At 41.1% G+C, this 140,299-nt stretch overlaps 13 protein-coding genes across 24 annotated transcripts; 3 read left to right on the forward strand and 10 right to left on the reverse strand.

Moving 5' to 3' along the window:
• Positions 1 to 17,923: 17,923 nt before the first annotated feature.
• Positions 17,924 to 21,285, reverse strand: LOC125978481 (E3 ubiquitin-protein ligase TRIM35). Its single transcript, XM_049735870.2, has 2 exons — positions 21,135 to 21,285; positions 17,924 to 20,787 (listed from the first exon to the last, which is right to left on the reverse strand). Exon 2 carries the CDS (start codon positions 20,769 to 20,771, stop codon positions 19,554 to 19,556), a length of 1,218 nt encoding a protein of 405 aa, XP_049591827.1. The 5' UTR covers positions 20,772 to 20,787; positions 21,135 to 21,285; the 3' UTR covers positions 17,924 to 19,553.
• A 217-nt stretch (positions 21,286 to 21,502) lies between these two features.
• On the reverse strand, positions 21,503 to 26,429 carry ghdc (GH3 domain containing). Of its 5 annotated transcripts, none has more exons than XM_049735843.2 (11): positions 26,191 to 26,429; positions 25,792 to 26,088; positions 25,312 to 25,508; positions 24,959 to 25,153; positions 24,745 to 24,864; positions 23,416 to 23,713; positions 22,874 to 23,066; positions 22,703 to 22,774; positions 22,414 to 22,547; positions 22,122 to 22,210; positions 21,503 to 22,037 (listed from the first exon to the last, which is right to left on the reverse strand). In XM_049735843.2, the coding sequence occupies exons 1-11, from the start codon at positions 26,261 to 26,263 to the stop codon at positions 21,837 to 21,839; spliced, it is 1,869 nt and encodes a 622-aa protein (XP_049591800.1). In that variant the 5' UTR covers positions 26,264 to 26,429; the 3' UTR covers positions 21,503 to 21,836. The 5 variants fall into 5 exon arrangements, 4 of the variants coding, with proteins under 4 accessions (XP_049591800.1, XP_049591792.1, XP_049591809.1 ...); XM_049735835.2 differs by having other exon boundaries at positions 21,503 to 22,058; XM_049735852.2 differs by having other exon boundaries at positions 21,503 to 22,058; positions 25,792 to 26,108; positions 26,191 to 26,428.
• A 5,701-nt stretch (positions 26,430 to 32,130) lies between these two features.
• On the forward strand, positions 32,131 to 35,249 carry LOC125984993 (homeobox protein Nkx-2.5). Its single transcript, XM_049747373.1, has 2 exons — positions 32,131 to 32,838; positions 33,631 to 35,249. Exons 1-2 carry the CDS (start codon positions 32,511 to 32,513, stop codon positions 34,257 to 34,259), a joined length of 957 nt encoding a protein of 318 aa, XP_049603330.1. The 5' UTR covers positions 32,131 to 32,510; the 3' UTR covers positions 34,260 to 35,249.
• Positions 35,250 to 35,254: 5 nt separating this feature from the next.
• LOC125984996 (vesicle transport protein SEC20) lies at positions 35,255 to 40,235 on the reverse strand. Its single transcript, XM_049747388.1, has 6 exons — positions 40,100 to 40,235; positions 38,197 to 38,289; positions 38,031 to 38,122; positions 37,851 to 37,955; positions 36,363 to 36,481; positions 35,255 to 36,260 (listed from the first exon to the last, which is right to left on the reverse strand). The coding sequence occupies exons 1-6, from the start codon at positions 40,178 to 40,180 to the stop codon at positions 36,064 to 36,066; spliced, it is 687 nt and encodes a 228-aa protein (XP_049603345.1). The 5' UTR covers positions 40,181 to 40,235; the 3' UTR covers positions 35,255 to 36,063.
• A 283-nt stretch (positions 40,236 to 40,518) lies between these two features.
• Positions 40,519 to 42,082, reverse strand: atp6v0e1 (ATPase H+ transporting V0 subunit e1). The gene is made up of 4 exons (XM_049756024.1): positions 41,861 to 42,082; positions 41,430 to 41,477; positions 40,871 to 40,972; positions 40,519 to 40,802 (listed from the first exon to the last, which is right to left on the reverse strand). Exons 1-3 carry the CDS (start codon positions 41,962 to 41,964, stop codon positions 40,879 to 40,881), a joined length of 246 nt encoding a protein of 81 aa, XP_049611981.1. The 5' UTR covers positions 41,965 to 42,082; the 3' UTR covers positions 40,519 to 40,802; positions 40,871 to 40,878.
• An 859-nt stretch (positions 42,083 to 42,941) lies between these two features.
• Positions 42,942 to 45,728, reverse strand: rpl26 (ribosomal protein L26). Its single transcript, XM_049756013.1, has 4 exons — positions 45,614 to 45,728; positions 44,700 to 44,871; positions 44,483 to 44,623; positions 42,942 to 43,106 (listed from the first exon to the last, which is right to left on the reverse strand). Exons 2-4 carry the CDS (start codon positions 44,865 to 44,867, stop codon positions 42,978 to 42,980), a joined length of 438 nt encoding a protein of 145 aa, XP_049611970.1. The 5' UTR covers positions 44,868 to 44,871; positions 45,614 to 45,728; the 3' UTR covers positions 42,942 to 42,977.
• Positions 45,729 to 47,243: 1,515 nt separating this feature from the next.
• atoh8 (atonal bHLH transcription factor 8) lies at positions 47,244 to 56,870 on the reverse strand. Of its 2 annotated transcripts, XM_049756003.2 has the most exons (5): positions 55,249 to 56,870; positions 54,984 to 55,136; positions 53,959 to 54,150; positions 48,474 to 48,534; positions 47,244 to 47,904 (listed from the first exon to the last, which is right to left on the reverse strand). In XM_049756003.2, the coding sequence occupies exons 1-4, from the start codon at positions 55,888 to 55,890 to the stop codon at positions 48,508 to 48,510; spliced, it is 1,014 nt and encodes a 337-aa protein (XP_049611960.1). In that variant the 5' UTR covers positions 55,891 to 56,870; the 3' UTR covers positions 47,244 to 47,904; positions 48,474 to 48,507. The 2 variants fall into 2 exon arrangements, with proteins under 2 accessions (XP_049611960.1, XP_049611959.1); XM_049756002.2 differs by having other exon boundaries at positions 47,244 to 48,534; positions 55,249 to 56,869.
• A 2,020-nt stretch (positions 56,871 to 58,890) lies between these two features.
• Positions 58,891 to 64,576, reverse strand: rnf103 (ring finger protein 103). Of its 2 annotated transcripts, none has more exons than XM_049755993.1 (7): positions 63,907 to 64,576; positions 63,590 to 63,738; positions 63,277 to 63,410; positions 62,164 to 62,586; positions 61,934 to 62,066; positions 60,960 to 61,046; positions 58,891 to 60,098 (listed from the first exon to the last, which is right to left on the reverse strand). In XM_049755993.1, exons 1-7 carry the CDS (start codon positions 64,130 to 64,132, stop codon positions 59,193 to 59,195), a joined length of 2,058 nt encoding a protein of 685 aa, XP_049611950.1. In that variant the 5' UTR covers positions 64,133 to 64,576; the 3' UTR covers positions 58,891 to 59,192. The 2 variants fall into 2 exon arrangements, with proteins under 2 accessions (XP_049611950.1, XP_049611951.1); XM_049755994.2 differs by having other exon boundaries at positions 63,277 to 63,392; positions 63,907 to 64,575.
• Positions 64,577 to 65,296: 720 nt separating this feature from the next.
• On the reverse strand, positions 65,297 to 73,088 carry abhd18 (abhydrolase domain containing 18). 4 transcript variants are annotated; one of them, XM_049755999.2, is made up of 14 exons: positions 72,960 to 73,088; positions 71,137 to 71,245; positions 70,117 to 70,201; positions 69,927 to 70,027; positions 69,355 to 69,430; positions 69,196 to 69,282; positions 68,884 to 68,909; positions 68,397 to 68,535; positions 67,811 to 67,900; positions 67,074 to 67,175; positions 66,425 to 66,663; positions 66,159 to 66,295; positions 65,841 to 66,003; positions 65,297 to 65,602 (listed from the first exon to the last, which is right to left on the reverse strand). In XM_049755999.2, exons 2-14 carry the CDS (start codon positions 71,226 to 71,228, stop codon positions 65,545 to 65,547), a joined length of 1,395 nt encoding a protein of 464 aa, XP_049611956.1. In that variant the 5' UTR covers positions 71,229 to 71,245; positions 72,960 to 73,088; the 3' UTR covers positions 65,297 to 65,544. The 4 variants fall into 4 exon arrangements, with proteins under 4 accessions (XP_049611956.1, XP_049611954.1, XP_049611952.1 ...); XM_049755997.2 differs by lacking the exon at positions 72,960 to 73,088 and adding an exon at positions 71,891 to 72,020; XM_049755995.2 differs by lacking the exon at positions 72,960 to 73,088 and adding an exon at positions 71,896 to 71,972.
• Positions 73,089 to 73,557: 469 nt separating this feature from the next.
• igbp1 (immunoglobulin (CD79A) binding protein 1) lies at positions 73,558 to 75,738 on the reverse strand. The gene is made up of 3 exons (XM_049756001.1): positions 75,235 to 75,738; positions 74,622 to 74,951; positions 73,558 to 74,284 (listed from the first exon to the last, which is right to left on the reverse strand). Exons 1-3 carry the CDS (start codon positions 75,709 to 75,711, stop codon positions 74,012 to 74,014), a joined length of 1,080 nt encoding a protein of 359 aa, XP_049611958.1. The 5' UTR covers positions 75,712 to 75,738; the 3' UTR covers positions 73,558 to 74,011.
• A 500-nt stretch (positions 75,739 to 76,238) lies between these two features.
• Positions 76,239 to 94,369, reverse strand: ccdc142 (coiled-coil domain containing 142). 2 transcript variants are annotated; one of them, XM_049755989.2, is made up of 19 exons: positions 94,152 to 94,369; positions 93,289 to 93,425; positions 92,932 to 93,006; positions 90,739 to 90,773; positions 90,479 to 90,521; positions 89,828 to 90,063; positions 89,060 to 89,287; positions 87,589 to 88,742; positions 85,694 to 85,983; positions 84,579 to 84,665; positions 84,030 to 84,215; positions 82,698 to 82,864; positions 81,470 to 81,622; positions 80,413 to 80,527; positions 79,530 to 79,707; positions 79,333 to 79,443; positions 78,765 to 78,865; positions 77,759 to 77,927; positions 76,239 to 76,529 (listed from the first exon to the last, which is right to left on the reverse strand). In XM_049755989.2, the coding sequence occupies exons 3-19, from the start codon at positions 92,987 to 92,989 to the stop codon at positions 76,421 to 76,423; spliced, it is 3,420 nt and encodes a 1,139-aa protein (XP_049611946.1). In that variant the 5' UTR covers positions 92,990 to 93,006; positions 93,289 to 93,425; positions 94,152 to 94,369; the 3' UTR covers positions 76,239 to 76,420. The 2 variants fall into 2 exon arrangements, 1 of the variants encoding a protein (XP_049611946.1); XR_007488708.2 differs by lacking the exons at positions 76,239 to 76,529; positions 77,759 to 77,927; positions 94,152 to 94,369 and having other exon boundaries at positions 79,530 to 79,603; positions 79,690 to 79,707; positions 93,289 to 93,696.
• Positions 94,370 to 94,488: 119 nt separating this feature from the next.
• On the forward strand, positions 94,489 to 100,685 carry slbp (stem-loop histone mRNA binding protein). 2 transcript variants are annotated; one of them, XM_049756005.2, is made up of 8 exons: positions 94,489 to 94,693; positions 95,662 to 95,784; positions 96,931 to 97,050; positions 97,902 to 97,967; positions 98,745 to 98,867; positions 98,997 to 99,146; positions 99,227 to 99,335; positions 100,178 to 100,685. In XM_049756005.2, the coding sequence occupies exons 1-8, from the start codon at positions 94,635 to 94,637 to the stop codon at positions 100,247 to 100,249; spliced, it is 822 nt and encodes a 273-aa protein (XP_049611962.1). In that variant the 5' UTR covers positions 94,489 to 94,634; the 3' UTR covers positions 100,250 to 100,685. The 2 variants fall into 2 exon arrangements, with proteins under 2 accessions (XP_049611962.1, XP_049611961.1); XM_049756004.2 differs by having other exon boundaries at positions 94,490 to 94,693; positions 97,896 to 97,967.
• Positions 100,686 to 101,329: 644 nt separating this feature from the next.
• immt (inner membrane protein, mitochondrial (mitofilin)) lies at positions 101,330 to 113,305 on the forward strand. Its single transcript, XM_049755992.1, has 14 exons — positions 101,330 to 101,496; positions 102,161 to 102,228; positions 102,298 to 102,487; positions 102,752 to 102,896; positions 105,500 to 105,589; positions 105,775 to 105,936; positions 106,063 to 106,196; positions 107,965 to 108,068; positions 109,938 to 110,073; positions 110,920 to 111,049; positions 111,317 to 111,540; positions 111,621 to 111,752; positions 111,962 to 112,091; positions 112,329 to 113,305. The coding sequence occupies exons 1-14, from the start codon at positions 101,455 to 101,457 to the stop codon at positions 112,934 to 112,936; spliced, it is 2,295 nt and encodes a 764-aa protein (XP_049611949.1). The 5' UTR covers positions 101,330 to 101,454; the 3' UTR covers positions 112,937 to 113,305.
• The last annotated feature ends 26,994 nt before the right edge of the window (positions 113,306 to 140,299 follow it).

Consider the following 140,299-nt stretch of genomic DNA (forward strand, 5'->3'; position numbering starts at 1 on the left):
TTCCCCGCTATCCCACGGTGACAAGACTTGGCACACAATAGACAATCAAGTAAACAACAGCTGAATAAATAATGACTAAATAACACAACAAATAAATAAATAAGAGGAGCAAAAAGGAGCAAGTGAGCATACAGCAGACATTCCAGAAAAGGAACGGTGATGTAACGAACTCTTAAACATGCCCTTTCCCAACTTCTATTGCACGTGTTGCAGCCATAAAATTCTAAGTTAGTTATTATTTGACAAATAAAATAAAGTTTATGAGTTTGAGCATTAAATATGTTGTCTTTGTAGTGTATTCAATTGAATATAGGTTGAAACATATTTTCAAATCATTGTATTTTGTTTTTATTTACATTTTACACAATTTCCCAACTTCATCCGCATCCGGTTTATACGTACATACGTACGTACTTACGTACTTGATTACGTACTTACTTACGTACTTACTTACTTACTTACATAACCTTCCTGCAGTGTTGATGTTGGAAATTTATGAGAATAACTCAGATTCATCAGAACAAGAAAATGCCGCACTAAGTTGAGGATGCAGCCGAGCCAAGACGTGTGCGCGTGTGTGTGCGTGTGTGTCCATTGCAAAGGATCTTTCCAAATACGTCCAGTTATTTTACTCATTTTGTTTGCTTGTGAATTTGATTTAAGCGTCACAAGACTGAAACAACATGAGATGTGTCGTGTCAGCCATAGACAAAAACAAAGGCGAATGAGTCACTTTGAAATATTTTTCAGCCTTGGCCGATAAATAAGACAGAAGTGACGGCTTTGACAGTCAGTTGCCATTCGGTTCTAGCTTGAGGCCTGGTGGTTGGGACCACTGATATAGGCCAATGTCAGCTGACCCACGTGGGCCCCCTTTAGCTCCGGGCCCTGGGCAATAGCATGCCTTCCCTAACGTGTTATGGTGCCTGTGCTCTTACACCAGTGTAAGTGCTACAGGGCAGCATCCAATAATCAGATGAAATATCATGGCTGATTTGTGGTGGGATCTTGTTGCACGGCCGTAGAATGCTGCAGGGTGTTTGTTTCCACCCTCTGGTCACAGGTCAGGTCCATGGGCCGCAAACACATTTCCATGCTTGGGATTTGGAGAGGGGAAAGTGATACTGCGGGTATTATTTCCTAACTTATATTGACGGCGTAAATAGATGTGGAGGTTTGCACTCTTGCAGGAATCTGCAGCTCCGAGCCAATTGTCCATGTGGCGACAGTTTCAAATTCACACAGAAATGAGAAGCATGCAGCCGACAGCAGGCAGCGCTGGCTGTGGCAGCAGGCCAACAATGCCAGGTGTTCTCTGGCTCCCTAATGCAGTGTGATCCCTTTGCTGAATGTCCTCTGCGCCGTCCTCGCTTGTGCAATGATAACACATTAAGAGAGCTTTTGATTCTCCTTTCCCAGTTACTTTTTATTAATTTTGCCCCAAGTTACACTGTTTATTTATCACTCCCTTTCATGATCATGTCAGTGTTTCTCCTAAAATGGGGGGATTATATGTAAATGTTTTTTACGATAGGCATCTGGTTAATGCAGCCATCCATTATTAAGTGTTTAGTTTCACTATCTTCTTTTGGGAGTTGAGGGTCTTATTGTATTCAAGCCAATTTGGAGATTAACTGTGAACTCCATTTGGACTGTTAGAAGACGCAAGACGCAAGTAGCTGTGCAAGGATAATGGAGAGCCGTTCTAAAAAAACAAAAATTCTTATGCGAATGAATTCGTGGCAGATCACTCTCAAACAAATATGCCTGTAGCAGTTCAACACGTGGTGAAAGACTGACTTTTTTAAATTGCATGCTAGCTTGAAAAGAACATAGTAAGTACACAGTGTCCCCTTTTCCAACATTTCCCTTTGTAATGACATGATGTTTCTCCAGGGACTCAACCGTCCTTCACTAACGTCAAAACATCATATTTTGTTTGTTGTTTTGTGGGTACTGAGTGTACTAGAGGAAGTCAAAATTAAAAGTGCATCAACAGTGATTTTTTTAAAAAAATGTTCAAGAAATTCAGCATGTCAGTATCTGGCATAGGCTACTTGTATTTCATGATGCTGATGGTCCACATCCACAGTATGTCTTGAACAGCATTTTACCGTATTGGCCCAAATATAAGACGACCCTGATTATAAGACGCCCCCCTCTTTTTCATGACTCAAGTTTGAAAAAAAGACTTTTTGAACACCAAATTTGATTTTTATACAGAAAATAACTACAGCATATCTGAAACAATTGATTATAACAATATATTTGAGAGAAAAAGCATGTTGTTTTGCCTCATTCAAATCATGCAAAAACTGTCTATCACATCTTAATATCTGAACATTTAAATATGTAAAGTGCAATCACATTTGTAAATGAGTAGCTTTTGAAATGTAAGTAAACCAATCTACTGTGATAAAACAACAAAATTGCAATAACTGCATTAACCACCAAAGTGAAGTCTAACTGTAACTGTCATCTTGAAACAAATCTAAATAAGGAAAAACATTGCAATAAAATAATGCAAACTGCTACTGCTATTGTCGGGGAGCCTGAGGACTGTATAGGGGGTTGGCTCGGATGGTTTTGCTCTTTTCGCCCCCGGGTGTCGGTCAGAACACAAGAGGGAAGACGTGGTTCAGTTTTGATTGCTTTACTGAATTATTGGCAAAATAGTAACAGGCACTGTGGCTCATAGGGGCATACAGGCAAACTGGCAAAAGGGTATAGGCACACGTTTGGTCGTAAGGATGTGAGAGCAGGTGTGTGTAGTGTACATGGGTGACTCTTTGGGTGTGTGAATGTGATTCTTGTGTGTGTGATTATTGTATGAAGCGTGTGAAGGGTGCGTGCGTGCGTGCGTGCGTGCGTGCGTGCGTGCGTGCGTGCGTGCGTGCGTGTGATGTGGTTCTGCAACAGACAGAAATACAGCACGTAAGTCAACGCTCAACTTCTGACGTCACATAACACTAGTAGACGGCACACAATACATAACTAACTGCCCGTAACGGTTCCGCTAAATAACCATAAATGAAATACTCTCTGCAACACACCAAACATAAGTCATCGAGACAACAAAATACATTTGCTGGCGACCGTTAGTCGCCGTGCCGCTGCATAACGGCTACTGGTACGATGCGAGGGAAACTATCAATCAAACGGCACACACACGAAACAAACCGCGATCAGACAAACGGCACAACAGTAGACAGTAGTAACAATGAAATGTATATACTCACTTTGTGTCAAAGACGCACATGATCACAGCAACATACTCAGTCGATACCAGCAACCTTTAACTAACCGCTGCGCACAAGCTCCAATAATCGCAATAAGCTGAGGTAACGCACGCGAGACTTAAGGTGCGGTGACGTAACTTTCCAACATTTTAACATCATCATAGGAACCTTTGTAACAGATATTTTTATTTTTATTCTTTGTGACAGGGCTTGCAAGCGTTGGATTGTTCACCCACTAATAGGGAACGTGAGCTGGGTTTAGACCGTCGTGAGACAGGTTAGTTTTACTCTACTGAGGCTTTGGCCTGGGGAGTTAAGTTCAGCATTAGCTTTAAAGATATCTGGGGCCATCTAGCGTTTTGAATGGGTATAATGTTTAGACCCCGAATGTAAGACAGTCCCCACTTTTTCAGTCTTATTTCAATGCAAAAAACACCATCTTATATTTGGGCCAATACGGTATTATTGTGTCGGTTATAACGTGACCTCGTTTTTTCTCATCTCCTAGATGTGCTGAAAGTGACCTGGATAAGATTAGTAGATTGTAACTGTTCTTTCTAATGACATCAGCTAAACACTGACTGCCTTCAATCCAGTTTTTAGTATATCAGTATATATTGAGATATATCTTATTTCTTATTTATTGAATACAAGTGACTGTTCTTCTGGTAATATCTTTAGTTTATAAGTCTGTACTTTCCTAAACATTGGTACCAGTATATGTAAAAACAATGTACAGCAATGCGATATCGGTTTATGTCAAGGTGCAAAAATTCTGTTTCCCTGCTTGGTAAATACTGTGTGTTTACACCTGCTAGTCTCCAAACTGTTTCTATCCATGCAGTCACAGATTTGCAAATTTAAGTAATTCATTTCATCCATCCATTTTCAACACCACTTATCCTGTTCAGGGTTGCAGGGGATTCTGGTTCCTATCCTATCTGATATTGGGCAGAAATCAGACTACACCCGAACGAGTCCCCAGCCAGTCGCAGGGCACAAATAGAGACAAACAACCAATCACACCCACGTGCACACTGAGGTACAGAGTTCAATTCCAGCTCTGCTCTTCTTGTGTGGAGTTGGCAGGTTCTCCCTGTGCCTGTGTGGGTTTCCTCCCCCATTCCAAAAACATGCATGGCAGCCTGATTGAGCACTCCAAAGTGCTCTGTGTGCCCTGCCATTGGCTGGCAACCAGTATAGCGTGTCCCGAGCCTACCTCCTCAAGACAGCTACGATAGGCTCCAGCGCGCCCGTAACCCTCGTGAAGATAAGCGGTTCAGAAAATGGATTGAGTTGCTGGAAGTCAAAATAAATTGTGGAAACCAGAACTACAAACAATCTATCAGGAACAGCCATCTTGTTTTTTACATTAGTCTCAAACGCTTTGAGGTTGGAACTGGTAAAAAAATCCGACTTCCCAACTTCATTGAATGTCGTAAAGATTCCGAAAGAAATTGAAAATAAGACAGAGCTTTCTCAATTCTCAAACAAAATTCACGGGGATGGCTTTTTCTTATCAAGGCCGAACATTTGTGCTATCAATACACAGCATACATCCATTTTTTTTTTCTTTTGTTCTTGTGGTGCACAACGCAGCAACAGTGCACAGCCGTGTCATGTGATCTTGCCGCTTTGTTCCCAGAGTGCATTGCATGCTGCAATACATTTAATTAATGAAGTTTGAAGGCTGTTAATCCTTGTCATACCTTGTCATGTGTGGTTCTGTTAAATCTGAGGCAAAGACATCATCAGGGTGGTTGCCTTGTTACTGAAGTCCCCAGTGTTATCTGCCTCATCCAGGTTTTATGAGTGTCTCCCCTGGGTTGTTGCCAACTTTCCATTGCCCTAGCACTGAGAGAAAGTCGGGTTATTCCTTGAAATGTGTGCCCATGGCATTGTGTCTTCAAGATACATTCAAGTAACATGCCCCAAATGGTTCAACTCGAGTAGCCAAAAAGCATCCCACTGGTACCTAAGGTATTTTCCTCAGCGACTTGGTAACAAAGGAAACCTGTCTGTCTTTAAGGTTACTGGGTAATGTCCATGACACAAGACTGTAAGCAGCAGGGCTCTAAATATTTGTCCTTGGGTGTAAATATCTGGAATGCCATACACACTGGTTCAGAACTCCATTACCCCCCATGCTCGGTCAGCCCAGACATCTGTTTACCTCATGAGCAAAGTCACCAGAAGAAAGAATTTCTCTGCCAAGATAAATGAACCGCTCCAAACTAGCACCCATTGCACCCACAGATCCAGGGCTGAGAGCAGTGTCCAAGAAGATGTCAGTTTGGTCATGAGTGCATCCATGGATGCTTAGGAGATTTTTTTAGATGGTTTTTGATCATGAATTAAACTCAAGCTCCCGCCATTAATTGCCTGGATTTTGATCAGGACATGCAATTTAAGCCACTACAACTGCCTTATTTTCTGAATTGCAATGACACCACAGACAACACGTCAACATCAGCAAAGGCAGGTTCAGTGAGTCTCTCTTCACTCAACGATGCACCAACTTCAGTGCCAATTATCGATACAACCACAAATGTAATGTTGAGTGTTTCCTAGAAAAGACAGATGATAAACAAATGTGTAAGCACTAACTATTCTTGGACCCTGGCAGTCAAAATGAAAACAATATGGAGACAGAAGAAGATTCCAGCACTGAGCCTTTTAACACAATATAAAAAAAAAAAAAAAGATCAAATATGTGCTGTAGTAATAAAAGTCTCCAAGAATTCAACATCTTGATTTTTTGAGTGGTTGACAAAGTTGGCACACCATTTTCCTGTTTTTATAGCTTACTTACACAAGTTATTCATGCAGCACTCCTGTCAAGTTTGAAACCCCATTTCGGATTGCTATTATATTAATTGTATTTATTTTGTCATCCGTCCAACATGAATGCACTCCCATGTAAAATTTGGGAAGCATCACAGAGTGTTATTTAGCAAATACCACATTGGCTGCTTATTTCTGCTACATTTCCAAAGAAGTGGGACTTATTATGTTTGATGCAATGAGCTAAGTGGGAGACCCAAGTCTGGTGTCATAACATGCTGATTCAGCCATACATCATTACAGTAATCCCTCGTTTATCACAGATAATTGGTTCCAAAAACCACCCGCGATAAGTGAAATCCACGAAGTACGGTCACCCTCTCATCTGTGAATCAATTGCGCACAATACTACAAGCTGCTTGGGCGATGTGGCAACCTGTGCAGTCTACCAACCTTTTGTTTTGACTAATCACGGCAACAGAAATCCTAATTAGGAAATTATTTAAACACAACCCTGTGGATGTGATGTGCGAGTCAAAATTTGTGTCTGCTGAAACGGACGGTCCTGGACAGGTGAATTTTCAGTCACAGCCAATTCATACAACACATCATTTGTTCCAGTCTGTAATAAAATTAGTAAAACTCCACAGTAAATCTCCATATTTAAAAACCCAAACTGGGTTAACAGATGTTAAACAGAAAACCATTGTATAAAAGCGGTGCATGGGTGTGAACTGCATCCACAGCCATCTGTTGTAAATCTTTCTATGTCAAAGCTACAAAAAGGTCTTTTGATAGGGAAATACCAATTTATTTGAACATAAATCTTACACTTTTTTGTGGAACATCATAAAAACAACTTCCTTGTTCCTCACCACACTCTAGTTTCACTGTGCTTGCCTTGGCTACAGGCAGACCTTGCATTTTCTTTGTGGTGTGTCCTTTTTAGTGGTGGCAGCTTGCCGGTTCTGAAGAGCCGCAGAGTCCAGCCCAGCATTCATATGCTATGAAGGAGATGCTTCTGAATGATCTCCACCACTTCTATATGCTCAACCTTTAAATTATCAATACAAAAAATAACTATAAAACTGATTGATCAAGTGTGAAGTATATTCCTTTTACTCGGCTTTTTCTACACCCCGAGAATCGGTATCTCTTGGGCTGCTGGATTCACAATCTGAAATTTACTGAAATATGTACCACACATTTCAGTGACTTTTCCATGACATTGGCAGACTAGGGTGGTGGTTCCCCTCTTTAAGAAGGGCCACCGGAAGGTGTGTTCCAATTACAGGGGAATCACACTCCTCAGCCTCCCTGGTAAGGTCTATTCAGGGGTACTGGAGAGGAGGGTCCGTCGGGAGGTTGAACCTCAGATTCAGGAGGAGCAGTGTGGATTTCGTCCTGGCCGTGGAACAGTGGACCAGCTCTACACCCTCGGCAGGATCCTCAAGGGGGCATGGGAGTTCGCCAAACAAGTCCACATGTGGTTTGTGGACTTGGGTCTTGTTCACGAGTGAGGGGAGGATGGAGCGCGAGATCGACAGGCGGATCTGTGCAGCGTCGGCAGTAATGCGGACTCTGTACCGGTTTGTCATGGTGAAGAGAGAGCTGAGCCAAAAGGCAAAGCTCTCAATTTACCGGTCGATCTCAGCTCCTACCCTCACCTATGGTCACGAGCTATGGGTCGTGACCGAAAGAACGAGATCCCAGATACAAGCGGCCGAAATGAGTTTCCTCCGCAGGGTGTCCGGGCTCTCCCTTAAAGATGGGGTGAGAAGTTCGGTCATCTGGGAGAGACTCAGAGTAGAGCCGCTGCTCCTCCACGATGAGAGGAGCCAGATGAGGTGGCTCAGGCATCTCATCAGGATGCACCCCGGACGCCTCCCTGGGGAGGTGTTACGGCCATGTCCCACCGGTAGGAGACCCCATGGACGACCCAGGATGCGCTGGAGAGACTATGTCTCTCGGCCGGCCTGGAAATGCCTTGGGATACCCCGGGATGAGCTGGATGAAGTGGCTGGGGAGAGGGAAGTCTGGGAGTCCCTCCTAAAGCTGCTGCCCCTGCGACCCGACCCCGGATAAGCGGAAGATGGATGGATGGATTTTCCATCTTTTCACCTCTCATGCACGCATGCAAAAATGCCGCCTGTAATTGTCCTCATCTACAACATGTATGATCTGTACAAACAGTGGGGGAAAGAAATATTTAGTCAGATACGAATTGTGCAGTTTCTCCCACTTAGGTCTGTAATTTTCATTATAGCTACACTTGAAGTGTAAGGAACCAGATGTGAAAAACTAATTCTGGAAATCACATTTTAGGATTTTTAAAATGTTATTTGTACATTATGTTGGAACATTTGTTCAATAACAAATACTCAAGGTGGTTTAGAGCTCCATGCAAGATAACATCCCCATGGTGTTATAGCTTCACAGTTCTTTATCTCTAATGCTCGCAATGCTAATAGTAATTACCTGGAGGCTGCCTTCTCTGCGGGATTCCGGAAGAAGATCTAACCCCCACTTCTAGATTCCCTACTCTTATAGTCTTGCCCACCTATCTGCAAGAGACCACTTTGTCTATCCTGTGTGATAATGTGTGACCTTAAGAGTGTCATGGAGAAGCAAAAGCCAGTAGAAGCAAAAGAAGGGACACAGCAAGATAACAGCATAGTTAATACATGTGCTAAAGAGGCCTATTCTAACAGTGTGATCAAAATGATCATGCTTCAGCCAGTTTATTACTGGCCCATCTGAAGTCTGCCAGAGAGCATGTATGATCCAGAAAATAATTGTGAGATTGTCATGTGATCAGACGAAACCAAAATAGTACTTTTTGGCACAAACTCAACTCATCATGTTTGGAGGAAGAAGAATGCTGATTTGCATCCTAAGACAGTGGTTCTTAACCTGGGTTCGGTGAGTTGGCTTCAGGGGTTCGGCAGAGCTGGTATGTCATTGCCCCGCCCCGCCGAACACACCGGTAGCATCCCGCTCCCTTCCCCGTCCGCGGACGGCCGAACACACGGTTAGAATTAGAGTAGGGGTTATGTTACGGTCTAGGTTAAAGCTATTGTTAGTTTTAGATTTTCATTAAGGACAGGGTTACATTACAGTAGATTTTCATTAAGGACAGGGTTACATTACAGTTTGGTTTAGGTGTTAGCTTATGGTTACAGTTACAATTCCAGTTTAAAGGTTGGGTTACGTTGTGAGGTCAGAGTCACTGAAGCACTGATGTACCAGGAAGACACAAATAAACTTTTTTGTGGTCCAAGTATGAAGTTTATATCATTCAGCCCATCCATAAATCCTATCAACATCCAAAGCTTACCCACTCCCCCAGCAATGCGGTCTATGCCACTCTCCCGTCTTTCTCTGCTGCATTTTCATGCAGTCTTCTTTCTTTCCTACTTTTGCTTTCATCATCACCACCATCATCATCATCATTCCACTTTGTTTCTAGCTCAATGTTCAGCCTGGCCTCATCTCCCTGGAAGAGGATAATTACCAAATGGGGACACAATGTTTTAATAGTGATTTTTGAGGTCACTAACTCACTCACGTTTTCCTGGTATTTTTGCCCTCTGCTGTGAAACTTTCCAGTGTTCCTGTTTGCCCCCCCAACCCCTCCCTTCCTTCCCTCGGTGCACACATGAGTCCATAGAGCGAATGTTGTAGGAGTAATCACTGTAATCCCACAGTCTCACAGGAGTTGGCAGGGCACCCTGCTTGTCTTGGAACATTGTGTCCATGCAGTGCGGTGTAAGTTGTGCGTCGCAAACGTGAGTGTGGAGAATGTGGCACGGTTTTGCAAAATGTCACCCTATTAAGTTCAACCATGCCAAAGCTACATTTGGGTTTCAAATGATCCACAGAGCAAACGTTTAAAACATAACAACGACATTTTGCATAGAAGGGACATTTAAACCCCTCCGTGAGTCGTCACCTTATCGTGGTGGAGGGGTTTGCATGTCCTAATGATCCTAGGAAGCCATGTTGTCTGGGGTTTCATGCCCCTGGCAGGGTCACCCATGGCAAAAGGGTCCGAGGTGAGGGGCCAGACAAAGCACGGCTCACACGAACCCCTTATGAAGAAAACAACAAATGGACTTCGTTTTCCCTTGCCCGGACGTGGGTCACCGGGGCCCTCCTCTGGAGCAAGGCCTGGAGGTGGAGCTCGAAGGCGAGCGTCTGGTGGCCGGGCCTTCACCCATGGGGCATGGCCGGGCACAGCCCAAAAAGGAAACGTGGGTCCTCTTTCCCATGGGCTCACCACCTGTGTGAGGGGCCAAAGGGTTCGGGTGCAAAGTGAGCTAGGCGGCGGTCCGAGCCTCACCTGCAGAAGCTGGCTCTTTGGACATGGAATGTCACCTCTCTGGCTGGAAAGGAGCCTGAGCTGGTGTGCGAGGCAGAAAAGTTCCGACTAGACATCGTCGGACTTGCCTCCACACACACTTTGGGTTCTGGTACAAGCCCTCTCGAGAGGAGCTGGACTCTCTTCCACTCTGGAGTTGCCCATTGTGAGAGGCATCGAGCAGGTGTGGGTATACTGATTGCCCCCCGGCTGGGCAATAAGTCGAAGCCATTCACGCCGTGATGGCTCAAGTCATTAAGGACAAACTCTTCAATTTTTTTTATTTTTTTTTTTTGTATTCAATGTTTTACCAGGTAAGCCAATTGAGAACACTTTCTCATTTACAATGGCGACCTGGAGGCAAGGTGTGTGAAGTGTCTTGCTCAAGGATACAACGACATGTGACTGTGACAGAGCTGGGATCGAACCGCCAATCCTCCGGTTACTAAACGATCCACTCTACTGCCTGAGTCACAGCCGCCACAAATCAAATCAATCAATCAAATCAACACATCTAATTAATTTTTTACTATAATTAAATTCCTCCATGGACTTCGGGTGAGGGGACGGGTCCTGACTGTTGTTTGTGTCTATGCACCAAACAGCAGCTCAGAGTACCCACCCTTTTTGTGCCTATGCACCGAACAGCAACTCAGAGTACCCACCCTTTTTAGGGTCCTTGGAAGAAGTCCTGGAGAGCGATCCTTCTGGGGACTCCATCGTTCTACTGAGTGACTTCAATGCTTACGTGGGCAATAACAGTGAGACCTGGAAGGGCGTGATTGGGAGTCAAGACCTGGTGGGCTTTCAAGTAGGTTGTTTTGTAATCTGTGAAAAAATATATCTTCATGTACCATTTTAATCCCACTAAAGGACAACAACGCAATAACAATAATAATGTATTCCCCAAAGCACAGAAATATTAAGTATGTTTTAAACACATATCTAAACCTTTAAAAGACCTGGCATTTAAACACAAAGAATCCTAACATCTTAAATATGCAGTATTTATAGTATTAATATAGTATTAAGTACTAGAATATACAGTACATTTTAGTACAAATTTTATTTCCATGCCTGCAACTCAAAAAAGAAAGATGGCAATAAATATTTGAAGTAAAGCGCTATAGACCTCTTAGCCCTAAATTTCAAGTAACAATGAACAGGGAAATTAGGCCTAACTTTCAAGTAAAACAGAATAGGAGGATTTTGCATGTTACATTGCGCAACATTTGAAATTCCTGCAGTTTGCCTACTATGCAGTAATAAAATGCTGCCAGCCAGATTCTGCACGTCTCGTTTCCGCACGGAGCATTCTTGCGTCAAGCATAAACCGAGCTTCACCGTCAATCGTAAATCCAACATGACCGCTGCTCAAATTGTTTTTGGATGAGCAAGTGTCCCGCCTACTCACGTAACTGCCTTTTATTGAGTTGAGTAGACAACTACTTTGCCGGGATTCCGTCCAACAGTGACCATTTCTTGTCTGAATTAGAAAAAAATACAATATCATACACATTGTAAACTATTTTGTCCCAAAATTATCATTTGGTTTGTTTTGTAATGTTACATAACGTGACAGCTTTTTTCCCTATACTTGAGAATAGCTTGAAAAATAAAACCTAATGACTGGTCAACGATCCAACAAAGATTGCAAACCACTTATTTTTTGATGAACCGTGATTTACTTTTTTAAGTTTGACCTATAAAACTGGATTTTACTTTGTGTTGTAACTTATACCTGTGACCTTCCAGAAAAAATGTTCACCTGTTGCTGAAACTAACTCTTGATTACAAACATTACTAAATATAGCGATATTTTTTTTATTATTATTATTTATCAGATCAAAAACATGATCTGGAAATGTTTAAAAAAATCAGTGTTATCCTATGGGTCATGTATTGGTTCTCCTGTGATTGTGCATGTGGTTGTAAGTGTTTTGAGTTCTCAGCTGGCAGGTGCCTGCGAACGCGTGTTTACGTCTTGCTCCCATTTGATTTGTTTGCATGAAACGATCTTAACGAAGCAGTATGAAGATGACAAAGTCGCCATTCACTCTTAGGCCAGACCGAATTCAACCTGACACGTCTGGCCCGTCGCGAGTCTATTCATTCCTCGATCGCACCTATCACTACTGCCCAAAGTGCCAATTTGAAGGAGCATTTGGGGAATATAACTCATGTTGTACGTGCCTTGAGGTTGTCACAGAAATGAAGCACAAAGGTGTAAAGAACTGCTTGAGCCTCGCCGTGGCTCCTGGCAGCATGCTGGCACAGCCCCGGCTGTAGGAATGCTGTTGCCCATCTGTCAACATGGAGCTGCCTTAGCTGGCAGATACCACAGAGAGGATTTTGTTACCTGGCTCTGGGTGCATTTCAGAAGCTGGCCTAGAAGTAGCGTTAGGCCTTGGAGCTCCAGGAAGATTGTGAGCTTGAATAAGAAGTGTGTGCAAGAGCTCATCTGTCTAGTAAATACAGTTGTTTACTTCAGGCGGACTTTATTGAGCTATAAAACAACAAATATAGAGCTGTGCTGCGAGCTCATCTCACTCACACATTCTCCTTCACCTCCTTGCTTAAAAACCTAGCATGAATGGTCTTCTCTATCACATGGCAGGGCAAGTGACCACAAGGTGGCGCAAATTCCCAGGCAAACTCTATACAAAGCAGCTGTCCCGCAAGCGGGATTCTGGAATGTTGAAGAATTTGCGGGGTTTTGCGCCACCATGTGGCCACTTGGCCAGTCAGGTACACCGTTAAAAAATGAGTTCCTGGAGATCTGAATAACATTATGACATTTACCGTTTCAGACTAAGGGACATTTTGCAACAGGTTTGGGATGCCTTCACTTTTGACTTGAGCAAGTCAAAAGCATGCTACCTCGGGTTAAGATCCCGCCACTGACCCGCTTTGAAGTAGTTTTCCGGTATGAAACTTATTTTGCTTTACTTCTAAAGTCAACTTGTGCAATGAGAGTAGTTGTATATGTTTGCAGTGAAATGGTTAATAATTGACCTAACAATGAAATATAAACAATCTTATCATTTGTTTCTGACACTTTTGGCTATAAACACAACCTGAGTCAAATTGGCCAAGGGACATTAATGTTCTCCTGGCAAATGAAAACAATGGTGGGTGGGGGTTAAAGAACATAACATTTCAGAGTCAATATACGGAGAAGTAAATGTACAGATTACAATCCAAATCATACCGCATCATGTGTCAAACATGGCCAAGGCGACGCTATAGGTTGGTAGCCTTGGCTAATGATCGCTGCTAATCCAACAAGATCATTTTTGTTAACTGATAACTGTTGACAGAGGGAAAATAATGTGGATTTTGAGGTGTATAGGCAAGTTGATACTTTTTCAAAGCAAAGAAAAATAGACATTAGCATATGCAACTCCAAAGCATAAACTCAAAATTTAGCTAAATCCAAGAGCTGATTTTTCATCCAACATTGAGTGACAGTTGTGTTTACTCACCCTCCCAAAATGACTGTTATATAATACTGTTTTATATGATTGATATATTAGTTCTAAATAAGAAGAAATGCTTTCATTTTTTAAATACTTGTCAATTGAACTGTAATAATGTGAGTCCGGTAACGCACATCTTGTTGACTGTCAATGCTATGAGCTTCCCTGCCTGTCAAAGCCTGGGAATAAGGAACTGGAACAGACTTGATTCTGTCAGACACAGTGTGCGTGCCAAGATGACGACACCATGTTCGATGTTTTAAATTGCTACCCAATTAAAGAGTGGTGGTGAAAATGGGTGTGGAGCAAGTCAACAGTGTGCGTTTGTGTGCAGACCTCAAACTTGATGGCAACTATAGAGGCCCATCCTTGACCAAACACGTGCACAGACACCAGTAGTCAGCTTTAAATAGACAAACAACCATTCACACTTACATACACATCTATGGACAATTAAGAGTCCTGAATGAACCTCATAGGCATGTTTTGGCACGTGTTACGAAGCCATAGGACCAGGAGAAATACGCCAACTTTCAACCGAGAGGCGGATGTGATAACCATTAAAAGTCATAATGCTCTTTTCCATTATTATTTGGAATAACCTTATCCGAATTCCTAAGTTTGAGTAGTTCAACAATGGGTATAACTTATGTGCCACATAACTATATACTGTAGATATATTTCGTTGCATTGGTTTCAACGTAGTACTATTCTAGTATAGTGCTGCCCTCTTGTGGTCAAAGTATGTACAGACTTTTTCAACCATCACTGAGCCAAACAAGACTGGCAGGCATTCGTAGCTCGAATGCAACAGTACAAACAGTACATACATGCTTCGAACCTACTTTGCGGCAAGATACGTTGTCGCTTCGCTATATTCCCATCAATTCAACAAAATACCATTGTTTCTTTATATTATCAATGTTTCAATGATGAACAAACCAACACTAACATTTCTTAACTCAAAAATATAAACTATGATCATAGGAAACTTCTGCTACTCCTTCACTGACTCAGATAAATGAGTTGTTTTAACACAAGGTTGTTGGCTAAACAGCATTCGAGGCCAACTCAGGATGATTCCTATTGAATACAAACAAGTGTTTGTCTTCCCTTGCTCGTCTCCAGTTCCCCTCATTCAATTCACTTCCGTTGTCAGACAACATTGGTACATTATTGTGTGCCATGACTGGATGTGTTTGTGTCTTCCCTCAGGAAATAAATAAAATAGGCCCACAAACATTTGAAGACAACATTGGTGAAGTCATATTAACCCTCCTATTGTCTTCAAACATAATTAAAAAATTTGGTCCTTAGAGTCAATTTGACTCCAGGCACATATACCTTCAGAAAATAATTGACAGAATTTTATTGGGTTTCCTCCCACATCCTAAAGACATGCTTGATAGGTCGATTGAGAGCTCCAAATTGTCCCTAGGTGTGAGTGCGAGTGCAAAAGGTTGTTTGTCTCTGTGTGCCCTGCGATTGGCGGGCAACCGGTTCAGTCAGGGTGTCCCCCGCCTACTGCCCGTTGACAGCTAGGATAGGCTTCAGCACACCCGCGACCCCCGTGGGGACTAAGCGGTTCAGAAAATGGATGGATGGATTATTGCCCACGCTTTTGTGAATGGCTCTTTGTTTATTGGTTGAATACATAAATACAGTAATCCCTCGTTTTTCGCTCGGGTTACACGTTCAGAAAAGAACCCGTGATAGGTGAAATCCGTGAAGTAGAAATCTTGTTTTTTTTACCATTATACAGATATAACATTGAAACCAAAGGATATAACCTGTTTTCAGGCCCAAGCATTAGTTTAACAGAGACTTAACACTTTCTACCAGATAACTACAGTAAAGTAATAATTTTAATCAACGTACCTGCCTCTGCGGCCTGACTCCGCTGTGGTGTCTTTTTCATCTGAAGCCATAACAATGCACTGTGAAAAAAAAACACAGTGAGGCCGTGAAAGGTGAACCATGATATAGCGAGGGATGACTGTAATCCCATGTAGATCATTGAGCTGACCTCTCTAGCGTCATCTCATCAGGTCAAATCTTTAAATAAGAATGAATTTATTTTGACATTCCATCCATCCATCTTTTTCCGCTTATCCGGGGTCGGGTCGCGGGGGCAGCAGCTTTAGGAGGGACTCCCAGACTTCCCTCTCCCCAGCCACTTCATCCAGCTCATCCCAGGGGTTCCCAAGATGTTCCCAGGCCAGCTGAGAGACATAGTCTCTCCAGCGCGTCCTGGGTCGTCCACAGGGTATCCTACCGGTGGGACATGCCCGTAACACCTCCCCAGGGAGGCGTCCGGGGTGCATCCTGATGAGATGCCTGAGCCACCTCATCTGGCTCCTCTCAACGTGGAGGATCAGCGGCTCTACTCTGAGTCTCTCCCAGATGACCGAACTTCTCACCCCATCTTTAAGGGAGAGCCCGAACACCCTGCGGAGGAAACTCATTTCGGCCGCTTGTATCCGGGATCTCGTTCTTTCGGTCACGACCCATAGCTCGTGATCATAGGTGAGGGTAGGAGCTGAGATCGGCTGGTAAATTGAGAGCTTTGCCTTTTGGCTCCGTTCTCTCTTCACCCCGACAGACAGGTACAGAGTCCGCATTACTGCTGACACTGCACTGATCCACCTGTCGATCTCGGCTGCGAACCGCTCCAGTGAGAGCTGGAGATCACGGCTTGAAGAAGCCAACAGCACCACGTCGTCTGCAAAAAGCAGAGACGCGATGCTGAGGTCCCCAAACCAGACAACCTCAACGTCTCGGCTGCGCCTAGGAATTCTGTCCATAAAAATTATGAACAGAATCGGTGACAAAGGGCAGCCTTGGCGGAATCCAACCCTCACTGGGAACGAATGCGACTTACTGCCGAAAATGCGGACCAAACTCTGACATCGGTGATACAGGGACCGAACCGCCCTTATCAGTTGGCTCGGCACCGTGTACTCCCGAAGCACCCTCCACGGAACTTCCCGAGGGACACGGTCGAACGCCTTCTCCAAGTCCACAAAACACATGTGGACTGGTTGAGCGAACTCCCATGCCCCCTCGAGGATCCTGCCGAGGGTGTTGAGCTGGTCCACGGCCAGGACGAAAGCCACACTGCTCCTCCTGAATCCAAGGTTCCACCTCCCCACGGACCCTCCTCTCCAGCACCCCTGAATAGACCTTACCAGGGAGGCTGAGGAGTGTGATTCCTCTGTAGTTGGATCACACCCTCCAGTCCCCCTTCTTAAAGAAGGGAACCACCACCCCAGTCTGCCAATGCAGAGGTACTGTCCCCGATATCCACGCGATGTTCCAGAGGCGTGTCAGCCAGGACAGCCCCACAACATCCAGAGCCTTTAAAAACGCCGGGCGGAGCTCATCCACTGGAGGTCCACTCGAACTCAATGTCCCCCGGGACGTGGGAAAAGCTCTGCCGGAGGTGGGAGTTGAAGCTCTTCCTGACAGGGGATTCTGTTAGACATTCCCAGCAGACTCTCACAGAGCGTTTGGGTCTGCCAGGTCGGACTGGCATCTTCCCCCACCATCGGACCAACCCACCGCCAGGTGGTGATCAGTTGACAGCGCCGCCACTCTCTTCACCCGAGGTGTCCAAAACATGCGGCCGCAAATCCGATGACACGACTACAAAGTCGATCATCGAACTGCGGCCTGTGATGTCGTAGTGCCAAGTGCACACATGGACACTCTTATGTTTGAACATGGTATTCATTATTGACAATCGGTGTCGAGCACAGAAGTCCAATAATAGAACACCGCTCGGGTTCAGGTCGGGGGGGGCGTTCCCCCCAATCACGCCCTTCGAGGTCTCACTGTCATTGCCCACGTGAGCATTGACATTTGACATTTTCATACAAATTTATTCCTCAACCTTAAACCAAGTGCAAGCAAGCACAGCCCCCGTTTGGTTGTTCCGACACATTCCGACGCAGGGGTGTCCAAACATTTTGCAAGGAGGACCAGATTTGATGAAGTGAAGGGGCCCAGGGACCAACAGTTTTTTCAGACATTTTTAACTACAAAAATTTCATGCAAATACACACTGTTATAAAACAAATTTTATTGTCACAATTGTCTTTATTTTTCAAATGACAAAATAACCAAATATAAGCCACTCAGGCAGACGTGAACAACTCTAAAAACACAAATTCTGCCTTTCATTCATATCTGAAGAGTCAGATAACATTGAACAAACTGTATGAAATACCTTAAATTTACATGAGTTTAAAATTATTTTTGCATGAACATTTTAAACAGTAGTTATAAGTAATGCAAAGTTGTCTGTTGATATTACAACTTAGAACAAGTGAATTTTGCTCTTGTCATTTACAACATGTTTCAGAAAGTAAGTTTGTGTCACATCTACAGGTTCATAACATCAACAGTATTAACATGGCCACTTCGTAATATTTAGTAATATTTACTTTCGATTTACTTTTGATTCAGCCCCGCGTGAAGAATCACTGTTGTGATGCCAGTTCAGCTTGGAGCTGCTTCACTTCATCTGCGCGGTCACTCCCTGTTAACTTGTCATATGTGTTAGCATGTTTAGTCTGATAGTGTCTCTTTAGGTTGAAATCCTTAAACAAGACAACCGTCTCTTTACAAATTAGACAAACACAATTGCCTTGATTTTGAGTATTGTAATTCCTTTTTCTCTTGAAAGCGAAGGCCCCCAATGTCAAATTTCCTTGTTTTCTTTGCAGTCGCCATGGCAGAAATGAGCGGCGCTGGAGAGGGATGGTGCTGCCACCTTTAGGTAATAGGAGGAATTGCAGTTCCAAGGTTCATTTTTAATCAGTTCGACAGTGCAGGCGGGCCATAAATAATACTTTATATAACCGAAGCTGCGGGCCGTATGAAATCTGACCGGGGGCCGGATTTGGCCTGCGGGCCGGACTTTGGACATGCCTGTTCTAACGGAAACACATGGCTCCACGGACTAATCTACCCAGCTGTACTCTACCTGACTTGTTTTTTTTTCTTTTAGGGACCTCCTCCTTTGTGGTTCTAAGTAGCCCGGTTCTAAAATGTGACGAAAATATCTTGGAGGCAATGATTAGTTCTTTACTTGCATTTTGCTTGCAAACACAAAAAAATTACCATAACTTTCGGACTATAAGCCACACCTTTTTTGTCAAATTTTGAACCCTGCGGCTTATAGTTCGGTGCGGCTTATATAGGATTTTTTCCGTGATTTTTGTGATGGCTTGATCACTTTTATACACTCGTAAAAAGGCTGTGGGCCGCTATTGTGCGGCACCGCTTTGCTGGGCGGCGGGATATATGACACGGTCACTGGGGAGAAAAGTGGTGTGTTGATCGCATGTCCATCCGCCAGGCAAATAGTGCCGTATAATTCACACAAAGAAGAGAGAACGAGATCAAGACGGACATTACTGAAAGGAAGCTTTTTCCACAAACCGTCATCATGGGGGGCCTATATATACGGATGTATCATGTCCCACATTTCAAAAAACAAACAAAAATAAGTCTGAGGTACTTCTTAAGCATGTTTGCTTTTGCTTCCACAGTCCTTTGATTCAATTATGCATTGATTGATTTTTTTGTCCTCTCGCTGAAATAATCAAGACACAAACCAAGCACCAGATACAAAAGGCATCGCACTCTCCTTTGTAGCGTGTGCGAGCAGTTCACATGTGAAACTAGCTACTGACTTTGCGTTTTAACACAACGCACAATTGGAATTATTTTCAGTGGCTTTCGATCCCTTGTCCTGAAGAAAGGAAACATGCTTATGTTCCCACCTAAAGATTGACAAGTTGTCTTGCACAATTCTTTTAGTGGAGAACATTCAGAGAATGAAATTGAAATTGATTTTTTTTTGGCCTCCACGTGAATTCGGATCCTCTGCACTGGCGGATTGTGACATTTTTCATCAAACATTTTGTATTCACCATTACAGAATGCAATGCTTTGGATGATCATGTCATTTGGCAAAGACGGGTCCCCCCACGCCACTCCCACTTCCCAGTCAGTGTTGTCTTTCACCTCAACGTCCCACATGTGCTTCCCCGGGACAAAAGGTATACCCAGTACATTGCACCGCTTGAATCTCTCAGGATTGTTTGGAAGCTCCTGCTTTTTTCCAAACCTCACACTGGTTAGATCTTCAGACAGATCGAGCTCATCACGGGCTGTGTTTGCGTCCAGAATGACAGGACTGTAGGAGACCATCTTATTCATTTGTTCCCACACGTTGAACTTGAGGTTACCCACATGTTTGGCTTCGTCCAGCATGGCTCCTTTGAGCTGCATGGGCTTGTCTGGCAGCTTCAATTTATTGTTTTTTTGACTCTTGCAGTTCTTCAGGAAACGTGCGGTACATTTCAATTGCTTCTCTTTGGACTTGATCTCAGCTGAGAGAGTGAAAATGTCTTTTTGGAGATCCTTCAACTTATTCCTTATCATCCGAATCTTCTTTTTCTCTTCCTCCTTCACAGCAGACAACCTGGCCTCCTCCTGAACCTTTAGGAAGTCACGAAACTCCTTGAAATCTTTCTTAATCTTGGTTTCTACCTGCTCCCTCTGGATCTTGATATACTTTTCTTGGTCGTTGCAGTCCTTTTTAATCTTTTCATAGTCTTCAAGTTTTGTCTTTGCATCCTGCAGGTCGGCACACAATTTGTCTTTGAAACGCTTTTTAGCTGTAATGATGGTATCGAATTCGTGGCCAGCGTGGATTTGTTCATCTTTACAACTGCGGCACACAAAGTCCATGTCGTTCAAACAATAGTGTGTGTATTTCTTCTTGTGCAAGCTGCATATGTCCTCCAACACATTTCTCAGATCTATCGGTGTCTCGCTCACATTGCTCGGATCTATCGGTGTCTCGCTCACATTGCTCAGAGGTATCGGTGTCTCCATCGATCTACACCTTTTCCTACAAAGTAAAACATCAAACATTCACCGACGCCGCTACGTAAACATGCCACGAAACGAAACGAAAATACAGTCCTGAAAGCTATCTTGCTAGATATGAAAACGAGTAGAAATGGGACTGAATGGAAACGCGATCTTACAGTTCCTACTCGATATGCGCATTATACACCCGAAAAGGTTAGCACAACTCAAAAAAGGTTGTTAGTTTATCGAGTTGAGTTCCCTCGCAGTTTTACGCTTTATTGCAAAAAAACTGCGTTCCATGTTACTTAAGGGGCTCCGTACGCGTGAGAAAACATATGGATTGCATGCAGAACATGTGAATAAATTGTCACATTCAAAACTTACAGTCCAGCGATGCCAACTGTTGTTGCGTCTGTTTGCTGTGGTCAGTCGTGAACTCTTGAGACCGCCAAAAAATCAGTTGCAAATGTTCTCCTTCAGTTTGCATTAAAAGTACCCCTGGCGTGCTCTAGCGCCGCCTCTCTACTTGGAAGGTGAGTCAGGTAAACCTGCAGTGAAACCATTTCCCAAGCTGTTCACTTCTCCAAGATGAGTTTGTTGATGAGCTTCAAGAATAACAACTGAAGGGGAGTGATGCAAAAGTTCCCTCCAGATGCTCTTATCCCAAGTGCAATTAATAACAAAAATACTGTACAGGGTCCCAATTCATCTGCTTACAGTGAAAACATTTTACAAAAAAATAAACACCACAATGTGAGAAAATTCATTATTACACATAAAATGAAAGAGAAGAATATCAGGCAGAAAGCACTTGAAAGTAACACCTGGAAATCAAATGACTTTCTGACACACATTCAACAGACACAAAACTAATCACCCCCCCTCTCCATTTTAATAACAAAATAAGTTGTGCTGAGAATCAGAAATGTCAACACCCTCAGGAAATATCCCACTTGAGATGCTGCATCCAAAAGAGATGCATAAATATAGAGCCATAATGATACCTAAAATGTTACCTCAAGTACAATGTAGAATGTTTCATAAATTTCCTTTGTTTCCAAAGTCTTATTTTATTAATTTCCTTCTTCAAGAAATGGTTCTGGCCAGCAGGAATTGGGCGTCCTCCTTGCACCGCAACACCCGTTGCATTTTGAAGGTATTGGCTGAGGTGAGAGAGGAACTAATCATGCGCCGGCGCAGTTCAGCAAAGGTGCCACGGCCCACCAGCTGCACCCGCGGCGGTCCGATGCTGCCTTTGATGCGGAACGAGCGGTACACCACTGACGCCTGTTGCAGGCATGCGTCCAGCTGCAGAGCAAAATCCACTGAGTCCAAAATCATACTGGAGTCATTCGACGGACAGGGAGTCACCTTGTGGCGCTGTTCTTCGCTGAGATTCCTCACGCCCGTCAGTTCCAAAAAGACCTGGTAGTGCGGGTCGCAGCCGCCCACCAAATCCCCTACGGATGGAAAAAAACAACAACAAATAAGCGCACAGAGAACCTTCCATATGCAAATTAGGTATCATGTAGTAAAACAATAGAAGTAATCAATGAAACTGTTTCACTTTTAAAAAACAAAATGCATAAAATTATCACATGAGAAAGACGATACTTTACAAAAAAGATATAATATACTGGATATCCCATTTTTGCTGCCGTACCCATAATCACGCTCTCAGCACAGCAGTAGTCGAGCAGGCGAGCAGCGGGCCACTGCGCCACGGCTTTCTTCAAAGAGTCCAGGAACAATGCCTCTGACATTTTCTCACCACGAACGTTCAGCATCTGACCGCGCCTGCAAGTGCACGCTCACCAGTCACAATATTAGGCACACCTGAATTGTTTGGGCTGACAAAACACATGACAAAAATCCTGTCACACACCACACTAAAAGGCACAAGCCGAGTTAGATCTCTGCGGGTGTGCCACATACCCAATAAAGTTATTTACCTGTATTGAAACTCTACAATGGGACATTGGTTATGGAATCCCACCACTTTCACCACATCGCCGATACGATACCTGGAGCCAAGAAATAAAAAAGGACAAAATTGGTGTGAGCCCACTCTTGATTTCAGTGGCACCGGTAAATGTTCCCTCAGAACAAACTTGAGAACCCACCTGAAGAGCCCGGCGGCGTTGGTGAGCACCAGCTCATAGTTTTGTCCCTCCTTCACGTCCTCCATGAGAAAAGTGGCTGGTGCCTCGTCATTCTCCATGTGGCTCTCTGGTAGGAACTCACAGAACATGGAGCGAGGGCACAGCAGGTAACGCCGGGCGGGCTCTTCGGGCCAAAGGTTCACCCCGATCAGACCTGTATGGGACCCCACATGCAGTCTTACCTTGATGACCATTATGAGTATCACAAATAAATTAGGAAGCTACTATAACAATAACGTCATTCTAGTTGGAAAATATTGTAATTGTAAAGTAGTAGAAAATAAGTTCTAAACAAGAATAAAGTTTTAATTTTACAATCTAAAAAAAAATAAGTTTAGCAAGAGCTAAAATGTAATTTTACAAAAACTCAGTTTCTGACACGCTGCAATTATACAGTTTGAAAACAGGAAAAATAAACTTTGTGCAAAGGGTATAGTAAGATTATTCCATGGAAAAAATATTACTGTCTACATGAGATGAAAGGCAAAGATTTGGAATGACACCTTCCGTAGCAGCGTAGAAAGGCGAGTAGAAAGGGATGCCGCTGCAGAAGTTGTCCCTCAGCATCTCGCCGTAGATCTGATTGGAGCCCGAGTCCACAGCCAGAACCAAGTTGAGGAAGGGCCAGAGGCGGCCGGCGATGCCCTGGAAGCCAGCCCCAAAGTGGGCCCGGAGGATGGCCGCTCTCTCCGGGTCGGGCCGGCTCAGGGCCTCCAGCTCGGCTCTCAGGTGTGGCTCCAGATGGAGAGCCTCGCTCACAGTGCCGCACTCCACGTCCTCCGTCAGTTCCTGCCAGCGCTCCTGGAAAATGCACCAAATGTTCAGTCCACATTTGAATCCACTCAGTGCAGGGGGTGCTAAATTTATTTTTGTGTCAGGCGACTTTGTAGATACGGCTTCTCTCAGAGGGCTGTTATCACAGTGAAATCAAATGAATATTTAATTGTTGCATCATAACATCACATATTACACAAAAGTATGCTAGATTACGAGCATTGAAATCCGATGTCAGTGATAGCAGTTTGTTCAATTATTGTTCAAGATATTGTAAAAATTGTTGAAAAATGCTATTACACATGACAAATATTTTGGTACAGATTTTAGCAAGGGTCATTGAAGTTGACAGACCTTATTTGCTTTCACAGGGCATAAAATGATCTGGCGGGCAAAATCAGGCACCCGGGCCTTGACTTTGACGCCATGACTTTTGATTGATAGAACTTTATTCATCCCACAGCGGGGAAATTCACTTGTCACAGCAGCGCATATGAGTGCAAGAATAACACGAGTAATAATACTTGGGGCAAATTCGTGTTACAACCTAAGGAACCTTAAAGGGCTCACTGCATATCATTCCTCAATTGAAAATCTACTGAGAAAACTTTAAAGTGATAGTGAAACAGGTGCTAATTTCACTAGAATAAAGTGGTTATTATTTGAGGAATTAAGATCTAATAAAACAAATTGTAACCGCATAAATTCTTTCTTTTAATCAAGTATACTGTTAAATTACAAAAAACAAGTCACATTTTACAAGAATAAAGATGTAAATTATTTGAGACAAAAATCTTGTTTTTGCTTGACAACAGTTCAAATACATTTGAAAATATTTTATAACCATTCAAAAAGTCATATCACATTATGTTTGTAATCTTCTGAGGAAAAAGTATTTGACAAGAAAACGTCACAATTTTGAAAGAAAACATTGCTGTGAATAGATAGAATTGATAATTTCTTTGAAGAGGAAAAAATACGTTTGAAAACAAATTTTTATAAAATCAAATATACATAACTAAAATATTGCAAGTGATAGTCATTTGAAAGGAACATACCTGCAAAGTGGTGAAGGCATAGAAGATGTTGGAGGCAAAGTTGGACTCAAGCGTTCCTACGCTGGGATCTCTGAGGGCAAAGAGAAGATGCAGGTATAGCGCGTCCTTCTCGCTCGCCACCTGAAGAAATACACGCGACACCACGTGAAAAACTAACACTAAGATCAAGGTACCATTGTAAAAAAACAAAAAAATGAAATCGTTTGTCAGTCACCTGGAAGGCAGGCGGCGGCGTGGTGTAGAGGTGGAGCATGTGACGAGATGAGGCCGGCGTGGACGAATTGGGCCCGATGGGAATGCCGGCTTCCGACTGGCGGAAGGTCGGCATGTAGAAGAACTTGGTGGTGCGCTGCAGGCTGTCCGTGGCTGGGAACGCTCGCCGCATGGCATCCAGACACACCGTTACGCCCTAGTGAACGAAACCGACACAAACTCTTCACACATTTTGAAAGACTGGGTGATACTGCATTCAAATAAATTCTCAGTGAAGAAAATAAAAAGAAAGAAAAAAAAAAAGGAAATCATTCTTGAATAAACCCAAACTACTGCTGTTATGCGACATGCCACCTGAAAGAAGAAGTCACTGTTGGTGTCCTTGGTGCTGAGCAGCATAGCGCTGGGCCCGGATGTCCCGGATGTCATGGCCAGGACGAGAGGCTTCTCGACGGTGAGCACCCGCTCCTCCCCTGAGGCCACGCGACCCACAAGTTCACGATAGTGCTCGTACGTGGTGATGGGATGGCGAGCGCGAAAAGAGTCACTGTCTGAAATAAAAAGGTTAGTTACGTTGTGTACAAATTGACCTCTAAAGACCAACACTGTGGATTAGAATAATATCAAAGACTGTGGTAGGTGAAACACATTCCTGCAGCTAAGTTGCAAAATCTTTGTTAACTATGTAATCATTGTATCCTTGGTGGGCAAGTCGTGCACACTAGAAAGTGCATAGAATGATCAGAACACAAACCTGTCATGTCATTGGAGTCAGTTTTGATAATATACGGCGCAGCGTTGTTGTTGTTGTTTGGTTTTTTTTTGTTCTTTCACCTTTGATTGAAGCAAAGTCAAAACGCTTCCCGTAGAGCGTATGTTCATTCTTCCGTAGGCGTTTCAGCAGCGTCTCCTCCTGGGCCTTCCTCACGTCCAGCGTGTCGGCCTCCAGCTTGGCCCGCTGCCGCCTGCCCAGCCAGCCCACCGCCTTGACGGCCGAGTAATGGCTGAGCAAACTGCTCAGCGTCCGGCCTTCGCCTCGCATCTTGGACCGGATGTCCCTCCATAGCAGCGATACCCCCACCAGCGAGCACACGCCGACGGCGGCTGCAGCCACAGCCGGAGGAGGCATTGCTGCGGCGTAACAGTTTACGCTTTACACAAGCCGGGGAAGCATTACAGTACGGGGGAATGGCCTGCTGGTGGTGCTGTTGCGCCGTTGACGACGTTACCTACCCTGATTTTGGACGGCGAATGCGGCCGATGTAGCAGACAAAAACAGCAGGACTACGACTCGAAAAGACGACATAGCCACGTCGGAATGTTTTGCCCGAATAGTTTCAATGGGCGTTTAGAAAAAAAGTTTGACAAAATAAAGAGCGCATCGCCAAGCTTTCCTCTCATTCGACTATCATTGTTTTGTCCCGTGACATTTCCGTGTTCGGCGGCCTGCTGCATTCACGTCCACAAGAAAGGGTGGTAATCACGAGTGTTAGGCCCCTTCGTGAAAGTCATACAGTGGAGCCTCGGTTTTCGAATGTCCCAGTTCTCGAACAAATCGGTATTCGAACAAAAAATTCGAGATTTTTTTGCTTCGGATGTCGGACGAAATTTCGGTTGTCGAACCTCGCAAGATGAGCCGAGAGGACATGTCTTTATTCCATGAGAACAAAGGGCACACATAAAGAAAGACGAGTCTTAGCCCAAGCTGTGTGACAAAAAAAATTTGATATATTCAAAATCACAATGGAGGAAGCGCAACATAAAAGTTGCAGTAGCCTTTTAACTTTAAACTTTTATGAGCAACTACTAAAATAATCGGTCAAATGGTGATCATTTTGAAAAGAGCTATAATTGGCTGATTTAATCAGCACTATTTTTCCTGTTCATCTAAAATAAGACACATATATTTCCAAACATGTCAGTGTTCTTATGAAAACTTTTTTTTGTCCTGAAGAAACATAATGTGGCAACTGCCATGTAGAGGGAGGGGGTTATATCCTAGAGTCCACTTTGACTAACTGTCAGTGCTGAAAACATTGCCTATAGTACTTGTAATACATATTTTATGATTTTACCCACCAACAGATTACTCATGACGACTTTTATGGGAGTTGTTGAGAATGTGAGCAGTATAAATTGTTCAAACAATTGTGGTAAAAGAAAAAGCAAATTATGTCTCCTGTAAAAAACCATTTTTCCTAAAATAATTTCTTGTATGACCTTTAGTTCTAAATCCCTGTTGCATATCCTGTCTGCATATGTCAACAGTCGTACAGTACGGTATCCTACTATTAACCTCAAACGTCAGCTGCAGGAGGATGTAGACAAAACTCAAACAGATGCAGGGTGAAAATCATCCTGTCTGCTCCCCAAGGGGGCTCATACAACACCTTTAACTCAGCAGAGTCCTGTGTGAAGTCTTGCCAGACTGTGACCATGACCTGGGCAAGTGTGTGAAAAGGGTCCATGAATAAGATGCTACTGGCTGCATCACACATAAAACAAATGATGCACAGACGGATGGCACTTGACATAGCTGTCACAGTCCATTTTATCTCACAACATGACTCCAGATCAGTGGATGGTTCAAGTTACAGCATTGCAGTGTGACAAATGATACAGTCGGCAGTTGGGCATCAATGACTTAGGGACGACCTTTGCTGCAACAGGATAGCTGTGAATACAAGTTTTGAACTTTAGGTTTAGTTTTGAACAATATTACCATAGGTGTAACTAGTGTGTGATCTTTGGGTAGGCACTTGGATTATTTGGGTAGACAACAGCAAAAATTTTGCTTTTTCTAAACAGGGTATGTAAAGAAGCCCTGGTTTCATTTTGAGAACAGGGGTGGGAGAGCATCCAATTTCTATAGGGGGATCCAGGATCGTTACCCCATATTTGTTTGGGGATTTTAGAGATTGTTAAACGCAGGAGCCACCAGCCGCTCGACCACGCCCCCCTTGTCCCTGTTTTTATTATTTTAGCTTAGCTTGCACTAATTTTACCATAAATCAACAAACATCCCATTTGGTAGAGCATGCTTTTAGACAGGAATGCAATCATACTTGTAGAACTATTTCAGAATATTATAATGATAAAACATTCAATATATCATAATGACAACAATGCATGAGCATAAGTTGTATTTATTCATAGAAAATAGGTTTGACCAAAATTTCTTGTGTTTTTTAGGTACCAAGTTACATAATCATGTTCAGTAACATCTCTGAGATGATAATATGCAAAAAACATCAACTTACCTTTGAAACTTTGGCAAAGCAGGGCCCAGGTGCCAGGAGTGTTTTTTGCTGTCTGACTCCTTCTATGAAAGCTGACTTGTAAAGCATGGTGTGGGAAGCCACAGTGCATTCTAGTGGACATTTTTTGCTTCACACACCTCAACCGAATGGTAGGAATGGGTTAATCAGGATGAGTTAAGTTTCAGCATTTTTTTCAATGAGAAATAGTGACTTAAAATGTGCTCGACCAATTGGTTGAGAAAACTGTTAAAACGTAAACTCTGATTTAACTGGCCATTTACTAGGACGATGGTGAAGGGCAAGAGACTCTGGACGAAAAGAACTGCTTGAGGATAGAGAGTTCTCATTTGTTTCCTCACCTCAAATTGTGTCAACATGTCCACCCAATGAGTAAGAACAAATGATTTATAATGCTTCAAGTTATAGAACATGAAACTTTCTAGGGTGGGCCAGGAGGACAGGAGCTCCTGGAAGGTTCTGACTTCTATCCTAGCTGGCTTTGGGCAGTAGGCAGGGGACACCCTGAACTGGTTGCCGGCCAATCGCACGGCACACAGAAACGAACAACCCTCCGCACTCGTACTTACACTTATGGGCAATTTGGAGTGCTCAATTGGCCTGCCAAATATGTGTTTGGGATGTGGCAGGAAACTGACGGACCTGGAGAAAACCCACGCAGGCACAGGGAGAACATGCAAACTCCACACAGGGAGGGCCGGAGGTGGAATCGTGCTCGCAACCTTTGAACTGTGAGGCGCATGTGCTAACAAGTGCGTCACCGTGCCACCCGATGTATATCTAGTCCAGGGATCGGCAACCAGTGGCCCACATGCACAGCCAGAAATTAACTTGAACAAATTATTAGTATCAACTAGGTGTATCAATAAACTTCCAATTCATTACTCATCATGCGCCAGTGACGGGGGGCCACCTGTCAGTCCATCATTCTGTCATTGTTACTTTGACCGTGCTTCCATCATCACTAAATTACAATTCATTGTCGCAATTTTAAGCCCGTCAACCAGTCCGTCAGTCCATTATCATCATTATAACCATGCATCACTTAAGCCATGGGTAGATAACCCTGGTCCTACGAGAACCAAATCCTTCCTGTTTCCCTTGTCTACCTGCTGCAACTAACCTCATTTAAATGATCAGGATCATTTCAAGTTTCTACAGAACTTGCTGATGAGCTGCTCATGTGTTGCAGCAGAAACATAAAAAATTGAATTGCTTCTCTCTCTCAGAAACATTGCCAGCAGCTATTAAACTGTCACGCGAAAGTAACGATAAGACAAGTCCTTCTTCCTGGCAACGTTTAGCAGATTTAAGTATTTCTTTGGCTTCCCACACACAGACCCTCAATGAAGTCTTCACTAATTTTGAACGACAATTTCAGACACTTTTTTTCTTGGCCTCTCTCTCTCTCTCTCTCTCTCTCTCTCTCTCTCTCTCTCTCTCTCTCTCTCTCTCTCTCTCTCTCTCTCTCTCTCTCTCTCTCTCTCTCTCTCTCTCTCGCTCTCTCTCTCTCTCATTTGTTGTGGAGAAAAGTGATATATCTGCAAAGATAAAATGTAGCATGTATATGACCAAATGCCCACGCGGGCCAGGATACACATGCATGCATGCATGTATGCATGCACGCACGCGCGCGCGCGCACCACGCACTCACGCATACACGCGTTTTAAAATACCCACGCATTGGCGCAGCGGAAGTTTTTAAGTTACCTTATCTGCTTCTTTATCTGGGCTAGGGATGTGCTGCAGAAAGACAAATGTCAAAGGGGACGGAGAAGTAGAGTTATGAAACACATGCCAGACATTCAATTTACAGTTTTTCCAACAGTTTACAAGGCAGCTAACAACTAAAGGTTTCGTTTTGTGCACATTTCAAACGGATGGATGCATGCTGCGACGTTTGGGATTTTTGACGAGCGAAAATGTGGACAACGTCTCGGGTTTACTTTATTGGACCAATTATTAGGACAGTGTTGACTCTCAGTCCGCCTCGGAAGGATTCCACGTCCATTCATCAGCTGCGGAGGCGCACAAATAGTCTTTAAAACTATAAACACCGTCCAGGTCGGAGCCAGGGGAACCCATTTAGCCCGTGGCTGCGCTAAACGCTACAGATAAAACAAACGATAATACTGTCTGTCTCCTGGCACAGTCTCCACTCGCATTAGGCGTCCACCCCCCCCCCCCCACACACACACACACACACGCGCGCACACACAGTGACAGCAACACTAGTTTTACACGTCAGTGCGCAGTTTACGCAAAGCTGACTTATCGAATCAATTCACTTTTTATTGTTTCTAATTGAATCATTTATCAACAAGATGTGTAAAGTAATGGATACGTAAACAAGATGCGATCTGATTGTAATGAAAAAAAGTTAGCACAATAAGCAGAACATTTTTGCAACAAGATATTAAGATTCAGAATAATGCAACAATAGACTATTGACTATTTGCAAAACACGAAAACACACAGACGGCAAAACGAGAAGGACTGCACTTGCACAGTTAAATATAATAATAATAATAATAATAATAATAATAATAATAATAATAATAATAATAATAATAATAATAATAATAATAATAATAATGTGGATAGCCTACCTTTCTGTCTTACTTTTTTAACTGCAAATTAAATAAACAAATGACAGGACGCTGTGGATTTTTGGACTATATTGTTGTGGACATGAATATGAATAAATAAATAAAACCAAGAATACTTTAAGTTTTGATATTCCCAACTGGTCTTCAAACAGATCTTCAAGGACAACGATGATATAATTGAAGGCTGATTGGATGGTTAAAGTTGTGGTTGTCACATGTGGTGCTTCTGCGGGATAATTGAGCCGGCAGCTTGCGGATGAGTGTGTTTGGGTGGTTGTGTGTTCGCGCGAGTTTGTTGCTGTTTGTTATCACGTGCAGATAAGGCCGACAGTGGCTCCAGCATCTTTCGAAGGCAGACGGCGGAGTGTGGAGCTCCTGGTTTCAAGTTCCATGTTCAAACCCTTTGTCTGTTCAATTTCTTGACCTCTTGGCTGGCCCATTTCCTCTCCTTCGATGAGCGACGACATGACACCCAAAGTGTGCAAATGCACCAAACCTCGTTTGTGTCATTAACGCGAGAACAAAACAAGAGAATTGTCGTCGCAAATATTTTATATTCTAAATCACTGATTAGCGTAAAAAAAAAAAAAAAACATCTTACTTCCAGTGCCATTTAGCCCGTGAAGCCTACACATTATCCTTACACGAGCTAAAATAAATAACGGTAAATTAATGCTAATTAATATGCTGTACTTAAATACAATGAAATTGGTAGGCCTATTTGAGAATGAAGTATAAATTGCATGGACATTTGCAAAATTAGGTAACTTTAATGTAACAAAATTAAAACTGCAAAACACGTTAATTAAAACAAATACCATCTTTTCCATTCAATATTTCCTTCCACTGTTCTCAAACAATTCCTACATGGCGCTTAATATTAACAATTAACACAGTCATTAAAATACTCTCCCAAATTTTACCGCAGCGTTGCAACCATATTAAAATATTTTTTAAAACATCTATAAACAGCTATAATTATGCACTCCAACCATAATACACGTAAAGCTCTAGATTTTATACAGGACTTGAAATTCAGGGAAATTGATTGATTTATTTCATTCATTACAGGTATGTCATGTTGGAAATTCTGGCTATTTTCTTTCTTTCTTTCTTTCTTTCTTTCTTTCTTTCTTTCTTTCTTTCTTTCTTTCTTTCTTTCTTTCTTTCTTTCTTTCTTTCGTTGGCATTGTCTTTGTAAAGGCAGACTGTTTCAACAATTTTTCATTAGCTCGTGCTAATATGGAGCGGTTTAGTGTAATGAGTTTTACTTCGTTTGTAGTGAATGACAACACGGGGCCCAGCAGGTGTCGTACCTCAATCGTGTCAGTTGGAATTACGTCTACGTATACCACTGAGACCATACTGAAAAGGTCCCGCCTGGCCCCCTCTTGCCCACTCCCACATTCTCTGAGCTTCTATATGCGCAAAAGCTAGAAAGAGAGAGAGAGAGAGAGAGAGAGAGAGAGAGAGAGAGAGAGAGAGAGAGAGAGAGAGAGAGAGAGAGAGAGAAGTGTCTGAAATTGTCGTTCCAAATTAGTGAAGACTTCACCAAGGGTCTGTGTGTGGCAAACCAGAGAAATACTTAAATCTGCTAAACGTTGCCAGGAAGAAGAAGGACTTGTCTTATCGTTGCTTTCCCGTGACAGTTTAATAGCTGCTGGTGATGTTTCCGAGCCCCAGCACGTCCACTCCCTTCTCTGTCAAAGATATATTAAATCTGGAGCACAGCCATGACCTCATGTCTTCTCTGGAGCTTTCTTCTCGCATGGATTGCTGCAACGCGCTCACCGCCACTTCTAGCCTAACTTCCTCCTGCTGCGTGCTGAGTCTCAAGCACGAGCCTTTGCGGGACATGTCAACGGGGATCCCATTGTTTGACGAGGACCTCCATCATCATGACCCCAAATTCGCTATTTACGGAAAACCACTTACGCAGATGGACGGAGTGAAGGAGGGCGCATCAAGCCTGTTAGAAGGTAAACATGCAAAAGGTGAGTTCGTGACACAAAACCAACAACAATGACATAGCTCACAATTAATAAAACAAGGCGCAGATATATTTGATGCATTTTCCCCGCAAGTTTCTTTTGTAAGAAAGATACGTTAAATTTTTGTCAAAGCTTTCTCAAGGAAAAGGCTAAAAGTACAGCGGTAACAGTACGGTACAGTGACAATGCATTTAACCCTTAATATAATGTTTAATGACACCAATAAAATAACCTGAACTCGCTAAACGCATTAGACAATTTCCTGGAAAAACAAAAAGACAAATAAATCTTGGGAGCAAATAAATAAAAGACCACTAAAAAATTAATAGTTCACCCCCTGCAGATAATAATAATAATAATCATAAATTACGCATTTTTGATAGGATCAGTTAAAAATCGCAACGACAACAGCTGTAGTAAATTGGTAGTTTACAAGGGGAAACGTAGAAACGTTAGAAAAACGATGATTACATTTGTAAAAAAAAATTGTCAAACAATGAATTTTATTTATATTTTTAATAGGCTTATACGTTCGTATTGCGTGTGTAATTTCTCATCAATCCAGACAATGCATGCATGTAACCAACAAAAGTACAGATAGCCAATTAATCATCCATCCATCCATCCATCCATCCATCCATCCATCCATCCATCCATCCATCCATCCATCCATCCATCCATCCATCCATCCATCCATCCATCCATCCATCCATCCAACAGTTTATTATTATTATTATTATTATTATTATTATTATTATTATTATTATTATTATTATTATTATATTTTCTAATTAGAGGAGTTGAGTCCTCGGGGCGAAGCCGAAGACGACTCGAAACGCGAGGATCCGAACCGACCGAAGGGCCGCAGACGCCGAAAGCCGCGGATCCTCTTCTCCCAGGCACAGGTGTACGAGCTGGAGCGCCGCTTTAAGCAGCAGAGGTACTTGTCCGCCCCCGAGAGAGACCACCTGGCCGGGGTCCTCAAGCTCACCCCGACGCAGGTGAAGATCTGGTTCCAGAACCGAAGGTACAAGTGCAAGCGGCAGAGGCAGGACCAAAGCCTGGAGATGGTGTCCCTGCCGCCGCCGCCGCCGCCGCCCAGGAGGGTGTCGGTGCCGGTGTTGGTGCGGGACGGCAAGGCTTGCGTGGCGGCCGAGGCGAGCCCCTGCAATCCGTCCTACTGCATGGCCCACGTCAACCACTTCGCCTACAACAACTATCCGCATCCGCAGTTTAGCAGCTACGCCAACAGCGCCTGCGGCACAAACTATGCGTGCAGTTACTCCGCAGCCGCCATGCAAACGGTATCGTCCAATAATGGCAATTACGTGAACTTCGGCATGCAAGGAGAGCTCAACAACGTCCAGGCCGCCTTTCCCACCTCCAACAGCGGGAGCTCGCTCCATGGCATTAGGACTTGGTAATTGGCCACTATTCTGACGGCATGCTGTATTCTTAGCAATTGGGTTAAAACACTTTGGTTTATTTGTTTGAATATATTTAGCGATGCCTGTTTCCGACACAGGATATTGTCATGGATTTTTGCGAGCAAATATTAATAATAAATTCTAAAGCAAAAAAGCACAGAAACGCGATACTCAATTTGACACGTTTGCCAAGCGTGCTATGGAATAAAGTGAAAAATATTCAAATGACCTGATTTAACTGACGGTTCTAATTTAGAGGTGTTGAACTGCATTTTTACTATACAAATAGCAATTGTTCTCTAATGAAGTAAAATAAGGTAACCATGATTTAAAGAAACGCCTCCCAATAAAATGCAGTAGTTGCAGATGAGCATTTCTATTGTAATATTGTATCTGCGGGTTGTATTACGAAAAAAAAAAGAAAAAGAAAAAAACCCGCCTCATCTCACTAGGACGTCAAAGAATCAAGAGCATCCATTCTGTGGGTGTTCATGCTCAGCTGTCATACATATGGCTTCTGTCTAGTTAAAATGTTCAAGTGGCTATTATGAGGCTTCATTCAACCTGCTTAAATAGGGTTAAAATGTTACTAGTAGTTTACATATTTTACAACCTGCTGTCAACCACATGTACACTCACTCAACTTGTTGAATGGCTGCAGCCGGCACAGACATGTATGACTGTGAATGAAACAACCTTGACCCAGTCTTTCATGAAGGACAAATACTTGTATAGGAAATATCAAAAATAAAACTCCTGCACAGATTTATCAAAAATGATTATTTTGCCTGTGGGAGCATAAGATTGGGCAATGGAGGTGAGGCACAAGATATAGGATAAAATGTCAAAATTAATATACAACATGCACTAAAGTGTTGCAGTCAAAAAACTAAACAAAACGCAAATTACAAATTTACTGAGATACATTTGAAGAGCACGATCAGAGATAATTTGGTCATGCAATTTAGCTTTGCTCAAGAAGAAAATGTCACTTTTCCCCTTAACAAGTTTTTATTGGTTCTGAATTTCACTTCCAGTACTAACTTTTAAGAAAAACAACCCAGACAACCGAACCCTCTGCTGAAGAGAACTTTTATAGGTACATGTTGGCACCGCTTCCACTTCACACCATTGACACTAAGGTGCCTCTCTGCGTGTCTTCCTACATTGAACTCCATGATACATTTCAGCCATTCACACTGAACAGTTATTTGTTAATTAAATAGGAGAATATTTACAATGGTGCAATGGTTGTGGTGAGGTCACGCAGCTAGCTCCTCTGGACACACTCTCCTACGAGGTGCTGAAAAGGCAACGTCAGATAACAAATCCACACACACCAAAAATATCCCCCACCATTACGTTCGAGCCATATTGGAGAGGGGGAAAAACAGGCAGGACAGAGTTTGCTTTTCCGGGTCTTATCTGAAGAAAGACAGGGATGTGTGCTGTTCTGTCTCGGCCATTCGCGTGTGGGCATGGCTACAAAGATACGTGCACTTTTTCTCAGCTCACAAGAGTAACAGGTGCAATGTGATCCACCAACATTGTGAACAATTCCAATCTCAGTACAACACAATTAAGTTTATATTAGGAATTTCAACATGAGCCATTCTCATGATAAAGAACATTGTGTCGCATATATTGTATTTCATTGAGCCCAACTTTGAGTGGTGACCAGCATTTCTCTTTTGTTGAGTCAGTGAGCAGAAGCCAGGCAAGTAGCACAAGATGCATTATGTCTGAAATCGTTTGTGCTCACTTTGGGAAAGTATTGGAATGCGTTCATGGCGTACAGGCATCAAAAGAAAGGAAAGAGTCTTTTCTTCAGGATGTAGAGCACTGTGGCGAGGAAGAGGGCCAGCGCGAGGAAGATGAGCAGTTTATCGGTAAGCTCCCTGCGGTTATACTTGGTGATGAGCTTCCTGCCCAGCTGAATGGTCCCAGTCATAGTTTTAAATTCATCGTTGGTCTCTTGGATGGTTCTGGATGAAGTTGCTAGAAAGGGCACAGAAAACCATTTGAGCACAATACAAACAGCCTGGCGCAAGCTCCAGGAATTCAAAATCTTTAAAAACAAAAAAAAAGTCTCAGTCCAACCTAGCGTTGTCATCGTCTCCTCGCTCTGATTAACCTGCTGGGCCATCATTCGACTGATGCTCATCAGGTTCTTTGTAATGTCACTGGATGTCTGGGCCAGGCCTTCTTTGGTGGTCTTCCTGAATGATACAATGAGAAAACTAATAAATAACAGAAATATATGATACTCATTCAAATGGACGGTATTGTGATGTAGGAAAGAGCATATACACAACTCTTCATTGTGGCTGCTCGGAAATGTCTTTAGGGGTAATAAGTTTCCAAAACAAAGTGAATCATTCTCATGGGTTTTTGGTGTAGAGAAAAATCTAAATTCCTTGGTCTAGTGTTGCAACATGCGCTGTTCGATAGGTCATGCAGCACAACTCGAAGCACAAAGGAGCAGCAAAGAAGGTCCCCTAATAAATTATGCACCACTAATACTTGTTGAAATAAAGCACAGAGAATATAGGCCTGGGAGTATTGTTTTATGCTCTTTGTATTTTTACATTATACATAACATTGATGCTAATTTCTATTAGCCTGTCTATGACATCTCATATTTAATGTGCCCATTTTCGCCAAGATGATTTAGTTTGCTTGAAAATGTTTGTATACAATATTTAGTTGTCTATTCTTTTTATTTGTGTTTCACAGTGAACTTTAAATGGGAGTGAGAAATAAACAGCTTGAAGCACTCTCGGCCTCTTATTTGCAGAACTGTTGAGAACAGACGCTATTGGAATACTTTGGTATACTTTAATAATAGTTCAAGTACCGTATTTATTCTAAGCGATAATTAGAGAAGGTTTATGTCCAACAGGGGGGTGGGCGATTAATAGAGAACACTTTTTGTCCGATCGCCAAGGGGTTACTGAAATGGGCAATAATATGTAATATGTAAGGTATATTTTCCTTATGTGGTATGCAATACCTGCATCTCACTGGTGTTCTTAACACTAGAACAGCGGCTGTTTTGATCTACCTCTAACAGCGGGCTGCGTCAATTGACGCCCCATCGATGCGACACGTTACCATCGCACATCACATGTTGCGCATGTCATGTTATCGCGATCGTCTTGTTCGAGCGCACGCCCCGATAACGTAATTGTGTGAGGATATTGTAGCGGAGTGACGAGTGTAATTGTATCATAGTTTATGGAGAAAAACTATTTAAAAGGGATATTCGCCGTGCTGTCAAATCAGTCATATTTAAACCTGCGCAATGATGTCGGCATGCGATCGCGGAGGAAAACGTAAGTTTTGGGGGGAATTTTTAGCTGCATGGGCGACAATTAGCGGTATCAATGTTTTTTATTTATGTCATCGCTAACACACACTGGGTGATTATTAGAATATGGGCGATAATTAGAATAAATACGGTACATTAATTGATGTGGCGAAAAGTTAAAGTGTGACCAATTGGAGGTTAATCGTAGTTGTCCCACTATACAAGTTTCAATCAGCTCCAGCTGACAGCCGACTAACCCTAACCTGCTGTCCCCTCACCTCTGTCTCGCGCCGCTATCCGCACCATTAAGCAGCGCCTGCTTCTCCATATTGTCGATTGACAATTTGCTGGCCAGGTTGGACTTCCTCCAGGCTGTCTGGTTGCTGCCACAAACACACAAACGTGCAGGTTTTTGGAACGTGACGGTAGTAGATATTTCAATCGGATGAAAAAGTTACCTCAGCATCTGTTTCCTGTGTCCTTCTACCTGACTGATCAAGGCCAGCTTATCAGACTCTTTGTCCTGCTCCATGGCCATCTGCTCTAAATCCTGCCATGAAAATAATCAAACGATGTATTAATGACATATAAATGCAAATAGTCAGGGCTTTATGAAAGTCTCACTTGAATGCGCAATCGTAGATTGTGAAAACTCTTTTTCACGTCTGCGTTCAGTTCGGTCAGCTTGCTTTGAGGACCTCCGCACTCGTTAATATCCTGGCAGAATATGACATGTGGCATTTTGGATAAGAGTGTTACAGCAAAAGCACACAACACAAGAAAAGGTACATCGATAATAGTAAGAGATCAATGCCAGGTGCTTAAAGGTAAAAAGGAGGCACATGGAACTTTTTGTTGTTATTATTATTATTATTACTATTGTGGAAACAATAGAAAGACAACAAAATACCAACTTGTGGCCATTCAACACAAATTATAATGGAGCAACAACTTTGTTTTGAATGGCCACAACTTAACATTCTGTCTACAAGTAATTGACTTTTTTTTTTTTTTTTTTTATACTGTATTTGCAAAATAGTCAGCACAAATTGTAAGCAGAAAAGAACAAGACTTCTCCCTGTCGGTGGGCTTTTCACAATAATGAAAGACTCACTTGACATCATCCCCTAAAATGACCAATTAATTGTTCCACATTATTAACTGTCGCAGTTTGACTCATCTTACATGGCTCATTTGTTGAAGATCGGCTCTCCCGTCTCGACCAGTCTCATTGTGAATGATGCATTTATGAGCAGCTTGGAAATTTGTGTGAAAATATGTAAAAAATGAAATGTAATTGTTTGTAGGCAAGAGAAAGTGTGTGCATGGGAGGTAAATTAGAAGGGGGATATATTCGGGCCTGCAAATGCCTGGTTTGCTTACCCTTTTATGGTATGGCACGTCGGACCCCTGACACAGCTCAACCTGCCCTCCCCTCTCTCATCCGGGCATTCCCTCAAACACTTAGAACAGCAGTGTCCAGACTTTTTTGTTTGAGGGCCACATACAGAAAAATTGAAGGAGATAAGGGCGAAATCTTTCGGTATTAATTTATAAAAAAAATTAAAAAAGCTAAGATAAAATAGAATAAAATACCTCAATATGCGTACTGAAATTATACCACAGCAAAAACTTAAAACATCAGTAGAAAAAAAAGGTGACAACTAAAATACGAAAACTTCATTTTAGTCATTTGAAATCCATTTGATAGCATAAAAATAAACCTACATTTTTTAAAGTAATTTAGAATAATTTAGCACACAATATTTCATATTTTTGACAGTATAATTTTATTTCTATTGATTACCGTACCAAAGTATTATGGCGCCACATTCAAAACCAAAACAAGAGTAAACTGCTGACCGTTTTTTAAAAGTTACATGAAGATCAATAATGTGATATGTTCATAAATCAGACCTTGACACAAATCATAGTGGAAGCAAGTATTTTGCTTCTAAAGTTGAAATATCTTTATTGACCATAGTTTTGACGCGATATTGAGATATAATTTTCGTCGGAAATAATTCTACAAATGTATTTGTAGTGTTGCTTCGTACTTTGTGCGCTTGTGTGTCACAACACGGACGCATTGTGTTCCCATAAGAAAGCACATTTGTCTTAGTAAATATGCAAACCCTAACAAAAACAAAACCTAATTGGGCATCGAGACTAGCAGTGTAGAGTCTTCGTTGAAGTTAAACTCACATGCAAACTTCACACAAGTGTTGATAATCGAACAGCTCGAGAACTGCGAGGCAGACGTGCTAATCAGCGGTTTCTTCTAATTGAAAACAGAATCAATTTCCTGTATAAAATAGCTCGTTATAGTATGAATGAACTGGTACATGACACACGCACGCACACACACACACATATATACACTCCATCTACTTTCGATCACGTAGGAGTCGTCATCGACCTAGGCAGTCAGATATTACTACATAAAAACATTCATCTGAAACGACAAGCCCAAAGAACACCGTATTCCAACACAGCACCAATTAATAATACTAATTAAAATCCTCACCTGGATGAGAGCCTTGACTTCCAGGTCATATTTTAATATTTCTTGTTCACAAATTCGGACGTGGACATCGGGAGACGCCATCTTGCCTACGCTTTAGAGAGTGACGCAGGACTACTACGGCAAGCTAGGGAGACAATCTTCCTTCGCCTTCCATCTAGTAGTTTTTAGGTAGCCACGAATAAATTGTACATAGTATGTACATGACAAGCACTTTCTTTTTCTTGAGAATTATTATGAAGTTTTTAAAAATTAATCATTAAGTTCGAGGGAAATACTAAGTTTGAATAAGTGCTCTAAATACACTAGTCTAAACACCAATAGAAATAAATGTTGATTTATTTTCTAAAGACATCCATACTGGATGTGACTATAATACTAATGGGATCTGTATAAAAAAACAGAGGATAAGGCACAACAAGTAACATTTATGACAAGTTTATTTGTTTAAAGACCAGAACTAAACATACACATCAACCAAACAGTAACTTTTTATATTAAGGTTTATTTTTACATCAAAACACACTCAGCAGGGATCAATTTTACGAAAAGTCATTTGGAGCTTGTAATTGTACAAGGCACAGATGCGGCGTCAGTCTGTAAGGCCACAGGGATGCGAGTTAAAGGCATTTCAAAACTGGACTGCAGCATGAAGTGATGAGAAAGTGGTCCCTCACGTTGCACGACCGTCTCCTGAGACCATACTCTGAGAATTAATCAGTCCAATTACTACATGCACAAAATGCTGGCCTTGACATTCCAAATGGGTTTTACCTGAGCATTTACGACCAGTGGTAGTTGAGGTACCAGATGGCATCAGTGGATAGAGACGGCCCAAACAGTGGGTTCAGCTGGGCCAGAATGGCTATCAACCAACTGATAGAAAGAATACATATGAACATCACTGCTCAACAAATGTTGGACATTGCGGGTCTCTAACTAGCATCGGGCATCACCTTGTGCCTGGATTTATGCTTTTCCCATACCTTTACGAAGTTTTGACCAATCCAGGTTGTACACAACCATCTGATAAGAAGTGATGGTATCGTAAATTGAAAGATGGAATTTTTAGATTTTATCCGAAACTGTTTCTTTACAACCCGGTCATTGTGATCTAACAGACCATTCCCACAACTAACACTACACGTCAATCTTTACATTGACATAAGATTGTTTTTAGTATTGGGTGAAGTGGTTTCTAGAGAAGTATATTTGTGGAATAGTTGGGTATGTAGGACACATGGTACAATATATACTTATAAAAAGTAAGTATAATTAGCTAAGGAAGATGTTTGATGTGTTTAAATTACAAACATTGCCAAGTAATACTTACAACAAGTAGCAGCAAATTGAAGTTAATACCAGCATCGTGATAATCACTCTGTGGGGAAAAGACAATGTTTGAGGAAATTTTAGCTCAAGGTTCATAGACATTCATACGGTAAGTGCATCGTTTTTTCCAGAGATGAGCTATTTTTATTTTTTTCACGTACGAGGAGTATACTTTTAAAAACTTAAATCGCGACACGTAGAGGAAAAAGCTCAACATTAATTTTACACGCAAGTGAAACTTGATCTAGTATGAGCCTGTACTCGCCAACACAAACTCGTAGGAAAAGCTGTAGAAGTTTCTGACCAACATTTAACACATACACCGTAAAATAAAAAAAACACTGCAAGCTTCCAATTATGATCATAGACATAATAATGAACGTTTTCGTTTTGCATTTAGCTGTGCTAGTGAAGTAACACTAACACACTCACCCTCTGTTTGGTCCTTTGGGGATAAACCAGGGCACCACTCCTCCCACAAAGCCCCAAAACAGGGTCATTGTGGACATAGCGATGACAAAACTTAATTCTGCCATGGAATCAGCAGACTTAGAAGGGAGAATGTCACACGGATAGAAACTTCTCACAACTTGAAACACGAAGCGTCAAAGCGTCACGTGACCACATCACGCGGAGAGAGGGAAGTGTTAGTGCGCATGCCCACCAGACCCATTTAGCAGAGAAGTGCTATTTATTATTTTTTTTTTTCCTTCTTTCAGAAACACACCCACGTTTGTCCATCCGTCCATTCTCAGTACCGGTTTTAAGTTTAATTCAGCGCATGGGATATCGTCCATTATGAAATTTCTGATGTCCAAATTGAACACCTACGCATTGACGTCCATTTGTCCAGCAACTCTTATTTGACCAGAGTCAGAAAGGAGTGAGTCTTCAGTCTCACCAATGAGTCCTGCAGCTGAAGTAAAGTTAAAATTCCATTTTTAATGAAATGCCCCATGCTGTCAAAAGTTACTCACATCCATTTATGACGTGCACCTGTCTTACAACTGACTAAACCCACATCATTGTTTTGTTGGTTTTGATATCGTCATTGTGTGGTTACAAGTTACTTTTTTAATTAAAGAATGTTCATTTTGAGATTTGACACTTTATTAATCTTGTCAATATTTCAAGACATTCTAATGCCAACAAAGGCCTTGTTTTCGATTGGTGGATTGAGGAGCTGTAAGGAGCAGCAGGGACCCTGAATTGGAATGAATGATTCACAGTCCAAGTTGAATTTGATCAGTGCATTTACCTTACCAAGTATAACTGTGACACGCTCTATAGTAGTAAATGTGACAATGCTGTTAAAGCCAACAAATCTGACCATAAAAAGTGCCATATGTTGAATTGCTTTAATGACTAAGACCTTATGTAACTGAAAAGTCATATCATACACAAAGCTTTTCAATTTCACAAGCATCTTAAGTCAGAAGCTTTCTGCTTGGCCACTGCAACATTCACCATTAAACGTCAATTTGGTGTGATACACAAAAACATGACACGGACAAACTGTTTTATACAATTTATTGATAGCAAAAGATGTTTATTCCTGCATCTTCTCAATGGTCTCCTCCTTGTATTTGCCCTTCTCCTTCCCATCAGCGCGAGATTTGGCCTTGCGCTCCAGAATCTTTTTGCGGTCCTTGTCCAACTTTAGCCTGGTGATGACCACCTATGAGGAAAGGAAATGTGATTAGATTCGTTTTAAACAATATTACACAGTTAGTTTAAGAAGGTCCTAATCACGATTGCCACTACAACTATTATTTGAATTGTATGGTGGACATTTTGTTGATTTCCGTTATCATTAGAGAGAGACATAGCATGGCAGTGACAAAAGATTGTGGATGCATTCTACCATTTCATGCGTAGAAAGATGGCATAGTTTGTGTCAGGTGCATGACTACCAGGTGATCAGGGCAAGAGTCTCAAACACTATCAGCTGAAAGCACTGCAGCTTTCCTGTGACCTTGAAGAGGGACAATCTGCGCAGCGTTGATAAATTGTTAGCATTGGCTAAGTGAGAAATCCTGATGGTTCAAATTTACACTAATCACGACTGACAGGATGCAACAGATTGTTCGACTCAGCTACACAAAATTGCCATTTTTAATGCAGTTTTTACATTAGTCCTTAATATGTCCATCTACCGCTTTTCCTCACAAGGGTCATGAGTGTGCTGGAGCCTATCCCAGCTGACCTCAGGCAATCCATAGTGGACACCCTGAACCAGTTACCAGCCAATCACAGGGCGAACAGAGCCAAGACACCACCCGTACTCACACCTACGAGGCGATTAGAAGTCAATCGGCCTACGACGCACGTTTCTGGAATGTGGGAGGAAACTGGAGTACCCACAAGCAGGGGGAAATCACGGAAACTTCACACAAGAAGGCCAGAACATTGCACCTCTGCACCATGAGTCGGACGTGCTAATCAATCGATTTAAACGTATTGAAATACGCCTGACCAAGAGATGGACAGTCTTGCCTGTTTTTAACCACCCCGATGTGTCCACATTGAGGAGTTATCTCCACCGACCCAGCTGCTGCTGATGGCTAACTTCTTCCACTGTGCAGAGCCCCTCCTCTAAGTCACTAACCCTCAACTTCATGGCTGCCAATATACAAAAACCTTTGACAAATATTGATATTGCAAAAGGAGGACGAGACGTAATTACCAAGAATAGATGGTGAGGCCATACCAACTGTGATACTATCATAAAACAGTCACGAAACACCAGAATATAGGTCCATTTTTCCTTAAAGTCTGTCCGAAACTATTTATCGCTGACATGAAGGGACTCAAACCGTGATATGAATTTTAGTTCCACCGGAGACTGAGCTCTTGCACTCCCATTGGGGGTACTAACTATGAGAGGCAAATACAAAAATAAAAACACTTCAAGGGATGTCTGCAGATAATTATTTAGAACAAAAAATGATCAAAATTTCACCTCTCTCAGTTGTTTGAAGCATACCCGAAAGCATTCAAGCATTGGCCTTCATTTCATATTCATCAACAAGTACAAGCAGAGAAAGTGGTCACCTTGCTGGGATGGATGCCAACATGGACTGTGGTTCCATTGGCCTTTTCTCTCTGCACACGCTCAATGTAGATGACGTACTTCTTCCTATATACCTGCACCACTTTGCCAATCTGTTGGCCTTTGTAGTGTCCACGGACAACCTGTGTGTGGCAAACAAATCATGAGTATGCATAATTAACCAGTTATCTTAGCTTAAGTCAAGCTTCATTTCAGTACCTGGACTTCATCATCTTTGCGAATGGGCATGGACCTCACGTTGTACTTCTGACGGAGTTCCTTGGACAAGGGGGAGGACATGATCTTCCTCCTGATGTGTGAGGGAGCATTGAAGTGCCTCTTGCGGTTCTTGCGGCGGGAAGATGTTACATATGGGTTCAGCTTCATAATGCTGTGGAAGAAAAGCTATGTTTTATAAGAAATTCACAGACCTCACCATCAAGCAAATATGCATGCTCCATATTGGAAAACACATGATAAGAAACCTACTTCAACTGTTAAAAAAAAAGCATAATTTCTACGTTCAAACATTCATCCTACATCCAAACCTTACTCTGTCTGCAGTAGATGTGACACAAGCAGTTATTACAAGTTCAGATTGTTGCAAACCATAGCAGACCCTGTCACGTTCCAAATTTTGTGAGCAAATGACATTATACAGGTTTCAAAACGGGTTTGTAGCTGATATGCTATTTGCAGATAATTGCAAGGGCATCAAAAGGAGCTATTATAGTTAGCTTAGCATGCTAACACATTGAGTGTGTTGTCAACTTCGTTAGCATGGTAGACAACTCACGGAGATAAATGGACTTCGAATATTGAACCAAACCCAAGCACTACTACTTTAATACGGAAATACAAGGCCGAATAATTTATCTTTATTCATGCTTTCGGGAGGTTTTCGTCAGGTCAGTGAGCGTTGACGACATGCGGGTGATTCACGGACACTGATGGGAGGCGTTAGCGGGAGACGTTGTAATGAAGCCAACATTCATGAATGTCGCGACAATATGGGTTTTGGTGTAACAATGATACGTTTCAGAGCGACCTCCTTTATTTTATTTAGTATAAAGAAGCGTTCTCACACGGATGGCTCAAGATTGCCAAGTCAAATTGCTAACGCCATAGCTTACCCTGCCGAGTACTCCTCTATGGCCGGCGGAAAAGAGGATGGCGATGTACTTCCGCTGGAATTAGTTCACACTCAGATCTCGCGAGATGTCAAGCGGATTTCATCGCAAACACGACCCAGCATTCTTGAGTAATCTATCTGAACTTTAATTTGATGCATTCAATTGCAAGAATGACTGAAAAATAGCACGTAAATGTTAAGCTTCTATATTGGCTCCACAGTTTTTTTTTTATGGTGGTTAGGTTTGACACGAAGAAAATAAATAATTCAGTCGTGTATGATTCATCAAGTTTATTTTTATTCAGTTCCAATTTAATTGAGCGTGTAACCGAAGTACCTTAGTATCTTTTTGGAGACTTGGGCACAACAATAAAACAATTTAATAATGTAAAATAGAAAACACGTCATATATGTATAACATATACGTAGATTGAAACATTTATTTCAGCATGTGCATTATCTTTCCGTTTTGTCCACCTGATGGTGCCAAAGGACACGCTTCCTGCAGCATGGATCGCCTGACGTGGCCGCTTCCACAAGGTTTGAACCTGTTTCAATGACAAACTGGACGAATCCAAGTGCTTGACTCCTTTATTTCAGGTGCAGCTGGTGCAGGCTGTTAGGAAACAAGGTGTCATGATCAACTTCCTGTCCAACATGCTGACAGGTGACGCAACTCAGCGTCCAGTAAAAATACTACCTGTTTCTGCCGCAAAGACCCTCCACCTGCTGTGCCAAGAAATCCTCCAAAATCGTGACCGCAACCGTCCATTAAGCTGCCTCCATTTTCAGTGTTGAGACGTGCAAATAAACATGACCGATTACAGCTTGACCGGTCCCTCGTTTGTGTGCATGTGTGTCCGTCCATTTCATGAGCCCGGCCTGATGGTGCTCATCTGAGATCCAAGTGCTCCAATGTCTTGGGCAGAAGGTCCCAGTTGGCTTACCACTGCATTTTGCCCCTAAATGTTTGTGTTCAGCGCGTTCAGATGTCGGGTTATGTCAACTAAAAATACAAAATCAGACAGCCAAACAGGATCGGAAAGTTCTGGCATCACTTGTCCCTTTTTTTTTGCCAAAAATTGGTCCGATTTCCTCCATAAGAGAGTAGTAGAGTAGTAGTAAGATAAGGAGCTACTATTGCGCTGCTACGGTAACTTGTGACCACTAGAGGTCCCTGTTTAACCAACAACGCCACATCTACAAACCAGATTCGGTTGAAGTTGGGAAATTGTGTAAAATGTAAATAAAAACAAAATACAATGATTTGTAAATCCTTTCCAACCTATATTCAATTGAATACAGTACAAAGACAACATATTTAATGGTCAAACTCATAAACTTTACTTTATTTTTCAAATAATAATTAACGTAGAATTTCATGGCTGCAACACGTCCAGTAGAAGTTGGGAAAGTTGTATCTTTGCATACCTTTAAAAGCTGTGAACCACTATATGAATAGTAGTGACATCTAATTTTTTTACGCCCACCTTTCTCATTCCCTCTCCCCTTTTGGGAAGAAATGAGAAAAGTGGGTGTCAAATGTCAATTTTAGTATATGCCGCGGGCCATTGAAAAATAGATGGCAGGCCCCAAATGACCCCCGGGCCATAGTTTAGACACCATTGCAATTAGGTTTGAAAATCAATTTTAGTGGGAGAATACTAATATTATAGACAATAATTTACATGGAAACAAACATTTGTATTATACATATATTTATTATTTTCTTATACTATAAAATACTGCATTTTCTTGTGAGGATAGATTGTGATTTAAAAATTCACATTTACTTTGGAATTTGCATCAGGAACCAGGATGTTTTCTTTTAGTAGTGCGTTAAAAAGGGAAAAATGAACAATCATGTACAAAGTGTATTCTGATGTAAATAAGGATGGGAATTGATACGATTTTTACGTTACCAAATCCATTCTCGATTCCGTTTAACAATTCAATTCTTTATCGATTCTCTTATCGATTCTCATTTGGGGAAAAAAAGAAGCACAAACGATTATGATCATTTTGTTTTAAATATTGCTCTGTGAAATATTCTATTAAGAGGAAAGAATGCAAACATTCTCCGACAATAGAAAATCATCACCCATTGAAAATCAGGGACTTCTACAGCTGTAAATTGGTGCAAGCCTTTAACTACAAGCTTTGTCACTGCACAATGGCGTTCTTCAGTCCTTTCCTTAAAAATGTTGCTCCTCCCTGCCTCTGTGAACGAATAAGCTCGAGGCACAGTACTGCTGGCGCCTGAAGCAGTCAGACGGCGTCTCTTGTCGTCATCTAAAATAAAACATGAGACGCGATGTGCATGACAGATTTTACAATTATAGAAATAGAGCTAGCACGAAAAGCAGTGTTAGTTAGTTTGTGTTTAAATGCAATATGCAAATGATTTTGCGTATTAGAGGTATTATTGAGAAAAATAGTAAACGATTCCAAGGAATTGGTAACGTGGGAACCTGTTCTCAATTCCCATCCCTAAATGTAAACATTGTCAATCTTTTTTTCATATATACAAAACATTTTATGCTGACACTGTTCTCTTAAGTACAGTAATCTAAAATAATGTTGGAAATAAAATTTCCATAGAAAATAAATTGTTTATCAGCATGTTCATCACTAGCTACCAGAACATACACGCAAGTTATACAAATAATGACGGCAAAATATTTCACATAACTGAAAACACGGTAGTCATTTTATCTGTTACATTTAGAGCATTTGTTACGTCATCAAAAAGTTATTTCAAAATATTAATGTCAAGCTTTTGTTACCCCCTAATACAAGATTTAAACTGCCCTGTTGATGCTGTAGATGTCTTCACATAGCAATGAAATTGTGCCTCTTACAGTCTGCATTAGTTTCTTCAATTCTTCAAATTCTTCAAATATCCTCGGGAATTCTTCCAACCTGTTGAGATAACACCACTGAATGAGTCAAAACGTTTAAAACAAATAAGCCACACTCATTTCTACACACGACAAGCACCAAGACAAGAAGACAGCACCAGCGCGTCATCATCACTTGAGCAGTTTCTCTTCATCACCTGAATTTGTGCGCGCAGCTTGTACTCGAAAGCTGAGTCTTGTGTGCTTGTGGTCGACAGCTACAGCCTTTAGCTTAGCATCTACCCCTTCATTCACAAAGTGCAAAGACTAAATCCTGCATGTACATAATAGTTAGCAACAGCAAAAAAAAACAATAGAGCTGATATCAGGAAGTGGTTGCAAACATGTCCTTCACCGTCCTTTTGAATGTAAAGCAATGTTTCAAAATGCCTTTAAACTTTAAAGTCTTTAAAGTTTAAATACGTTGGGCCACGTCGATTATGGTGTTTCTGATTTACACTGTTGAAGTAGGCATTTATAACCACTTTTGGTGAGTTCAATTATTCACGGTAATTCATTATTTGGAGTTGGTCTCACTCAATATCACGTTATTTGTGAAAACTGTTAAGGGGACCAATGTCCTATAGATTTCAAAGCCACTATCCTAATGAGCGGCGAACAACTGAGAGTGTTTTCGAAGGCAGCGAATGTTGTGTGCTTGTGTGGTTTATTCAAGGTCGCAAGTGTTCCTCAAAACAATCGTCAGATGTTCGCCTGGATTTTTAACAAGTTCAAAAGCAAACTGACAAAGCGCATGTATTAACTGATGACAATCATGGTTTTAATGACCTAAAACCACTTTTCCCACCTTGAAATGAACGTCACATCCTCTAGTGTTCTAGCAAACTTCTCTGGTCCAGTATTATTTTTTGACACCGCTTTTAGGCCAAAGGTGGTGAACCCCTTGGACGGGTCACCAGAAAATTCTGACTCCATTGCATACAGAAAAATATCATTAAAGTTCCTCCTGCTTAATTATTCCTGCTGTTAACAAGATGCTTGTGATTTATCAAGCTGCACGTTGCATGCTTGATGTTGAGCAGAAAAGGTTTTTGGACAGAAAACAGTTAAGTGGCCATTAAACTAAGGTACGCAGGCACATAATTGACCTGAGGGGACCTGTGATGTTCCTGCTGCTTTTTATGAGATGAAAAGAAACACACACACACACACAACACAAACACAATCTTCAGTCTATACTACTGCAAGCTGTACAAATTCCTCGAGTCAACGATGGCATCATACCAAAAAGAAACAAAAATGTGTTTTTCCTGCAAGCAGTGTATTCAGACTTAGTGTCTCTGAGAAAAAAAAAAACATTTAATTCTTGCCAGACACTCACTCAACTCCTCATCACACAAAGACACACGCACTCACATACACACACTTCTTTTTCCTCTCCCCCCCCACCCCCCCTCCCCCTGGTCTCTTGCTGTCTTTCCACCAGCTGCTGCTATCTGACAAACTGATGATGACTGTGTTTTTCCTCTCCTTGTTTCAAAGTATGCTGGAGCAGATGGCTTGGAGAGGCAGAGTGGGGGAATGTGTTGGAAAGGCTGCTGGGGAATGTGCCAAGTGTGTGTGTGTGTGTGTGTGTGTGCCTGTGTGTATGCATGCGTGTGTGTGTGTGTGTGTGTGGTTTCAGTTCGCGTGCCTTTTCACTGCCCTCTGCCCTTCATGGCGCCAGCTCCACTTCCCTTCCACTCTAAACATCTGGTGTCTGGGACTTTGAGAACGCACACACATGTGCTCGCGCGCACACACTGGCATGTACGGACAGACAGACAGTCTGCTAGCAGGGGGAAAGCCCTCAGCCAGTTTTCATGGGGAGTAAAATATGAAGCTTGATGCTACATTAGTTCCTTTTCGATCAATTGATTTCAGAAAAGGTATGACTGGAATCTCGGTAGAGTTAAAGTCAGTGTTGGAAAAGTTCATTTTCTACATGAACTAGATCAAAGTTCAGTTCACAACTTTTAAAATGAACTAGTTCAGTTCATAGTTCATAATTGAAAATGTATGAACTAAGTTCATAGTTCTTTGCCTCCCACAATAATAAAAGAAAAAGGTTGCTGAGAGCTGTTACTCTCCGGCATACTGGCATTTTCTCATTGGTTTTCACCCACAAATGCTTTAATCATTTTTTCCTTTAATGAATTGAAAAAAAAAACATGACTGTGGTCCAGAATGTGCAAACACAATCAATCTCCTATAGGTGCCAGACCGAGGTAGGAAATAAAGGATGTACAAATGAAGTGTAAAATATTTAAAGTAACATTATACAGAAATCCCTCGCCACTTCGTGCTTCACCAATTGCGGAGGCGCTACTTGGCGGATTTTTAAGTGACAGGAGAACGACGTTTAAATACACGCTGATAGCGTGGGATGTGCCTCTGAGCAATGTGCGTCACTGCGGACAAGCGCAGGAAGCGCGGCAGCCCGCCTGTCTTGAACAAGGTAGGACAACCATGTGCAACATGGACTCTTTATTTAGAGAATGGGAAAAGAGAGGCTGGAACCGTAGCACAGCAGGTGCATGAGGCCATTGACGAGCTAATCAATAAGCTTGCGTCGTGCGTTGTGGTGCAGACAGGGGCGAAGCAAGCTGGTGGTCAAATGACATGCAGAAAGTTGGGGCAAACAGGGTCCAGGCCAAGGACGTGCGGTCAGGGGAGGCAGGTGAGGCTCTGCTAGACCATATTTAGCAAAGAGTGTTGTACCTGAACGCGTTCAATGAACAAAAGTTCATTTGATGAAAACTCAAGTTGTGTGACATGCAAAAGATCATTCGACGAACGATCCTGAAACGCAGAAATCATAAAGCAAACATTGGTCGGAAGCAACCACGTATGCCAACTACAACGCACACACAAGGGCCCATGGGTACGTGCACAATGAGCAGCGCACGGCGATCGTAAACAAGAATTACCAAAACTAAGGCATTGAAGAGTGAAAGAAAACAAAAGGAAACTTAACTGGTCTGTCAGTACACAAGTATGCAATTCATGACGGAAATGCATTGAATAAGGATACGAGTGGGAAAACCTTAAGATGCCCTCATGATGAAGTGGTTTAACAAATGAAACCCATGAAAGAAAGTATGCCACTACACCGCGGATCAGGCAAACTACGTGTGTCAAAGCAGACGAAACGGCGAGGGCTGACCGGCGAACGGCGTCTATATACACACACACTAATCAGCGAATAACACGGGACAAGTAAATACACAGTAAATAATGACATTATTTTATCATGTCTAATGCTTGTTGACAAATTACTTGATACTTTTAATTGGACTGATGCAGTATCATTTATCTCAAAGGAAGCAGGGGGTCTTTAACAAACACTGTTACAGTTGGACCAGCAAGATTTGTTTTCGAAAAGACTACAATAATTCCCACAACCTCCTCTTGATCTGTAATCAGAAACCGCAGCATTTGAGAGCATGACACACCAACTGAGAAGAGCCTTGTCTATGACAATAACTTCAGTCTCGAAAGAGCCTGCCTCGTGAAGCATCATTGAATTGGTCACATGGGCCCATAGAGTTTGAAAATGGTCGAGAGAAGCTCCATTGTAGCCACTTGAAATAAGGGACCTCTCCAGGAAACCTCTCTAGGGGCCTGTGTGAAAGCCTTGAGGTAACCAAAAGACTATTTTCTTATTCACTTTATGGAAAAGCGTCAATATGAGTAAAACCGTGATAGCTTCCGTGTAGTGGTAAACGGTGTTCCTACCAGAAAGCTCAATACATTTCTGTTCATCACAGAACAGGGGTGGGTTTCCGCAGCAAACTTTCAGCTAAGTAAAAAGTACCTTCAAAAGTGATGTAATCCAAGGATGTTTTTCTTCCTGTTTAGCTCTTACATTCCATGAACACAGAAGTAACAGTTCTCTGATAATAGTTACTAAGTGTCTGTCGTGCAACGCAAGAGCAGCCTACCGTACGATAAAAGTGTGCTGAAAAGTGGGATTCTTTCAATAGAAACCAACAATGAAGTAACTGAACCAAACAGTACAGTTTAATGAAATTGAGGCTTCATGTGTGTGTCAACGGCGTTATCATCCCACCATACTCAAAGAAAAATCTGATGCAACGGACTAATCAAGAGAGGTGATGGACATTTGATTGCAGCGGACCCGGTCTAAGTATCAGGAAAAAAATGCTAGACTGCAGTCAATAGGTTCAGAATGAATTGCAAGTGGTAATCAAGGAAGAATGAGTCAGGACAAGCATTGGAATTCCGCAACCTAGACAGGAAGGGAGCAGGCAGGAGCACAAATTCACACGGGCCGAGATTCGGCCAGTGAGTAAAGGTGTTTGTCTTATAAACGATTAATATTTTGATTGAACTTCATTCTAATCTTCTAAAATAATCAGACTTTTTCTAACGGATGAATGCAGAAATGACTTTACCGTTATGTGGCTGGTGGGAGCACAGGAGGGCGCTCTGGGACAGAGTATTTGCTGTATAAATAAGAAGTCCCAAGTTGCCTCTGCCAGCTTCCTGTGGGTGTCCAGGGAGATCGCTGGGCCCACGTGTGTGGAGCAAATCTTGATCACTATTGTTTTTGTATTTCAGTATTTTTTGTAAATGTGTTTTTTTTGGGACAGGGTCAATTGGTGGTCGAGGCTTGGTGTGTGAGTGACTGGTGTGGGTGTGCAACCCCTCAGGTATGCAGTAGAGTTATATTAAAACATGGTTTTAACTGTTTAGTGACACGTGTTTTAGTCTTTACAGTTATTCACGTGTACCGCTGCCCGCTGTCCTGTTTTAGTTATGGTTTTGTTGTTTGGTGAGTCCACGCTTAGGGCTGTAAAGGCAGACTAACCTTTTTTTATGTTCATCCCGTCCTTTTGTTTTTGGTCACTTCCCCTTAATGTGTTCATCATAAATGTTGTAAACTTCATTCTATTTGTGTCATTGATTAACAGACCACTTGCATTACATTCCGTAACAAAAAGATGATGTTTTCGATGAGATTCATCATGTCTTCGTAATAGGATATTGCAAATTCGTTTGTTCACACAAGTAGAAAGTAGAAGTTTTAGGTGTTACCTGCTGCTAACAGTTTCGACCGAGTCTCCAGTTTTCTTCAGAGCCACACACTTAGTGTGTGTGTGTGTATGTGTGTGTGTGTGTGTGTGCATGTGTGTTCGTGCGTGCATGCGTGCGCAATATCGAAGCGATTCACAGCCTGATGTCTCAAGTCATTAAGGACAAACTTCAATCAAATCTGACTTCCGCTGACTCGGTCGAAACTGTCAGCAACAGGTAACACCTAAAAATTCTACTTTCTACTTGTCTGAACAAAAGAATTTGCAATATAAGCGGTGATGCTCTCATCATGAGCCCGTGCCTATTAAATTGTATCACGTGAGTCTGGCCACCATTTAATTTTGGGGATGCGAGACTCCAAAAAGCTATGAAAATGAAGTCTCACCTTCCTCTTCTTGCTCCGACCCTCAGCCTGCAAGGTCCTAGTGCACTGCTCCACACACTGAGAGAAGCTTTGACTGCCATGTTCAGGACTGTAGTCCAGCTCAGCCAATTGAGCCAGGGACAGGATGTAGTTGCATGCTATCCGTAATATAGCCAACTTGGATAGCTTCTGCCCGTAGGAGTAGCAAGGCACCTGCAATTAAATGTCACCAGAGAAGTGGAATAAGTGATTTAAGACTAACAATATTGCTAAAGTGGAGGATAGCTTGTCTACCTTACCTTTCTGATCAACATGACACAAAGCACACAAATATCAAAAGCCCCCACCAAATTTGTCAAAAATTGAATGTAGCTGATTCGGCATCCCAGGTGAATGGACACACCAGACAGGCTGGGAGTGTTTCTGTCAGTTAAATGGGTGTCTATCAGTGACGGACTGATAAGTGAGTCGGAACTTGAACGGGTCAGTGACGATTACATGGACAAATGAAAACCTACTTCCTTCGTCCTTCGTCTGCAAACTGGTCATCCATTCATTTCTCTTAAGTGATTATTTTCCCCAGAAAGTGGCAAGCGCCTCATCTTTCTCTTGTGACTCCTTCCCAGGTGTAACCAGAGAAGCCAGAGATTTAAGCACAACCGGGCATGCGCCAAGCTTTTTGATTCTGCTAATTATATCTCAAAACCACCAAATTATGATAATTTTGTGTCACTAAACAGTAAACACAAATTAAACATGCTCCACCTTGTCCATAACTGAGCAATCAAGTACGTATATCTACTTGAATGTAGTTCAACTGTTTTTAAATGGCTGCTCTTTTCCCAGCATTGCTTCCGGGTCATGGACATTCATTTTAATGCTCAGAAAAAAAAAATTGGATTATCTCAGTTCCAATCATGATGAACATACAGTTTAACAGAGCACTTGTTTTCTGATGTAAAAATTATCTCACTATAAATCACTTCACAATTATTTTTTCTAAAAGAATACGTTTGTGTGCTTCCATTGCATGCTGTCAATTTCACCTGTTTCCTTAGGGCTTCAAAAGCAGCACTGATGGTGTGGACACGGGTTCTCTCGCGGGCATTAGCTAGGAGCCTCCTTGTCTGCTGGATGGCTTTGACCTCCGGAAGACGTCCGGTTCCATCGTTGCTGCCGATTCGCTTCCTCGGAGACTCCTACCAGCAGGGAATGAGCAAGTTTCACGTTAGATACTGTTTATCAATCTGGTCAAAACTAGCATAATTTCTCAAGTGCGCTGCCACGAGACATTCAACATTTTCACTGTACCTTGGGAGAGTGAGCCTGATGCCCTCCGTTTTCATGGCCTTGGGAGCCCACAGACGTTTGAGACATGGGCCGAGTTGTAGTTTGACCTGACATTGACGGGTCCATGGAGAAGGTCTGGAGGTTGGGCGAAAGGCTGCGAAGGTTGCTGGACGATGTCGTTACAGGGAAGTTAGAGCGGGGGCCTGATCTGAATCTGTTTGTGAGAGGCTGAGATATGGCTGTGGGCCAATGGATGATCTCTGGACTGATGAAGGGAGAGGTGGATAACTGAGGCAGTTTAGAAGCCATGGTGCTCCCGATTCTCATGTCGAGAGCGCCGCTCTGCGGCGGCGCCACCATGACGCCCGGTACTCCGGATAGGACCCTTGTGGCGTTGGTCTCATGTGACACCGTGAGGTGTTTGTGGAGTGGAGCCAACCTGTTGACATTACAAGGGTCCAGGTGCGGGTCCTCCAGGAAGTCCCCTTCCGATGGATCCACCGTGTATGTTTTCATTCCGTCAGGTTCAAAGCCACTCAAAAGTTTTTTAGGCTCGCGAGACTTTCTTTTGAACTTCTTGTGAGAGCCTTGCATGGGGATAATCACTGGTTCTTTGCAGGGGGATTTGATCCAGTTATTAGTAAGCGGATGGGGGTCCTTCATATTTTTTATTCCAGCAATCACCCAATCCAAATAAAAATAAATGCGAAAATGAAAACAATAAAATCAAAACAACACTGCGAGTTGTTTAAATCACGTAAACCTGCCAAAGCAACACGAACCGCTGCGCTGCGCTGACAGCGGCAGCACTGTCATGTGTTACTTGAACTTTACCAGCAGGTTTCGTGTGGCTCCACTCTGTCTGCATAGCAGCATCCTGAACAAGCCACACTCGTACACAAAGCTGTGGAACATATGCGATTCCGCACAAGTCGTTCCCTCCGAAAGAGAGATAGGTTTCTCCTCAGTGTGTGTGTGGCGCCCGCTCTTTTTGTTTCTCTCTGGGAAAGCAGTCTGGGCGAACACGCATACGCACTCAAGCTACAGTGAAGCCGTGACTGTCTGACTGTGGCTCCAGCCAGTCTGCATAGCAGCACTCTGAATAACCCACACTGTTGCGCGCACACACACGAGCGCGCGCGCGCGCGCGCGCAGGCACGCACACAGGAGCAGCAGTCAAGCTGCAGCTGCTGATCCGAAAGCAAAGCCGTGCAGAAACACTTCAAAAGGAAGTTAATTACCTTAACAAAACTACTCGGATGTTACAAACGAAAGAAAACAGCATCCAGAGAAGCTGTCATGAGAGATACGTGTTTAAATCCCCATGCAAACCTCTTGTGACAGTGTCATCAGTGGCAGGTCACGGTGGGGTGACATCATTGAAATGGACTGAGCTCCTCCATCCAGCACTCGGGTGTTCCTAAACGAGGTTCCGGGTCCAGGTGTAACGTTATTTCCCCTGTGGATGCTCACAGACAACAAATCCGCTAGTAGCTCCACTGTGTTGAGTCCAAATGTTCGAGAGGTCCACGGAGGCAGAAGCCCACTGGGGAAGAGCAGCGTGTGGAGCGGTCACGCAAACATTGAACATGGAGCCTGAGGCTCCTTGGCGTCTGACTGGCTGGCTACTGGCTCTCTCTCTCTCTCTCTCTCTCTCTCTCTCTCTCTCTCTCTCTCTCTCTCTCTCTCTCTCTGTGATTGTCTCGCTTTCTCTATCTGTCTCTCTGCCTAGGGCTGCTCAATTAATCGAATTTTAATCATGATTACGATTTTGGCGCCAGACGATCTCAAAATGCATATAATCGAGGCCAAACAATTATTTGGGGTTTCCGTTCTGAGACGTGCATGCTCAACATAACCGCGACGCCTCGTGTGAGAGTGGAGATCCATGCAATATTTAACGGGCAGTGTTATACCTTAACGCGTTCAATGAACGAAAGTTCACGAACTCGTTCATATTTCGGACGAACGTGAACTGAATATAACGCATTGTTTTGTGAACGCGCTCATTTTGGGGCCATTTAATGGTTTTGAACGGCAGTTTCCTTTCGTTCAAGAAAACGAAACGTTTCCTTTACGACCTAATTATTTAATTCACTGCTTTTACCAAGCAAATGTTTAAACATGTAAACATTCTTTTTTGTCTCTGAAGAGCTGATAACGAAAACAATTGAACCCTTATTTACTGACAAATGAGCTGTTGGGTTTTAGTAGAACATACTTAGTAAATGTAGATCTTTAAATTGTAATGCTAGAAGAAGAAAAACACATTAAAATAATCTCTATTTGAACAAAAATTAAAACTTGATGGCATGATGGATGGACGAACGAATGGATGGAAATAAGTGTGTACATTTACCCCTTTACAGCCAGCAGAGGGCGAGAAACCATCTGTGTTTATCAATGGAGTACAGATTTTTACAAGTAAAATAAGTAAATAAAATACTAACCGTAAGATTGTAAGATTCACCGACGACCAAATTTTGCCCACTGGAAGAGACTGGCAGCCCATGTACCCACCACTATGGGTTTTACACCACCTTTAAGAACACCGAAAAACTGGTTGAAAAACAGCCATGCTCTCTTATTCCTGGGGCATCTTAAACTCAGAGTGGTCGTTTGTCGTGTGTTCTGCTCGTGTGAATACAGTAATCCCTTGCTACGTCGCGGTTCGATTTTCGCGGCTTCAGTAGATCGCGGATCCCCCCAATAAAAATCACAAATTCAAAATAAACCTTCTAAATTGTGGAATTATGGCACGAAAGTTGCCCACACGCTAACAGATAGCAGGCAGTGTCCACACAATTGCAGTAGGTGCACGTGTACCTTTTTATGAAAAATAAAGTTGTTATAATAATGAGTTCTAAAAACATATTGACAGTATTGTACCTTGTCATGATTTTTATTTATTTATTATTATTTTCTGTATGTCTACAAGTTACAGTAGTTTCTAGTTGACTTATTTATTAATTTGTAATGTGTTTCTATATATTTAAACCGTTTTACAACGGTTCAGTGTCTCCTAAAGGACTACTATGCTTTCGTTCTTAATTGACATTACGTTGGTGTAGGGGCATACTACCATGTCACGGTGTTATTGCAGGGCTGCATCAAAAAGAAAAAAAAAGGAACAACATGGATTTGTGGTTCCGATTTTAAAAAAAGGACTGAAATTCATGGTAATACTTTTTGAAATGTTTTTTCTGTCATGATAAAGGAGATTACATGTGAAAATAATCTTTCGTTTTAACACATTTGGTCATACTTTCTGGACTAATACAGTATAAGATAGCAGGAGACCTGTGAGTTTTTCATCCGCACACACAGCAGAAGAAGTAAATGTTTAGATGGATGGATGTATTGTTGCACTGGCTCTTATTTGAGTGTGACACTTGTTTATTTACATTGTGGTGCTCCACGTTGTTCAACAACCAACGTCCCCCATAAGTCTTTATTCAAATAAACATAATTTCTGCTATTTGATGGCAAGCTTGGTCTAACGAGCTGTCGTGATTGTTCAATGTATTTATGTATATAATTCAAGCAAGTTAATTCAAGTACGTAGCCTTGAGTACATTAACATACTGCATTGTTGACATTAGTATGTTTAGGAATCCATGTATGCCCCAAATTTTGACACCCTAACTTTACAGAGACAGGTGGTGACTGGCCATTACAAATTTATTAGCTCTTGGCAGCATATTCAGCACAGAAATGGAAACAAGCAGATTGACTGTCGTGACAGTAACTTGGCTCACACACGCACGCACGCACGCACGCACGCACGCACGCACGCACGTACGCACGCACGCACGCACACACAAAGTTAGCTTTGGCATCCCTTCCATGTCTAACCCTAACTCCAAGCAAGTTATGCAACACAATTCCTTCTTGCGCTAATGAAGCCAAAAATCATGATTAGAGAAGAGAAAGAGAAGACAGGAAAAAAGGAAGGCTCCTTTCCATTAAGTGTCCCAACTAGGACTACCGTGCACATGCGACGGGTGCTGCTGTTTCTTCTTGTAGCTGGGCCAGCGGCACACAGGGCAGCAGTGTCGCCCCGCATCTAACCACATCACAATGCAGTGCTGGTGGAAGGCGTGGCCACAGGGAAGACCCATTAGAAGTTCTCCACTCACAAAGTTCTCCAGGCAAACGACACACTCGGAGCACCGCAAAACGTCACGGGGCCACCCTGACAGGTCACAGCGCTCGTGCCGAGAAACTCTCTCAACTGATGGGGCATCCAAGTTGCCTTGGCAACAGCGGCGCATCGAGGCCTCAGCAGTACACGTGCACTCCACGTTACTGTCGAGACAGTGCGTGCTGCTATCCTGTGCGCTCTCCTGCTGTTGGCTGCTTGGTGGCGCACAGTCACTTGACCCACGGCTGTCCGTATCTGAGTAACAACAATCAGTCTCCTTTTCCGGCACGTCTGTGCCGCCACATCGGAACTTCCATGCGGGTAAAGCTTTAATGTAGTCCATGCTCACTAATGGGCGAAGCCAGAGATCGGGGAAAGCCAAACGCTCAAAAAGGAAATTGGGGTCATCCTCCCAGTCTGATGGCACTTGTTGTAGCGATGCGATGGGGTGAAGCAGGTACGATGTGTACCACTCCCACAAACTGGCCAGCCACTCCAAGTTGGTGCTGCTGTCCTCCTGGCTTCTGATGCCACAGCGACGTTTTTTCTCAAAATAATCGACCAGCAGACCGTGGGCCAGGTAGGTAGATAGGAAGAGAGCCGGGTGAGACGAATAGAAGGTCCAGTCGGCTCTCACCACGCTTGCCAGAGTGGTTGTGTCAGCGTAGCGAAGCAACTTCAGACTGTAACCATACAGAGCGTCCAGGTAGGACAGTTGAAGGAGGGCCTTAGCAAAAAGAGGAAGGGATTAGTGACCAAGCTAAACGCTCCTCGGCACATCGAGGTATAAACTGGAAATATAATTAGGCATTGTGTACTGAAAAAACGCAATTTTGATGTGTATAAGGTCAATCATAATAATTAGAAGAAAAAAACAACAACAACAAAACAGCTGTGGCCAAAAAAGAAGGGACCCCAAGAAAAGACTGAAAATAGTTTGTTGTGGACCACGGGCCAGCAAATAGGATAATGACCCAATTAATATATATTTTTTAAAAAGGACAGAGAGCAAAGTATGGTTCATCTGGAAGTGGCCTTTCATGGGCCCCGAATTAAATCTGACTAACCATCTTCCTGATTGATGTCGCGAATGTTCACAGAACCAATATTGCATAAACAAGCAATGAAATAGTAGAGAGGATAGCATGGTTGCATCTGCTCATATTTGCACTACTTAGCAACCATTCGCACTACTATGCCTCATTCATGAACGAGAAAATGAGTTGGGCGTGCCAATGAACTGACAGAACACAAGCGAACCGAAATGTAAGAGGTGAACCGAACCGTTTTTCACAAGCCGCTCCACTCCTGGTGTTTATGTGTGCATGTGACTGCCGACTTGTGACAGACAGGAAAAGGAAGAATTAGCGCAAATAAACGGTGATGACGTATGCAAACAAACACACATATAAATGACTATTCATTGACTCGGGAAAAGAACTTTCCTGTTCATTATATTCATCAAACGAAAAGTCCATATGTTGATTTTCGTGACAACCCTATGTGTGACTGTCATTGATTAATTAGAAGTGTGTTGCCAGGCTATGAATGCACAATGAATGTTTTTGCAGAATATACATTTTCCTACCAGAAATGGAAGCCAGGACACCAACAGGATGGAATTGTAGGTCCCAAGCGTTCGGATTAAAACAACAAACCGTTTCACTGTTGCTCCCTGCCGATAAAAAAATATATCACCGTTAATATACAGCTCAAACTCAACGCGCATAGTCAAACAGTGTTGCAAATAAAGATAATGTATTATTTCCTCTCCCCAAATTTGAGTGACTATTCATTTCACTTGCGCAGCCTAAATGCCCAAATAAACAAATTGCTTCTGTGCTCTCTGCTGACCATACATACGGTGGTATGAGTGTCTGGGGGGTCAAAAGGCGCACTGGATTATAAAGCTCACCCTCATTGAATTTTTTATTTTTCATATATAGGGCGCACCGGAGTAAAAGGCGCATAAAATAGAAGCAATACTGCAACAAACTGAGGTTGACTAGGATATGCATCCACTAGCCAATAACCAATGAGCCCTCTGTAAACAATCGCGTTTCTCAAACTATCTCCTATAAAATGATCGGAACTGACTAAAGTTCGATCCAACACATTGGTACTGCTTACCTACGTTTCCCTTCCATATCGATCCGTAAATTTACTCGAAACATTAACAGAGCAGCCTATTTTGACATGAAATAGCCTCGTGTGTAGAGCAGCTATCATTCTAGCATTAGCCACCCGCAAACTATCATGAGCCTCAGCTCGCAGACTCCCATGAGCCTCAGCAAAGTGTAAACCAGGGGTCACCAGGTCGCCCGTGAGGACCGCATGAGTCCCTTCCATACCCATCCAATATATAAAAAAAAGATTCTCAACGGATTTCACGAAAATGATACTTTCGAGGGGAAAAACATGGAAATCCGCGGATCCGCGGGAAATTCTCATCCCTGAGTTTGTGTATAGGCCTTTGTAATTAATCTCTCACTTGATCTAGAGTAAATCATACATTCAATGAATGGTATTTAAATCACAGTACTCAAGTGAAGCAAAGTTTACCTGTGTAATGAAGAGATCCATCCATGCCAAAAGGTTGATCAGGACAAGACTGAGTACAAAAAGGTCATTGACTTCTGGTTGGACTGATCGCAGGAACGTGTCCATGGCCGCTACAGACAAAAATTCACCAGTACTGCAGAGAACAGAACAAGCACAAAAAAACAAAAGCAGCAGAAATCCTTGTTAATATTCAACAATGATACAGGATCTGTTTCACACCGAAGGGTCACCTGTTGCCATAGTGATAGATGCCCTCTGGCATCTTCAGGATGTAGGCGGGGCTCTGCGTTACGCCAATCTCTAATAGGCTGCTGTCATTGTCCCAGTGCCTTACATCCACAAAAATGAACTCAATCCTACCGGTGAACTTAACAGAGAGCGAGGAGAAGAAAACAGGCGGCTGAGGCAGGGGAGCGAACAGAAACATCTTTAACGGGTGGAGCGGGTCGGGGCGCCACTCCTCCTGCAGCTTCTCCCAACGACACAATGTCTTGATGCGGTGAGACATCTGGGAGGTCATCCAACGGAAGATGTGTTCGGGTTCGATGCGACGGCCGTTGTATTCTTTCAGCATGACTTTGCCCTTCGACGCTGACGTCTGCGGGACTGACATGACCAGAGTGGAACGTTGCCAGCCGCGTCTCACACACGACCTTGTGGAGAGAATATTGTTACATACAGCGACTGTACTTTTCTACTTTGACCTTCAAATATGAGACAGGAAAGGTCCTTTTAAGATATTTGATCACAATTGACATAATTGTGGTTAAACCCTGCCTGACCTGATTACGATTGATCCCAACCGCTGCCTGGCCTAACCTCGATGGCCTGCCCTAACTGTGATTGATTTCGACTGCCGCCTGGGCTGACGATTGTACCCAACCTTTGCCATTCCCTGCCGAATCGGAGGACGCCTGTTCCCCCGCCCGGATGTTCTCCTGCCTGTCTGCCCATTTGCCTGCTGTCCTACATGTCTATCTGCCTGCCCGCTATCCTGCTTGCCTGCCGCCCTTCTGCCCCGTGAAACATCCAGCTGTGTCGTGGCACCTGTCATTGGTTGGCCCTGACGAATTGTACTTTCCTAAATAGTGCTAGATGTTTTGCAGACACACCCTTTCTTTGACACCTATTATTACACCATTTTATTACTATTATTACACCACCATTTACACCACTTATTACAAGCCATTACCGAATAAACTCCTGCAACCTCTACTCTGAATTGTTGTGTTTGAGTAACTTCAACAATTTGTGAGATATGAGCAAGAATAAAGACATCAGAAACAATAAAATCAATTTTGCGCTTGAATTTGGCACCCTTATTGTAATGGTGTCATTCCCACCTGTAGTCATGAGAGCAGTTGAATGTTCCAGTTCGGATTCCAAACTGGGAGACTTTCTGTACCATCTTCCGCCAGTTGGACTTACTAAGCAGAGCGTCTCTGTCCTGTGCAATGACCTGCATAGACACCAAGATCTCCATCGGTAACAAAAATAAACAAAATAATGAAAATTAAAATTTTCTTTACAAAAATAAATGAATAAATAATGTTTTTAAAAAAATAAAATAATGAATACTAAAACTAATAAAATCTAAACAAAATGCGTATATATTATGTGGTGAAATCATTTCATAGTGCCAAGAAATGAGATTACCTGAACCAACCAGATGCCATCTTTAGTGTCCTCCACCAACTCATAGAAGTGCATCTCTCCACTAAAATGTGTGCTGCTGGCATCACCTGCCTCGGTTTGCTCATTCTCCTTCTTTATGGCTGAATATAACTCCCCGTGTGTCAGCTCGCCTGTGGTTTTGAGAAAAACATATTTGTTTGTTTACACAGACAAAAAAAAAAAAATACCCACAACTCTTGGCATAAGATTTTGACTCAGGAAGGTGTCGGTAAAAAAAAAAAAAAAAAAAAAAAAAACGATTGACAAGAGGAGCACAATGCAGGTATAAGCACGTCCACCTGATTTCTCCACCAGCTGGCTGACATCTTTCTTCTCAGCCAATCCAGAGTACCCCAGCCCACGACACTCCAGGATGGTCTTCAGCTTCTTATAACTGAGCGAAACCGGGTCGACCAGTTGTGTCGCGAACACACCAGTCTCATACCAAACTACAGCCTCGAATATCCGAGCTAACGTAAACAAAATGATGAAATACAGGAGCAAAAAGAACAACTTGAGCCACATCGTAGTTGGACGACGGCGCCGAGTGCGAGAGAATTCCTCTGTCAGCCTGCGCGGATTCCAGACATGGGCGTCCGAAGTCTTCTTTGACGGGCCGATAAGATGTTCTCAAAATAAAATCGATGGGTTCGCGTCAAGAACGTACATGTTTGGTCGGGGGAGGCTATCCCTGGCCAACAAGAAGCCTGTCCGCCGTCAACAGCTAGCCTATTAGCTTAGCATCCATCCCAGGTGATGTGCGGCCCTAATGACGTAACAACCAAATCAAACAGTTTGTCTTGCGTCGTGCCAGCAGAAAGGTGTCCAAATGCAGAAGTGGACCCTCGACAGCAACGCAAGTTTCAAGCCTCATATGTTCTCAGCACACGACAAATAAAATACAATAACACATCAAATTGCTCAGATCAGCTGACAGAGAGTGGCGTCATTTCCGTCCACACTATCGCATAAAGGCGGTCCAAAAATGATCTATTATTTTGTTTTATGACAGACTCTGGGAAAATGCAGCGACGTGGAATAAGTTTTTCAAGAGACTGGCTATGCTAACAAGGTAAAAGTATAATCCCTTGTTTTGTACACAGAGATGTAGAAATGGACCATTTGTTAGTTTTCGGTTAGAACATTTAATAATCACAAAGCAAATTGAACTACATTTTTCTTCTGAAAATGAATGACAGAATGAAATTGACTGTTCCGTTAAGTCTCAAAGGCTTATAAACAAAATATTTTGTTATTTATTTTAAGTCTGTCAATATTTATTTTAATTGACCATAAAAATGACTTTGATCCTCACAAGGGTTGCTGATGTGCTGGAGCCTATATACCAGCCGTCTTCAAGCAATAGGTACACCCAAGCTGTTTAAAAGCCATACTGATAGAAATGTCTTCAAATATTTTGGAAAAATCTAAGTGAAAAAGAAAGCAAAGCATTTCATGGAATCAACAATACCACTGTGACTTGATGTGCGGCTTGCTTTTAACATATTGGGACTGACGTGTAAATATAGACCATGTGGGTAGCAGCCTTGTAAATAGGTGTGATTACAAATGGGGTACAAAACAAAAAGAAAGTGTACAACAACAAAAAAAACATCCTCATCAGATGCTCTATTGGGTTACACATAAACAACACTGTAATTAAAAAGAAACATGATTCAGTCAGTCATATTCAGTCTAAAATGCTTTAAAAGATCCACATAGGCAAATTATTTCACTTGGCAAAACGTGTGTTTTAGGGAAGCCACAATCACTTGAGAAATCAAAAAGCAAGGCTGAGAGAGAAGTTGCAAGTGGACGGTTTGGAAGAACTGTATTGTGTACTATACAAAAGGGGGAAAAGAAATTCACACAAATGCACACACCCAGCACAGTGCAAATTACTGTTACAGGGCTAAGGGCCTTTAGGGTTTCCATGGCTACACAAGGTGAGGATACTTCAGGCAGAATCTGTTGAACGCATCATAGATGGCCTGTCTAAAAGCAAAAAGAGTAATCCCATTAAAATATTAAAAAAAAAAAAAAAACACAAACAAGTAGTGACTTTTTGTCGTAAGAGAAACGCTCTCGTCTATGCTAAGAGAAGTAGCCACAATTATAGTACATTTTATTTGACAACACTTCTTTGAACATCAAATGAAAAAGACTACTGCAGTAACATGCAACGGAGCGTTTCATCCTATGATTGTAAGTTTATCAAAGTAGTGGGTGGTACCTGAAGACGCTCTGTTTAAAAAGATAAGCACTGATATGTCCTCCATTCAGATAACGAACTTCACATCCAGGCCAGATCTCCTGCAGACTGAGGACCCCTGTCCGCGGGATATAGGCGTCCTCTTTGGCCTGAACCACGATGATAAGACTGGTGTCAACGGGGACTAGAGGGGACAGAAAAAGAAGGATAATTTTTCAGTTGGGACAAGAGAATTAAGTGTTTGCCCAAATGAGTATGTATTGCGGGCACTCATCAGGTAACAAAGTGAAAAGAAAGCATGAGATTTCTGCATACGACTGCATGTACATCAGCACTAACCGGAGAAGTTGGCCATGTGTGTACACTCGTCCATCACTCCCTTCATGAAGCTTATCGACTCGCTGTGTAATGATGGCCGACCAATTGGGGCTGAATCCGCCTTGTTCCCAATCAGTGATTTGTTTGCTTGGAAGCCACTTTAAAAACAGTAACGACGACTTATGAGCGTCTACTAAGAAAAGATATGTATCCCAAAAGTACAACTTGCAAGGTATCATAAGTGCATCTGAATACAGAATGACAAAAGTCACTTTGGCAACAAATACCTTGGTAAAGGGTGTAAACTTGTCTTGGTGTTGTCCACTGATAATAATGTGTCTAAAGGGTCCCCAGCAACTCTGTCTCTGATCCACAGGCCAGGCCCAATTCCTGCCTTTGCCCCTGCGCTGGAGTAGCAGCCCACTGACAAGTTGTCCTCTCTAGGCTGGTCTAGTACATGCTCTAAAGAATTCACTCTACCCGAAGAGTGTTTGGCAAACTTTTGAGCCACCTTGAAGGAGTCAGCCTAACAAAGGAAACACACCTGATTAGCTTGTTCTATGATGATGTTCAGTTTACGTTAGTCCAAAATATGAACAAGTTCATGAACCTTCCTTCATTGAACGCATTAAGGTACAACACTGCCAGTTAAATATGGCCTGGATCTCCACTCTCCACACACACGGGGCGGGGCCTTGCGGTTGAGTTGCGCATGCACGTCTCAGAACGGAAACATCAAACAAAAAATCGTTCGTCCTCGATTATATCAATTTTGAGATCTTCTGGTGCCAAAGTCGTGATTATGATTAAAATTTGATTAATTGAGCAGCCCTAAAATACATATAGGGACACATGAAGCAATCTTTGGTTAAAATTTGCTGTTGACCAGTGTACTTGTTGGTTGTTGTATGCAAGGAAAAAAAACTGTCAACAAACCCCACAATACTCCAACAGCTTAATGATCTCTTCTTCATACACTGAATTGATGGCATATTGCTTCTCCAGCTCCGACCAATTCACTGCTTTACTTAGCACACCCTATACAGACATGAAAAACACAAAAAGGAAGAAACAGAAATTCAAGACTTAACTGTTTCTTCAAATGTATTTGCAAGAAGATGAGTGTCTTCTGAGTTAGGGTTGGGGAATGAGTGCATCTTGTCAACTTGCAGGGAGGAAAATAATGCAGTCGATCGGATACAGGCTGGTGAACATGAAAATCGTCATGGGATCATTAGCTTTATCACAGAATTGTGTGAGTTTGTTAATGAATTTCAACTCCAAAATTACTAATATTAAAGAAGAAGTCAATCCCAAAAATTCTTTACAATAATATGTTGTATGTGCCCCTACAAGTCTAAAATGGCATTCTGATTAATATTACATTTGTGGAATATGTTTTAAACAGCAAAATTCAACCGTTTCTGTCCCTCTCTAGAGGCGGCCATTTTGCCACTTGCTGTTGATTGAAATGAGTTGCCAGGTCTCAGGTCACAACCAATCACGAATCGGCTTCAGAAACCCGGTGATAGCAAGTGGGAAAATGGCCGTCCCCTGAGATGGATAGCAACAGGTGGATTTTGCCCATTTAATTTGTATTCCACAGATCAAAATTTTGGGAGTGACTTCCCCTTTGACGTCTCCACCTTAGCTAGTAAGAGTGTGTGGATTACCGTGGTGAAGACACTTGAGGCAGTGGACCATGACAGACAGGGAATCAGAGGGATAGGCTTCGGCCAATTAGTCACTGCTAAGGACGACATCTTGACACAAACAAAATATCATATTACTGTCATCATCTGTGTGTACTACCTGGTGATCTAGCATGTGCCATTAGACAAGGGGGGAAACACATAAGTGGAAAAATCTTCATACTTGACTTTGTCATCGCACCTTAGATAGTGGACTAGCAGTTTAATGTTTGCCTCATTTCAATTGCCCCTCTTCTTACATTGACATGCCAGTCACTATAGAAAACATTAAATCCTGCCGGACTTATTCTTCCAAACTTTATGTTCCCAAGCAAACTGAAGCTTTGCTTTACCACTCATTAGCCTTGTTGTTTTTATATTAGCTGCTACACAATTTGTCAGTCACAATCCTACTTTCCATTGGTGTTACCAGAAATGCTTGAACCATTGAACATAGATAGCATGAGGTTTTTTCTAAACGTTTCATTTTACCAAACTGTCAGGTAAACAAAGGAAGATGACCTTCAGTGACTCTCATGACACAATGTGAGATGATTATGTCACTTACGTATCCTCCCATGGAGATACCGGTCATTCCAACAGGTGAGTAGCCCTCACTCTCAAGCCAATGGAGAAGCACAGAGGACTCCAAAATCAGAGCTCCACCCATCACAAACAGGTCTGACACATTCTTTAGGCAGGACCGCCTAAAAAAGAGAAAATCACACATGACTCTCTATTTGCAGAAATTGCCATCAGATTCAGCCACAATCCAAACACAAGAATGTGTGCTCATGTATACCTCATTCTAAAAGTCATATGGATTATCCCTATACTGCAGTGTTAATCGGTTGAATGGTATTTCATGGTCATTAATTTATTCTCGTCAAAACTCTCTCGGGGTGTGCTTTTATGGGTTCTCCATGTGTTTTAGCTTCCTCTTAAAGTAAAAACACAACAACATTGGTCCATTGAATATTAAACTTTCCAGACTGTAGATGGGAATGAGTATGGAAAGGTTGTCTGTTTCAGTGAGTAAAAAAGTTCAAACTTACAACTGGTCTTTGGGTTTTCGATAGCCATGTGAAACTGAGAGTTAAGAGAGAACATTTTTGGAAATCGAAAGATGGGTAAAAGTCCAGCACACAGGATTCAGTCAGAGGGCAACCCACTCAATTTAAAAAATCAATCAATGATAAACTGCATAAAAATAGGGCAGCTCTTGTGAAAAAACATGAACTGTAGTAGAGATCAGGGAGATTTGAAACGGGAAAACAACATCTCAATAATAACAAAAGCTTGAGAACTGCAACTTATGTTAACATGTTGCATAAAACTTTGTTAGTGTGCAAAAGCAGCAGAAGGATATAATAAGGGTTCTCCAAAAGTAGAGAAGCCATCCCTGCTTCTTTGACCATAGGCCTGGCCATCAGGGTCCTTCTGCGCCAGAAAAACTACAACGACAACATCCGGTTAAAATGACATGTACAAGTGGGTTAAAAACTTTGGTGAGGAAAACAACTTACATGATCCCCAGTCCCAGCTAAGTGAATGCATACTGGTCTGTTGCTCTGCCATCTTTTAGGCACTATAAACTGGAACCTGAAAATATTCATGTGTCAATTAAATTAGGAACATTAGAAACGTGTTCATTTTATCTTCTTGGCCAACTTGCTGCTCATTTTACATAATTTAAGACACGCACACGCACTAAAAATGAAGTCTATTTGCACTTGTACCCGAATAAAGATGAATCATATTAAAAATTATTCTTTTTCAAATATAGAAATAGTGAATACATTCACACACGACTGTAATAGCAATATTGTTTTAATTACTTGACCGATGAATCGACCTAACACAGAGCTCAGTATTTCTCCATGACACAGACACAAAACATTCAGGTGATAACAGAACAGATGTTTACCTTTCAAAGACATGTTTTTTTTTTTAAATCTGTGCCCAACTTTTAGTTTGAATCACTTCAAATGACTATAGATTAAATTGTGCACATGCACGTATACAAATGTCATGTCAGCTCCTGTTGTGATGTTTCAATGTCATGTCAGCTCCTGTTCGGATGTATCAGGTTTATTACCTTGCTTTCACAGCCTCCGTTGGCAGGATTCCAGGTACTAAGTGCTCCAAAGGTGAAATGAAGACACCATCATGAATGTAACAATCAGCATGTACCTCTGTCTGTGCAAAAAATGCAAAGAACACACCTCTAGATATATATTTTAAAAAAACAACAAACACCACACTTGTAAAGAGAGACGCTCCACTACCTTGTTAATTGAAACCGGATAGTCCTTGGGCACCAGAGACTTACAACTCTCTCTGTCTGCAATGACCTTACGGAACTCAAAAATTCTGTAGAGTACAGCCCCACAAGTTGAACATCAGTACAAATCTATTTGCTCCATTTCTGATTATCACAACAACTCAGAGAACGAATGCAGTACCATGATTTATACTCATTATCAAATCTTTTTACAAACATACGTATATTAAGAACATGTTTTTGGGATGTGGGAGGAAACCGGAGTGCCCGGAGGAAACCCACGCGGGCTCAGGGAGAACATGCAAACTCCACACAGGGAGGGTCGGAGGTGTAATCAAACCGGCACCCTCCTAACTGTGAGGCGGACGTGCGCCACCGAGCCGCCCTGCCTTGATTCAAACTATGCGAATTATGACCTGGGTGAGAGAGGATGTGCTGTCACTGAGAAAACCAAACCAAAGTAAAACAATATTTTAGCAAGCATATTATTATTTATTTTAGTGATGGTAATTTACCGTATTGGCCCGAATATAAGACGACCCTAATTATAAGATGACCGCCTTTTTTTCAAGACAAGTTTGAAAAAAGACTTTTTGACTCAAGTTTGAAAAAAATACTTTCTGAACACCAAATTTAATTTTTATACATTAAATAATTACAGTACATCTGGAACAAATGATTATAACAATATATTTGAGAGAAAAAGCATGTTATTTTGCCTCATTCAAATCATGCTATAACTGTCTATCACATCTTAATATCTGAATATTTAAATATGTAAACTAAAGTGCAATCACATTTGTAAATTAATGGCTTCTGGTTTTTGAAATGTAAATAAACCAATCGACTGTGATAATACAACAAAATTGCAACAACTGCATTAACCATCAAAGTGAAGTCTAACTGGTGATGCATCGGCTCTCTTACATTAAAAGTAGGGTTTGAGATGGTATATAGGTATGTGAATAGAGGCGGTCAAGAATGGCACACAACCAAAAGAATCTTGGCATAATTTCCTCATTACCTCTTGAGATCTTCAGGCTTTCCCCACCCCCCAATGAAGAGTTTGCTGAGGAGTAGCCTTCTGTAAAATACATCCAGTCGACTCACACCCATGGACCAGCAACAGGCATCTGAAAAGAAAGAAACGTGAAAATGTAACATAAAATCAAGTGATAAAGTGTTGCAATTCTGCACTCCTGACTCACAACAACTTGTTAGCCAAGCCGAAAAATAGTCAATAATCACACAAACTGCGAGAGCAAGTAGCCAAATTTAACATTGTCACGCACAAGGTCAGTTGAAATAACTTAGGTGACCTTTCATCGGAATTCCCAATGAGCCTAACTACCGTAACAATTATTAGCGAGACAACAGTATACACAGCTCGTCTGCTCAGAGCGCAAGATAGTAAAACGCTGGAAGGATGAACAAAGAATACGAACATGCCAAAATGCTTCAAGAAAATTTTAAGTTAACGCGTATAGTTAATGGGTACGATTTAAAGACAGATACATACGCAACACTACAACACAAGTTCCTGCTCTGAATGCAAGTCAGTATCATTTACGCTTCCGGTTGAACGAACAACGTTCAAACATTATTTCCACGTAGAGTGAAACTATGTTCGTTTTCCAACATTCATTTTAAGCTACAAGTAGCTTAGCGTTGCTCTCGCTAAGGTTTTCAGTACCCCGAGTGTGGGTTGGGTAAAGTAATATGTCAAGTAAAGTAAACCTGAAGATATGTTTCTATTAGAAAGTAATAATTAACATTACCTCACTTTGTGTACAAAGGTGGTTGTCTTGCAGCGAATTTATTGATAGTACAGATTCACAGTCAGCAACCATCCAGACTAGATAGGATGTCATGTCCATTCACATAGGTACGATCTTTGATTCTGAATTGTACGTCAACGTGGCCGCCATATTGGACGTGGCACGTTGCAGGCATAATTTCTAGTAATGCATCATAAACTTGTATTGTCGACAAAAAATTCTACTTGTCAACACTTTGCGTTTCATTAATACTACTATTAGCGAGCAGTCTGGGCATCCTAGTAAAGTTCAAAATCATCGTATTCAAAATCATACGCTCTTGTTCGTACTTACCTGTTCCCAAATAGTATATGAATTTTCGTGTGCCACAGGGATCGGTGAACGAAAGGCATTAACATCATTGCACTTTGTTGGCTATCTTTTAACGAAGTTCATGGTCTGCTGACACCTTCAATATGGTGGACTTGTTGACGTATCAGAGTAACGGAGCCAAATGAGCTATGGTCACACGGTTGGATGACTTAGTATTTGTCACAGTTCTGTGTATTGCGGTAGCTAATGTTACATTACTGCCATCTTCTGGGCAACTCCGAAATTGGCAGCTTGCAAGCCGTAGTGGTCCTATGACGTCATAGTAACACAAAAATGCACGCATGTCGGAACACACTGTCGTACCCGCCCTAGTAGTAAAGCGAAAATTATAGTAAATACTCGTATGAAATTCATAGACACAAACGCAAAACAAGTGTGCAAAGGCAAGTTCGATCGTCAGTAACCAAGCGTTTCTTCATGGGCTGTTCAAACTAATGAAACAGCCGAGAACTACAGGCGCGAGGCCGGAGGAGTGAAACCGAAGCCGCCGGCGGCCATCTTACGTTGCCAATCATTTCAGCGGCCTAACAAATAACATTAATTTCCCCGCGGTGTTTTCACGTTAGTTTTTGTCTCTATGGCGAAAATGACACCGTGTACAGCATACAGTTGAAACAATAAGTCTGGGAGAAGCACTACACAGACATTTCATCAGTACAAAAAATATATAAATAAATACATTTTAGATTTTCTCTACCTCTGAGTGCTAATCATATTGTCACGTCCATCAACAACGAAATAAAAGCAAAGCTCATTGGGAGAAATTCACTGCAAAATGTAACTCACAATATTGAGGTCCTAAACAATAAAGTTAGTTCTTTGAGAGGCTTTATTACACCGTAAAGGGATTATAGCCTAAAACATGCATTTAATGACAATGTTTTTTTTTTTTTTTTGTGTCACTGAAATGCACTACCATGAGTTGATATTTGTGTGACACAAAGCCAATTTATTGGAATTCAAATTATACTTAAGTTGCCTTCACTTCTGAACATATAGAATATTTGGTGTCATTCATACACCATTAACAAGTTGTTACATTATTTCTTTGAACATTTATTGTCAAATTGGATTGTTAAATAGACTGATGTAATGTGTTAATCTTTCATATGACTTCAGTTAACATGATCGCATTTTTTGCACGTCTGACGATAGTAGTGTTGCACACAAGAGCTTGTGAAGCAATTCGGGTACATGATACACTGACTTGACTATTTCTGCTCATTTCATTGCATTTTACAAATTTGGACATACTGTATTTTCTCTGAAGCCAAAGATACAGTGAATGACACAAATCAAAACAAAAGCATTTTTATAAATGTTTGACAGATTCTTCTAACATGATTCAAATTGCCAAGTGAGGCACTTGGAAGTATTCTGGAGTTTTCACCCACTTAATGTTGTGAGCAAATGTTATGTAACAGCTGACTTTCTGCATTTCACTGAGGTGGTTGGTTTTTGTAGCACTACTAATAAATGCATTTAAGCTGGATACCACCCTATCAAAAAAAAAAAAACCTGAAAAAAGTTAAGGACATACCAAAAATTTAACATAAGTAATTTAAAGAAGACTAAAAACAGAAATTGCAACATGAATAAATCAGCATCACATCTATAAATCATCAAATTAAACAAACAAGGTGCACAATATGTTTTGGTGATCTATAAATAGCAACAGTTTTTTTTCTGAAAGTTCCTGAAGCATGTCCACAGAACAAGGCATGTTTAGGTAATTGGTGTTGGGACCAGTTAGCCCATGTTGTGGCGGTTGCCATAACCTCTGCGATGATCGTCTTTCCACTCATCCCACTTCCTGGCTTTCATCAAAGACTCATCATCATCATTTTCTGTCTGTTTCTCTTTTTCTTCTTCTTCTCGCTCTTTTGCATCAGTGTCGTCCTCCGCCGCACCCCTTCTGGGAACTCCCTGATCAGGCAGCACTCCGTGTTTCTTGTGCTGATCATACCAGTCATCCACTGTCATTGTGGGAAGGCTGGGGTAGCCAGCTCCAAACACCTGAGCCTGGGGAATAAACAAATATTATGAGACGCTATTAAATCACCAATAAGTTATTCTTTTATCACCCGCATCACAACATATGCGGTTAAAGTTAAAAAACTTAAAGTCCCAATGATCATCACACACACATCTGGGTGTGGTGAAATTTGTCCTCTGCATTTAACCCATCCCTGAGTGATTTTGATCCATCCCCTGGGGGAGCAGTGAGCAGCAGCGGTGCCGCGCTCGGGAATCATTTGGTGATCTAACCCCCCAATTCCAACCCTTAATGCTGAGTGCCAAGCGGGGAGGCAATGGGTCCCATTTTTATAGTCTTTGGCCAATCCTAACCCAAACTAACCTGCATAGCATCCTTTGTGAGAATAAATGGTTTCATCGGAGGCCTGCTCAGTCTGGCAGGCTGTGCAGCACCAAGCTGCATCTGATCCATACTCTTCAATATTTCCATCTCCTGGTCTATGCTCTGTACTTCATCCAGGCACAGAATCACCCATTTCCGGACATTCAGCAAGTAAAAATCTCTGCTTGTTTCATCGTCGGCCTGTCCACTCTCCACGGATCTTCGCACGTCTAACAGTCTGGCCTCCAGCTCCTTCTTCTGACTGTATCGCTCAATTTTAGCTTGTCTTTGTGCAGCCATGGCAACCAAGTTGGATGTGCTGGGCATAGGCTGGGAAAATACATTGTATAGTTTAAAATACAGTTGATACAAATATTGATGCATATCTGCGTTACTAATTTATAATAAAAAGATTGGAAACTGGCCCGTTACTAATCAACTCAATTGAAACGTGGCTTGACAGAACACAGTGGCTTGCAGAACACAGTGATGAATGTAAATTTCAATATATACTTTGTCACAGACATTTATTTAGCCACGTTTCTCACTCACAGGCAGAACCGCAAAACTTTCAAGCCCAAATTATGGTAGTAATGGTCAATGTGGCACTTACTGTGCAGGCAGAGGGAGCGTTCTTTGCTGCTTCGTCCGAAATTGGGCTTTCATTCACGGACTCCGGTAGATGAAACTGAGATATGTTATAGACTTTACATCTCTTCAGAAAATCCATAAAGTAAGCCCGGGCTGTTTGGACAATTTCCAATCGTTTGTCTCGACCTGTCAGCTTCATGGTCAGGGCGCCTAGTAGAGCGGGGCTCAGCAAATATTTGAGGTCCGCTGTGGCAATCTCCTCCAACTCTTCATTGGGACTGAACAAGTCCAGCTGAGAAGCCATTCGGGATGTTTCTTCTAACAAACTTATGGCACGTTTAACTCGCACCTGAACACTGTTAGAAGCAAGGGGATCATTTGTGCTGTCTACCTCATCAAAAATCTTCCACCCACGGTCAAATAAATCCGATAATTTGGGAGCTTCGGCGCCTGAATGCGAATCGTGTTTTTCACAACCGCTCCTTTCGCATTCCGCCATGTTGCTACTATTTCCGGGATGTGTCTTCTTTGTGCTAATGAATGCGGGGATTGAAAAAATATTACTGCCACCTATTGGTTTAAAACAGTGCTTCACAATCATTTTCTGTGATCCCTCCCCCTAGGTAGAAGAAAACATTTCGTGCCCCCCCATGTTATTAACATTAAAGAAAACAAAAAAATAAATGAAAAAGAAAGATCAACTTACAATAAAGAATAACTTTATTAATAACATTGTTTTTTAGTCTGTAACAGAACAGATTCAAAGTACATCACTTTGCCTGAAATTAAAAAATAAATTATAATTATTCAAACTATAAACATTCTTGACCAACTGCCATTTTATGCTGATAAGAATACAATAAAATAATAATAAACCCTTGGTTGTAATCGGGAAGCAGAATTGCTTCAACTCGCTTCCCTTTTCGACAAGTCATGTAAAACAAAATGTGAAATGTTGTAATAAGTGTGTTGTATTTGCCAAAATAAACAAGTCAAATCAAATTTTAAAAAAAATCACAACAGACATCAACAGGTTTCCAATGTTTATTCATGGCTCTGAGAACCCCTTACCAAACAACTTGTTTGATGACTGACTATATCATTGCATTATTCCAACATACCTTTCTGACATTTTTATTGCTTGTAAAATATAGTGACCCATTAAATGAGTTTGATCTCTGTAAAAAAATTAGTTCAGCTTTTATTGTTCAGGGTTCAGACTTGGAAAGACACTGTAGTCCTGGCAACCGCCAGCGGCGAGAACTCGTATGGATCCTCAAGTCTAACCAGTCTTGTTGAGAAGCACCCAGAGCTAAACTGGAAGTTAAAGAGAGAAAGCACAAATTTCATTTCAGGTGCTCAAAACACTGTCAATTTGAGACATTAAAATGCAAAATGTAAACCTCATAATAGTAAATACTACAGAGAATTAAATTAAATAATCAAGTACAATTAATCTCTGCTATTTTCGGGATATAGGTACCAAGCCCTGAGTTGAAGAGCAAAAATCTGCGTTATTTGCACTAAGGATGGGTACCTTTCACATTTGAAGTGGTTTTGTTCCAACTTTCAGTACCTGGGAATCAGACTCACTGGTACCAACTTTCGGTACTTTTTTTTTTCTGTTGATTGTGATCATAAATGTTAATTTCTTTAATAATAAGATATTTTAAAAGATTTGAATTCAACAAATATTTTTCACTATACGTATTTGTGTAAAAAAAACCCACCATCATGAATTTAAACCAAATAACCCAGAGGAAAGAGTAAAACTAAAGGTATAACATTTCCTAAATTTTTTTCTTAAATTTCCTAACAATTCCAAAAAAGTATTTAAACAATGAATAAATATTACAAAATGCACTTTGCAATGAACAACACAATGAACAAAGATAAATAATTGTATTTGTTATCTTCGTTCCTTGTAGTTGTCGTTCAAGAACGCAAGGTCTTCCACCAAGAATGACAGCTGGATGAGTGATTAAGATAAAGTGGGATGTATGTACCCGATGCTGTATGTAATGTAATGCTCGCCATATTTTGGCCACAAGCTTTAGCAATTTCACTCATATGAAATTATGAATACGGCCACCAGTAAGTATTCTTCTAAAACACAGCGTACAGTGTATTGTCGCGATGGTGAAGGCGAACACCTTTTAGCATCATTTCACTCGATGGGAAAGGATGGACCGTTCCGTGTCGGTGCAGGATGGAGGTGAGTGATGCGGCCGATTGCATCCTCTCTTTAACACACACAGACAGCGGCGCCGGCAATTCACTGCTCAATGCTCAGCTGAAGCATGCTTGGAAGTGCGAAGCTTCACCATTGTTATAATCGACTTCATTAAGTATATTTGTCTTGGCGGCGGGCAAATCCTAACGCGTAAAGTATTATTATAATAATATAATAATAGTTTTGGTGCAAATGCATAAAATAGAAGCTTGGTCTGTCTCTTTACACAGGTAACTTCATAGGTAAGAGAAAAAAAAAATAAGTATGATTTTTTTTCAAACAGTCAACAATGTTAACAGACTTCAAAATGAACCTTGGTGCAAGGTAGGGCTCTCCTGGGATAAATGGGTCCACTGAAGGAATGCCAGTGCTTAGAACAGAAGGATTAGACTGAGTCATGTAGTCCCCTTCCATACCCCTCAGGTTGGTTATGCTGCTCCCCACAGCTGCACTCAAGCTGTCTCTACTGCTCTTAGCGGGACCTGGAAGTAAACACATACAGGTTCATTCTGGTAATATCGCGTGGGAGAGAATGCATTTAAATTATTTCAGATATTGCCTTATTGAACAGTTTTTATATTGTCAAAAAGGGCTGCCAAATATTATTGATTAATGTCAGCCTGATTTCATTTCTGATATACTGACACCTTCACTATGTCTCTAGAGCTAGTTTCTGTAGCCGGACTGGACCGCAAAGGTCTTGCCTTTAGCAGCCGCCCAGCTCACTGCGGACCCTACAGGTGGTCCCCCAATGGGAAGGGGGACCCACATTTCCTTTTTTGACTGTGCTCGACCATGTGTCAAGGCTCGGCCACCTTTGAGTCCCACCTCCAGGCCTGGCACCCCACTCTTGAGTGCAAGGGTAAACAAAGTCATAAGGGATCTGTGAGCCGTGCTTTGTCTGGCCCCTCACCTAGGACCTGTTTGCCATGGGTGACCCTGCCAGGGGCTTCATGCCCCAGATAACTTTCACGGAGTTTCACATAGTTTTATAATATTAGTGCAACTCAGCATAGTGTATAATTTCAGAACTCAAAAGATGTATTTCGATGCATAACCTAAAACAAAGGTATATACCAACGATGCCTTGTATAACACAAAATGTAGGCAGTAGTTTTGCCGAACTGCAGGAGAGAATGGAACAAGCAGCGTTCGCTTTCAACACCGTGCTGAAACGTGTGCTTACTGCCCCGCTTCTTTCCTGATTCTAGTCACGTGACCTACTCTTAAAGAGCCAATAGACTTTTACTAGAGCATCATAACAATAATCACAGACTATAAAACAAAGACATGACAATACTTGATAGTACCCAACTCACAGCAGCGTATGAAAGGCTCCCAGGTACTGCTCTGCAGATATGGTCTGACCTGTGGCTGCTGTAGTAGACATAATACCGCAGAGTCCACTTGTTGAAATACTCTGTAGAAAGACAAGGGAAATAACCAACCTACTCATCAAAACTGTTTCAGAAATATCAGTCCAGTTTCACATACTGATTCATTATACATATGTGATAATTTCTTAAAATTTGATAATGAGTTGTTAGTATAAATGTGTTTGTGTGTTTGGAATATTTGGGGTAGGAAAAATAGTATAGATCAAAAGCATTTCTGCGAATGACCAAATCATAGCGTTCATGAAGAAATGTTAGCAGGGGAAACAAGAATGAGGGGCTAATCTACCTCCAAACTAAATTTGCTCTAATTGTGCGTATCAAACTTATATGCCTTTGTATTAATCAGTACCCAAAAGATGAGCTCTCAGTTTCAAAAAGGTTGGTGACTTCTGGTCTAGAATATGGGGCAACCTGGCAAATCCTTCCTATTGTTAAAGGTGGTTGGCACACTAGTTTGTAAAGGTTAAATTACACCAAGGCATGAGGATACCTAAGGCTGAGTAGTTGCTGAAGGAGTTCCTCTGGCAGGCCATATCTGTCAGAGGAGATAAATTCTCTGATAGAGTCAAAGTCATGCTTCAGTTGAAGCGCTCCCTGTACACTAAGGAGGAAGCAAAAGACACGATACATACATTATTTAGTATATATTCTGTTTAGGTTGGTAACCTGATTGTCAGAGGAATATACCTGAATTTTATCCGTTGTTTCAGGATGTGTTCCATCCATGCCTCCATAAAAGCCGTCATGGTTAAACTTAGAGCCTGCACGCGGACATCATCAGACAGTAATGCCACACCCTCCAAAACCTGACCAATCACATTCTGAGCAGCTTCTGATGCATACTCACTGGGAGTAATAGGAAAGCCTGGTGACCAAAAGAAAGTGTCATTTCAATTCACAGCCACCCATCTGAATGGGAAGTATTTCATAACAGAAGGGACTGCCGTCATACAAAATATAATTCATGAGGATTATCAGGGCGGTCAGTCTTCATTTGGAACAACTGTGGATGTTCTAAGTGCCTTCTATCGATTCAATTTCTGCCTCCAGCTAAGCACGCACGGTTCTTCATGTTCTGTGAATAACTTTTTAGAAACTGGATATGCCAGCCAGTCTGTATCAAATTATACTGACTGGCATATGGAATGGCTGAGAATTCACTGGTCTTGAGAAAGAATCAGAATCAATCTTTATTTGCCAAGTTTGAGCATGCCAAACAAGGAATTTGACTCCGGTACATCTCGGCCTCTGTAGGCCATCTCAAAACTACATAGAAAAAAACTCAATCAATGCAACCACACTGCATACATTTAACAAATTATTTGATGCACCGAAATCAAAACAGCCACAGCTGTTCTGAGAAACTGGGTGCGTGTTTAGTGATGTCAAAGTACGGATTCTTGAATCGGGCTGGGGTAATTCTGAGAGAAAAAGAATGAGCAGGAATGCTCCAAGATGAGTGATTAGAGAAAAACACCACTTTGTGAGAGTTTTGGGTGAGGAATTAACATTTTAACATGGATAAGAGCTAAAAAAAAAATAGATTGCACATGATATGGCAGTACTGTACCTGGCCTGGGGTTGAGTCTCCAGTGTCCAGCAGAGGGCATGTTCTGCTCAAAGAGATGGGCAGACATCCTTTTGCAGTCATCGGAAAAGTTTTTTAGCACCAGAGAAGAAAAAGCCTAATTCAAGAAGAAGACATCAGTATCTTCAGTGTTCGTGTGTGGGTTGGTTATTGGTACACTAAGGATGTTTGAATTGAAATGGAACTAAGGTAAGTCAGCAACACCTAAAGTATGTCTGCTCATCAATATGTACCAACTCTGTCGCAAAAAAAAAAATCACTTTCTACTATTTCAGAGCATCTGTCCTATTGCAGCTATTTGTCCATCTATCCATTTTCTTCCGCTTATCCGGGGTTGAGTCACGGGGACAGCAGCTCTCGGAGAGATGACCACGTACCTCCGCCGCCATTGATAAATAAATACAATTGTTTGTGCAAAGAAAACAGCATTCGGACCCTCTAAAATGGCACAGACGACGAGACATGCTTGCCAGGCACAATTCAAGCTTCCTGGAAAGCCGGGATCATTGCCGAAGAGCAACGTGACAACGACAAGACAATGACGATGGAAATTAGTATGTCAGATGGCGAACTTGCCCAACTGTTTAATTTGGATGAAGAAGATGAGGACTTGGACGGATTTGCGTATGGATATCAATCAACAATAATGTGAGTACAGTAGAGTACATGGTTAAATAGTAGAATCAAGTACAACCGAATTCACTTTCTTACTCCCGTGATGTTTTTTTTTGTTTACTGTAAATCATGGCATGCATGTGCCTTATGATATGGTGCGCCCTATGTGTGTGTTAAATACAGTAATGGCACACATAACTGAGACCGCGCCTTTTAGTACGGTGCGCCCTTTGGTCGCAAAAATATGGTAGGTAAATAAATAAATTAATTACTTAATAATTAAATAAAAATCCACGATAGACCGAATCTGTCCGCAATATTTGTTTCGAAAAATAATCCGCGATAGAGTGAGGCCGCGATAGGTGAAGCACGAAGTAGCGAGGGATTGCTGTACATCTCAACTAAAGAGGAAAAAGCTTGTTACCTGAAGGTCGCAGATAGCTGCATCAACCTTGTGGAGCTCCTGCTTCAGTCCAAGTTGATTATGGATATGAAGAGTGGAAAGACAATTATTCTCTGAGCTCATCGTCAAGGATTTTGTCTGCTTCACCAAATTGTCCAATGACTCTTTCAACACCTACGGAAAATAAAGATTTGATTTTTTTTCTAGGTAATTACTGACATATTATTGAGTTGACTCTTATTTACTAATTAATGCTAGTTGAATGTATGGACCCCTTCATGGCCTTCATGACATCACGGTGTTAATTGGAGGCAAAAGAAAATTACATTGGAGGCAACAGGACAAAAGACAGTATGTAGAAAAATAGTGTCTTATTGTTTTTTAGAATAGAATAGAACAGAATGACTTTATTGTCATTGTACAATTGATGTACAACAAAATTAAGATATTCTACCAAAGTTAAATTAAAGAATGCTGCACACAAAACACGCATAGGAAAATAAATTAAAACAAGAGATTTAACACTGCACAACTTGTTAAAATAGATGGTATGAAATACAGGACAGCGAAGAGCCATTTGTCATTGTGTTGTCAATAAAATTCACATCAGCGTGGAAGCGACATCAAATATGTACGCTACGCCCGAGTCATCATATTTAGTAGCCCACAAAAGTCAATAAATTGCATCTACTGCACGCTTGTTGCTAAATGAATTTGCTTTGTTCGTTTTGCCATAAAATTTATGGCATAAATGATGCACTAAAATTCTTCTTCTTCACCTTCTGCAGATCTTTCAAGTATTTTTTTTATGCCAATCTGCAGATCTTTCAAGTATTTTTTTTTTATACCAAATCACTTATCTTTCCATAACATTTTAGTTTAAACTAAATTTGTGAAACATAAATATGTACATTATAATCACAATGATATACGGGCAATCATGTAAGTGTAGTGATTATACTGTATGCTTGAGAGGGAAGCCATAAATAAAATATGGCCCAAGATGAAAATTACTTTGACACCTCATCTCAATGCTTTCAGTACAACAAGGTATTGTGGAAAATGACTGTTCAGAACCTTTGTGCTAACCCATCAAACATTTTTAAAGGAACGCAGACACAGCCTGGCCCATTCATTCAATGTCAGTGACCTCTGGCCCAAAGGGGCCTGGAGAACTCGTTTGACAAGACTTTTGATAAATGTATAGGATATTGTGCGACAATATATTGTTTTTCATTTGACAGCTTACTTTGAGGTCTCCTTGTGTGATGAGTAAGAACTTGTTGAGGCTCCAAGAGGAGAGGAACTGGTAGGCCTTTGACATGACCCACACTGTGGACAATTGCAATGTAGCTAACGTCAAGCTAACAGTCAACCTGTGGAAAGGGAGCCTTGTTGGGAAGAAGCTCAAAGTACCTGAAACAGAAAAAGAACTAGCTCAAAGTAGCTGAAACAGAAAAAGAAGCTAACAACTGTGCTGGAGTTTACAACATAAAGTGTCTAAGAGGCCAATAGTGGAAATCTATCAGTTATGTCGCAGTTATATAATTGTGATTTGTGTGTGACACAAAGGACGAATATTTCGATGGATGTAATGATATGGAGTGACACGGATGGTTTGATAAACTTGTTATTTATGTTATAGTTGTTTGGATAACTGTTAATATGTTACGTCAGGCACGTTCTCAGTTCCTCGTTTGTGTTTATGTAACGTTAGCATACCGTATTGTTTAGCCTATTGTTGCCTATTCATGTCTGTTCTTGGTTTTGGATTTTGTCAAATAAAGTTCCCCCAAAAATGCGACTTGTACTCCGGTGCGACATACTATACGTTTTTTTTCTTCTTTATTACGCATTTTATGGCTGGTGCGACTTGTACACCGGAGCGACTTATAGTCCGGAACATACGGTACTACGACGTCTTTCGATTGGTTCTTCGGCATTGAGCAATAGGAAGAGAGGGCCCTCCTTATAACAAGAGACTGGATGTAACATGCACAAAAATTAATGGTCAAAAAATGAACAGGGAAAAGATATGTAGCACTTCAATTTGTCATGTGCTGTCTGTCATGTCCTTTTTTCTTAGTTAACTGTAGTCCACAGGCTCCTTGAGGTTCTGATGCTGGGGTACGGTGTAACAATTGTGTAGATTAACGGAACATTTAGATTTTTCCACTTGCACTTTTGGCATGTTGACTTTGGACTACAAAAGTCGCCGCGATTAATGGCGGATTTGCGAAACCGTTTGGCAACATCCATTACCTTGTTTGGTAGTCCCGCCCCAAAGACTGTAACGTAATAGATAAAAATACGTAGAAAATGGAGAAAACTGAGCGGAGTGAAAAATAGCATGCGAACAGATCATAAAAGATCTCTGCCACACCTGGAGGGATAGATTACACTTTTCTACTATGTTGGAGACTCCAAGTGCACAATAAAACGAATATGAAAGCAAAAAAGTGGATTTTCCTTGATATGTCATCCTGAGCAAAGATCTAAAATTGTTGTCACTCATCAATCCAAGGTACATTTTGACATCAGCGACAGGCTGAGACACTGGTATTAACCACAGCATGTTTACCTGGTGCATTGCAGTAAGAAAGAGAGGACAGCAGAGGCTGAGTAAGCTTCATCAAGTACTCTGCGGTCTCAGACATCATCACACTGTCATCTTGATTTGATGAAGGTGCGAAAGACCTGCTGTGTTGCTTTCTGGCTGTCAGAAGACACTTGTCTTTTACAGCTGCTCCCAAACCTTGGCACACCACTGAGAAAAGCGAAGGACAAGATAAGGGGATGGTACGGTATACACATATTACAAAAAATATACCTGAGGTACACAACGAGCTGTTATTTTATTGACTTAATTACACATCAATTTATTGGCTTTACTAAATTTCCTATTGCAATAAAAAGTGCTTGTAGCGATATTTGACATGCCGAGACAAATTTCACCACACCCAGTTGTGTGTGTGACAATCATTGGGTCTTTACCTTTTTTTTTTTTTTTTTTAAATGTCAAACAGTATAGATTCCCTCACTTTGGATTGCTAATTAAACCTAGCCTTTTGTCCTTTGTGTGTGTGTGTGTGTGTGTGTGTGTGTGTGTGTGTTTGTTTTAGACACTAACCAGAGTCCCACTGAGCATGTGCTGCACTGACTAACATATTTACGTTGAACTCCTCCAGCATGGCTTTGCACTCCTTTGGATGTATATCTGCAATAAACAGAAATGTCATTTAGACACAATAAAAATGGCTTTTGAATACAAACTATTCTTGACACCTACTAAATAGAAATACCGTACTTTCTGCACTATTAGGCGCACTTAAAAACTTAAAATTTCCTCAAAAAACCACAGCGCGCCTTATAATGCGGAGCACCTTATATATGGATCAATTGATGAATTTGTTGATACATACTGGTTGTACACAGCGCTCTGTCAAAATGTTTCAGTACGTTTTAGTACGACTAGTAAATTACAAGGTCACATCGCTTCCCAGCATTACGGCAACCGTGGTCAGGAGGCGTCATTGAATAGCTGTTGTACCCGTGAGGCTATTTCATTTCAAAATAGGCTGTTCCATTAATGTTTTCGAGTACGTTAACAGATCAATGTCCAATGGAATCATAAATAAGAAGCACCATTGTGTTAAATCAGTCTTTAGTCGGTTCTGATCACTTTTATGGTAGAATTTGAGAAACGTGATTGTTTACAGGGGGCCGCCATGACACTTTGCAGAGGCTCATGGGAGTCTGTGAGCTGAGGCTCATGGGAGTTTGCGGGTGGCTAATGCTATAATAATAGTTGCTATACGCACGAGGCTATTTCATTTCAAAATAGGCTGCTCCGTTAATGTTTCGAGTAAATGTACGGATCAATATGCAAGGGAAACATAAACAAGCAGTACAAATGTGTTAGATCTACCCAGATAGATGGGGAGGTTCCTGAATTGGTTACTGCAGTGTGAAAGCCTCTTTCGTCAGCCGCAGCATGACAGCAGAGCGAGTCACTATTTTGTGTCTAAAATCTTGCAAATACAGTGCTTTGAGAGCTGAGAAGTAAAAGCGTTCCTTCGTAAAACAAACGTTTAACTTTTTCACCAGTAGTGGGAGCAATGAAAATGACTCACAACAGCATTTTATTGTGAAGTGGTCTTATCAACAATCGCATAACCAGACAATTTTCAGGATGTTTGTAACAGTTGACTATAAGAAACGTACCCTGCACAGTCATCTTCTCACCTGTGGTTGAAACCTGTCTGAAAATCTGAAGAACTTGGAAGATCCTGTGATTGTCATGGAGATTGATGCTCCCTGTACTTGTTGCTCCATGTGGTACATGCATCTGGAGCCACAATGCTTTGCTGCAGCGAGCCCACAGCAGTGTGCGGTACTCTCCAAACAGATCATCAAACAGCATTGACTGACTGAGGTCCAACCACTGAACGGAGCGAGGATGATATGCACAGCCATCCTTATCTTTTTGACCATCTTCAACAGCCTTTTTGGGACTTGGCTGTCCAGAGCCTGAGCTATAAACAAAAAGGCAAAAACAACAGACTTCTGTCAGGACATCAAGAGAATGTTGAGTATGAGAAACATTGGCATATTATATCCTATGACAATTAATTCTCATCACAATTTATTCTAGTCACGGATGAAAAGAGTTACAAACGGCTCATAACAGTGCACTAAGTGTGGTTCCATCCTATAACCAATGCTGCAGACCATTAGTCTTCTGCCTCAATGCTCATCCCCTTGTTGTCATCCTATATTTCACCTACATACCAAGGCAGCATTCTTTAACCCTTCTACAACATCTAGGGGCCAGACAAAGCATGGACGGCCCTTATGAAGAAAACAACAAATGGATTTCGTTTTCCCTCGCCCGGATGCAGGTCACCGGGGCCCTGCTCTGGAGCGAGGCCTGGAGTTGGGGCTCGAAGGCGAGCGTCTGGTGGCCAGGCCTTTGCCCATAGCCGCCAAGGCTGCCTTTCGTCACCGATTCTGTTCATAACTTTTATGGACAGAATTTCTAGGCGCAGCCAAGGTGTTGAGGGTTTCCGGTTTGGGGACCTCAGCATTGCATCTCTGCTTTTTGCAGACGATGTGGTGCTGTTGGCTTCTTCAAGCCGTGATCTCCAGCTCTCACTGGAGCGGTTGGCAGCTGAGTGTGAAGCGGTTGGGATGAGGATCAGCACCTCCAAATCTGAGTCAATGGTCCTCAGTCGGAAAAGGGTGGAATGCCCTCTCTGGATCGGGGAGGAGATCCTGCCCCAAGTGGAGGAGTTCAAGTATCTTTGGGCCTTGTTCACGAGCGAGGGCAGGATGGAGTGGGAGATCGACACGCGGATCGGTGCAGCGTCGGCTGTAATGCGGACTCTGTACCGGTCCGTCGTGGTGACGAGAGAGCTGAGCCAAAAGGCAAAGCTCTCAATTTACTGGTTGATCTATGCTCCTACCCTCACCTATGGTCGTGACCTAAAGAACAAGATCCCGGATACAAGTGGCCGAAATTAGTTTCCTCTGCAGGGTGTCCGGGCTCTCCTTTAGAGATAGGGTGAGAACCTCGGTCATCCGGGAGAGACTCGGACTAGAGCCGCTGCTCCTCCACGTTGAGAGGAGCCAGATGAGGTGGCTCGGGCATCTCACCAGGATGCCTACTGGACGCCTACCTGGGGAGGTGTTCCGGGCATGTCCCACTGGTAGGAGACCCCATGGACGACCCAGGACGTGCTGAAGAGACTATGTCTCTTAGCTGGCCTGGGAATGCCTTGGGATCCCCCGGGATGAGCTGGACGAAGTGGCTGGGGAGAGGGAAGTCTGGGAGTCCCTCCTAAAGCTGCTGCTCCGGCGACCCGACCCCGGATAAGTGGAAGAGGATGGATGGATGGATGGATGGATGGATGGATGGATGGATGGATGGATGGATGGATGGATGGATGGATGGATGGATGGATGGATGGATGGATGGATGGAAAATTATTGCAACATACTCTCTATTGAGCAGTGTATTTGGCAACACCAAATAATCGTTTGTCCTTAACTAAATGGATTTTGAGATCGTCTGGAGCCAAAATTGTGATTGTGATTGAAATTTGATTAACTGAGCAGCCCTACGTGTTTGAAATTATTACCTGAGATTGACTGCTTGCCTGGTGGGTATGTCCAGTTCAACAATGTCTTGGTAAGTTCCCTCCATACCGCAGTCCCTGATTCTTTGATTGGTATCAGCCTTCCCATTTGGTGGTAGCTCCTCTATTGTTACAGTGTGAGGAAATAGTTGTATAGTAGGTGTCAAAGGATGTGATAGCAGTGGAGCGAGCAAGTCACCAGAGGAAACAAGCACATGAAATAGAAGCTCAATTTTGGACTGGTCCTGCTGGCAAAAGTCTGACAATGGGCTAGTTGACAAATGGTAGTAAATGGTGGGTTGATTTGACTCCTGCAAATGTTGAAAGTTTCTTAAAGGGTTGTCAAGGTCTACATCTGTCCGTACTGCGCCATTGTTGGAGGTACATATTTGGCACTGAAAGGATAAGTTCTTCCTGTGGGTATTTTTGATGGGGGGAAATGTGGCCTTTTCTGAAACCGAATGATGCTGATTATTTTCATTGTCAGTGTTTTCCAAGTGAAGTTTGGGGGTGTGAAGATGGCAGGTGTGAAAGGAGGAGCAAGAGTTTAAGAACGTATCCTGTAACAGCTCCCAAGTTAACATTGAAGGAGATCTGGACAGCAAGAGGGCAGAAATTCCCGGCTTAGCATGAGATTCACAAACACATTGCCGTGCGGTCCACAAATGGAGTTGATTGGCTGCCGTATTTGCGTGATGTGCTGCCATAATACTCAGCAGGTCTTTAACTGAGACAGCAGCAGGTTGATGTCTCAGACTGTTTGTCAGCGTGGTGTAACAAATCTGTTGTAATAATTTAGTCCTCAGATGGGTGGTGCCGTGCTGTATTCTCTGCTCATCCAGTGCCTTGTTATACAGCTCTGTGCAAGCTAAAACATCTGCCATGACTTCCCTTGGTGTGTGGTCTGAATCAGATTGCGCCATGGCAAACAGAACAGCATGGACATAACGTTCCATTACAACGAGCACTTGCAGACCAAGCAAGTCAAGAGTTCGTCTAATTTCTTCCAGCAACTTGTTCTGCTGGGCCAGGGCACGCCTGAGGTAGATGTCGGACTGGACTTTTGCATAAAGACAAGACCAGTGGTTGAGATGAATGCGAAACTCCTGGCACAAGGAGACAAGATGCACCTTGGCTGATGAGCAGAGGTGTGGCATCTGCAGAGGACGGAAGAAATGTTAAATAAAAATCAATTCAACATATTACATCAGAATCTAATCTAATTTAAATGTGTTCCGTTGGTAATGTTAGTAAGGTTCTTTTTCAGGGGTTTGCTTTCAAAGGTCTCTTAATTGTTGTTTGAAATGCGCTATACAGTGATCCCTTGCTTCACCTATTGCGGCTTACCTACACTGTGGGTTTATAAGTGACGGGAGAATGGTGTTTAAATACACGCTGATAGCACGAGGCGCGCCTCTGAGCAATGTGCGTCACTGCGGACAAGTGCGGGACATTTTGTACATTTTGTACATACCAGGTTAGATGAGAGGTGTGACTTCCTCAAGTGATCCTCAAGCAGGTGGCCCACTTTTGAGATGTACGCAGTAGTTAAATGAGCCCTTCTGGTGTACTCGTGGATGAAGAGCAGCAGTGATCTCTGCTCCAAGAGCTTCCACAGAGCTTGGTAATGCTTATTCAGGAAGGGTGAAGCGGGCACGAGGAGAACACTATCACCTAACACAGTCCTGCCCTTGACACAGATCTTGACCAGGATTATGGGAGAAAACAAGGATTTAGTCCAAGTCAAAAAACAAGCACATGACACCTGGCTTAAATCCATGTCCATTTCATTAGTTTTACTTTGTAATTGTGAATGTATTGTATTTTGGTTTTAATTAATCACTATACAAAAGGGAAGCCCCAGCAACTTTACATTAAATGAAGAAAACATGCCAAGTAAAAAAATAGCATTTGGAGCCCAATAGGTGTCTAGGACATAATTGATTTGTTGGAAGGCGTGTTTCATTCTGTCATCACGATCTTAAAGCAAAACTTTCACATCAAATATGTATCATCTTTCACTACTGAAAGTAATGGAAATGCCATTAAACCTTTGCAGGCCCTTCCCATTAATAACTTAATTAAATTAAGTTTACTGGCACCACACAGCGCTCGTATCTCAAGTTTTTGCTTGAAAGTTAAAGCTAAATAAATAAATAAATACATACATACATACATAAAAAGCTAGCCGCATGGCCTTTGTACAAACCAAATAACAATGAATATTGCTCCAGCAGCTCACCTTGGGCGAACCCATTTGTGCCCCGCTGAAAGACTGCCACTGCATTGACACACTTGTAAGAACATGTTGCAAACGCAGGATACGAGCAGAAGATCTGGACACTAAGTTGCAGGCCACGACAAAATTTTCTTCTCCGTCTTCATAATCATCTTGACTATGGTCAGGTAACAACCATTTCATAGGAGGATTGAAGGTGCTTCTGAGTAAATGACAGATGGTCCTCTGTGACCATGACCCTAAAGGAAGGAAATACAAAAAAGATATATGGAAGTAAATGATTGGCAAATAAAGGTTAAATAAAGGTTTCTGCAATAAAGTTGTTTTTAGAAATACCAATATGCTGGTCCTATTCTACTTAAACAGCGGTAGGCCTCTTCATTGTTTATTAAACATTGTACAGAAATAAACGTTGCTGTGTAAAGGCCGAGGCCTACTCAGACTACTACTAGTACTAAATAATACTATAATTACTTTTGGTAATACTACTAAGTCAGCAGCTAAATACTATTACTATTAAATATATGACCATGACCCTCATGAGGATAAGCGGTTCAGACAGGTAAAAAAAAAAAAAAAAAAAAAAGACAAGTAGAAATTTTGCTAAAATGCTTCATTTCAAACAGGGAATGTTAGTACATGTTCACACTGTACCATTCGTGTTCAGATCCTCTGTCGTACAGGATACGCACGCCTTCTGCAAGATCATGAGGGTAATCAAAATTAGTATCTTCAGATGAAAAGATGAAAAATGTTTCTACCGTTTTGCAGGAAACGTAACACAAATTTGTGCTTCCAATTTAGCGATCCTTCCCTGAGTATTTCCAACAATGACATACAGCAGGGGTTTTCAACTGGTTTAGTCCAAGTTTGGTTTTCACATTTACGTATTTCTTTTCCAAAAAACAACCAACCTTGTCCTCTTCCGAAGTGAATGATCCAGACATTTCTGAAAGTGAGAAGAAAAGAAATGCACGGAAAATTAATCTTAAGTGGAAGTGAAACATGTAGGGTAGTGCAATACAAATACAGTCAAACCTCGAGTTTCGAACGTCCCGGTTATTGAACAAATCGGAATTCGAACAATAAATTCGAGATTTTTTGCTTCTGTTGTCAAAGAAAAATTCAGAGGTCGAACCTCGCGAGATGAGCCAAGAGTACCCGAGAAAACCCGACCGCACGGCCCGAATGCCGACTGACTCTGTGCGTTGTTTTTATATTTCCGTTACTTTGAGGATTGTATTAACCCCTAATCATGCCTCCAAAGAAAGCAAGTGGGAGCAATAAAGCCATCCTAAAACACAAAGACGCTCTTAAAGGAGCGCCCGGCGGTTGCGCGATTGGACCACATTAAGCTCCCTGCGCACTGAGGTCCACTTAAATTTTGGAAAGTACATCAGGACTTTAAAAATATTTTCTAAATTTCAGCGATGGCTCTGTCACAATAATGCGACCAGTGCGGTGCAATTGCGGGGTCGGCGGTGCAGTCGCGCGATCGGACAAAAATGCCCAAATGAGAAAATGCTTTAAAAAGGCGTTTTTTTTAGTCTTGGAACGGATTAAATTTTTTTCCATTATTTGTAACGGGAAAAATAGATTCGGAATTCACTTCTCGAACTGCCTTCTGGAACTGTAGGTGTTTATTATATGGATTATATAAACAAATACAAATGTGTGTATACAAGGAATGTGTTCCCCCCACTGTGTTTATTTTGATAACACACAGCAAAAATGTATTTGTACTGCATAGGATCTTGTCAATGTGAATGTAAATACAGATAGTCTATCATAGGTGTGTTGGGATTACTACATTTTGCATTGACTAGTAATATCCCGAACATCCCTTGCTACATTTATCTCGGCCTCAGTACATCGTGGGTTTATATGAAAACAAATATTGCGGATATATTCGGTGCATCGCGACTTTTTGCGGCATCACTTGGAGCGCGGGGTTTTGTCTGCCCATATGACTTTACAGAACACTACAGGCCAAGAGGGGATTAATGGGAACATGTTGCCGATGATTGGCTTAGAGCTATAAGAGCAGCTCTAACCAGGCTTTATCTCAATCTCCTGCTATGTATCCACATGTATCGAGTGGTAAAATGGATGATCAGAGACGTGGATTTTGAATTGTGTGGGCACTCGCTGCCTTCTGCTGGCGTGTGGGCAACTTTTGTAATTCTTTTGGAATTATTATTATTATTTTCTTTAAACTTTGATTGTGTGGGTACTCCCTGCTTTCTGCTGGCGTGCAGTCAACTTCCGTGCCATAATTGCTATATTATACATATATTTTTTTTAATGTTTTATTTTTCTTTATTTTATGCATTTATTTATTTTGAAAAATCCGCGATTGTGTGGGCACTCCATGCCTTCTGCTGGCATGCGGGCAACGTTCGTGCCATAATTGCTCAATTTTGAATTATTTTTTTGGGTTGAAAAAAATCCACGATGTAGTGAAGCCACGATAAACGAAGTAGCGAGGGATCACTGTACAATAAACGTTTATAAAAGCCTTTTATGGATATTGTAACAATATATTTCCTCTACATCGCGGATTTTCACTTATCGCGGGTGGTCTTGGAACCACTTACCCATGATAAACGAGGGATTAATCAATTAAATAATATTATAGTAATAATATTCATATTTAATAATCATATTGGTCATACTGTCACAATCAACCAGGAATTTAAAAAATTTGTGAGAAGCTTCATTTCCTTTTCAATGGTTGTCAATTTTGCTGCATTAAAAAAGATTAGATAGACAAACAGATACTACAAGTACATAGTTCAGAGTACATTTTATATACGACTACGTTATTATATACTTACACTTAAGTGTACTTTAGAAAGTATAATTCAGATATACTACTTGTTTACGGTCACTTGTACAATACTTGTTGTAAAGTCTGTACACTTTATAAAGTATAATGCATATATAGGACTTGTTTGCAGTCACTTGTACATTACTTGTTTCTGCTGTTCTTTGACTTTTTTTTTTTTGTATTTTAACCTGTGCTTTGTAAGACGACCTTGGAAGGCAACACCAAATACTTGTACATGAACTCCAGTAAGTAGGTCGTGCGTTTATGTCAAGATCACCTGTTAGACCAGGCTTTCCAGCACGGTCTTTCAAGATATCGAAATTGTTTTCATCCATTGCAGTATCAGCTTCGTCTGAAAAGAAAGCATATGATTATGTCTTCCGTGTATTTATATGTTGAAATAAATATACTTATAACATAGTGCAAAGTGGAAAAAAAAGTAACTTCCGTGGATTTAGAATAATTTACATTCACAATGATCAAGCATTTCATTTGCATTTAAGTCAAATAGCAGAAAACATGAGATGGGTTTGATTATATAGTTAGTTTTTCTATCTAATCAGCTATGTAATTAACATTTGCCATTTAGCATTGTGCGTTTTACAAAATGGAGAGTCGAAACCTTAAACCTTACATCTTTCTGAATCACCCCGAGAAAATGCTCCTGTCGGTCCAAGTCTGGTCCATCCTTAGTAACATGACCAAGTCGTTGGCTCAAAAACATGTATTCATCGTGGAAAGAGCTAACGCCACAACCAGATGACACTAGTCCTAGAACGACAGATTTGGGCAAAGCAGCAAATATCATCTTTATATCCGTAGTCCTGAAACAGACCGCAATAATCCTGCAGTGGCATGTTGGTCAACAATCAGGTTTGAGAAATGTCCATCCGTGTATTTGTTAATCCTCGCGGGTGTTAAAAAAAGCGCTTGATCGTGAGACTCGAACGAAGACAGGAGCCAATCCATGCAGGCGTTTGCTTCTCAGTTGTCATGGAAAACACGAAGGCTTCCGTGTTTACCTTTTCTTCTTCTTCTTCTTGTTCATAGTTTACCATCTGTCAAAGTTACCTTGCTGCCATCTGTTGAAGCCATGTTACAACTGCAAGAGCAAATTCATTTAATGTATTTATTTTTTATTTTTCTTAAACTAACCCTCAACATATTGTTATGATACTAATATATTCTTGCTAATCTTTTCTCTTAAAGACCAACTGTTATGTTTATAAGTTACTTTTAGGTATTATTATTATTTTTGGCTGCCCTTGAGAGAGTACCTGAGAGTTATACAACTAGTGTTCAGACTGAAAGTAACAGAACAAAGTGAGTTTTTAGCATAATATTCGCTCAAACTACATATATAGTCACACGGCATTTATACTGAAAACATGCTTTAACGCATTGCAGGGACTAATCAAGAAATGTATTACAAAGACATAAATATAAGGTAACAGGATAGTTGATGCACGGTGTCATTAAATTTACAAAAGAAATTACCTTCTCTGCAGAAGAGGATCATAACGATGCGAAATGATCATAATACCCCCAAAAGTTTAATTAAAAGTAAAAAAAAAAAAAAAACTTGCAATAGCTGTCTGGTCACACATTCACACCGTTATATGCGGGAATCTAATTCACTGCAGTGATAAAGCGGCGTAGTCAAGGCACAGCTGCAAAAACGCCCTTGAGCGGTGTGATGATTTTACAACCCGACAAAATGCAGCGTTAACGACAGAAATGATCCTTAAATGTTCATAAATTAAACTACAACCCAAAAAAGATTTTTTTTTAAACGATTTAAAAAACCGTGGTCCTTGGAACCGCCCTTTCCGGTCATGTGACGTTTAGGACAGTTCGTTCCGCGCGTCTTCTTTTGTTGGCGGGTGTTTGTTGACTGCCAGACCCGGGGAAGGTTTACCTCACGTTTTGTTGTGACACTGTTATATTACTTATCGCCGCCGTCACTTATAAATAAAAAATATGTCTGACCTGACCAGAGGTAGAAGATTGGATGATAACAACACCGAACTAGGGGACAGGTAATCATATTGAGTCGGCCTAAATTGTTGTGTGTTTGAAGAAGATGGGTATTTACAGATTGATTTAATTTCATTTAAGGATTCAGCCTAAATCACTCTATTAGTGTTTATCGAGTACACTTGTAATCCAACGTTTGCTAAACTGTCGTTTCCCTGCTCTTTTGTTCACTCATTGTATAGCTATTGATGTTGCTTTTTGTCTACTTTGATGGCAATATTTGCGGCGCTACTTGAGCTAGCTGGTCTTTATGCGTGTTAAAACATGTCCTTTGATCTAATTGTATTTTGTGTATTTCGTTCTGTTTGTGGAATTTATTATGTGGGATATCGCGACGCTCAACATGGCTGGGTGAACCCAGTAAAGGCGGAAGTAGAACGCAAATGGCGGGAGAAACAAATGGCCTCTATTCTTGAACAAAAGGCACGAGATACGATTTAGTTGACTACTAGATAAACAAATACGCGCGGTTTTAATGTGAGAGTTCTAATATCGCGATGTCCTCGCCCCACACACTCATACATGGTATAAGCACCGTAGTTGTGCCCTGGCATTTTCCTCACCATATAATTTTTGATGTAGTTGTGCCTGATTATCGATGGGATTGCGCAGAAATGAAAAAGCCATGTTTGCTTCAAGTGGGAAGCGATCAGTAGGATTTAGCATACCCAACCTGCCAGCAAACAACTTAAGTTCAACCAGAGTCAAATTCCTTGTTTGGCATGCTCAAACTTGGCAAATAAAAATTGATTTGATTTGAAATTGATTTGACAAATGTACATCCTGTTGAGATATGTTGAGGGAATCCATCTGTTCTTCCGTTCATTATCTGAAAGGTTTATCCTCAAAAGGGTTGTGGGCATGCTAGGGTTAAACCCAGCCATCTTAGGGCAGTAGACGCCAAACTGGTTGCCAGACAATCAAATGTTTTCTCTGCCCCCCACCCCCCTCCCTGCCCCGCACTGTGTAGGTCTCATGGCCCATCACGGTGGTCCCACTGCAGGAAACGAGGCATTGATGGAAGCTTGCGCTCCAGGAGAGATGATGATGACAATCGTGAAGATGACACTCGCTCTAACAACAGAAATGCCAGGTATGCATGTTTCTGTACTAGGACTGCATCTATTATTTCAAGAATGGATTAATTTGTCGATTATTTTTTCATTTAATTAATCAGATTTAAAAATGTTCCAAAATTCTCATCCCTTTGTCAAAAACAAAACATTGAAAAAAAATACAGAGTAGTCATGGTGTTTACTCATTTATCCTTGTCTTCCAAAAAATGTCAGCAACAAGTGAAATTAAGCAAACTTGACTTTCTTATTTTTTAAATATTATATAATTTTTCATTTTGGGGGCAATTATCATATCTATTACCCCCACACGGTTTCCTTCATTCTAATTACTTGTTATACTTAATAAATGTAACTTTTGAAATGTAAGAGGAAGAAAAAAATAGAATAAATAAACAAAGAATAAATAAATCTGAAAAACACCCATCCGTTTGCAAGTGCAAGGTGGAACTATCCCAGCGGTCTTTGGGTATTTTTAATAATCATATATTATAATAACTCGACTTGCACGTCGGATACTACTACTACTTCAGTACGAACGGCTCATAAAACTGCTTTTCTGCTTTTTAAACAGCAGCAGGCGGCTTTCCCACCTCCTCTGTAGGGTGGAATCGTGCTGTGTGACTTCTCATATTCGTTTTGTTGCTAAAGTATTTTATTTTAGCGCGACAAATCTTGCATACAACGTAGCATTTGTCCAATTCATTTCCTCCGTCAACATTGTAGAATCCAAAATGATTCAACACGTCTGCTTTAAAATTTTTAGGAGCAGGTCGGATCTCTCGGCGAAGTAGGTTGAATATCTCAGGCTCAGCCATGTTTGTTGTTTTTTTTCTGAAGGAGTGTACTGCGGGAGTGTGCCGCTGTGCTCTCGGTCCGTTCCGCATAGCGTCTCGGAGAATGCGCTTACTGTATTTTAGTTCCGCTTTACTTGGCATATGTAAATAACCGGAATTTGGATGTTTGCGAATCGTTCTCGATTCTTCCACGGCCGAGTCGCGATTAATCTAAGAATCGGAAATTTCCCCCACCTCTATTTGTCACCATGACATGCAACCCAACGAGATGTCAGTGCACCTCTCTTGCTCACTGGTATTTAAATAGAAGTGTTGGTTGATAAGTTTGTATTGTGACGTTTTATGGTTCTCTTTGGTTTTCTGTGCCAGTTTTACCACCCCAGAAAGCAGACGCCCAGTGTCTCGCATTGCAATGCTACACACTGATTGGGGCAGCCGGGTGGAGGAGGACGACAAGATGAGGAGAGATGTGCAGAGAGACATGCAGCGGTAATATACTGCTTCCCCTTCTCTGTGACATTTTCTCTGACTCGGGGATGCGCGGTAGAGACAGTATATTTAATTGATGTTGTGGTGAATTTGCCCAAAGGTAGAGATCTGGACCCAAGCGACATATTGCGGCAATGCATATTGATTTGTATCCCCTTCCATGTGCCGCTGCTCAATGTGACATAAATGCCATCAATGTATGGCCAGCCCTAAAATAAAGTGGGGATAAATATATCTCTGTGAAATAAAGTTTATTTAAGTTGTTATATATAGTTCACCTTGCTGCTTTCTGTTGTTTGTATTGGGGAATCGTTGGTGTCTCTGCTAATGACGTGGAGGCAAACATTGGCTTTGCATTTGGAATCTATAAAGCATATTTATTTCCTCCTGGGCAGGGGAAAAAAAAACGGTAAATAGCGTTATTACAAAATGAAAGGAAGATGTAGATGACAAACTGCTACACACAGCCGCCGCAGACCTAAGCCAAAGTCGAAACGTCACTACAGCATACATCAGCAGCAATAAAAAGATGCATTGAAAAATCTTCAATTGCATATGAAATCCAATCTATCAACACTGGATGGCATAATCAAAAAAGCAAATGAAGATTGACTTTTATGTAGAACTCCCATTTGCTTTAGGAACTATAGATTGCCATCAACTACACCTAAGTTGCCAAATCTCATTAATACATTGAGTAAATGAATTCATGTCACACTTCTATCCTGGTCTCAAAATTTGAATAACTGAAATTTCAATGCAATACTTTTGATGCACTATTGTACAGTAAAATGTTTATGAATGGTATACTTGGTCATTTCTAACCCACTGTGTTCACTGTTCAGTTACAGGAGGAGGATACTTGCTGCAGAAGTCACCCAAAGAGAGAGAAAGACATCATCTGGCTCTTCTAGCAGGTGTTTTACCTCTCTATTTGTGTTTCTTTTTCATTCTTTGCATTCAGTCTAAATGATTTGTGATACAATTTTTTCAATATATATATTGCCAACAGTTAAAAAAAAAAACCTGTTTTTGTAAGCATCTCAGACTATCATTACCGTGTTTTTCGCTCCATAAGGCGCACTTGATTATAAGGCGCACCCTCATTGAATTTTTTATTTTAGAAATGATTTCATATATAGGGTGCACCGAATTAAAAGGTGCATAAAATAGAAGCTATACTGCAACAAACTGAGGTTGGCTAGGGTTGCGGTATGCATCCACTAGCCAATAACCAATGAGCCTTCAGTAAACAATCGCGCTTCTCAAACTATCTCCTATAAAAGTGATTGGAATCGACTAAAGTTCGATCTAACACATTGGTACTGCTTACTTATGTTTCCCTTCCATATCGGTCCGTAAATTTACTCGAAACATTAACGGAACAGCCTATTTTGAAATGAAATAGCCTCGTGGGTACAACAGCTATTCAGTGACGACCCTTGACCACGGTTGCCGTAATGCTGGGAAGCGATGTGACCTTGTAATTTACTAGTAGTTCTAAAACGTACTGAAACATTTTGGCAGAGCGCTGTGTACAACCAGTATGGATCAACAAATTCATCAATTGATCCATATATAAGGCGCTCTGCATTGTAAGACGTGCTTTGTTTTTTTTGAGTAAATTTTAAGTTTTTAATTGCGCCGAATAGTGCGGAAAATACGGTACTTAATTTTTCTCAATGATTCTGCAGCTGTGACTCCAAAGAGGGGGAAAACATTGAAATGGACGAGGCTGTGTTGGTACGACGACAAAAACAGATCAACTATGGCAAGAATACACTAGCCTATGATCGCTACGTCAAAGAGGTTCCCAAGTAGGTACATAGCAAAGACACACGCACACACTTTTAGTGTTATAGCTGTGTAGTAAATATAAATATAATGTAGAGGGAGAAAACTGCAGCCTGGAACCTTGTCTAAATGACTTTGTCTACCTTTTGCAGGCACTTGCGACAGCCAGGTGTTCATCCAAAAACTCCTAATAAGTTCAGAAAATACAGTCGGCGGTCCTGGGACCAGCAGATCAAATTGTGGAAGGTCAAATTACATGCGTGGGACCCCCCAGCAGAAGAGGGAGGAAATGCCAATGATGTGTAAGCAAATGGTTCACTTTATTTTACCAGGCCTAAACTATTCATAGTCTTTTGACATGCTTTGTTCTCTGCTGTTGCAGCGAGGAACTCCGTCTTGAAGACGTCATGGACATTGAGCTGGACTTTCCCATACTATCTGATGCTGGCAATGGTACTTGCTCCTTCAGCACTCACAGTCGGTCACTGGAGGTGAGTGGGTGAAGAAGCTCTTCTATGTGAAAATACACATGGCACAGCAGAAAATATACTGGCACTGTGCCAAATGTATGGAGTGCCATTGAGCAAAATCAGAAAGGGGAGTTTTTGTAAATGTGGATTGTCAGGTCATTCTGTTGTTGTTTTTGTCAATGGTATGAATGTCAGTGGTGCAGAGCTTATAAAAGAGCTTATAAATAATTTCTTTAAAAAAAAAATTCAAATGTCAACGATGATGGAGTTGCATTTCATGGACGTCACTAAATATGACGTTGCACCATTACCCTGCCTAATAAATGTACATAGCTGTTACTAACACTATAAATGTAAACTTGACTCTTCATATTTCAAGCAAGATTAAATAAAAGTCAAATATTAAGTAAATACTGTTACTTGCATAATGTCTAGGTCTGATATACCGTATTTTTCAGACTAAAAGTCGCTCCAGAATATAGGTCGCATTAGCCATAAAATGCACAATAACGTGAAAAAAAACCTAAATAAGTTGCTCCGGAATATAAGTCGCATTTTGGGGGAAATTTATTCGACAAAATCCAAGAACAGACATGAACGAGCACCAACAGGCTAAACGATAGGACTGATCTGTGTAATGTTAACTGGCTCTATACTGTATTTTATTACATCACACAACATCCATTTTAGAAAATTACAAGATAACATTGAGTTGCATTGCATTGACTCCATGAATTCATAATCATGAATTGAGGACTGTCTCAGCAACTTTTGACAATGACACATACATAGTTCATATTGATAAAATATAGATGGCGCAACATTCCCGCATGAAGTTTTTAATTGAATGTTGTCTGTTCCAGGATGATGACTGTGCTGGAACTCCAGTCAAAATGCAGAAGACAGACACTACGGCAGAGTTTGACATGGCATAGCTCATTGTTTGTCCTGTTGTTAAATGTTCATACTAGTCCAATATTTTACATTCACTACTCCAACAATATTTATTTTCTTCAATGCAATCCTTTGGATCCTCAAGGTATAACCCACGACACATGCACTCTAAGCAGTGCCTTACTAAAATTACGAATGACTCAGGGATTGTTTTGTTTTGTTTTTTTCAGTATTATATGAGTTTAATTGGCTTATGTGTTGCTGTTTAAAGATTCACTTGAAACAAACATACAATGGTGAAGTGCTGCAGATAAATTTAATACAAATATTTTCCTTTTAATGGATCACTGTTGTAAAGTTTGATTTCGTTGTATAATTTTAAAAATGGGAAGGACATTTGTCTGTTTTCTTTTTTATAAGAGAGATTGAATGCTTTGAAATGTTTGCTTTATTTGTAATAAATAAATAAAACAGCTAGTTTGTGGTACCACGATGAAAAGAATTTTAATTTGACATCCGAGCACCGCCTCGGTCCATGCAGGCTCCACTAATCATGCATTTTACATTAGTTAATCGGGCTTAAGATGTTAATACTTTTGGTGAAACAAATGGCAATACCGCTTTAACTTAGGCAGCAATCTGTTCTAAAATCAATATTTATTATTACATTTTCATCATGGATGTACTGAAGCCTATCCAAGTTGACGGAGTTGCAATGGCTATACAAACAGCCTTGCCTAACGGTAACCCCCCACCGCTCAATTACCGTTTGCAGTGCTCTAATAATGTAAATAGGTATTTTTTCAAATGTATTATTACAACCTCGCCAATGCATGTGTAATTTGCTAAAAAAAATAACCGGAAGTGAAAAAATATGAATTTAAATAATGACACAAACAAAACAAATGGTACTAAAATTGCAGGGCTTTTTTTTCAAGCAATGAAAAACATCCACAACAAAGCAATGTTTTTTTTCCCCCTATAATTTCTTTTAGAAGGGACTAGATAATTTATTAATCATTGCTTTAATTAGATTTAAGATAGATCCATTAATTTTTTTTGTGAACTTGGGGAGGGAGCGGTATCAACTGTTCTCCATCCAGGTGGTGGCGCTGACATTTTTTTCGCACGGCAAATACATTCTTTTCTCCTCAAGAAGAACTTAACAGCGGGCAAGGGGAAAGAGTCACGGCTTCAGTGCAAGTTAAAATCGGTTTGTTTCAAGGACAAAAGGGTGTTGAGGACCATGCTAAGGGCTTGTGTCAGAGGTGCGAATTCTACACTCCGGGTAAGACTTCGACACTGCTACAGTTGCTGCTTTTCCACCACAAGACGTTACACAAATTCCACGAGTAGCATTAGCATGCTAGTTAGGGGAGTTGTCATTCAGTGACCCACAACCAAACTCGCGGATTTATATAAAGCTATATTTTAAACGTTAAAAAAACAGCAGAGGTTGTGCACGTGAGTTATACTTGCTTATTCTAGACTCCCCTCACACACGTACGCACACAGTTATGACTGAAAACTACAATATATTAAACTACTGTAACCTGGATATTGCAGACAAAATTGCTCCTGTCATAGTTTGTGAACAGTTCATTTGAAATCACAGGTCACGGGGAGTTGTGCACGTAAATATGTAAAAATACAACTTATTATTGTTCCGTTTTTCTTAAGAACTGTTTGGTGGAAAACAACAACAACGTTTCTGTCAAAAGTGAAGAAAAAATTAACAATACCCGTTCAACAAGGATCAGGAATACCAAAACAAAGACTTGTATTACATTACGTGTTTCAAAGAGTTGGACCAGACCTCGAGTTTGACACCAGTCCCACTTTTGGGATCTAATCAGTCTTCCTCCACCCTAAGTGTTCTGTGTATCTTCTCCAGCTACAAACACCACACACTCCTTAAAAGCAGATTAACATAATTTACTTTTGCTTCTTAGAAAACCTATGGGCGAACTCCACGAAACAGTCTGCAGCCGTGCAGACACTACACAGCTGGGGAAAGCAGGTAATACACACACAAATGCAAATGCAGTGTGGAGCAAGAAATGCAATTCTCATTTTTTCCACCCATCAGTGGCGCTGCCAAAGTGGTCACTGCTGGCTTGATGACAGTCGGCGGTGGCATTGGAGGAACAATACTCTATGCCAAATGGGACCACAAGTTCAGAGAAACTGTGGAGAAAAATGTTCCTTATTCAGATCAGCTGCTGGAGTTGGCATTGGGACCTGCTCCCCGAGAAGTTGGTCTTTCTTCTAAAAAGCAGGTCAGGTCATATTCCCCAAAAATGTGGTGAAGATGTTTTTAAATAACAGAGTGTCAGAACATCTTGGGAAATTAAATTATTGTAAGTTAATTGATTGGCTACCACCCAAAGTTGGCTGGAATAGTCAAAATCTTAACATCTATGTAAAGATGGAATTGTTGATGCGATTTTTAATATTGGATCTCATTATATGGTGTTATTTATGTATCATCCTGACATTTACAAATTCTCACATCTTAATTGTCATCACTTTCTGTTATGTAGAGTGAGTTGGTCCAACCTCCCTCAATGTTGGAAAGAACAATGAAGGCGCCTAAAGCCAAGCAAGATAAAAAAGTGAAGGAGTCTGCAGAGAGCCCCACAGAAGTGGCTAAACTACTCCCGACACAGCCCGCACAGAGCCTTGAGGGTAAGACAGTAATTAATCCCCGGAAGCACAATTCAAAAATGATCCATTGTGAGTTGAAGGTGATGGTTGTTGGTGGCGATGGTGTTTTTATTATTAATAATTGTCGCATTCCCGTTAAACATGGTTATAATGTACATAATATAATATATATACTAATCATAATGTGTCTTTCATCAATTGAAGTAGACCTACTGCACAAAATTTTAAATGCTGGTTTGTTCAAAGTTTGAATTGTCAGTTTGGTTCTGATTAATTAATTAATTAATTATATATATGTGTGTGTATGTCAAAGTCAGCTTTATTGTCAATTTCTTCACATGCCAAAGACACACAAAGTGTGTGTGTGTGTGTGTGTGTGTGTATATATATACACACACATACACACACACACACACACACACACACAGTATATATATGGGATTTCTTTTATAATCTATACATTTCTGACATGACACACAAAATAGCCCAACAGTCGCAATATGATGTTCCACCTTACTGTTTCTATTCTATCTTAATATCAATCTGATTGAAAACAATACTGGGTGCAAGTTACGTAATTCAAAGAATTATAGACAAAATGGAAAAACAACAACTGATTAATAAACATGCAGTTGAATTGGCCTGCAGACATAGTGCTTGACATGAAGACAAGGCAAGGCAGTATTGCTTACATCAGAAGTAAGTTATTTAACTATTTCAAAACTCTCCCTCAGATTCCAGTCGATAAAGAGAAAAAGCACAAATCTGTACACCACAAATGAGCTTTTTATGGCTAGAATTCTAATAAGAGATGTAAATCCATTGTCGCTCTGTTTAAGGTGGTTAGTCCAACAGATGATTGTGTGAAACATCTCATTGACATATTGCACATTATTGATTTATCAGTGGGGTTTAGTTATGACACATTCAGAACTGCCGCGTCTCATTACTTTTATTCATTTTGATTGAAAGTTTGAAACGTCCAACGCGAGATGGATCCCTGACTCTTTAGAAAACAAACGTACATTGGTATTATATTTGAGTTGTTTTTATAATATAAATATCCATTTGCCCTCTGTTTCCAAGCAATCATTGACATCTCTGAGGGTAAGATATCATCCGACGCTTCAATTAATCTGACATGTTGGGAAAACGGTTTCTCTTTTTAGGAAATATAATGTAGTCTTAGTTTGCCTGTAAATTGTGAATAAAGACTCTATGCTGTAGTAGGTATAGTACTTCTTTTCAACATTTGTCTGTTATTATAAATACAGATGATCCATCTGTAATTGATGTAGACATAGTATTGATATAGAGTGTACCTCGGTTCCAAATTTTGCAGTTGCATATCATACACTGCCCGTCTGAAAAATGAAACAACTTAAAAATCACGCCACAAGGTATTCTACAGCAGGCTACAGAAGTCTTATTTCTCTTGTTGCTAGGCTGGTGTCATTATCTTTTTTGTAATCCACCAGCAACCCGCACAGTAAGCCATTATATATTTTATCGTGTATCAGAATCTCTTTTAAAAAAATAGCATGTACTGATATCAATGAATTAAAAATGAGGGCAGCAGCATGAGAAGAGTCACGTCACTAGATTTAGTTTGGCAATATTCTGGATATTTTAAGTGGTAACATTTTTTGATAGAATTATTATCATTACCTTAAATAATACCATCCCGGCAACAATCCCGTACCGCAGCCTTTGTACTGTGAGGAGATTGTACAGTACAGTGAGATTTTGATGTTGTATCCCCAGTATTGACCCAATACATTCTGCCACATGGAATAAAGTGTGCTCAGTTATCATTGTAATTATTGTTTTTCAATGCTTTATGTACTGTACATGGACGAGTATTGTTAGCCATACTAATGTATCTGGTCAGAATGAGCCACCGTCATATTTCTAGTGCCAGAACCAAGCCCGAATAAGATAAAACGTAAGGTTGCATCAGGAAGGATGTCGGACATTAAACATCCCAATAGAAGGAATTATCTCAGAGGCACAGCACACAGTCTGGAGGATTTGGAGACCAAGATTGAGTGGCCAGATTTAGATATTATGGAATTGAGCACAGGGTGCTTGAAATGGAACTGCCAAGTAGAAGGCAAAGAGGAAGCCCAAACAGGATTCAAGGATGTGTGATGCAAGGGAAGACTCAGATTACTGGGGTGTTAAAGCAAAAGATGCTCAGAGCATGAAGAGATGGAAGAGAATGATTTCCTGTGGCTACCGCTGGATATTGTTAAGGTGAAAAGAAAAGAGGTAGTATCTTACTGTGGTGCTTTTTATTGGAGTGCACTTTCCACCATAGGAGCAGATGCCCCTTACAGAGGACTAGTAATGGGAAAGTGAAGATTCAATTTTGCTTCATGAACCAGTTGTCTTTATTGACTTCTATAGAACTTTATGTTCAACCATGAGTCTGAAAGTACATTGACTTTCCATTTCTATTCCATCCAGAGGAGAAAAAAAAATATAACAAACGGTTCATGAAGCAATATCGAAGCTTCATTTTCCATCACTACCCAGGACCCCCTGTATTCTAAATACGTATACAGTAGCAGGTTTTATACAGGCATTCCTACATTGTGTGGTCTTCATTGTGTTCCATCCAGAAGCGTCAACTGAGGCAACTCACATAATCTCAGCCATCAGTGAAGTACCATCAGTCCCTGCTCCATGTGACACTGAGGTGCCGGTCAAAGGTAGTACCATCTAGATCTACTTCTATTTATGGTTGTCTCATTGCTATGTGGTAGGTGCTTTGTTACAGCAGCTGTTGTAAAATGCGCGATATAAATAAATTTGTATTGTATTGTACGTATGAGTAGCTGTACAGTCCATGCCGACGCTCTGTAGGCTCCATAATTGTGTGCTTCTTTCTGTCTAGAGGAGTGCAAGGAGTGTCTTCACCATAATGTAACTGCAGAGACAGCCGCAGTTTCCCCAGAAATAAAGCCTGTAGCACAAGAACCACTCAAAGAGCGTCCAGTAGAAGAGGTGACAGCTCGACTTGCTCAACAAGATCTAGAGGAGCAGGAAATCCTGGCCTGTAAGCTAGAGCAGCACAGTGTACACACAATTACAAATTAAAAATGCCTCTTTCATGCTATGGCTGCACAACATACAGTATCATACACAATACATTACTTCCATTTGTTTGTCTTGTGTTGTTCAGCTGTGTCAGGAAACCTGGATGACTCATTGGCTAGCTCAGCGCAAGCCACGCTGCGGGCCATTGGAGCTCAGGAGGCAGCCTTGCAGGCCATTGCGCGACACACTCAAAAACTGAAGGAAGCTATGGAAGCCGAGGTACACTGTTTATAAGACTGTTGTTTGAATTTGAGTATTTTGGTTGCATCGGTTGCCTCTGCATCTGATTTAGAATCTGAGCTTTAGCTGAGTCTCTAAAATTTCAAGCACTACATCGCATTAATACAGAAACTTCATGGTAAGACCTTGGTTGTCGCGTCACACATCAGCCAGTGGATTTATATACCGTATTGGCCCGAATATAAGACGATGTTTTTTGCGTTGAAATAAGACTGAAAAAGTGGGGGTCGTCTTACATTCGGGGTCTAGACATTATACCCATTCACTTGTGCGCAGCGGTAAGTTAAAGGTTGCTGGTATCGACTGAGTATGTTGCAGTGATTGCGTGCGTCTTTTGACACAAAGTGAGTATATACATTTCATTGTTACTACTGCCGTTTGTCCGATCGCGGTTTCCTTCGTGTGTGCGCCGTTTAATTGACAGCTCCGGCGCGCTCCTTTCAGTTTGCCTCGCATCGTACGAGCAGTGTACACGCATGACTACAGCCGTTACGTAGCGGCACGGCGACTAACGGTCGCCAGCAAATGTATTTTGTTGTTTCGATGACTTATGTATGGTGTGTTGCCGAGAGTATTTCATTTATGGTTATTTAGTATACCGGAGCGGTTACGCGCAGTTAGTTATGTAATGTGTTTATTAGTGTTGTGTGACGTCGGAAGTTGAGCGTTGACTTACGTGCTGTATTTCTGTCTGTTGCAGAACCACACACACACACACACACATATCTCACACACCCTTCACACGCTTCATACAATAATCACACACACAAGAATCACATTCACACACCCAAAGACTCACCCATGTACACTACACACACCTGCTCTCACATCCTTACGACCAAACGTGTGCTTATACCCTTTTGCCAGTTTGCCTGTATGCCCCTATGAGCCACAGTGCCTGTTACTTTTTTGCCAATAATTCAGTAAAACAATCAAAACTGAACCACGTCTTCCCTCCTGTGTTCTGACCGACACCCGGGGACGAAAAGAGCATAACCATCCGAGCCAACCCCCTATACAGTCCTCAGGCTCCCCAACAATAGCGGTAGCAGTTCGCATTATTTTATTGCAATGTTTTTCCTTATTCAGATTTGTTTCAAAACTACAGTTAGACTTCACTTTGATGGCTAATGCAGTTATTGCAATTTTGTTGTTTTATCACAGTAGATTGGTTTATTTACATTTCAAAAACCAGAAGCCATTCATTTACAAATGTGATTGCACTTTAGTTGACATATTTAAATGTTCAGACATTAAGATGTGATAGACAGTTTTTGCATGATTTGAATGAGGCAAAATAACATGCTTTTTCTCTTGAATATATTGTTAAAATCATTTGTTTCAGATGTAATCATTTCCAGTATAAAAATTTAATCTGGTGTTAAAAAAGTCTTTTTTCAAACTTGAGTCTTGAAAAAGAGTCTTATAATCAGGGTCGTCTCATATTCGGGCTAATACGGTATTACAAATGAGTTTAGGAGCCCAGTTAAAAGGTTTCCCCGGTTACCTTTTCAAAGTACTCTTGAGCAATAACTGCAACCAGTGGCTCCTGATGCATTTATTGATCCCGAGATGGTTCATATCTGTACAATGACTATAAAATTCTCCAAGAATTCAACAATGTATCTGTTAGTCATTTAAACGCAAGTGTAATTTCTGAGGGGGGGTGGTTACTGGGTTGCTCTCCCTAAATAGGCCAATTGTCGATGCCCCGAAACATCACAGTAACAGCTGTTCTCTTATTCAGGTTCCGCCACAGGAGAAGTCAGCCCAGTGGAAAGATCTTGAAGCTTGTCTTGCAAATAGAGCAGCTGCAGTAAGCGATGCTGGGACAGCTCTGCAGAAAGCTAAGTAAGCAATTTTGTTTGACCATCGAACAAGCTCTTTGGAAAAACCATGGCTAATTGTATTTGTCCTATAATTTCGGTTGGGTTTTGTCATTGGTATAGGCCAAAGCTACAAGTTCCGCTTATGCCGACTGATTTATTTTGAATTGTAGAGTATGTTTTGTTTTTTTGTGTCTTTGTTTGGTTTACTTAATGTCCAGGTGTGATAGAATGAAGTGAACCCTTGTCACAAGGATGCAGTGCAGATGCACTTGCAATAAGTGAAACTGTGACATAGAGACCAAATTATTTAACAACAGACTTATAATTCCCACTTATAGTTCCCACTTGTATAAACACATTTAAACTTATTAAAATACTTATATTGTATGCACCTCTGGCCAGTTTTGCACAGACATATTTTGCTGCATCAAATTATCTAATGATTAAAATATATAACCTTGATAGTTTCATTTTTTTCCCCTCTGAATTATCAGAATTTTCCTGTGGTGTTTAAGCTCCCTATCTGAAGCCTTGTAAGATGGAAGACAGTTGGTGTCATCAATCTTAAAATGGAAAAAAAAAAGCTTTGTTCACACTGCAGCTTTTTTGCCCATATGCAACCCATATCTGATTTTTTTATTAAAGGGACAATAAAGCGAGCCAACATTGGCACTTATGTGATAGAACGGTATTAATAAATGATGTCAGTGCTACAATTCCCCCATGAAAAAAAACTCAGAGAAGAGATTCAACGGCATTTTGGAACAGAAGGATGGTATACTTACTGATGCCCACTTTTTGGGTGGAGTTTGCTTGATTTGACACATCAGCCTGACTTCATCACGGAAGGAATGATGACACATGAACAATTTGGCTCACAAAAAGCCCCTCGGAACGTGTCGTGTTTGCGTATATTGGTGACTGGTGAAAGGCAATAGACAGACGTGCCAGGGCACTTCAGCTGCAGAGAACCTGCTCATTTATTGGTCTTAAATCAGTCACAAAGAGGCTAATCCTTGTGATATGTTGAACTAGTCATATGTTCAGATGCCCATGTAAGTTTTGATGCCAATTGCTAGCTGTTTTTGTACATTTTAAATGATAGTCTTTACAATGATTTCCAATGGGGAAATTGTGATCGCTTCCTTCCATGATGTCATCAACCAAGGCATGGAGGGGAGCAATGGGGCATTCATTGTTTTCATTGTTTCATTATTGCTCCAAAATGGATGGATAAAATAGAAAATGCAAACTTTTTTCATTTTCCTGATTAGAAGAAATACATGAACTGGGCTCGTGAAAAATCAACCATCCTCGCTTTACCCTGCCTATAAGACAGTCTGAACGTCTCAATTCCAATGTTGGTTTATGTATTTTCTTTTTCAAATCTGACCTAGGCCATTTTTATATGTAGTCCTGGATCAGATGCATATCCAATGTTTTTCAATGTGACCACAGTCACACAAAATCCAAATTGAGCATAAAGAACTGCGGTGTGAATATCGCCAAAGACTGTTCCATTTGAGAATACATGATATGACAATACAAGTAGCTAATCCGAGTACAAGAGATTAAAAAGACAGTACCATTATTTTATATACCCATTGACTTTCCATTGCATTTTAGCTTTCTATATTGTACTTTGCAGTTAGGTGCATTCCAGAGAAAGAAAAACAAACACTGAACGGCAGCATTGCAGTGATTCACTGTTTTCAAATTGTATCTCTTTTGACAACCGGAGTTGTTTACATAGTAATTTACTTACTTTAATTATTTTTTTTATATTATTAATTTAATAAAGATAACATAGGACACTTAATAATTTAGTTTAAAATGAGTTATTATGATTTTGTGTGATTTTACCAGTCTTACTATTCCTCTCTTATCGTAGTGAGGCCTTGGACAATCTCAAGTCTGTCATTAACAAATCCAAGGAGCTGAATGTCCCTGCTGTCCGGCCCCTCACATTAGCTGCAGAAGAGAATCTCTTTAAAATGGTGGTGGACTTGGATAAAGTGGTCAACAAGGTAAGGGTATCTAACGTACACACCTTGATGGAATTGCAATTTAAGTTACCACCTTATTCAATATTAAATCATCTGCTTGATATTATAAGAAACATTCACTTTCTTGAGTCTATCCCAACTAATTCTAGTGCATGTAGGCTGTGAGACAGAGTAAAACCTGGACAGATTGCCAATACATTACAAATCATTCATCATCAATTTTGAAACCTCAAGTTAATTGGAAGTCTTTAGTTGGCTTAAAGAGCCATGTCATACTAAATTATTATTATTATTACTATGCTTTTTTTTTGCGCTAATTCCTTACCAAAAATATCCCAGACAGGTGCTGTTTCATTCACTCACTATATGAGCTTTATTTCCACATAATTTTGAGATGTCTTACTTTGTGAGTGGTCTTGAACACACCTCAAGTCTACTGACGTGTGAATACAGTGGAACGGTTGTAGTAAACTCAACGTCTTATTCTGAGTTAGAAAAGTAGCCACAAAATATTTCATTAAAAAAAATGCATCGCCATTGTGCTAAAGGTAAGAGATTAGATAATCATGCACATACACATACACATACACATGCGACTCAAGCTGCCTTCTTCAATTCCCATTTGAATCAAAAAATGATCAATCCTAATCACCTATTTCAATAAGATGAACAACTTGGAAGTGTTTTTTCCCAAAACTAATACAATAGTTTGAAGTTGCCAGTTCAACTATCTAAACTTTAGGGAATCCTAATATTGAATGTATTGTTTTTGTCCCCTCAAGTTTCCCTCTAACTTTTTTTTTCTTTTAATTGTTCCTCTATATTTATCTTACCATTCTCTTCCTTGTACTTTTGACTATTGGATAGGTGCAGTCTGCAGAGTCAGAAGCTAAGATCGTCTCCCAGTACGGTGAACTGGTAAATGAAGCCAAACTGCAATTCCAAAGAGAAGTGAGCAGCCTTACTCCGGAGATTCAGGCCAACTGGAAAGGACTCAGTAAGCCACCCAATCTGATAACTGTAGTAATTTGATGACCATATTATAATTTCAGTATTATTGCAATATTGCTAAAGAAATGTAAACAAAATGTATCACCAAACGTATGAAATACATTTAGCGATGCAGGCTTTTTCAACATGTTTTATTTAGGTTTTCAAAGTTGTCAGCCTTTTAGGACCCTTGCTATTACTAGAAAGATTGTTATATACAGTATAAGGATCAAAAAATAAAAACTTTGTGTGTTTTTGTATATGTGCGTGTTAGCTGGTAAGCTGTCAACAGATGACCTGAATGCTCTAATTGCCCATGCACATCGTCGCATTGACCAGCTGAACAGAGAGCTGGCTGAGCAGAGAGTCAGGGAGCAGATCCATATTGATGCAGCTCTGGAGCAGCAGAAATTGGAGCACCTGAGAGTGCAGGAGGCAGCTGTAAACACGTCCTTGCAGCACATCAAGGAGGACGCGCGACTTGAGCAGGAGAGGAAGGTACCAAGAGACTGCCTCTGCGTTCTTTGGCCATCATCAGAAATGGATGGATTGCAGTAAATAATTGTCTGTTTCTTTAGCTGTCAGAATTGAGGGAAGTGATGGAAGCAGAGATGAGAACTCAACTTCGGCGTCAGGCAGCTGCTCACACAGACCATGTTCAGGATGTCCTCAAAGTGCAGGAGCAGGAACTGAAAGCAGAAACTGAGCAGGTTATTGAGCCCAACACATGATTTGCTTAGAAATTTTTCATTTGCCGTTCTCCTACCTGGTGATGGTGTTAATTCTCTAATCCTGTATTCTCCATGGCCCTAACCTGTCACACAGAGAGGGGAAGGCGGATTTGGCAATATCGTTGTTTTTGCTTGTATAGGTCCTTGTCTCCATATCAGTCCTAAATGCTCTTGTGTTGTCCTTTTAGGTCCTAAGCAGTAAGCTGCTAGAACAAGAGACCAAATACCGTCAACTGAGTCAGGAGCAACTGGATAACTTTACTCTGGATATGAATACTGCTTATGCAAGACTGAAGGGAGTGGAGGAGGCCATAGACAGTAAGATTCTCTCAACGCAAGATTTGCACGGACAATATGAAATGATTGAATGATTTTCTTTTTGTTCACAAGGTCAGTGGGGCAGATTTAAAAATCGTGGTCTAAACATCTATATTGTTTTAGCTTGCCTCTACATCTTTACTAAGTTGTCTGCTATATACTTAATTGCATTTCAGGAGCCTCTGATGTTAGTGTCAGCCTTTGTTGCACCTGCACTGACATTTGTCATCTGTGCAGGCCATGCGGTTGCAGAGGAGGAGGCTCGAAAAGCTCATCAGCTGTGGCTTTCTGTGGAAGCGCTCAACTACACCTTAAAAACCGCTGATGCCGGTTCGCCCACTAAGCCATTGGAAGACGCTGCTCAGGCTCTGCGAGACAGCTGCCATGACAATGAATTTGCTTTGGCTCTTGCTTCAGCCCTTCCACAAGAATCGCTGCAGCGTGGCGTGTACAGCGAGGCCTCTCTCCGAGCCCGCTTCCATGGTTTGCGCTCACTCCTTCGCAGGGTTGCCCTTATTGATGAGTCTCACAACTCCTTGTACCAGTATTTCCTCTCCTACCTGCAAGCAGCACTACTATTTGAGGCAAAACAGCAAGCCCCGCCTGCCCACCTAAACGCTGAAGATTTAGACCCTTTCAAGCTCCTTTCGTATGCCACCTACTGCATAGAGCACGGTGATCTGGAGTTAGCCGCTAAATTGGTGAATCAACTGACAGGAGAGGCTCGGAGAGTGGCGGAGGACTGGCTGAATGAAGCCAGACTTACTCTGGAAACCAGGCAGGTGGTCAGTTTGTTGTCTGCTTATGCAAATGCAGTGGGGTTAGGAACCACCCAAGCTCCATAGGCTTACCGTCTGACTAAAAAGGACACTTCCATTAAAAAGTATCAAATAATTTCCTTTGCCACGCTTGAAGTAATAGCTTGCGTTTTGCTTAGGGGAGAGATTTTCAGTAGTGTGAGCACACATAAACCTAATGATGGTTGTTTAAAAACACTGTCACAATGATTATTCAACAAACAAATAACTGGTATACCCACTCAGTCTGGTGTTTTCTGTATGAACCCACTTGAACCAGGTATTTATTTTTGGCATCGTTAATTAGTTTTTTGCCCAAGAAATTGCAATTCATAAAAATGTCGTATGAGCAATGTGTTTGCATTTTATTTTTGTCAATAATGCACTTCACAAATAAATCATGAATAACAGGTGGAATTTGTTACTCTTTTTCTTCCTGAATTTCATAAAAAACATGATCATGCCAACTAGTACAGTTTTCTTTTAGATACCCACTGGGTAAGAATCAGTGCAGGCCAACTAAATGGGGATTGGTTTGCTATTTATACATTACATTGTTTACTGTATAATATGGTATTGTTGTCATAGTATATAAACTGCACAAGCTTGTGGTTTAATGAATGTTAAAACAGCCATATCGGATATATGTCACCTGAAATATTCAGTAAATCCTGAAATATTCAATACTCAGAGACAGTCAAATAAATTTGATGCAGGCATTAAATCAGAACTTGGACATACAGCCTAAACTCGGTCCAATACATGAAAAAAAATAATGTGATAATAAAGCTCAAAATGCGACTAGTAGTCCAAGAATTTTGCACAATAATTAATACTAATTGCAATTTGTTGACATAACTAAAAAAAAAAAACCTTAAACTTTAACGATAAACACAGCACTGGTGATAAAAACACATTTCCACATTTCTCACACAATGTCATCCTAAAGACTAATGACAGAATTGCCTAATTTTCATTAACACTGTGCCTGTGTTTCTTAATGTTGGTCATGTAATGTAGTATATCAGAGCACACTTGACTCTCAATTCACAGCGTACACATACTGTATTTGGTGTTTGCGTAAGTCAGGTCAGCTTTTATGCCGCCACACTGTCCCTCATATCTTTCTATTAAAGGTTAATCTTTTTCTGCTGATTAATTTTTGAGTGGAATGAATTTCTATCACATCGGACAATCCCAAGTGTATGTGTATGTGTACACAGTAAACGTGTTTGTGCGTGTGCATGTGCTTGAGTGCGTTAGGAGTAAGATCATGCTAACGGTGGCTGACAGCCTGTATGAAACTGAGCTGTTTAATTTTGTAGAATGCTCACGCCCCTAATTCACAGATCAAATTGTGCAACCTTATGCTGTCAGAGCTCATCCCACTCAGCCAGCCGTGCACTTTTCTCGAACAGTCACCAAGGCAGCATTAAAAGCATCTGATGGGTGTAGTCAGCCTTATGGTCTTTGATTTTTAATTGCTGTGAAAAGGGTAGAGGAAGTGAACCCAGACCAGGATTTAGGGTGAACAAAAGAGAGGGTGTGAAAGCAATGCGTCTGATTGGTTCTGGTCCAGCAAGTAACAGTGCCTCAACTAGATCAAGCCAGTGCCTTGGAAAAAGCAGATCCTCAATTTTCTTGTGACTGCTCCCATTCTACTTGCCCTTATTGAATGGGCACACAAATTACGAGCCCATCTGTGCCCACTGAAATCATTAATTTTTCCCTTAGGACAGAATCAATGTTTTACTGCCAACAGTTTGGACAGCTACATTGCAACACAAATTCATTGGATAAAGGCCAAATAACGAAGCGGACAGACATTAGTAAAAGCAGAAGCAATTGGCTTTATGGTGTCTTGACTCCTTCCATGTTCTACTGCACACAGCTCTCGTTGTACAATACACTTGACCTATTTAAGTACATTTATCACTGCAGTAGGGCCTCCAAAGTCTAACACGACACTTTGGAAATTTGACTAAAACAAGTACAAGTATCCCTCCCCACTTCGCGCTTCACCTTTCACGAATGCGCTACTTCGCGGGTTTATAAGTGATGGGAGAACGGCGTTTAAACACGCTGATAGTGCGGGACATTCCTCTGAGCAATGTGTGTCACTGTGGACAAGCGCGGGAAGCGCAGCAGCCAGCCTGTCACGAACAAGGCAGGACAATCATGTGCAACATGGACAGTTTATTTAGGGGATGCAAAAAGAGGAAAAGGGGAATAGGGAGCCTGGAATACCAGCAGAGCAGGTGCCCGAGGCAACTGACGAACCAGTCAGCTAGCTCGCGTCCTGCGTCATAGTTGCATCACGGTACACAGCGGATCAGGCAAACGGAAATCAGGTGTAGGCGTGCGTGTGTCCAGGCAGACAACCAGCCAGGCGTAATGCTACACAGCGAATCAGGCAAACGGGAACCACGTGGCAGGTGTGCGTGTGTCAAAGCAGACGAAACGGTGAGGACTGACCAGTGAAGGGCGTCTATATACACACCCTAATCAACGGGTAACACAGGACAAGTGGTGGCGCTCAGTGCCGCTTAGCACACGCAGTTCCGTATTGGCGACGCACGCCCCGAGGTCTGGCGCGAATGGCACATCAGCCGGCCAGCAGGGTGAGAGCGGAAACGCGACACAGCCGCGCAAAAAAGAAAAGTGCACTGCCGTGCAGGACAATAGCAATAACTGCTCATAGCGCAGGTCGTGCCTCTGAGCAATGTGCTTCATTGATAAACGCAGGGTGCGCGGCTGGTTGCCGTGCATGTAGGAAAAAAGCACTGCCATCCAGAAGTTGAGACAGCGGCAATGAGCCCTGATAGCGCGGGCCGTGCCTCTGAGCAATGTGCGTCATTGTGGACGTGACTGAGTCCAAGCACAAGAGGCAGCTGCGGGCCATGCGCAAGGGAAGAAGCACCAACCGGTGCAGAAGGACTCGGGACTCGTGACAATAGCACGCCTTTGTTCTTTTATTTACTGTAAAAGTACAATACGTTCACAGAACAGTGTGGGAATGGTTATTAAGTGAATGGGAAAGGTTTGTGTCGCGTGTCGTGTGTCTCCTAACTGTGAGGCAGACATGCTAACCAGTGCACCACCGAGCCGTCCCCTGAACAAGTTCATTTTAAAATTTGTGAACTGAACTTTGTGTAGAAAAAGAACTTTCCCAACACTGTTAACAGGAGACAGGATGTTCAATAAATACTGTTCCAAACATGTTCAATAAATACTTCAAATTTCAAAAACATATTCGGTTAAATAATCGTGATTTCAATATTGATCAGAATAATTGTGATTATAATTTGTACCCATAATTGAGCAGCCCTAGATTCTGAATTTTATGAGATTAGGGATTTTATGCAGCAGCCATCTGGCGCTATAGAGCCTATCAAAATGTCAAACTCTCTATGAAGCTCCTCTGGTCCTATGTCAATTCTGTGGATCCGCTCATGTGTCAATTCAGCAAACAGCACGTCTGTAGCAGTGTGACTGCCCCCTTGACATTTTTATAGCAGCATATTTCAGTGCCAGCCACAACAGAAATATGCTAATCCTCCCTGACATTTCAACTACTACTAAAGGTCTTGTACTATTTTCGGACCAACATTTGTCCTTCTACACATACAATAATGGTGAAAAGGTTACCTCATAGTTTATTGTCTCAAATGAGGGCAATTAACACTACAAAGCTGTATTTGAGCAAAAACAGTGACAGTGTTACTAAGTTCAGCAAATAAGTCATTACTTTATTTAAGGCAAACTGCTCAATGAAAGACAATTGGGTGCCCAGGGTTGGACACAAGTAGGCTGCTGTGTCCTATGTAATGACTCTCATACCAGCTCTGCCGAACCCCTGAAGCCGACTCACCGAACCCCTAGGTTAAGGACCACTGGTCTAGACCCCGCATGTAAGACTACCCCCAGTTTGTCAGTCTTATTTCAGTGCCAAAAACTTCGTCTTATATTCGGGCCAATACGGTAAGTATGAAACATTGATTATCCAAAAATGAAAACCAGTTAATCATTAATTGAGTGGAAATGTGTTTTTTATGTCCTCTGTAATTATACGATTTTTTTTCAATCCCAATACCGGATTATTCGATAACATTTTCAGTAGAATATCTGGACACCACAATATTTGATAACTGCAGTCTTGAACATGACTGATTCATTCTTATTAGCTGAGTAGTTCAGATTGCCTCTGCCACCTCCAGCAGAAGAATGTGAGCAATAGCTGCAGAGGATGCAATGATAGCTTCTACTACCATCAGCAAGTTCTCAGCAAGGTAATACTGTATGTTAATGTGAAGAAACGCTGAGAATTTGTATTGCTTTTTATGGTCTCTGGTTAAAAAAAGTTATGTAAACACATCTGTTTATGACAAAGAATTTGAGCACGTGCGAAGGGAAGGATAGTGGTTACTAATGAGCCCCACTGGTAAATCTTGGCGAATGTACTGTAATTGACTGAGCTTAAAGGCTCAGGGCTTCTCAGTAAGCAATTTGCAGAGTGCAGTGGTGTAAAACAGAGTTAAACCTCTCATGCACTACTTGTACAGTAAAGTGCGTGTTTGTGCGCCTGCATGTATGCGTGTTTGAGTCCATGCTCATCTTAACTGACTTAACAGCAGACTAAACATGTGTACTAGTATGATGCACCTTCAATATTAGGGGCTTGGGAGGTGCTGTGAAGGGTGTTCTATTTAAAATGCTTAAAACCTAATATTGCTTTTCTTAAACAGAACATTTATATGATGATTAGAGACCAGATTAGATTAAAATGCCCCTGGATTGCCCTAGTTTTCCATTTAAGTTTCAGTTCTAAGGCCATTTGCGGAGCATTTCTTAACCCACACACACACACATGAGACATGGGTGGCGACGAGGGCTGATGGCAATGAGCACCCAAGATGATGAGCCCCAATGTTTACATCGAGTAAGATGATTCCCAACAGTGATAGCAGAGGCCTGGTAGTTTTGGCTACCTTGTTTTGGATGCGCCATCGACCCAAAATTGGACCGTTCAAAATCTGGTTCGACCCGATCATGAATGGCTGATACGTTCTGCAATTTCATGTACAACAATGGCTGCGTTGACCCCTGGAGGTTCTGTTTTCCAAGGACGTAGGAAATATTTTTTGAAAATCAGACCTTTTCTCGCATCTTTGTTGATGCCAAATTTACATTGAATGTGACTGATATATCCTACTATCACATTGTTGTTTCAGATGATGCACCTCTTTCTTTAGTTGCTCATTTTCCCTCTAATCATCGCTATACCTCTTATTGGTGATTCAATACATCACTTTAGTCGCATGACAAATTTCATAAATTGAAGTGCACATTGGCCTTTAGAATTCTTAAATGGTAAAAGTACATAACCTGTTTTAGCAGGTTGCCTTCTCCAGCTGAGGCTTGATGAGAAAAGCAACAAAGAACTCAATAGTCAGTGTGTGGGAGCAGGTGGAATTACATATGTACTAAGGACGTTCCGGCAAAATGTACATATCATGCATAGAAAACATGCAGGACATCGGAATTGCCCACCCCTGCGATATGGCTTTCGTAGGACCAGGGTTAAAGTTAAATAAAGGATGTATTATGTCCAGCAGTTTTAAAACCTTTGGAATCCGTCGTATTGTTGGCCGCATAGCATATTTGCCCAAGTCATATTTCACTATTTTTGGAAAAGAAAGAAGAAATAACACAAGAAATAAGAAAAAATAACACAATTTTCATAATACAAAGAAGACTGGTGTCAGAACATACTCCCTTTTCAATTAATTAAAACTAAAAAACCTAATATAGTATTTAAGATGAATGGTGAAACATTTAAATGAAAATGCTTAAGCATTCAAATTGTCTCCATGAAGACAGAAGCACAGCCCTCGAGGGGAGAGAAATGATTGATTTTCTAAACCAACACATAAATCTTCCCCGTTGCTTGCAGAGTGTACTCATCCAATAAACTTGGATTTTCAGATTATTCTGGGATGTATAATGGGAATCAGAATTGTTGCCATTTTAATAGTTTTAGTGGTGTATGAAAATCATATCATACACAAATTTTATTAGAGTGATTATGTATGCTTCTTTTCGAAGAACAAAGATGTTAAAGATGAACCTGACTTTTTGGACATTTGGGTGAATAGACTGAAAGGACAAAAAGGAAAGACTAAACATGCAACTACTAAGTTCTCCTACCAAATACTTGTTATAGACCTGACTGCACAGTAATCATTTTTACTACTCCCTTCAAGTGTACTTAATTTATACCTGCGTTATTGCGAAATGAATTATCCAATCATGCAGGATCAGCAACATTTAAAATAAGCCATGTTTGTTGTGCACAAGCCAGCAGGATTGATTTCCTCAGTATATTTAATAACAATAATGGTCTCTGCAAAATGATGAAGTTTCATATGCTTAATGGTGAATGATGCACAACATATGGTCATGAGCATAATGGTGAATCACTGCAGCATGGTATTTTGTATGACAATGAATTATGCAGTTTAGTGACAGTAATGCTGGATGAATTTTGGTGGTGCTGTTTGGCTGCTGGGCGAATGGACATTAGTAATCATTACAAGGTGCATGAGCCGACTGCGGCTCTGTGAACCTTGAGCAGGTGGTGCAGTCATGGCTGAATGAAACCCAGTAAACACCACCCAGTATGGACAAAATCCTGCAGGCTTGTTGGAAAGTGAAGCTAACCTCGGTAACGTCAACGCAGTAAAACACAATTCGTATCAGACATGTCCACACACATACAGTTTTTATATGAATAAATATCTGAGCATAAAGAGGAAAAGGTGTTTGATTTGTTTTTAACATTATATTAACGATATCAGGATAGATTTACATCTTTAAAGTCTATCCATAACGATTTTTATTTAAGCAAGTTTTGACAGTGGAAATTGATTATGTAAGGCACAGGTGTCAAACTCAAGGCCCGGGTGCCAGATACGGCCCGGCCCGCACATCATTTTATGTGGCCCGCAAAGACAAATTGTGCATCAAATTCGTGTGACATTACTAGAATTGCAAATTGTCTTCACTTTTAATATCTTTTTTTGAAATATTTGATCAGTTTTTACTCATCTGATTTGAAAACGAGTTATTTGTCAGTTTGTTTTGTAGCTTTTACTGTATATAATATGAGGTGCGCATAGATTTATTTGGGTTGACAGTTATAAAGGCCCTCCGAAAGAAGCTATGACTACAATGCGGCCCGCGAAAAAAAAGAGTTTGACACCCCTGATGTAAGGGGACGTGACAATGGACTAGTTTCTGTTTTTCATGAGGTGAGTTTGTGTGATCGCGTCATGCACTCCTCGCAGAAAAAATAGCTCTGGCTTATTAAAAATGTGTTTTCCAAGTCTATTTTAGGAATGATGCACAGTGGAATCTTGACTGTCGCCTTGTATTCGATTATGATAATAATGCAGTCTTTCTATGTTTATCATTTATCTCATCTTTGACTGCCCAAAAAGTGTTGAAAGCTATCTGCAACCTTTATACCGACCATACTACGTAATTGTGAGGTATTTGGGGTCATGCAGAGTGGCGCGACCAAATGCAGCACACTGTTTATTGGGGATTGTGGGAGGATCGAGCTTGGTGGACTCGAGGGACGAGGCAGAGACATGGTCGATGATCGTGTGTTCGGTCGGGGCTGGCGGCGTTCGGGATTGGTCGGTGGATGGGCAGTTGGTCAGGACAGGCAGTGTTCGGGCGTGATTGGTGACCGGGCGGTTGGTCAGGGCAGGCAGTGTTCGGGCGTAGTTGGTCAGTACACAGAGCGAGGTCGGCAACTTGGGATGAGATCAAGGACCAAGGCACACGGCACAGGAACAAGCGGGAAGCATATGGAAACAAACTGACAGGGAAGTGCTGGGTATGTGGTTAAATAGCAGTGGTTGATGAGCAGAGACGGGTGCAGGTGATTGAGGTGATGAGTGGGCGTGGTTGCGCCATCCGGTGTTTGTTGGCCTGGCGGGCGTAACCGTCAACGGACCACAGGAGTTGGGTCCAGGCTCGGGTCCAGGCGCGACGACAGCGACGAACGCAGACCAATGCAGATGGTATGCGGCACTTCGTTCCTGGTGATCAAAGAGTGGGGGCTGGTAGCCAAACACACAGTAAAATGGAGACGTGCCTGCGGTCGAACTAGGAAGAGTGTTGTGGGCATACTCTACCCAGGGCAGTTGTTGGACCCATTTGCGCTCCTTGTTCGCCGAAATGCAGCGCAGGGACTTACCCAGCATTTGATTCAACCACTCCGCCTGCCCATTAGACTGGGGATGGAACCCTGAGGTCAGGCTGGCCGTGGCCCCTAGAAGACGACAGAACTTGGCCCAGAAGGACGATGCAAACTGCGGACCCCGGTTCGACACAATGTCCCGCGGAAGACCGTGAAGTCGGAACACCTCCCGCAGGAGGATCTGGACCGTCTGCTTCGCTGTGGGCAATTAAGGCAGCAGAATCAAACGAACCGTCTTCCTAAAATGGTCTACTACCGTGAGGATGACCGTGTTTCCTTTGGATGGAGGGAGACCAGTCACGAAGTCGACGTAAATATGGGACCAAGGCAGCGGTTGGAGCAGCCTGGCTGGCGGACGGTTAGACGCTTTGCAACGGTTGCAATTGGGACAAGCTTTGGACGTAGTTTCAAGTGTCCTCCCTCAGGGAGGGCCACCAGAAGCGCTGGGCCACCACAAACTCCGTGCGCGCGGCTCCTGGGTGGCAGGCGAGATGGGAGACGTGCGCCAAAGTTGGAGAAAACAAAATTTAAGGAATGCGTTTGCAGTCATGTGTGGTTTATGATAATTGAACAGAAGTACACGCAATGAAAATTGAATCCGCTCTGGCAGGTGGCATCTGTGCTGGAATGCTGCCGTCCACTTGACCTTTGGCCTCTCTGAGTAGACAAGCAGCCACTGAAGGAGAGGCATCTGTTGAGATATTTTACCCTTGGTTGTTTTCCAAAACCAGCGGATATCTTCTCCAGTGAACAGGTGCCCTCAGGTACAGACACATTTTATTAATCCTTCTCCTCGATTCCTCCCTGGCACTGGTGGAAACAAGAACAATTAATTCTGACGTGTCCCTGGTGTTCAGGTGTAGAACTTGTGATTTCACCTCTGGAGTTGTGAAAGACACAGTTGCAGCTTGTAAAGCTTCATTAGAATTCAGGCAGGTGGAATGTTTTTCCTTCTCCCCCCAAAGTAAAGAGCCTTGTTTTCTCTCTTCACTGTGACAGTAATTTATTTGTTTTCCAACATATAGCAGGCCACAATGTGTTGGCTGCAGTGAAAAAAAAAGACCTTATGCTTTTAGAGAAAACAAATAATTGTTTATAATTTCCATACTTGTAAAGGTTACATGAAAGTTAGAACAACTTAGAGGATTTTAAGTTAAAAAGCGTTCACCCTTCTCTTTCCAACAGTTTGATTTTTTTTTTTTTTTATCAATAGATTATTGCAGTTTATTCTGTTCCATCTCCCGAATGCTGTTAAAGGCCTCTTTATGGCTCATTTATCAAGAACCCTTTGGCATCTTTGTGAGTTTTCCAATTTCCTCACCGCAAACTGGTTTCTGATACCCATGTTATGGAATTTGAATTTAATACAAGCACTGCCAAAAGCAAAATGAAAAATAGAACTTGATGTAAATCACAACTTGAATCTAATTTGGATCCTTACAACTTTTGAGCATCTTCAATAATAACTAGAAAATGTAATTTTTGGAGAAATTGCGTGTGAAGGCGAAGACTTTGAATAACGTCTTGGGGAATGCTGCCGAATGATGTTGAAACGAGTTGAATTACTTGAGAAATGTAGAAAATACAAGTGTAAAATGAAATTTTGGAGAATTTATGGTGAATTTCAAAATTGAAAATTTGTAATTTTTGGGAAGTGGGAAGTTGTAGAATAGGTAGGAAAATGATGAACAGTTGAAAGTTGGAACGGAATGAATTGGTTGGAAAATGTAGAAATTAGAGTTGAAAAACGAAATTTTGGAGAATTTGGCGTGAATTTCAAAATTTAAAATTTTGAATTTTTGGTAAGTGGGAAGTTGTGGGATAGGTAGGCTGACATTTTTTCAGGTCTCAAAAGTAGGACATGTCCGGGAAAAAGAGCACGTTCGGCCACCCTAAATGACCCAAACAACCTTTGACCTTAAAAAAAAAAAAAAGTTCATAATTGTCTCATGGTGCTCATGTACGTATATTGGGGCATGTCTGTTACCTCCTCAAAATTTTAAAAAGAATCCATGCATGAATACAAAGGTTTGATATGACCCTGGTCTGTCTTTGTTGGTACAAGCATGTGACAACGTGTGTGTGTGCGTGTCTGTGTGTGTGTGTGCGTCCGTGCGTGCGTGTGTGCGTGCGTGCGTGTGTGTGTGTGTGGAGAAGGTTTTCTGTGCACATTGTTATCCTCTAGTATCTTTAATTAGACCCCACTTTTCATTTCTATTAGCATAGAAATGGACTAAATTATGCAGACTGTCTCTCTTCACGAGATAATGAAGTCAGTTTGATGAGGGCTAAATGCATGAATGAATAAATATACAATGTAAAAATCAGTTAATATACTGCAGGACGAAGTCCTCTGTTGTTAAAGTCACGTGGAACAAAATAAGTTTCATTTGTTGTTGTTTATCTAAGTGGGAGATAACCTGCAATTATAATTCCAATGGGACACAGTCAATGGCTCACCTCGTTATATTCGTGCGCTATAAATATGTGAGGCTGATTGGAATTGTCACTTCACATTTGCGAAAGTCCTGGACATCAACTGACTTTTTTTCTGTCTTCTTGGGGGCCATTAGGTGACCTCGTGACACAATATTCCTAAAATAAAAGTTCATTAAAATAATAATAAAAGTGAATTTCAAACCAGCAATCTAACGTGAAATTGCAGTTGATATATTGGGTAAAAATATTTAGGCGTATACAGTATTTATTCTAATTATCGCCCATATTCTAATAATCGCTCAGTGTGTGTTAGCAATGACATAAATAAAAAACATTGATACCTCTAATTATCGCCCATGCTGCTAAAAATTCCCCCCAAAACGTATGTTTTCCTCCGCGACCGCATGCCGACGTCATTGCGCAAGTTTAAATATGACTGATTTGACAGCACGTCGAATGTCCCTTTTAAATTGTTTTTCTCCATAAACTATGATACAATTACACTCGTCACCCCGCTACAATATCCTCCCATAATTACGTTATCGGGTTGTGTGAAAATTACGACATTCTATAATGAAGTACTCATGGTTTTGTCATAAGACTTTTTGGATTAAGAACAGAACTTCTTAAGTTCCTAACGCTCTCAAATTATTAACAACTCATCGAAAAATATTAATATTTCAGAGACTAAATAAAGAATGCCTGTGGCAAAAGTATAATTGTGTTTCATCTTTAAAAGATAGGGAGAACAAGTCCACTCTTTTTTCTATCATTCTATCAATCATGGTCATTTGGTCAACCTCACACAATGGTTATACTGTCATGTTCTGTCTCGATTTTTTTTTTTTTTTTTTTTGTCAATATCAGTTTATCAACTTTTGCTCTTACTTTCCCCTAGGTGGCACAGGAGGGAGTTGAGCAGGGAGATTTGGGCGCAATTGTAATGAACTTTCTGGGCGCTATTTTTGCTCCAGTGTAGGTACAACATCTACTCTGATTTTCAGATCGGCTCGGGGGTGTAAGCCTCTTGATGACGTGATATGATTGGCTGGAAGACAGTATGGTGATGTTTAAGATAGTGATTGGTCTGTTTTGAAGAAATGGGATTGTAGTTCAAACAGACAATTTTTGTGTAATTTGGTGAATTAGGACAGGCCCAGAATGACGGAAAAGCCACTGAACTGGTGAACATAGCAAGATGCAAGAGGTATTTATGAGTCAGGGTCACCTTTTAATAAAACTTTAAAATTCAATTTAAATTATTTCTTCCAGATCAGTGAAGAAAAACATTTCCCCCAAAGCTATGGGATAACTGCTTCCCAATGAATGTCAAGCACATCAACTCTGCTCATGCACTGTGTATGCACGTGTGTAAAGATGTATGTGTGTATAGGCCCAACTCGCCTAATCAAGATTCAGGGGAGGCTCCAAGGAGGAATACATTATCAAAGTGTGATAGACTCTAAACCCCTCTTCATACATAATAAATTATTCAGAGCTCTGAAAACTAAACTCAAAGTCAATGATAAATGCAGTCACCATATTGCTAAACCACACTTCATTAGGCTGAAGTGAATGCAACAGACAAAAATAACAAACAGAATAATAAGGGTTTGCGGACTTTTCAAATGTGGCTGGCTCATTTGAGCCAGGCAAACTGGCAAAAGGCCAGGGGTCTGCAACCTTTATTATCAAAAGAGCCATTTTTCCCCCTAGTCGGCCCCCCAAAAATGTAGGGAGCTACACAAAATAATAGAACTTGTAAGCTTTTAAAAGTTATCTTTTTTTTTATTTGAGCTGTTATCAAAGTCAAAAGTCAAAGTCTGCTTTATTGTCAATTTCTTCACATGTCAAGACATACAAAGAGATCGAAATTGCGTTTCCTACTATCCCACGGTGGAGACAAGACATATTAAACCCAATTGGTCCACAGACAAACAAAACATTAAAATAAACAATACAAAAAGTAAAAATAAGAAGGTGCATACAGGTGTTTTTCACAAGGTACAACACAACAACATCTCACATTCGTGGCGACTTATTGTTAAAGGTTAAAAAGAAAACTTTCAACTGCGCCTGCACAAATTCCACTTCCTTCGTCTAAACATCTAAATCCTTCAATAATAAAAATAGAGCTGCAAGGCATATGTTGTCCTCAAAACCTTGCTTTACTCTAAGCCTCTCTCAAGCATCAGAACTCCTGAAGCGAGTCTATGCTTTAAGCACGGGACACTCATTTCAGAGTCTACCTCTGAAAGAAATCTGATCCCAAAGGAGATTGTTATTAAAACATTTATGCAGCCTGGGCCTTTGCATATTACATTTCTTCAGTGAGTAGCAATGGTTAAAGTAGGACACACCTACTTATCAACATGATCCAGAGGCTTTTATAGTTTGCTGTTATTACTTATTCTTTACTACAATGAAAATGAAAACAAGCTACTTGTTTTTTACTCTTGTCAGGGAAAGGGTGAACACCACTAAACATCTCTTGGGAATGTTTGAGCACTGGGCAACCACAGAGACACTACATTTGCCACTACAATTGTGCTACGTATATTTGAACAGCATCAAATCCCTATTGTATATTATTTTAGGAGTCAGTCAGATGCCAATAACCCGCTTGTCCCCACGGGGGTTGCGGGCGTGCTGGAGCCTATCCCAGCAGTCATCGGGCAGTAGGCGGGAGACACCCTCAACCATTTGACAGCCAATCACAGGGCACACAGAGACGAACAACCATCTGCACACGCACTCACACCTACCATGCATGTTTTTGGAATGTAGGAGAAAATCAGAGTACCCAGAGAAAACCCACACAGGCACAGGGAGAACATGCAAACTCCACACGGGAAGGCTGGAACCAAAATTTAATCCACAACCTCTGCAAAGTGAGGCAGACGTGCTAACCAGTGATCCACCGTGCTCTACCGTGCCGCATCCCAATATGCAGTCCCACTTTAATCATAGTTATGTGTGGCATCTCTGAGAAAACTATCATTTCATATCTCAAGGCCAGGCCAAGTGTCATCTGTTTTGGAAATCCAGATCAAATGATGTCAAATAATACTGACAGGAAGTGTTATACAATAACTGGGAATGAGCTGAAAATGTTGAGAAAAACTGTAAGTGAGATAAATTGTGAGCGAAAAAACGGTGAGTGAAAAACGGTTGGTGAGAAAAATGGTAGGTGCGTGAAAAACAGTAAGCTAGACAAACGGTAAGCGAGACAAAATGCTAAGTGAAAACACGGTAAGTGAGAAAAACGATAAGCGAGAAAAACGATAAATTAGAAAAACGGTAAGTGAGAAAAATGGTAAGTGAGAAAAACGGTAGGCAAGAAAAAACAGTGAGTGAGAAAAAATGGTGAGCGAGAAAAAACGTAAGCAAGAGAAATGGTAGGCGAAAAAAACAATGAGAAAACTGATAGGCGAGAAAAACGGTAGGTGAGAAAAACGGTGAGAAAAACGGTGAGAGAAAAACGGAAGGCGAGAAAAATGGAAGTGCAAGAAAAACGATAAGCAAGAAAAACGGTAAGCGAGAAAAACGGTAAGCAAGAGAAATGGTAAGTGAGTAAAATGATAAGCGAGAAAAACGGTAAGTGAGAAAAACGGTACGCAAGAAAAACTTTAGGGAGAAAAAACGTAAGATAAACATTTTACAGTTGGAACAGGTTGAATTGGTCAAGAAATGTAGAAATTAGAAGGGAGAAACTAAATTTGGTCAAATTTGGCATAAATTTCAAATTAAGAATTGTTGGTAATTGGGAAGTTTCGGAATAGGTAGGCATAAGATGAGCAAAGCCAGAACGGGTTGAATCGGTCAAGAAATGTAGAAATTAGAAGGACGTGATGTGAGGAAGGTATAGTTGGCCATTTTCAGGGGTGTCTTTGTGGCAGCCATTTGCAAATGCTGACGAAGACAGACAAGCAGTGAATATTGTACACTTAAAAACGTCAGGTTGCTTGACTGGCATTTAGCGTTGTTTGTTTACTTGCTAATTCTGTGGCAGAGGGTCATCCCTGACTGAAGCTACTGTAGAAGCAATTGTGGACATCTATTCTATTCTATTCTATTCTATTCTATTCTATTCTATTCTATGACTCTGTGGTGGCCTCCGCCATCCTCTACGCTGTAGTCTGCTGGGATGGGGGCAGTACAGACCGGGACAGGGGGAGACTGAATAAGATGGTTAGGAGAGCGTTTTGTAAAGTATGCCAAGTCCTAGATTTAGTGCTGTGAATTTATTCATAACCCATTTCACATTAATCCAAATTGACTGCAGAACAAATGCAAGTGCAATCATCTTTAAGTGGCGTGAGGCATGTGAGGTTCAGCATTCAACAGCACCGCAGGCCACAATCATGCCCGGAGAAAAGAACCAAGACAACCCAAATGCAGTTTTAATGTTTGCTCTATAATTAGATTAAATCAAGTTGAAGTGTAGCATTTTGCCTTAGGTGACTCGTTAATGTGTGCAGAATTATATTTTAAACCAAATTACCAGCTCTGCCATTTAATCTGGAGCAGGATTTGCATAATGTTCCCTTTTTAAATATATATATTAATGAATACCGTATGACTTCAGAGGAAAGTGCATTAGTATATATTTAACCATCACCCACAGGCCCAGCTCCCCCGTCATCACTACCGCATGCACACGCTCGCGCACACACACATGCACACACACGCACACACCCACACGCACACTGACACACACACACACACTAGTTTTACACATCCATCTTTACATCTCTCTCTTCCCTTTCTTCCACAGTTTACCAGGAATAAGGAAAACCAAATCGTAGAAGAGATATGAAAGCAATTGCTCCTCTACTTTTGATACAAAGTGTAAGTCAGTTTTCAGGAGGGAGTGCCCTGTCTCACACTGTTCTTTAAGCATTTGGGTTTTGCCTATTTACGATAGGTGTGCCATCTTTTTATTATAGAGCACTGCATTTCCGAAACTGTCCTGATTTTATGGATTAATTTCTAGTTCTCCTTTTTACTGTGTACTAACTAGAAAACACAAAACAAATGCAAAAAATAATTCATTATGCAAAGTCTGATTGTAAGCTTACAAATCAATTTTTGTTTTGTGTACTGGTTTTGTGTCTCTATTTGTCTTGGGTGCGTCCTCGTGTTACCTGTCCTGAGTCAACAGTGAGTCACGTTTAACCACTGACCACGGTCTCCACAGGGCCAAGGCCTAAAGGCTTTGTAATCAACAGGTTGCCAACACGACTGTTCACACTTAAGGTTGGACTGCTGCCACTATGAGCCTGAGCCTGTGGGTCTGTTGATTGGATAAGGTACATGTGTTCGACAGCCCACAGCGGCAGATTGTGTATTGATCTTAATGTGGGTTTAAAAGTCAAATGTAGAAAAATAATAATCATCTAAATTAACACCCCTATTGCCTAAATGAACACCCCCTTCCTTTTTGTTCAAGGGTCCAATTATTATCTCTGGAGGAAAGAGATGAAATTACTCAATTCCATCAAACACTGTCAATCTGATTGACATTCATTTTCTACTGACATTAAGAGAAATTCGGAATTATCACAAATTCAATAAACTGGAATTTGGGACCGTAGGATCAAAGGTTCGAGCAACATGTAGGAAAAAAAGTGGTTGTTATGCTCGTGTGCTTCCTACGACTCCTCAAGATGCCCTTGAGCAAGCAAAGATTAGCTCAGGGATTCAATACCATTTAAACATACTATCACCTCTATGTCTGCATGCATGTGAATAGTGTCTCTGTGTTTTGTAAGCACATGAAATACACTAAATCTGTTCTTTCAGTGAAAAGCTTACTTTGATTCACCCAACAGTTTTATCGGTTATGACTGCAGATTAACTTTGCTTCAAGGAATTCAGGTGTCACAAAATGAAAGTCAAAACCCTTCAAATACAAAGTGAAGAAAAAAAGCATCCACGGCAGTTTGCGTATTATTTCTTACAGCGTTAAACACTATCAGGAAAGGTTCAGATTGAGAAAGGAACAAATCAATATAGAGCAGGTCTCTTCCTGTAAATTTCAGCCAGAGGCCATCTCCTTCAGCACCATTCGAGCCAGCCCCTGATCACCCCACTTAGTACATCCTCCATCATTGTACAGCCCCTCATGTTCAATTTTCCTCCCACTCCATACATAAGGGAAATTTTGTTGTGGTGAACTATTTTGCTTCTACACAGCAAGAATACAGACAATGTAAATTTTTCGTTTTGCGATGGATGGGAAGGGGGCTACTGCATATTTTATTTAAATGGATTTGAGAGGCCTTACAGTAGATCTTTATTAAGTTTAATGTTTGATTTATACCAATATAAACTTAAGGTAAAGGAAGAGGAAGCGATGTTATACTTTTCATAAAAAATATTTTGAATGAAGCTCATGCATTTTATAAACATATATAGAGCAGGGATGGCCAACGGGATGAGCATGAACATGAGAAGTTTGAATGCTTGCATTAGAGTGCACCCCTGGAGCTCCCACATAGAGGCCTTGATGGGTAAAGGGAAGGGAGCAATATTGTAGTTTGATGAATATTTGTTATTCCCATTTTGTGTCGAGTCTTGTATTTTCCAAAATAATTATTTTAACTTTAATGGATGTGACTTCAAGTCGTTGACTGGGCTGTTCCTTGCTCCCACAACTCCAGATCGCTATGGAAGACTGAAAGTGCCACAATTGTATGTTTAAATACAACATGGAATATTTGATTTAAATTAATTCACTCATCATCCAAACCAAAGTCAAACCAAATACCAAAAGAAAGAAACGCCACCTATGCAGGTAGACTGCGGGTTGCGTGAGGCTGTCACTCAAATTGATAATAGGGCCCTGTAGTCTCCAGTCTTACGCAGCAATTTCTTTTATATTAAAAAATATATATAAAAGTACATATGTATATACATAGTATATAATATAATATAATATATAATATATATTACAATATATAATATAATGTATAATATGTGAACAAATATTTTATCTCTGCCTCATACATCTGTAAAAATCGAAATGCATAAACTATTCAGAGTAGTACCATCGAAAATATAGGTCAAAGAACAGATTTGCATAAATAATTTTCCATATTATGTATGTTGACAATTCAAGGATGCAGAAAGCGACTCATGCATGGAGGAATGCACTAACAATCGGTTATCTATTGAGTAAGTGTACTAAAGTGGCATTCCAACAATCCAGCGTATGGTCTATTACACAATTCCCCTTTCTGTGAGATCATCATCATTACTCATGTGGACTTCATTTATTTGTGAGCATTTAGTACCTTTTGTTCTGTGTGATTTAGGAGTGAAGGAGTTAAGATTAGCTAAAGAGACTACTTATGAATAATCTGACAAAGCATGCTTTAACATCACAGTGAACGAATCATTTGTTGATCATTCTTCCATTTTCTTCCATGTTTCGGCTACTGCCTGTAGCCTTCCTCAAAAGCGTCACATGATAGGGAAGTGAGGTGCCGTATAGGCTGCTGTTTTTTTTTTTTTTTTTTGGTTTGGGTTTGCCAGCACGGACCTTGCGGATTTCGATGGTGTTGATTGCTTTCAGCAAAGATGACCCTAGCATTATTTATTCCAAATACCCTCCTAGGAGTTAAGCTCAGGGGGTGTTGAGAACAATTGTCAACTTTCCCCTTATGAAGCGCTTTGAGACTTGTCTGTGATTAAGGGCTGTATAAATAAACTTGACTTTACCTAAATGTAAATTCCTATAACCTGTATGAGCAATCGTGGCAGTGAAATGCAAAGATTGGATCAGTGTAGGCTCTTTGTTCGATTTTAAACTGTTTAAAAATCAAATGGACTGATCTTTGTCATTTATTTACATACATTTATATACATTTATTCAAAAAACACCAAACAGTATTATGGATTTGTTCATTCAACACAAAATAATTAAATTTTGGCCTTCACATTCACACCTTTACATTTTGCCTTTATTACAGTTAAAATGGCAATTGACTTCAAGTAAGTTTTTTTTAAACATTAATTGTAAGTGCACTTATGTTTGTTATTTATCTAAATTCTCCATACTCTACTTTACAGGCTTTTGAAATGTAAAAAAGAAAATGTCTCTAATATCACACTAAAAGGCTCAGGTGTCTTTGGGTTAAGGAAAGTGTCTAAAAATATAAATTAGTTCAATTTACCATACATTTGCATCTCATTTATTTCTGACTAACAATAGCTTTTAAGTTGTTATAAATTGTGACTATTTAATACAACAGTTCCTGCTTGGCTCCCTGCTCATATTTCTGTCTCAAGCCAGTTTGCCTCATTACAAATGGCCCAATTTCCCTTCTCACACACATGCATACTTAATATGATGATAATCTAAGCATTCTGGTGACAAATCACGGAGACGTTCAACAGTACAATTATCTCATTACTACTGCCCCATTTTTCATCTCACCCATTCACATTCGTGCATAATTTATATAATGAGAATTAAAGAACTCCACTGGCGAATTAAGGAGATGCGAAGAAAATAGATTTCATACCGTATTGGCCCGAATATAAGACGACCCTGATTAAAAGACGCCCCCCTCTTTTTCAAGACTCAAGTTTGAAAAAAGACTTTTTCAACACCAAATTTAATTTTTATACAGAAAATAATTACAGTACATCTGAAACAAATGATTAGAACAATATATTCGAGAGAAAACGCATGTTATTTTGCCTCATTCGAATCATGCAAAAACTGTCTATCACATCTTAATATCTGAACATTTAAATATGTCAACTAAAGTGCAATCACATTTGTAAAAGAATGGCTTCTGGGTTTTGAAATGTAAATAAACCAATCTACTGTGATAAAACAACAAAATTGCAATAACTGCATTAACCATCAAAGTGAAGTCTAACTAACTGTAGTTTTGAAACAATTCTGAATAAGGAAAAACATTGCAATAAAATAATGCAAACTGGTTTAATTTTGAGAGTAGCTGAGATCTGTCCTTTTATCCGTCCTTTTTTGCTTCCGGTTAGACGGCACGTAGAGTGCCGCAGCGTCACTAGCGAGACGATCTACAATTCTACATTCGTATATTCTTCTCTAGTTTTTCCTCGTCTTTTACGTATTTTCCTCCACTTTTGGGAGTTTACTACTGTTTAACGTCGCGGACAGACCATCCCTGCCATTTCGTCCACATCGCTGTCTGGCTCTCAGCAGAGGCTTCGTGGCCGTTTGTCTACCGTCGATCATCGGACACGTAAAGTATGGCTGCGGATCAAGAGGTTTGTACGGCTTCGTGGACCAACTGCACTTGACCATCAAATTCCCACGGTCGTATCGTCCCACCGCGTTAATAAACATTTGAGAGGTGATGTCAGGCCTAGAGAACACAATCTTACTCGCATTTCGTTTAAAAATCCTCCGATAGATACAAACCCTGATCGACCGATTACACTTAACTCGGTTTTATGAATATTATATCGCTTCTTACGAAAGCAGTTCTCGTTAATGACCTAATCATGGAACATAATCTAAACGTTTTTGGTCTTTGCGAGACCTGGTTAAAACCTAATGAACTGCTGCCGCTTAATGAGGCCTCGCCTCCAAATTTTGTGAGCTCGTATGCGGCGCGTCCTCGAAAAACAGGCGGGGGTGTCGCCCTCATCTCAAATTCCGATCTTAGATTTAGGCCACGTTCGATTAACGTATTTAAAACATTTGAAGTTCTCACTGTCCGATCCACCGCTTTACCGTCATTTTATCTTGCTGTTATTTACCGTCCACCCAGGGCTTACGCTGGCTTCCTGGGCGGCACGTGAGCAACCCTCACGTGTACAAAAAAGACTTTTGTAGCTATTCCCTAACATGTACAGGAAGTAAATTCTGAGCATTTGAAGGAACAATTATGGCCTACTTTTACAGAGATCCTATTTTAAAGAACTCCTCCCAGAGATTTTATCTGATTGATTTCAAACTTTGGTTGTTTCTTCGAAACGTATTTAGGATGAAAAGTTATTGAAAGATTTTCAATTGGGTGCATGCAGTTGCCGTGGCGATACACTGTTTACAAAGATAAATCATGCTGTTTTGGGGCTGAACCTGGGTGAAAACTCATGAAACTGCATACGCAACAAACCTAGTATCCAAATCATTATTTTAGAGATCTCTTATTCAAGTTTCAAAATAAGGCTTCACAACGCCCCCGACAATTTTGTTTTTACAAAGTATTCCCGTTTCTGTTTCAGCTACATCTGTGAAAGGTGGGAGACATACTATATAACAGCCCAAGTCCAACAAAAAAAAACTCTTTCAGAGCTATATGCTAATCATTACAGGACGTCACGATGTATAAGTATCACAAACATGCAAGTACCCCAACGTGGTTGCGAGGGTTATTTATAGCTACTCGCAGCTCTAGTTGAGTTTTATATTTACTATTACTAAACAGCACAAACATAGCAGTGCTTCTGCATTCTGTTTAAAATTTCAAAAACAAAATACCATTGATGACTTTTGCCCTAATTTGCATGTTATAAAAACATTTAGAGGTTGTAATCTTACATCTATCCATCCATTTTCCTCACAAGCGTCATAGGGATGAAATTGACTTTGAAATTCAACTTTGAGCAGTACTGTGAGGAAATTTGAAAACAGGATTACATCTGCCTCTTGGCTACAGGCAGAACCGGTATTTACCTTTCCTGGGATTAGTTCTCTTTGATCATTTAAACTGTGTGGCGTATACGGTGTAATCCTGTGATTATACCGACATCCCAAAGCGTTACCATTATTACAGAAAATCTCATCATTTGAATGTTTAGGATTTTCATGGGGTCCACTTTGAATACTATATACAGTATTGTATAATGTGGCTACAAACACCATTTGATGTATTTAACATTTAAGTTATCATATGTTGGCTTTACTTGATATATTTGTTACTATTCTTACCTCAAGAATTATGAGGCGTGCAATAACAGATGTATAGTTGACCTCTTTGGATATTTGTGTTTATTTGAATATTAAAATCTCTTGGCTCTCTGCAGAAGGTGCCTCCATATGCAGATGGCATCTGACTGAAAATAAAGATCAAGGACAAGAGAAATTTCATTTGTTCCACTCACTGTATAATGCCAAGGTTTTAGGAGAGACTGCCTGCACGATTTTGAGCTGCAAAAGAAGAGCTTAATGTCGAGATGCAGCTGGCACAGATGGCATTGGCTGATAGCAAGCCAGTGAGATTGGGAGCATATTCTTTGGTGACTGCTGTTACGTACTGCTCGCAATATATTTGATTCTATATTTTAGAGGTTGCTCTACTCTAGTCTCCCAATAAATCTTATTGTATATTTTAGAGATTCTTCATCTGTAGTCACCCTTACCTTTTATCGGGGAAAAATATACAGTACATCAACCTTGTATTATTCCATACCTGGTATGTACTGTATAAGATTTTTACATATAGTACTAAATATATTTCATGCTCCAAGAACAGACAAACACAGTCTGTGTAAATTAACGCACAAAAATGTGTTCAAATTCTGAATGATTACAACTCTAGTGGGTCTCATCACCAAGGGCGACGAGACTAAATACAGGTCGGAGGCCACGTTGGCTGCCTTGCACTACTCCTCCTGTACTTTTGCGCTATATTCTGACTGTCTGCTGTATGCACAATTGCTCCATTTCAACCATGTTGCTCTTATTTATTTATTTATTTATTATTTATTCATTGCTCTTATTATTGAATACATTATTCATGTGGTCACATACGGTATACCATTAAAATATTTACTGCCAATATATCAGGAAACCGAGAAAAGCAAAAAATCCAAATTCATTGAGAAATGTTAATTTGGGACAGGGTGCCTGAAACTATAAACAGCTATGTGCATGATCTTTCCATTTTCAAGACAGTCATAAAGATTTTAGTCTTTAGTTGAATATTTCATGTCAAGGTGGTAAGGAACTGTGGCCATCTGGCTCATTTGGTGTTGTCCTCCATTCAGGAGGGAAGAAGTGGTGTGCTGGGTAAGAATAATGTAGAGTCAAGAGTGTTCTGCTGAGAGGCTAGAGCAGGCATGGGCAAACTACGGCCCGTTTAATCCGGCCCACTCAACCTGAATACCGTATTTTTTGGACTATAAATCACGTTCTTTTTTTTTCATAGCTTGGGTGTGGGGGCGACTTATACTCAGGAGCGACTTATATGTGAAATTATTCACAGATTTTCAAAATTCAAAAATCCACAATGTAGTGAAACCGCGATAAACGAACCGCGATGTACCAAAGGATTACTGTAATCTGAACTGCAACTGCGGCGCATACGCGACTGTGTTTTACATAAAGGACAAAGGATTCGATCACGGGATTTAATGATTTGGAGTGACAGAGATTGTTTGAGAAAATTGTTGTTTATAATTATATGGGCCTGTGGAATATTTTGAAGTGCAACCGCTGTCATCGGAGCGCACCCGGCATTGTTGACATAAAGGACGATCGATGGATTTAATGATTTGGAGTGACACAGATGGTTTGATAATATTATTGCTTATATAATAGTTATTTGATATGTAATTTATATATCGTTATATGGGCCTGTGGAATAATTTGAAGCGCAACCGCGGTCAGCGGCGCGGCGCGCATGCGGCATTGTTGACAAAAAGGACGATCGATGGATTTAATGATTTGGAGAAACACAGATGGTTTGATAATACTGCTTATATGATGGTTATTTGATATATAATTTATATATCATTATATGGGCCTGTGGAATATTTTGAAGTGCAACCACTGACAGCGGCGCGCACCCGCAATTGTTGACATAAAGGACGATCGATGGATTTAATGATTTGGTGTGACACGATGGTTTTATAAACGTGTTATTTATGTAATAGTTATTTAAATAACTCTGAATGTTGCGTCAGGCCCATTCTCAGCTCTTCGTTTGTGTTTATGTCACGTTAGCATACCTATCGTTTAGCCTGTTGTTGCTCGTTCGTGTCTGTTGTTGGTGTTGGATTTTGTTGAATAAATTTCCCCCAAAATGCAACTTATACTCCGGAGCGATTTATATATGTTTTTTTTTTCACGTTATTGTGCATTTTATGGCTAACACGACGTATATTCCGGAGCGACTTTTAGTCCGAAAAATACGGTATACATAAAGGTAAGTCATTTATACATTCTTTCTGTGACCCTTCTCTTGCTTTCACTGGCCTTATCTTCTCTGACACTCTTTGCACATATATATTTGTTGATTTCAGTTAAAGCTGCAAGGTCATGCATTATCACACAGGCCAGGCAGAGTCGCTCCTTGCAGGTGGGTGGCTAAAAGTATAAGTGGAGGTTAGACCTTACGCAATCTCGCAGAGAAGGCTCCACACCTGTGTCTCAATCTTTCTAGCATATATTTATTAGTTAAACTGAGACGAAAGCCTCCTGGTAATTACTTATACAACTAGACATGCTGAGGAGTACGAAAAATACCAGGGAAATGAGAGAGCCAATCAAATTGCCAGCAGTGGCGGCCCTGAGCAATTTGGTGCCCTAGGCAAGATTTTCCCTGAAGCCCCCTGTGCAAGCCGGACCTCCAGTTCTCTCCATGTTGCCATGTTTGTGTTGTGGTCAGTCACCTAGTCTGCCTAGTGGTTGGGCCGCCCTTGGTTGCCAGTCTTAAAACACGTCTGCTGAGGCAACAAGATTTCTTTAAGAAAGCAACCACAGAGAATAATGCTGCAGTCGAAGCTAGCTACGTCGTTTGTGAGATTATTGCTAAAGCGGGAATTTTTAATTTATTTTTAATTTTTTAATTTAATTATTTAAATAATTATTTTGTGTTAAAAATAAATATATTTGAGAACATCGGAATGTTTTATCAGCGCTTTTCTAGTCAGTCAGTCAATACGTGGTTTCTTCAGTCGTCTGTATCTGCTGTATGATCATTATTATCAATTTATTGATTTATTTATTACAGATGGATTTTTTTCATTTTTGAATTTATTTATTTGATTTTGATTTTTTGTTGAAAATAAAGAATTTTGAGAACATTGGAATGTTTTATCAGCAATTTTCTTATTGAAATCCTGATGCGGTCCAGCCTCACCCAGACTCTGCCTCCAGCGGCCCCCAGGTAAAGTGAGTTTGAGACCACCGGTCTAATACATCGAAGTGACAACAGCGACATTGCTTCAAAACTATCGTGTTGGTCAAAACCAGCACAGAATGCAAAGTACAAGAAAACAGGTCACCCTATCCCCAGTTATCCATCCACATTCTCAATTGGAGAAGCCTTCAACTCTGCAGGGATTGGAAGACACCATTTATGAAGGAGAAAGGCACAGACTTTTCTTGATAAGAATGAAATGGCTTTTTTTGTGTGTGAATATAGAAATAGGGCAGTGTAACACTCATGTCCTCTGAGACCATTTAATTATTAATAGTAAATGAGGGAGAAAGAACACAGCATGATATTTTTTTCCTCACTTAAATTTGTCACAATGACATTAGGACGTGTTTCAATTAGAAGCTATCTTTTACATCAAATAGGGACATACAGATATTACTTTTTTCAGACACAGTAAGAGTCTTCACGTTTGAGTGCTTGCCGATCGAGTACCAACACCAATGTCATAATATCTTGCATCCATCGATTTCCTTTTGCTTATCCAGGGTTGGTTCACGAGGGCAGCAGTTTAGGCAGGAAAGCACAGACTTCCCTCTCCACAGCTAATTTGTCCAGCTCTTCCAGGAAGTTGCAAGGCATTCCCACACCAGAACCCAAAACGCCTCACCAGGGAGGCATCCAAGAGGCATCCTAATCAGATGCCTGAGCCACCTTATCAAACAACCAAGCTTCTCACCCCATCTTTAAGGGAGAGCCCAGTCAGTCAGCCTGCATAGGAAACTCATTTTGGCCGATTGCATTTGGAATATTCCATCTGCGACCCACAACTCATGACCATAGGCAAGGGTAGGAACGTAGACTTGGATAAATCGAGAGCTTCACCATCTGGCTCTATCCCCTCTTCACTATGAAAGACAAAGTGGAGATAAAAAGTGGACACCCTGAATGTCAACTTTGCGCCTAGAAATTAAGCTATGAACAGAACTGTGAAAAAGCAGCCTTGGCGGAGTCCAACCCTCACTGGAACCAAATCCAACTTACTGTCTTCAATTTGAACCAAACTCTGGCATTGGTTGTATGAGGACAGAACGACCTGTACCAGGGGGTTCTGTTCCCCACACTTCCGAAGCATCTCCCACAGAACTCTCTGAGGAACATCGTCGAACGCTTTCCCCAAGTCCCAAAGCCATTTAGATAAGTTGGGCAAACCTTGTGATGATATAGGGATGGTCTATTGTTTCACAGCCAGAATGAAAACCACAGTGCTCCGACTTCTGAATCTGACATTTGATGTTCCTCTCCAATGCCACTGAATAGACCTGATAAGGGAGGCTATGTCATAGGTCATAGAAGGACCTGCCACCGAAAACTCTGAGGGACATCATTGAACGCTTTCTCCAAGTCCAAATGCCTTGTAGATACATAGGTTGGGCGAACGTTGTGATGATATAGGGATGGTCCATTGTTTCACAGCCAGGATGAAAACCATAGTGCTCCTGCTGAATCTGAGATTTTATGTCCCTATCCAGCGCAACTGAAAAGACCTGATGAGGGAGGCTATGTCATTGGGGGACATACAGTAAAAGAGATGAAGAAACGGGCTTTAAACTCTGCACTGACGTGTGACGTAAGCGAAGTTGCCGTAGCCAGGGTCAAGTCGTGAAGAGTGGGTGATGTCTTATATGTTTCCTACCCACAAGGTACATGTCATGCTGGTGCATACAATTTGAGCATGAATCAAATCGTCCATGCATCCTTAGTAACTAGACATCCTTTAGTCATTTGGAACAAGAATCAATTGTAGGCCATAATGGCGTGTTTGCAGTAAGCAAGACCACCTGTTGAGAGTAAGCCTTCACACACAGCAGATTCAGGGAAACTCGTCTTTGTTGCAGTGTAGTTTGAAATCACTGCATTTAATGTTACTAGGACTAGGGGATTTCATTTATGTACTCTGCTGGATATTTTTGCAGGAGAATACAATCCTGCAGGATAAAATTGAAGAGTCTTGTATTTTTGTTTTCTTTCTCGCTTATTTTCCTAAAGCAAGAATAAAGAAAAGGCTCAGAAATACATAGAGGGATATGTCAGCTTTTGTGTGGCAAAGAATGGTGAGCATCGACTTAGGTGTTCCAAAAATAAATTAAACCATCCAAAACTCATTGTCCAGGACAAAAAAAAAAATAGAATGAATAAATAAAGTCAATGTTAATTAGGCGTATTTTCTCAATAGGTACCTTTCACACCAACATACCCACTAGCATTTAGTTCCTGGGACAAAAACTGTCAGTTGACCCACTGTTGTGTATTTATAAAGCAGCTGACTTCCACACAACATTCATGAAAGTCATTATCTTATCTTTATTTCCCAGTCAGGTCTACTCTAGGATTAGGTTGTGGGTTCAAACCCCAGCCGAGTCATACCAAAGACTATAAAAATGGGACCCATTGCCCCCCTGCTTGGCACTCAGCGTCAAGGGTTGGAATTAGGGGGTGAGATCACCAAATGCTTCCCGAGCACGGCACCGCTGCTGCTCACTGCCCCGCTCTCCCCCAGGGGATGGATCAAAATCACACGGGGATGGATTAAAT

The sequence above is a fragment of the Syngnathus scovelli genome, chromosome 1, assembly GCF_024217435.2.
Source record: "Syngnathus scovelli strain Florida chromosome 1, RoL_Ssco_1.2, whole genome shotgun sequence".
Lineage (NCBI taxonomy): Eukaryota > Metazoa > Chordata > Actinopteri > Syngnathiformes > Syngnathidae > Syngnathus > Syngnathus scovelli.

Bases quoted from the DNA above. Each gene is read 5' to 3' on its own strand.
- LOC125978481 (XM_049735870.2), bottom strand. From the start codon at position 20,771: ATGGAGACACCGATACCTCTGAGCAATGTGAGCGAGACACCGATAGAT.
- ghdc (XM_049735835.2), bottom strand. From the start codon at position 26,263: ATGTCGTCTTTTCGAGTCGTAGTCCTGCTGTTTTTGTCTGCTACATCG. The intron at 25,154-25,311 runs GTGGCATGTCGC...TTCGTTCACTAG, and splicing joins ACAGTGACTTCTTCTTTCAG to GGCGTAACGGTGTGTCTGGA. The intron at 23,067-23,415 runs GTGTCATTCCAA...GGTCCCATACAG, and splicing joins TTTCTACGCTGCTACGGAAG to GTCTGATCGGGGTGAACCTT.
- LOC125984993 (XM_049747373.1), top strand. From the start codon at position 32,511: ATGTTTCCGAGCCCCAGCACGTCCACTCCCTTCTCTGTCAAAGATATA. The intron at 32,839-33,630 runs GTGAGTTCGTGA...TTTTCTAATTAG, and splicing joins AGAAGGTAAACATGCAAAAG to AGGAGTTGAGTCCTCGGGGC.
- LOC125984996 (XM_049747388.1), bottom strand. From the start codon at position 40,180: ATGGCGTCTCCCGATGTCCACGTCCGAATTTGTGAACAAGAAATATTA. The intron at 38,290-40,099 runs GTGAGGATTTTA...ATATTCTGCCAG, and splicing joins AAGTCAAGGCTCTCATCCAG to GATATTAACGAGTGCGGAGG. The intron at 37,956-38,030 runs GTAACTTTTTCA...TGTTTGTGGCAG, and splicing joins CACAGGAAACAGATGCTGAG to CAACCAGACAGCCTGGAGGA.
- atp6v0e1 (XM_049756024.1), bottom strand. From the start codon at position 41,964: ATGGCAGAATTAAGTTTTGTCATCGCTATGTCCACAATGACCCTGTTT. The intron at 41,478-41,860 runs GTGAGTGTGTTA...TTTTCCCCACAG, and splicing joins CCCAAAGGACCAAACAGAGG to AGTGATTATCACGATGCTGG. The intron at 40,973-41,429 runs GTAAGTATTACT...TCTTTCTATCAG, and splicing joins TCAATTTGCTGCTACTTGTT to TTGGTTGATAGCCATTCTGG.
- rpl26 (XM_049756013.1), bottom strand. From the start codon at position 44,867: ATGAAGCTGAACCCATATGTAACATCTTCCCGCCGCAAGAACCGCAAG. The intron at 44,624-44,699 runs GTACTGAAATGA...TGCCACACACAG, and splicing joins GCAAAGATGATGAAGTCCAG to GTTGTCCGTGGACACTACAA. The intron at 43,107-44,482 runs GTGACCACTTTC...CTTTCCTCATAG, and splicing joins TTGGCATCCATCCCAGCAAG to GTGGTCATCACCAGGCTAAA.
- atoh8 (XM_049756003.2), bottom strand. From the start codon at position 55,890: ATGAAGGACCCCCATCCGCTTACTAATAACTGGATCAAATCCCCCTGC. The intron at 55,137-55,248 runs GTACAGTGAAAA...CCCTGCTGGTAG, and splicing joins ATCAGGCTCACTCTCCCAAG to GAGTCTCCGAGGAAGCGAAT. The intron at 54,151-54,983 runs GTGAAATTGACA...ATTTAATTGCAG, and splicing joins TTGAAGCCCTAAGGAAACAG to GTGCCTTGCTACTCCTACGG.
- rnf103 (XM_049755993.1), bottom strand. From the start codon at position 64,132: ATGTGGCTCAAGTTGTTCTTTTTGCTCCTGTATTTCATCATTTTGTTT. The intron at 63,739-63,906 runs GTGGACGTGCTT...TCAAAACCACAG, and splicing joins CCAGCTGGTGGAGAAATCAG to GCGAGCTGACACACGGGGAG. The intron at 63,411-63,589 runs GTAATCTCATTT...TTACCGATGGAG, and splicing joins ATGGCATCTGGTTGGTTCAG to ATCTTGGTGTCTATGCAGGT.
- abhd18 (XM_049755995.2), bottom strand. From the start codon at position 71,962: ATGGTTGCTGACTGTGAATCTGTACTATCAATAAATTCGCTGCAAGAC. The intron at 71,246-71,895 runs GTGAGGTAATGT...CTTTCTTTTCAG, and splicing joins CAACCACCTTTGTACACAAA to ATGCCTGTTGCTGGTCCATG. The intron at 70,202-71,136 runs GTAATGAGGAAA...TGTACTCTACAG, and splicing joins AAGCCTGAAGATCTCAAGAG to AATTTTTGAGTTCCGTAAGG.
- igbp1 (XM_049756001.1), bottom strand. From the start codon at position 75,711: ATGGCGGAATGCGAAAGGAGCGGTTGTGAAAAACACGATTCGCATTCA. The intron at 74,952-75,234 runs GTAAGTGCCACA...GTATTTTCCCAG, and splicing joins ACGCTCCCTCTGCCTGCACA to CCTATGCCCAGCACATCCAA. The intron at 74,285-74,621 runs GTTAGTTTGGGT...TTTATTCCCCAG, and splicing joins TCACAAAGGATGCTATGCAG to GCTCAGGTGTTTGGAGCTGG.
- ccdc142 (XM_049755989.2), bottom strand. From the start codon at position 92,989: ATGGATGAAAACAATTTCGATATCTTGAAAGACCGTGCTGGAAAGCCT. The intron at 89,288-89,827 runs GTGAGCTGCTGG...ATCCTGGTCAAG, and splicing joins CACAAATGGGTTCGCCCAAG to ATCTGTGTCAAGGGCAGGAC. The intron at 85,984-87,588 runs GTAATAATTTCA...TTTTGTTTATAG, and splicing joins AGGCAAGCAGTCAATCTCAG to CTCAGGCTCTGGACAGCCAA.
- slbp (XM_049756004.2), top strand. From the start codon at position 94,635: ATGTCTGACCTGACCAGAGGTAGAAGATTGGATGATAACAACACCGAA. The intron at 97,051-97,895 runs GTAATATACTGC...TTCACTGTTCAG, and splicing joins GTGCAGAGAGACATGCAGCG to TTACAGGAGGAGGATACTTG. The intron at 98,868-98,996 runs GTAGGTACATAG...TACCTTTTGCAG, and splicing joins TACGTCAAAGAGGTTCCCAA to GCACTTGCGACAGCCAGGTG.
- immt (XM_049755992.1), top strand. From the start codon at position 101,455: ATGCTAAGGGCTTGTGTCAGAGGTGCGAATTCTACACTCCGG. The intron at 102,488-102,751 runs GTCAGGTCATAT...TCTGTTATGTAG, and splicing joins GTCTTTCTTCTAAAAAGCAG to AGTGAGTTGGTCCAACCTCC. The intron at 111,541-111,620 runs GTACCAAGAGAC...CTGTTTCTTTAG, and splicing joins GACTTGAGCAGGAGAGGAAG to CTGTCAGAATTGAGGGAAGT.